Source organism: Tachysurus vachellii, chromosome 5, assembly GCF_030014155.1.
Source record: "Tachysurus vachellii isolate PV-2020 chromosome 5, HZAU_Pvac_v1, whole genome shotgun sequence".
In the NCBI taxonomy this organism is placed as follows: Eukaryota; Metazoa; Chordata; class Actinopteri; order Siluriformes; family Bagridae; genus Tachysurus; species Tachysurus vachellii.
In genome coordinates this window covers 22,132,832-22,277,010 of record NC_083464.1, presented here as the reverse complement: position 1 = coordinate 22,277,010, position 144,179 = coordinate 22,132,832, and the positions used below count along the sequence as shown (strand labels likewise).

At 37.8% G+C, this 144,179-nt stretch overlaps 8 protein-coding genes and 1 long non-coding RNA gene across 14 annotated transcripts in view; 2 read left to right on the top strand and 7 right to left on the bottom strand.

Annotated features, from left to right (window-relative positions):
- Positions 1-1,415, bottom strand: part of colq (collagen-like tail subunit (single strand of homotrimer) of asymmetric acetylcholinesterase) — a 14,236-nt gene extending 12,821 nt beyond the window's left edge. Inside the window, exon 1 of the mRNA XM_060870488.1 lies at positions 910-1,415. Within this exon, the coding sequence (XP_060726471.1) occupies positions 910-1,003 (94 nt within the window). The 5' untranslated portion in view covers positions 1,004-1,415. The remainder of the gene's footprint in view (positions 1-909) is intronic.
- A 382-nt stretch (positions 1,416-1,797) lies between these two features.
- hacl1 (2-hydroxyacyl-CoA lyase 1) lies at positions 1,798-14,286 on the bottom strand. Of its 2 annotated transcripts, XM_060870485.1 has the most exons (17): positions 14,161-14,286; positions 11,557-11,661; positions 10,920-10,960; positions 10,742-10,822; positions 10,565-10,637; positions 10,180-10,257; positions 10,000-10,094; positions 9,543-9,655; positions 9,287-9,422; positions 9,050-9,155; positions 8,742-8,825; positions 8,473-8,574; positions 8,195-8,349; positions 7,193-7,351; positions 5,941-6,048; positions 3,128-3,314; positions 1,798-2,775 (listed from the first exon to the last, which is right to left on the bottom strand). In XM_060870485.1, exons 1-17 carry the CDS (start codon positions 14,209-14,211, stop codon positions 2,743-2,745), a joined length of 1,707 nt encoding a protein of 568 aa, XP_060726468.1. In that variant the 5' UTR covers positions 14,212-14,286; the 3' UTR covers positions 1,798-2,742. The 2 variants fall into 2 exon arrangements, with proteins under 2 accessions (XP_060726468.1, XP_060726469.1); XM_060870486.1 differs by lacking the exons at positions 10,920-10,960; positions 14,161-14,286.
- A 356-nt stretch (positions 14,287-14,642) lies between these two features.
- On the bottom strand, positions 14,643-15,468 carry LOC132845341 (uncharacterized). The gene is made up of 3 exons (XM_060869298.1): positions 15,443-15,468; positions 15,193-15,298; positions 14,643-14,887 (listed from the first exon to the last, which is right to left on the bottom strand). Coding segments are annotated over exons 1-3 (264 nt in total). The 5' UTR covers positions 15,445-15,468; the 3' UTR covers positions 14,643-14,731.
- Positions 15,469-18,613: 3,145 nt separating this feature from the next.
- Positions 18,614-41,037, bottom strand: ankrd28b (ankyrin repeat domain 28b). The gene is made up of 28 exons (XM_060870482.1): positions 40,839-41,037; positions 31,235-31,318; positions 30,752-30,830; positions 30,531-30,601; positions 30,244-30,444; positions 30,055-30,142; positions 29,804-29,946; positions 29,496-29,708; positions 29,262-29,340; positions 28,668-28,782; positions 28,039-28,121; positions 27,348-27,411; positions 27,190-27,258; positions 26,796-26,936; positions 26,578-26,689; positions 26,458-26,484; positions 26,263-26,337; positions 25,081-25,282; positions 24,090-24,177; positions 23,497-23,614; positions 22,817-23,036; positions 22,616-22,703; positions 22,440-22,523; positions 22,070-22,215; positions 21,253-21,335; positions 20,532-20,614; positions 20,345-20,436; positions 18,614-20,227 (listed from the first exon to the last, which is right to left on the bottom strand). The coding sequence occupies exons 1-28, from the start codon at positions 40,863-40,865 to the stop codon at positions 19,947-19,949; spliced, it is 3,156 nt and encodes a 1,051-aa protein (XP_060726465.1). The 5' UTR covers positions 40,866-41,037; the 3' UTR covers positions 18,614-19,946.
- A 3,576-nt stretch (positions 41,038-44,613) lies between these two features.
- Positions 44,614-62,272, top strand: ahr1a (aryl hydrocarbon receptor 1a). 2 transcript variants are annotated; one of them, XM_060870484.1, is made up of 12 exons: positions 44,615-44,756; positions 45,108-45,199; positions 46,735-46,922; positions 53,403-53,494; positions 53,864-53,953; positions 54,047-54,170; positions 55,151-55,281; positions 58,180-58,382; positions 58,811-58,920; positions 59,172-59,313; positions 59,423-60,806; positions 61,228-62,272. In XM_060870484.1, the coding sequence occupies exons 2-12, from the start codon at positions 45,135-45,137 to the stop codon at positions 61,351-61,353; spliced, it is 2,655 nt and encodes an 884-aa protein (XP_060726467.1). In that variant the 5' UTR covers positions 44,615-44,756; positions 45,108-45,134; the 3' UTR covers positions 61,354-62,272. The 2 variants fall into 2 exon arrangements, with proteins under 2 accessions (XP_060726466.1, XP_060726467.1); XM_060870483.1 differs by having other exon boundaries at positions 44,614-45,199.
- On the bottom strand, positions 47,395-49,697 carry LOC132846000 (uncharacterized). Its single transcript, XR_009648456.1, has 3 exons — positions 49,578-49,697; positions 48,331-48,399; positions 47,395-47,541 (listed from the first exon to the last, which is right to left on the bottom strand). It is a non-coding gene; the product is annotated as an uncharacterized LOC132846000 (long non-coding RNA).
- Positions 62,273-70,983: 8,711 nt separating the features above from the next.
- hdac9b (histone deacetylase 9b) lies at positions 70,984-107,385 on the top strand. Of its 4 annotated transcripts, none has more exons than XM_060870477.1 (12): positions 70,984-71,142; positions 71,952-72,074; positions 93,475-93,716; positions 93,851-93,995; positions 94,440-94,563; positions 95,230-95,351; positions 99,997-100,128; positions 100,589-100,704; positions 102,149-102,271; positions 103,267-103,438; positions 104,339-104,556; positions 105,846-107,385. In XM_060870477.1, the coding sequence occupies exons 1-12, from the start codon at positions 71,127-71,129 to the stop codon at positions 106,188-106,190; spliced, it is 1,878 nt and encodes a 625-aa protein (XP_060726460.1). In that variant the 5' UTR covers positions 70,984-71,126; the 3' UTR covers positions 106,191-107,385. The 4 variants fall into 4 exon arrangements, with proteins under 4 accessions (XP_060726460.1, XP_060726464.1, XP_060726459.1 ...); XM_060870476.1 differs by having other exon boundaries at positions 70,985-71,142; positions 93,845-93,995; XM_060870481.1 differs by lacking the exon at positions 104,339-104,556 and having other exon boundaries at positions 93,845-93,995; positions 105,846-106,172.
- A 21,709-nt stretch (positions 107,386-129,094) lies between these two features.
- On the bottom strand, positions 129,095-130,510 carry twist1b (twist family bHLH transcription factor 1b). The gene is made up of 2 exons (XM_060869297.1): positions 129,817-130,510; positions 129,095-129,523 (listed from the first exon to the last, which is right to left on the bottom strand). Exon 1 carries the CDS (start codon positions 130,387-130,389, stop codon positions 129,865-129,867), a length of 525 nt encoding a protein of 174 aa, XP_060725280.1. The 5' UTR covers positions 130,390-130,510; the 3' UTR covers positions 129,095-129,523; positions 129,817-129,864.
- An 8,480-nt stretch (positions 130,511-138,990) lies between these two features.
- Positions 138,991-139,824, bottom strand: LOC132845339 (hemoglobin embryonic subunit alpha-like). Its single transcript, XM_060869296.1, has 3 exons — positions 139,701-139,824; positions 139,407-139,614; positions 138,991-139,230 (listed from the first exon to the last, which is right to left on the bottom strand). The coding sequence occupies exons 1-3, from the start codon at positions 139,793-139,795 to the stop codon at positions 139,102-139,104; spliced, it is 432 nt and encodes a 143-aa protein (XP_060725279.1). The 5' UTR covers positions 139,796-139,824; the 3' UTR covers positions 138,991-139,101.
- Positions 139,825-144,179: the final 4,355 nt, after the last annotated feature.

Here is a 144,179-nt window from a genome sequence, read left to right as displayed (position 1 = left end):
GATAACTGCTCAGGCTATAGCGCTTCTGACAAATGGTGGCTTTACATTAATATTTTTCCAATAATGGTCTATTAGGTTGTCTCAATGCATTCAAAGAACAATACAATACAATACAATACAATACGTACTAAAAAGAATGCTCAAAATGATCAAAACTAATCCCCAATGCTGCATTACTAATTATTCTTCACAGTCAGTGAGGAATCTTTAGCTGCAAACATCATAAAATGCTGTCAGTGCTTCTTTTCCCTCCAGGATAGTTGCTGATGGACTAATTACAAATTCATTGACTCATGATATCCACATATATACTGTATTTGCAGGCTGTATTTATGCAGATACAACCTGTTCTGGGATATAACATGCAATGCATGTATACAGATATTTATAACCATTTGACATTTAATGTAGACCAAAAAATGAACAAATCTTTGGAAGAGAATAAGTGTTCCAATGTCCTCGTGTATAATCATGCCTCTCATATATAATCAGCTGAAAGAGTAATTATCATTATTAGCACACAGCAGCACAAACACAGTGGCATAAACAATATATATATATATATAGAGAGAGAGAGAGAAATGTTAAGTGGTTTTACTACATCCACTTGAAAAGAAAACATTTCTTATTATAGCTCCTTGCATTTAAATATACAGAAAGAATCCTAGTTTTGATTAAGCATGTGTATTTAGAGATTAGTATAAGTATATAAGTAGAAGACAGATAACAGTCAGAATCATACGATACACAATCATAAACAGTCAGTACTGATAGATGTAGATTTAGATGTGCCAAAGCAAATAGAATAATAACTGCAAGGCTTTTCATGTAAGCTCATGTCAGGGCTCAAAGCAAATGTGCAAAAGCTGAACCAATATTAAAACGATGCTCTCACAATCTTTAGTGTACCTGCTGGAAAGGAGAAAATGTTGTCCATGAAGGAGTGTGACGAAGCATAATGAAGAAGGAGAGGTAAATACAGTCCGAGTGTGAAAAGAAACATGCTGCTTGACTGCAGAGAGATCTGTACCTCTAACGGCTCTGGCTACTGAACTGAGGCTTCACACCACTACACTCCCCCTCTATGCTTCCCCTCTCCCCCTCCCCTCTTTTTATTTCTCACACACACATACACACATGTCCCTGCCTTATTCACTATCCACAAGCCTTTGAGAAAAGGGAATGCCAGCCCATGCCACAGTTAAAATTGTTCCTTTGCATTGCCCCTGTGCTAAATATATTGTGGTCAGCTGCCCTTTGTAGCCAATATTAGCTTCTTACTACTGGCACTGCCTTTGTTTTCCCATGGTGTACATAGAAAATAAAATAAAGTGACATGCTGCGTTGACATTGAAGTGACAACGTGTCATGTGTACGGGTTCTTTACTGCTGGCATCCCGATATATAATAAGCACACACACCTTAGCAGAAATGTCAAGTCTGGAGTAAATCAGGACGTTACATTACATATGATAGAACAGTTGTCTGTAGTTCTGTACATACACAATATTTAAAAAACAGCATTATAGAAAATATGACGATGAAGATTTATGCTCATTTTACAAACAGCAGAATCCAGAAAACAGTATCCAGGTTATCAGAACATCCTGCCTCTTATTCATCCTGCACACAAACTCAACCAGTGCAGTAGACACGTACTACTTTCCTTTCCCTCAGAATTAATGACATGGCAGTTAAGCAAAGGGCCACTTAAGCCCTGCAGTGGGGATAAAACATGCTTAATGCAATACACTATAGGTGCCTAATCAACAACATAAGAAACATAGAGACAGTGCATTTCAATAATTACATTTAATTTACAACACTGGCGTTTGAACCACCTGTATGTACATCTATATTATTCAAAATGTCATTTGAATGGCAGAAACTGCAACCTAAAATACAGATGTTAAATTCAAAAGTACAAATCCTCAGACATCCATAATTACAACTGTTGAAACAGTTCAGGAAATTACTCCATAAAAATCTTGGTCATTTATGTGATGTGATTCTTGGCCTCCTGAGAGCTGTTTGCAGGATTGAGAGTCTCGTCTAGCTTTACTGCTGAGCTAAAGCAGTGAGGTAATGGTCTTGGACATACAGGAGAAGCAAAGGACAGGAAGGCTTTCATTAACTGGAATCTGAACTGAGCTAAAGCAGAACCCGTTCCAGCCCTTTTACCTCCAACATCAAACCATGCCAGACACTTTTACATACACTTACAGTACATATATTCTGTCCAAATCCTGTCCAAATCCTGTGGTTCTTACATCCTGTAGCATGTTCTTATTACTCTCTTTATAGAATATTTCCGAATGCTTAAGAAACACAATGTCGATCTGATCCTTTAAAACATGGGCGTCGGAATAAAGTCCTGGCCAAACACAATGCAAAGTTTAGCATGTCGTTCATTCAACTCTTCCTCCATGGGATGGATTAATTGTGTGAAATATATTAAACCATATATTAATTGCTGTGTCTCCCATGTGTTTCCAATTTCGGTTGTTCTATATTACATAAAGAGATAACTGATCAATAATTCAATAATCACAGGTTAACCAAAAGGTCAGGCTTGTGGCTGAAAAAAGAGCTTAATCATAAAAATGTCAGTAATTAGAAACCATCTGGTAATTAATGTCAATACATAAAGTGCAGGATGGGGGTAGTTCTGTTGCCTGCTCTGGGGCTAGTCGTTAGTAAAGGGGGACTACTGTCCATCACAGCAAAAAAAAACTCCTCTTCTTACAGATTGGAGCGGGTCAGCCAGGGGAACTCCTAAAAAGAGAGAGAGAGAGAATGAGTTAAGAACAAAATAAGACTGGCACAGGTTGTCCTGTGCAATGTGCTACCATACACTCAGATTTAAGTGTTCGGCTCACTGAGTATCTAATACATTTGAGATATTATTTGTCTTTCTGTCTTTCCACTGTTAAGAAACAGAAAACATAACAAAATTTAATATTTTGTCAAATATCTCATACTGTGCTGTGCAGCCTATATATGTCCACGGTCCTCATGAGACACACAACCATAACAGACACATGGAATAATGTAGGGTCACATTAGGTTGTGCTTTTAAACTTTATTAAATGTAGGTTTTAATAGAAATTCGAAGTGTAGATGATACCTGTTGCTTTCGGTCCGAGGCTGGGTCTATTAGTACGTTAATTAGGCTTGGGGTGGCTGTCTGACTCAAGCTCTTTTGAAGGGCTGTACGCAGTTCCTCTACTGTCCTGACCAGATAGCCGCATCCCCCAAACGCACACATTACCTGCTCATAACGTGCCTCGGGCAGGAGTGTCACTGGAGGAGCTCTGAAAGAGACACAAATGCATGACAGTATTCTCATTAACACATATTGGGAAGATCAAGAGCAAGTGTGGTGGTCTGTCATATGGAACACACAGAAATGCAGTGCTAAATCAGAACTAAAACTGCAAATCATGCTTATTTGTATTGGTGAGAAATGTATGAGTGTAAATGTTAGACCATTAAAAAATATATAAAAACTGTTGTATTTGCCTTAAAACCTGGTTCAAAACTGCTGCACCCTGAAAGTGTGTTCAAACTTACAGTGGGGAAAATAATTATTTGATCCCCTGCTGATTTACTTAGTTTCGCCCCTTACAAAGAAATTAACTGTCTACAATTGTTATGCTAGGTTTGTTTTAACAGAGAGAGATAGAATATCAACAACAAATTTTTTTTTTTTTTGATGAATACAAACTAATTTGTATTTGATTGAGTAAAATAAGTATTTGATCCCCTACCAACCAGCAAGAATTCTGACCCCCACAGACTGTTTGTGCACACAAATTAGACCGGTGCCTTTAGGAAAGTACTCCTAATCTCAACTTGTTATGTGTGTAAAAGACACCTGTCACAGAATCAATCTCTTTGATTGATGTCAGAAACAAGATTGTAGACCTGTACAAGGCTGGAAGGGGTTTCAAGACCATCAGCAAGAAGCTTGGTGAGAAAGAGGCGTGCATTAATTTGAAAATGAAAGAAATACAAGATAACAGTCAATTACCCTCGCTCTGGAGCTCACCTCATGCAGGATCTCACCTCGTGGGGTAAGGATGATTCTGAGAAAGGTGAGGGATCAGCCCAGAATTACATGAGAGAAGCTTTTTAAAGATTTCAAGGGATCTGGGAACACCGTCACTGAGAAAACCATTGGTAACACACTTCACCGTACTGGATCAAGATACTGGATCAAAGATCCAAGATGCTTACGAAGGCACCTTTACAGGCCTGTCTGAAGCATGCCAATGAACACCTGAATGATTCAGAGAAGGCTTGGGAAATGTGATGTGGTCAGATTACACCAAATTTGAGCTCTTTGGCATGAATTCGGTTCACCAGGTTATAGCGGCAGATAAATGCTGAATATGACCTCGAGAACACCATCCCCACTGTCAAATGGAGGTGGACACATTCTGATTTTGGGCTGTGTTTCTGCTAAGGGTACTGGAAGACTTCAACTCCTTCAGGGATCTAAGAACGGGGCCATGTACCATAGAATCTTGGATGTGAACCTCCTGGCCTCAGCCAGAACACTGAAGATGGGTCTTAAAGCATGACAATGACCCAGAACAACAAAGGGTTGGCTCAAGAAGAAGCACATCCTGGAGATCCTTGCCAGTCTCCAGACCTTAAGTCCATAGAAAATCTGTGGATGGAGCTGAAACTTTGAATTGCCAAGTGAAAGACTCAAAACCTTCAGGAGAAGTATCTGTAATGAGGATTGGACCAAAATCTCTCCTGAGATATTTGCATACCTGTTGACCAGCTACAAGAAATGTCTGACCACTGTGCTTGCCAACAAGGAGTCACAAGACCAGACAATACTCTTAGTATTCTGTTTTCATCTTCCTAGACCCATCTCCTGTCCTTGACACTGTGATGCTCAGTTCAACTCCTGCTGACATGGGGATTGCAATCATTATCATTTAATTACTAGTGGACCGCCTTAATGGTCAGTTCCTGGTTTAAATTAAGATCTATCTCATTAGGCTGTTGCTTTTATCCAAAGAGACTTACATATGATGCATGATGCAACAGAGGAGGACAAACAGTTGCAGCTTGGTAGTGCTGGGAAGTGAACTCACAATCATCTGAAAAAGCCTATAACATTAACAACTGAGCAAATACGGAGCCAACACTATCAGTAGGCTCAGTGATAAAGTCTTATGGCTTTTTTGTCCTATTTTCATCTGAAACCTATTTTTTCGTTTGACAAAACTAAATTGATATACATCACCTCTGCTGGACATAAACCACCATTAACACCCTCAAAAAGCAAACAGTTAAGGATCACGTTGTGATTTTAGCTTCAACATCATGGCATCAACCACCAAATATTTCTCATTCTCTCACTCACTCATTTTCTACCGCTTATCCGAACTACCTTGGGTCACGGGGAGCCTGTGCCTATCTCAGGCGTCATCGGGCATCAAGGCAGGATACACCCTGGACGGAGTGCCAACCCATTGCAGGGCACACACACTCCAAATATTTCTTATTATTATTATTTGATAAATCTTTCAAGCAAGTAATAAGTCTAAGGAAATATCTTGGATAACACCTTCCATAACCTAAAACATATTGTATTATTACTTTAGCACTTGCCTTCTCATTACTGTTTGGCTTTTGTACTTTGTACACACTTGTGCATGAAACTCTTTTTTACCACTCGAGCATTCATCATTTTGTCAATTGCCTGCAAGGTAATGATTCCTTGGACATGTGCTAGGAGCTTTATGTGCCTAGAAATAGTGCAGAATCCTGAATATTAAATATTTAAGATATTGAATATTGAAAAAAAGAAACATCTTCTGTTTGGAACCCACTGTATTAACCCCATGCCTACTCAGTAGTGTAATCATTAGTGCTTCTACTAGCCAGTTAGTGTCAGTGAAGAGATGTAGGGCTCACATAGTGGTCATGTCTCCCATCTTCTCCATTTCCCTCCATGTCTCTTTATTTACACCACTATATATGCCATTGTTGTTGATGACAATGATGATCACTGGCAGCTTATACCTGTTCAAAAGACATATAATTTTACACTTAGTAATAGAAGTAAAATTGCACAATTTATTGGAACAGAAACAGGCAAAAATATACTACTACTACTAATAATAATAATAATAGTAATAATAATAATGCCAGCCAAATGATTTCTGCAACTGCCTGAACAAATTAGGTTTTGATTAACACTAATGGGTAGCCCAATTACAGTTAGAGTAAAAAAAACACCTCATGAAGCTTAAGATCATGACAACAATCACAAGGGTGAAAGTTTAAAATGCTAAAAATATGTCTACCAAAATATCAGAAAGTCTATAAAGGTTTTTCATGTTCGACATAAAAACCTATCAGACCAAAACATTTTGACAGACATTTACAGTATGTACAGAGATGTCACTTGACAGTAGATGTCACTTTAATCATGTCTGAGTTGCACAGGCCAGTATGTAAACAATGTATATTTGTAAATATATATATTTATATATATGTAAACAGGCCAAATCAACTGAGGTGCACAGGCCAGTATGTAAACAATGTATATAAGGTACACAGGTCATTATATAAACAATGTACCTAAGCTACTTAGGCCAGTATATAAACAATGTACATAAGGTACACAGGCCAGTATGTGAACTACAGTATGTTCCTAAGGTGCACAGGCCAACATGTGAACAATGTACATAAGGTACACAGGCCAGTATGTGAACTACAGTATGTTCCTAAGGTGCACAGGCCAACATGTGAACAATGTACATAAGGTGCACAGGCCAATATGTAAACAATGTACATAAGGTGCACAGGCCAATATGTAAACAATGTACATAAGGTGCACAGGCCAATATGTAAACAATGTACATAAGGTGCACAGGCCAATATGTAAACAATGTACATAAGGTGCACAGGCCAATATGTAAACAATGTACATAAGGTGCACAGGCCAATATGTAAACAATGTACATAAGGTGCACAGGCCAATATGTAAACAATGTACATAAGGTGCACAGGCCAATATGTAAACAATGTACATAAGGTGCACAGGCCAATATGTAAACAATGTTGCTTGCATTCCATTCCTGCTCTGGCACGAAAGATGCATGAATAAACAGACTTCAGCTATAACCCTGAATGGCTGAGAGGTTAAAAGCATTAGGTTTACCTGCACATGGTCTCAACTTCCATGCCTGAAAAGCCAAATGCACTGTCTCCCTCTACACACACCACTCTTCTGCTGGTGTGCTGGGCCTGTTCCAATACTGCTGCTGCAATGGCAAAGCCAGGTCCGACTCCCATGGTGCCGAATGTCCCTGCATCCAGCCTGCAGAAAAGCTTGTAATATCACCGTATAGGAAAATGCATGCTGACATAGATTTGGCTTTATCTTTACTGTCTGTATTGTTTTCATTAAACATTTTAAGTCAATTATTGTCAACTCTGTCAGTTCACAAATCATCAAGGACTCAAGTTCTCTGTTGTGAGTCGAATAAGTAGAAATAGGTGCCTGCAGTGTTGCTGATTTTAAAACCTGCCAGACTTTTTCTCGCTTGTCAATCACGACAACACTGGCCAATTGGCACGTGTGAACTAATGTACGCAAATAAGTGGAAGAGGGCAGTTAGTGTTTTCTCCTGTGTGTTACACTGACGTGTGAAGCAAGTGTTTGCCCCACCCTCCCCATTTTTTAGCCTTCAAATTTTTGTGGTAGAGTTATCTAGTCGGGGGCACGGTGGCTTAGTGGTTAGCACGTTTGCCTCACACCTCCAGGGTTGGGGGTTCAATTCCCGCCTCCGCCTTGTGTGTGTGGAGTTTGCATGTTCTCCCCATGCCTCGGGGGTTTCCTCTGGGTACTCCGGTTTCCTCCCCCGGTCCAAAGACATGCATGGTAGGTTGATTGGCATCTCTGGAAAATTGTCCATAGTGTGTGATTGCGTGAGTGAATGAGAGTGTGTGTGTGTGTGTGTGTGCCCTGCGATGGGTTGGCACTCCGTCCAGGGTGTATCCTGCCTTGATGCCTGATGACGCCTGAGATAGGCACAGGCTCCCCGTGACCCGAGGTAGTTCGGATAAGCGGTAGAAGATGAGTGAGTGAGTGAGTTAGCTAGTCTATGGTGATTGACCAGACCACATTGGGGAAAAATAAGAATAGACTGATGTAAAAGACCTGTGTCTGGGTAAGTAGTTGTGCAGCATGGTGCGACCAATATCCATGGTGTTGGCTCCTTCGCTGACAATGACACAGTCTTTGGGTAGGAGTTGAGCAATGTGATGGAATGCAGTGTAGTAGTTCATGGGCAGAGTATTTTGGAGAGAAAGAGCCTGCATATGAAAAAAAAAAGTCCATTTACTTCAAGTGTAGATGTAAAACAGAAATTAAATTGGCACTGAGCAAAATTATATGCATCATTTTCACCAATTTCATTTGTTCAGTCAGGCCCTTACCTTTGATATCTGAGCATTGGAAGCCATTTTTTCTTTCAGCTTTGTCCACCACTCTGTGTTTGCTGGATACGCCCATGTGTCCGATCTCAATATTTCTACCAGCTAGATTTTAATTCAGAAAACATTGCTTATTAAAAGTAAGTTTGTGATAAAACCTGTAATTTGCAATGAAACACTGATGATTCTGAAAAAACACTGATGATTCTCCTCTCTACCCAAGTCATAAGTCATATACTAAAACAGGTAGTAACATGTTGTTCTGTGGATACCTGGCTGACTACAGCCCTGACATCTCCCAGTAGTGCTGCTGTAGCTCTAACATTATTACTAAGCTCCTCTGCACATATATCCACCTAGAGAGAGAGAGAGAGAGAGAGAGAGAGAGAGAGTGAGAGAGAGAGAGAGAGAGAAAGCATTCAACAAATACGGAAGTTACAATCTCTTTATACTAGACTAAATACATCACTGAATATATCCTTGAGTGCTCCAATGTTGCCATGACTGACAAGAGGGGATCTGAATTGCTGCATGTTTATGTTTGTCCTAAAAGGTCTATTTGTATTCGCTTGTATTATACCTGAATAAGTTTGACATCAGGGCTAAATCTGGGAGGGAAGCCAAAGTGCAAGATCCAGTTTAGTCTGGCACCCAGCAGCACAACCACATCTGCCTGCAGCAGAGCTCTGGAACACAGACACAGATTTTTACAGCGATTATTAAGAAATGCTATTCGAACGCAGATCAAAATACTTTGCATTTGAGTCAAAAAATGTATTCAGTTTAAAGTGGAAGGGGACCAAGTGTACACACACACCTGGAGCGTGCAGAAGCCACACAGTTGGGATGGTCATCAGGAAGTACTCCTTTTCCCATGGGAGTTGGCAGGAAGGGCAACCCACTTAGTTCCACAAGCTCTTTAATTTCGTTCTCTGCCCGACCGTATGCCGCACCTACAGTAAGGCAACACACACTATTCACATGTGTGTATAAACTGCTCATAAACCTAAAGCTACACCAGGTAGGTACAGGCAGTAATGCTCTGTAGTATTAAGTCAGTGTTTCAGTGTCACCTTTGCCAATGATGAGAAGTGGTCTCTCAGCTTGTTTGAGCACTGTGACAGCTTTGGAGAGTTCATGATTGCTGGCTAGGCTCACTGGAGAAGGAGGACAACAGGATGGGAATCTGTAATTACACAGCCACAGGAGCTGAAGTCAGACAAATCGTGTTTAAATGACCTCGGTTTAAAGTAGCTGCTTCGTCAAGGTCACTGTGAACCTTGGAAAGTTTTTGGAGATATAAGGAAACCGGAGAGCCTGAAGGAAACCCAAATGTGTGTGAAACTGCACACAGACAGACACCTGAGCTCGGGAGACACACGAGACACTTTAAAGGAGGCACAGTAATACTACTCACTATATCACTGTACCAACTTTCTTTTTAAATCATTCAGGCACAGACTTGACCCAACACCTTAGATATCAGAAAGATCCAACATTAAGTCACACAAAAGACATAACTGGAGTCACCTGACGGATTTCCGGTCCACTCTTGCATTTACCATGTTACCAGGGATGTCTATGTAGCATGCTCCTGGACGACCATAAATACTGCTCCTTACAGCCTGGTGAAACATCAGAGCAAGCACTTGTATAAAGACACAGAATCAGAAACTACAGGCACAAAATGAAAGCGATCAAAACTTTTACCTTTTCAACTACAGCTGGTATCGTAATCAGGCTGCCTGGTCGAGCTGAAAACTTGCTGTAAAGGCGACAGGCTTCTACCTGATTAAGAAAAGAGGATAAAAATTCAGTTTGATGTATAGATTTGAAAATCCATCTTGTTACTAATTTATACACCAGAAATATACTTAAGAATACACTTGAAACAGGAAGCTATTGGAGCTATTTCAGGCATTTGTCCTTGCTGTAACCTTGACCTTGATCTAATCAGTTCATTTGCTGGTTACACTAATAATTCTGTATAAATTCAACAACCATTCTTGAGAAATCATGCTGATGAGACTCTCGTAAAGAGACATGGAGATATAGAAGGACAGGTAGACAACCCAAGAACATTATGCGTAACCACCTGTGGAAATTCTTGAAATGCTCCAGTTGTCTCCTGATTCTGATCTGAGGAGCCCCCAATGACTAACACAGGCCTGACAGAGACAGAGACAGAGACAGAGAGAGAGGGGGGGGGGGGGGGGGTCATTTGTGTATAGTACAAGTAATGCCACTTGCAATAGGTATTCAAACTCATTACCAGCAGTTCATGTTAGCATTGGCCATTCCACCAAGTGCATGGATCAGCCCAGGTCCAGACACCACCAGACACACTGCAGGACTGTGACAGAGTAGCAGACAGCAATAAGAGTGAACACTTTGGCACAGCAAAAAGTGCACTGATAGTAGGCAGGAAATCAATTAAGGGAAACACATACTGTCCAGTTAAATATCCAACTGCAGAAGCAGCATAACAGGCCTGTTGAAAACAGAGACGTGTGACATATACAGTAGTGTGCAAAAGGCATGTGTATGTGAAAAATGTTTTAAAACTGGAAATTTGTTTGCTAAAAAATGTAGAAGATAAAATTTATTTACACAGTAAAGAAATCAAAGCAGATCTGTCAAGGACATTTCATCTGCGCATTGTGTTTTTGTTCATTTTTATTTACATTCACTGACGACTTTTATTAAGAACACGATAGTATACAATACTAACACTAACACTTTACTAATACTGGGTAGGGCTTCTCTTTGCCCTCAAAAACAGCCTCGATTCTTCATGGCATGGATTCCACACAATGTTGGAAACATTCTTTTGATTGTGATTACAGATAAGACTCTTATCTAGAATGGCTTACAAAAAGAAGGAGAAACAGCAGAAGCAGAACAATAAAAAACTGATTAGCTAAGTAAGTGCAAAAGCAATGAACTAATGAGCAAATTGCAAATAAGTTGTGTGTGATCAATTGTAGTCATTAAAAGGCATTAACTGTTATCTATGTCAGATCTGAATACCTCAGTGTATGTCTTTGACGCGTTTCATTAGCTGTTAGTGAAGGGGTGTGCTCTTACCGCTTGTTCATTGCGCATGCCCACATACTTGATGCCAGCAGCCTGGGCTGCCATGGCAACCTCAATAATGGGAACTCCAACGATGCCAAACATGTACTCCACATTCTGCAGTGTTACGATTGACATTATAACATATTAGAATATGTAGAAGATTAAAAAATAAATACACACATCGAGGTGCATTAGTTTCATAATTTTTTAAAAAAAAGTTCAAACAGTTTGCAATAAAATGTCCATCTACATTATGCTATTATATCCGTCTTATTATATCCGTCTTAATTTGCTGAAACTTAATAAAGGGTCATAAATTACTTGTGGCACAGGTTAATAATTTGATGCAGAATAGCAGAATAAAATGATAGTTCAAAAATCTTTAATATGGTCAATGTTTGACGATTTCTTATTTTCATATTGCAATAAGACAAACACAAGATTATTATATTTCTTTTCATACTTTACTATTTTTTTCGACGGATTACTTTGGTTCTTTCCCGAAATTAGTGCTTAAAATTATCTAAATAATCTACCAATAGATGATCTCATAAAACAATAAACTATAACTAGAAATAGGCTTATTAATTATTCATAAATAGGCTTAATAGTTTTTTATAGATTTTTTGCTTGTTTCTTTCTTTCATTAGTTTACATCCAAATCTGAATAGGATCATCTAAAAGACACAGTAAGTCTGTCTTGGCATGGCTGTATACAGAAGAAAACTATTAACCGGTGTTTGTGCTTATTCCCAAGATGATACATATTTGAATTACAGGGGTGACCAATCCCATTTTTCATTATAGATACAATGCACTAATTTGATGCTCATACTCTTGGTAACTCTCTGCAAGCTGAAAGGAGGTCATACAGAACACCACAGATATGCGCATGTGCGTAATCTATGTTGTGGTAGTCAACATACTGTGTCAGAGGATCAGATCAGACAGAATGTAATCCATCTGAATTCATATGGCCTTGATAGTATAAGCCATGATAGCAATTAAAAATATTCTAAATTTCTAACAATAGAAATTTGAATAAACCAGCAAACATCATGTTTAAATGTTATGCAGAAGCATGAGTGAATGTGCAAAATCTTTAAACACAACTGGGATGGTGATGGATTTACTGCTAAACTAACTTTATCACAGAATTTACATTATACTTTTACTACCTAATTATTTTTATATTTAGAGTTTAATGTTTAGAGATAATCTGGTGATCGTGACAGTGACAATGAATGCACAAGATGTCAAAAAGAAAAAGATATCGAGCAGACTCGAGCAGACTGATCGAGCAGACTGATTTTTGGAATTCTACAACAGATAATGTTAACTGTGGAAAGCACAGGACTGATCCAAGGCCTCATAAAAAAAAGTGCTGTTAGGTGGATTACTGAATAAATTGCCCCTAGTTGTGAATGAGTATGTGAAGGTGCTCTGTGATGGACAGGAGTCCCATCCAGGGTGAATTCCTGCCTCGTGCACCTATCCAGGATAACCTCCAGATCCTACAGTGTTTCCCTGACCGGCTAAAGTTCTTACTGAAGATGAATAAATGAATAATGTTCGCTTATACACACAATCACCTTATACACACTGTTGGTTACAGGATATCAGGCTTTTATTTTGAAATAAAAATTTACTTTCGCACAACTGTGGGTTTTAAATGTGCAATCTGGGGTTTTTATGTGCAATTTCGTGTTTATGAAACACAAAGTTTAATATACACTCTTGTTGATGGAACACAAAGTTTTTTTAAATTGCTGTATTTCTTAAACTTCTATTAATAGCTGTACTTACTAGGACAACCATGACAAGGCTGACCTTATAGCATTTGTTCCCTGATGTAACAGTCTAAAAACATTAATTATGCTCACTGAATTAACAGCGTATGTTTAAATGTGCATTAGATAATATCTGTGAAAATAGTTCTCCAACAGTTAAACAGGAGTTAAACAAGGTTTGATTTTTTTATTATTATTTAGTCCATCCCCACTTTCACCAAATCTCCGCCTCCAAAACTTCCTAGAGTTAGCTAGTGTTAGCCCGTTAGCTAGTGTTAGCCCGTTAGCTAGTGTTAGCCCGTTAGCTAGAGTTAGCCCGTTAGCTAGATATAGCCCATTAGCTAGATATAGCCCGTTAGCTAGATATAGCCCGTTAGCTAGTGTTAGCCCGTTAGCTAGTGTTAGCCAGTTAGCTAGAGTTAGCCCGTTAGCTAGATATAGCCCATTAGCTAGATATAGCCCATTGGCTAGAGTTAGCCCATTAGCTAGAGTTAGCCCATTAGCTAGAGTTAGCCCATTAGCTAGAGTTAGCCCATTAGCTAGAGTTAGCCCATTAGCTAGAGTTAGCACATTAGCTAGAGTTAGCCCATTAGCTAGAGTTAGCTAGAGTTAGCCCATTAGCTAGAGTTAGCACATTAGCTAGAGTTAGCCCATTAGCTAGAGTTAGCCCATTAGCTAGAGTTAGCCCGTTAGCAAGGACTGTAATGGCACCACTTTAGCTGCTATGTTACTGACAAGCAAACACACATTGCACATTGCACATTGAAGGTTCGGGAGCTTTACTTGTTTGAGTATAAATAAATTTCTGGATTATTAAACTAACCTGAGCTTTCAGTGCTTCAGCAATAAGCTGCGCTCCGGTAAGTTCCTCCATAACTTTAACTTTTAACAGGTGCAGAATAGCAGCAGCGCGACCAAAGTGCAGGACGCTGTTAGCAGCACGGATGCATTCAAGTTGATCATTAACTATCACAATCTGCGCAGGTTTATTCAAACATCCAGATATTGGCTCTTTATATCTGAAAAAATTACATTTTAATAATAAAATGCATAACTATAACTACAATAAATGTATTTATTTCATTTAATGCGTCTATTAAAAAAGTACCTCTGTGAATTGTAATTTGTTAATGTAATTCTTAAATATTATATTTATAATTATATACTAAGCTGGTTGAAAAGAGACATCCTATCAAATCAATTGTAATATAATATAAATTAAATATAATATATAATATAAAAGTCAGATTATAATATGACATTTTATCTCATGTGGAAACACTGAAAATAATTCTGACACTGGTATTTGAATGTTTATATGCTTTATGGGGTGTCTACTACTAACAGGAAAATGTTTAATATATCTGGTTTAATACATATATAATAAAATGTCGTCATTCAACATCATAATTGCTGTTATAGAGAAAGTTGCTGTATTTGTCCAGTGCAGTATTTGCCAGGCTGCTGTCCACATCTTCCACCATATGTATTTTTCTGCCTTCAGTTTGACCTTCTCGTCCATCAAGATACGATTGTAGGATCTGGAAAAACTTGGAACAAAGCATAATAAATGTGTAATGAAAAGTATAGAAGCTTTTCTGCAAAATGCATACGTGACACTCAAACAGCAGAAGTAGAAATGGCTTTGATATTTGCTTTACATTTTTGATTTAGCAGAAAAGTTTATCCAAAGAAACCAACAAATAAGGAAGAACATTTCCATAATTTATTATTTATAATAAATAAGGAAGAGCCAATGACATACAAGTAAATCATGTAATAATCAAAGCTAAACAAATTATTAAGAACATAGATGTAGACATAGATATTAGAGATCAGAAAGTTTTCAGCTCACCAGCATTCTGCTTTTTGGATTGCTCAGAGATTTCCACTCTTCTGTGCTTGAGGTGTCTGATTCAACTGAGACCATGATCACTGCTGCTAAAACCAGTACAGTCAGCCTGTCACACACACACACACACACACACACACACACACACACACACACACACACACACACACACACACACAAATCATCAGCTACGTACACGCTTTTGTTATAAGAATACTGCAAAAACAGCCCACCATTATCACACATCACTTACATCTTTATCTTAGTTTTCAGAGCTGAATCACAGGTGAAGTTCCTGTCTTTCCATCCCTCCTTTCTCTCCTTTTATATAGAGACATAACCCCCACTAAGAATTCATACTATCCAGATGAATTAGTATTTCCTCTTCAAATAATTAAAGATCACATGGTATGTGAGTCGTGACCGTCATTACCGTCTCATTCTCAGAATATCAGGGTTAATTGCGATATGCATGGTTTTGGCCTTTAAAAGCTATGCAGACTATGGGAGGGAAAAACATTAAAGTGAGTGTAGGTGCACAATTACCCAGGCAATGAGAGTAGTGTGCAGAGAATGAGGACGACTAATGATTAAAGCTTATAAAAGAGGAGCTTTCTTTTTTTGTCTGTATTTTTTTTGTCATTAAAGCTGTCACTCTACTTGAAGGTACAAACATTCTATTAAATGCTGGTTTTCTGGATACAGTTGTGATTTCCAGATGGACACGGTGCTGCTTATGAGTTGTTAAAAGTGTTATACAAATAAATTGAAATTGAACAGTGGAAGAGCTCAGGAATTTGTTAGGATGTCGCAGAACCTTGGTGATTTTCTTAGCTCTCGCCCTGATCCTCTGTTTGAGGATGTCCTCCACCTTGACAGTCAGTCTTATATGATACAGTTAACGCACCACTCTGCCAGGCCCAAATCCAAACCGAGTCGGAATCGAATCTAATATTAGACGCACGCTCATGAAACGATTAGCACAGGATTACTTTTTTAAGATGTAAACACAGAATTCGTGACATAAGCCATCCTGGGATCGAACTCACAGCCTTCCGATTGGTAGCCCAACACCTTAACCACTAGGCTACTATATACTGGATAGAGCGTTCCGCAGCGTATACAATCAGCGTATACAATGACTGACTGTAGTCAATGAACGTTTGCTAGAAATTTAATTAATAAACACGGACAAGTGGATTTATAAAAACAGTGACAGGTCTAGCTATCCAGCTGAATACCAGCACTGTTGTAACGCCACTTCTTCAGACAATTTAGAGGACCAGAACGAAGTATTGTATACACCTTTTTACTGCACACTTTAAAAGATAAAGTCCATTTGAGAAAATGATCAGTTCTACCAGAATAGCTAGCGAATTAACACTATGTTAACTGCTTGCTTCACACTGATGTTGGGTTGGTGTTACATTCTAAAATGTCTTTCACACGTGGACAAAATTGTTGGTACCCTTCGGTCAATGAAAGAAAAACTCACAATGGTCACAGAAAAAACTTTAATCTGACAAAAGTAATAATAAATAAAAATTCTATGAATGTTAACCAATGAAAGTCAGACATTGCTTTTCAACCATGCTTCAACGGAATTATTTAAAAAAATAAACTCATGGAACAGGCCTGGACAAAAATGATGGTACCCCTAGAAAAGACTGAAAATAATGTGACCAAAGGGACATGTTAATTCAAGGTGTGTCCATTAATTAGCATCACAGGTGTCTACAATCTTGTAATCAGTCAGTGGGCCTACGTGTGTGTGTGTGTGTGTGTGTGTGTGTGTGTGTGTGTGTGTGTGTGTGTGTATATATAGGGCTCCAGGTTGTCACGGTGTTGTGTGGTGACATGATGTGTACCACACTCAACATGGACCAGAGGAAGTGAAGGAAAGAGTTATCTCAGGAGCTTAGAAAGAAAATTATAGACAAGCATGATAAAGGTAAAGGCTATAAGACTATCTCCAACCAGACTAAAGTTGCACATATTATTCAGAAATTTAAGATCCATGGGACTGTAGCCAACCTCCCTGGACGTGGCCGCAGGAGGAAAATTGATGACGAATCAAAGAGACGGATAATCCGAATGGTAACAAAAGAGCCCAGAAAGACTTCTAAAGAGATCCGAGGTGAACTTCATGCTCAAGGAACATCACTGTCAGATCACACCATCTGTCTTTGTTTGAGCCAAAGTGGACTACACGGGAGACGACCAAGGAGGACACCATTGTTGAAAACAAATCATAAAAAAGCTAGACTAGAATATGCCAAACTACATGTTGACAAGCCACAAAGCTTCTGGGAGAATGTCCTATGGACAGATGAGACAAAAATTAAACTTTTTGCCAAGGCACATCAGCTCTATGTTCACAGACGGAAAAATGAAGCATATCAAGAAAAGCGCATGGTCCCTACTGTGAAACATGGAGGAGTGCAGTGATTGCCTCAAAAGGTTGTGCAACAAAATATTAAGTTAGGGGTACCATCATTTTTGTCTAGGTCTATTCCATGAGCTTTATTATTATTATTATTATTATTATTATTTTTTTTAATAATTCCGCTGAAGCATGGTTGAAAAGCAATGTCTGACTTTCATTGGTTAACATTCATAGAATTATTATTATTACTTGTCAGATTAAAGTTTTTTCTGTGACCATTGTGAGGGTTTTTCTTCAATGACCAAAGGGTACCAACAATTTTGTCCATGTTTGTACACACATGCATACAGTTGTCATGCGTAATTGAACAAACTACCAGATTTCCCACAGTTCTACTTCCTGTCACCTTTTTCTTTTTTGGCATCCAGACTTAAGGTTTCATAATTCTGACAGGTGCAAAAATTCAATATATGCATTGTTACAATATATAATTTTGTAGGCATTCTACATATGACATTTTTATGGACTTCTGAACTGTTGGCCTTCGGGGTGCTCTCTGAAAACCTAGAGCCCCAAGTCAGGCCTGCCTTTCCTGACTCTAGTTATGCATCCGTATGGAGTTTAAACTATGGAGACTTTGGGTGCAGGATTAAAACATGTCACCAAAACACACTTTGTTCCCAATCAAACTGAAAACCCCCAAATCCCAAGAGAAGAATCAGTTGCATTACATTTCACATTTTCCTAAAGTTGGCTGACCCTTTAATCCAACATGTCTAACTGAGCAGTTGAGTGTAATGGCCTTGCTTAACACCCCACCAGTGTGGTTAAGGTGATGTTGGGATTTTGAATTCCCACAATTACCCAGTGCTTTATCCAGAGATCTACCTACTTTTCTCTAATGGAGTCCTCACCTACTGTTATCAACTGCTGGGTGCCGATAATGTTAAATCCTTAATAAATTATAAGGCTAGTTAATATTAAGAACAAGTTTCCTTACTAAATTATGAAAACATTACTCAAAGCAAAGAACAACCGTAAAATCACATTTCTTTATTTAGCCAACCATAAAATATACATGAACATCTTGTGCTGAATGGTAGAGAGCAGTTGCTTTGGTAGCGAATTTCTTGCCAATTCTACACAAAAGCATAGAAAAAACTAAAAAAAAACACAACGCTGCTCCACTTTCATTCAGCCAACAAACTTAAACTAAGATGAATATCCAGTTTTATATCATTCCAAAATCAATGTGAGAAAAGACAAATAACTTTAACATACCAAGGATCAAGTGGTCTCATTATCTAATCAAAGAAAGCCAAAAACTGATTAGAGCCAGGAAAATATAGAACATATTAATATTCACATTTCACCATACAAAGAGACCAGATGCTTTCCTAACATTGGATTACACAGTGTTCTTCTTCAAGAGCAAAGCATGCTGGGAGCTGTTTGCTTCAGTCCAGTTTCAGTGCTTTTTTTCCTTTTAAATACAAACATAGTGTTTTATTTGTGCATCATAGTTTTGTTCTCCAAACTGCCCCTACTTTCCTGCATCCACACGGCAATATGTGAAGGCACAAGATGATGAAACGTGGAAACTAAAAATAAATACAGGTAAAAAGAATAATTTATTTTGAAAGAAAAGACAGCAATGGTTAGCTTGAACTTTATGCCCATCTCCTTTAGCATTACAAAGCTTATATTTATTTTTCTCCACTTGCCCTCAATGATTTGAAAATAGAAGAAAATGCTATAATTTTTTTCCCACTCAGAGGGATAGAGGACATAGACATGTAGTAAAAACCTGTTTTTAAAAAATAAATCATCTCTTTCCCCCTATGCAAAGTAGCAACATTAAGTGTGCATGAGGGATCACTTTGAAAGCTTCACAATCAGCCATGTCATCTTCTTTAATCGGGACAATTAAAAACCTGCCCTTGTTTTCAAAAACCAGTTGAAAAAGAGCTTAATCCCGTAAGAGAAAAGAAATCTGTTTCAAACTACACCTACAAAACATTGGTCCCCAGGCTGATGATTTGTTACACTTTATTGCCACGTAGGGAGGCAGCTCGGCGATTCCAGGTGTCCAGAGCAAATCAGAAACAATCCATTGGAGGAGAGAAGCAGAAAGTACTCTGAGGTATCTGCTGAAAGGTGCTGGTTAAGATTGAGGCAGATGAAGAGAGGGGCTGGGTCAGTAGGGGGTGTCTTCTGGGCCTTTACATGTGTATGTACGTGTGTGTGTGTGTGTCTTTGGGGGAGGGGGTGTCTGGACTTAAGGCTCTGCACAGTGGCCAGCTGCTAGGACAAAGCTGCCTCCTGGTTATTAAGACAGTATGAAACATCTCTTCTTCTTTCTCCCTCTCTTTCAGTAGGTCTCAGAGTCAGAGTCATTGAGCTCTTCGTCTTTGTAGAAGCCGTGATGGCTGATGCTGTTGAAGCTGCAGTAGGTGCTGTGTCCACTGCGCAGCATGGGCAAGCTGTCGAATGTGGCACTCTTGGCTGGGCTAGTGTAGTGGTTGATGGTACTAAACGGAAGGCTGGGCACGGACCCACTGCTTGGAGACACAGGCATCATGGTGGCCAGGATGAGAGCCAGGCAGTCTGCCACATCTTTGTTGGGGGCACAGGCCAGGGCAGGTGTGTAACCTGGGATGGGGCAATTCATGACATTTGTATTTGTATTAATACACAGTACACATTTCAGGAAATCCAAAAGCTATGAAGATGAAAGTTTGTGAAAATTCTTTTTCAAGCACGAGTTACCATTTTCATCAACAGCTAGCACGCTTGCACTCTTGGCCAGCAGCTCCTGTACCACAACAATCAGTCCGTTTCTGGCAGCCACATGTAGCGGCCTACACAAAAAATGACTTGGTCAGCTGTTGCCCTATATAGTCAGCTCATTATGTAGCTACTGTACATGAGCTACCCCACCAGGAGTCATACATACGTTTGTAAAGCTGCATTAGTGGAGTTGATGAGATTTCTGTCTGTGATCTTCTCTAAAATCAACAAGGCACTGGTCTCATGTCCCTACAGAAGACAATCACAATAATTAAGGCTGACTGAATTTATGCCTTCATGTATAGTCAACAGTTTGGACAAAGATTGAATATATGTACTGAATAATCTTAAAGATATCATAAGATTATAATATATAAAGATATCTAGAAGTATTGTCCTTTAATAATTAGTTTAATGCCCCTATGGTTATACATTTTTAGTACATAGTTTCTAGTAACTTTAACAAAGATCTTCTAACCTTTCTAACAAAGTTTTCAAAAATCAAATTTTATTTACTTTAATGCAGTTCTGCTTTAGAAAATAATAGCAGCAGTTTGGTGCTTTCTATTATGAAGCTGGTTAATAACAATAATGTGCTAAGCTTCATCAGGAATACTGTTCATAATTTAACATTAAAATATATGAACACTCAATAATTGTGTGTGTTACTTCATGTTAATGCTACAATATTATTCTAAAATTGTAGAAAATAAAGCATATATACGATGTGTGTGCCCAAATGTAAACTGGCAATGTATATGCATATTCTTTTAAAAATCTAATTTTATATCCATCAAACATATTAAATACAATAAAAACAATTCTTGGGTACTGAGACTTGTAAACCCCACACTACATGTGTATGCAGCAGGGTGACTGTGACTGACCTTACTGCAGGCCAGGTGTAGTGCAGTGTTTTTATTGGCATCCTGCAAGGTCAGGTCTGCTTTTGCACTGCTTACCAACAACTCTGAGAGAGAGAGAGTGAGAGAGAGAGAGAGAGAGAGAATGAGAGAGAGAGAGAGAAAGAGAGAGAATGAGAGAGCGAGAGAGAGAGAGAGAATGAGAGAGAGAGAGAGAGAGAAAGAGAGAGAATGAGAGAGAGAGAGAGAGAGAGAGAGAGAATGAGAGAGAGAGAGAGAATGAGAGAGAGAGAGAGAATGAGAGAGAGAGAGACACAGTGTGTGCGTGAGAGGGAGACACAGAGCATGAGAGAGAGATAGATAGAGAGAGACACAGAGAGTGAGAGAGAGACACAGAGTGTGTTTGTGAGAGAAAGAGAGAGAGACAGAGTGAGAGAGAGAGACAGAATGAGAGAGAGATAGTGTGAGAGAGAGAGATAGTGAGACAGAGAGAGAGAAAGACAAAGGTAGTGATAGATGGAGAGAGAGAGAGAGAGAGAGAGAGAGAGAGAGAGAGAGAGAGAGTGTGAGAGACAGAGAGACTAATTAAGATATCAGAATCATAACCATGTTCTACATTAAGACAGCACTCTTCATTCTAATGTAGATTAAAACAAAAACAAAGTACAAGTAATCTTTGATCATTCAGATTCAATTGCAACACCTCCAGTGGGTTTGATTGCAGTGAGGACTGGCAGCATTTACTGGACTCATCCTGTCAAACAATTAATTCCAGCCAGTGGAATTCATGACTGAGGAAACACTGGCCACATGGACAGGCTTGGATTTGGAGAGGTCTTACCAACGGCATTTGTCTGTCCATTTTCAGCAGCCATCATAAGCGGGGTTTTGCCGGCAGAGTCGACACAATTAACCTGGGCGTTGTGGGCAAGAAGAAGTTGCAGACACTCCACGTGATCTGTGAATGCGGCGGCATGAAGCGGAGACCTGCAAGGAATCAAAACAAATCTATTCTCGCTGCATGCATTAGATACAAACCGTACATGTCCTAATTGCTGAGTTAATGCGGATTCTATTTATTGTTTAGGTTTAAAAAAAGGTTGAAAGCTATAAGTAAAACTTTGAGAACTCAAAAAATAGGATATTAACCCAATGCTGATGTCATACAACTCACAAATGAACAAATAAACAGGAACTATCTGATGTCTTACCTGTTTTTAGAGTCAGCAGTGTTGACGATGACTGGACCCAAAGTGTCAATCAACATTTCAGCTGCTCCCTCATTGTCGTTTATCCTACAAATCGAACAAACTTTAAGCTTGTATTTTAATAAGCACTTATTTCTTTATCTGTTTCCCTAATCCACAGCACAAACGGTCAGACTTACACAGCACAGTGAAGTGGGCTGAAGGAGTTGCCCTCAGCCTTGTGGAACAACTCTTGTTCTAGCAGCACTTCAACACACGTGTCATGACCTAGAAAGAGCAAAAGAACTGACATGTAGTCCAGATGACGGACCCGTTTGCACTGATAAAATATAGCCTTGTCATCTGTGTGTGTGTGAGTGGAGTGTATTTTTTGAAGTCACCATTGTAACACGCCCAATGCAGAGGTGTGTATCCCTGGTGGTCTGTGATGACAGGGATGGAATCCAAAGATTGAGCTGCATGTAGCAAACCCCCCAAAACCCCCACGTGACCACAGGCGGCGGCCAAATGTACAGGAGAGCGCCCTCTACAGTCCCGCATCATGAAACCTGCGTTGTGCTGCAGCAAGGCTTCCACACACTCCTCATGTCCCGTCACTGCCTGGAGGTCACATCAACACACTTGCATAAATGCAGGATTAAAAGCTATCCTAACTCTAAGAATACGACCTAGGATTACACGCTGAAAAATACGGATTGAACAAACAGGTCAGACACGTACTAGGAATGGAGAGTTTATGATATCTGATACAAAGAGATATGTAAACAAGTATTAAATGGTGCAAAATGGAACAGAAAAATAAACAACTAAATAATTCAATAAAAATCATGCAAATCTATAGTTGAGAGCAAGTATGAATTGAGTGATATATATTCCACAGTTCCTCAAACTTACTCACATCATGTGAACAGAGCTAATTTTTCTACTTCTGGGTTCAGATTGATATTTAACTGAAACCCTCACTAAACTGCAAAAGATTGAAATGAAACAACAAAACAAATAATAATAATGCTACTTTAAAAAAAAAGTAAACGTGTCTAGAAAGAAATAGACAATTTACCCCTCTGTGTAAAGCAGTGCGGCCCCACTTGTCTTTGGCTTCTACATTCGCTCCTTTATTGAGCAATGAATACACACACTCTGTATGACCGCTCAACACAGCCAGCATCAGAGGTGTCCTGGGAAACACAGTTTGGCAGAGGATTATTCACAGAAAAAAAAAAAATAAATAAGCTTCTCAGATCTGAGAGATTAGCTTAGATACTTTCCTGTTTATACAGAGATTGTAAAGTGCTTTCAACCAAATAATAACATAGCGTTCTATTGGTACATTCTCTACAGTCACTGTAGCAACACTGGTGAGGCTCTCGGATAGGCCTGTTTTGATAGGAGCACCAAATGCTAGGCTACCACTGTAGTCTTTTAATGCTATGCTTTTATGCTTATCTGCAAGGATCAAAAACATGTATTGTGCACTATATTATAATAAACCATGTCTAAAGTTATTCAAAGACGGCCTGCTCGTGCAGAGAAAAAATATGCGGTTTGAAAAGCAGCTCAAAACCTTTTGTACTCCTGTTCCTCTCTGAATAAAAGACTGGGAAAATACTAGTAGAGTGAATTTAGAAATAAATCTAAAACAGCACAACTTACTGCCCGATACCGTCCTGAATGTCAACTGCACTCTGTATATCAGCATTTCCAATCAATAAACGTAGACAGTCAGAGTGGCCGTTTGTGGCTGCAAAAAGAACACAAGGGTTAGATTCCAGGGTCCGGATCAGAAAGATTCAAAGAAAGATCTCAGAGAGTTCCTAACTTAGAGAAGGTGGGGTTGATCCTTTTACTAGGTATGACACGTTCTTTTGAAGACTGTGATTGGTTGTTCAACAAAAACAAATATAATTTGGTTTATTATAAGCCTTCACTTTGTCTCAATGTTTAGATATTCTGAGGTTACGTCGTGTAGGGATTACGTTCGTGACTGATCGTATCAGAGATGCGCTAACATCTGTATGTTACAAATGACTGACGTTGTGTTTAAACATGTCAGGCACAGCGTATGTTAACGTATCTCTACATGCCATAGAGGCACTACACACATACATACCGTTATGCCGTTATGACATGTAGAGATACGCTAAGATTTATGTATGGCTGTGCTGTGTCTGAGATGTTATCTCGAATATGATTGGTCACAAAAATAATCCTTACATGGTCTCATCTGTAGCATCTTATTAACTCACCATCATTATTAAATATCGTATGCAATACATTCCTTCTCCCTCTTCACCTTTCAGCCATTAAAGATTTTTGACCATAAAGAGCTCTTTTCAGGGTTAAGATGCTTTATGAATAACTTTTACCTTTACTAGGATCTTCTCTTCTCTAATTTTAAGGGGAAACACCCACATTTTCATACACAAGGATTTTCTTAGAATTAAATCACTAGGAGCAATTTGATGAACGTAAATATGTAACATTACAGTGTTGTACACACAATATTGGCCTTCAAACACACTCCAGTTCTAGTGCAGTGAATTAAAAAAAAAAAAATAAAATAATAATAATAATAATAATAACATTTTTTTTAAATAATAAAAAAATTTATAATAAAAAAAAGGGTGAATCTAATTGTTGATACCTGCTGCATGGATGGGGGTGCGTTTGTGTGTGTAGTCTTTGACAAGGATGGAAGCTCCTTGGTTAATAAGAACATCCACACACTCCACATGGCCTTTAAATGCAGCCAGGTCCAGCGGTGTGTGACCCTGATCTGTCCTCACATCCAGATCCAGCAGAGACTGTACAAGCACCTCGAGGGCCTGGTGATGCCCGTGATACGCCTGAAGAGAAACAGCACATGATCCTAATCTTCAAACGTCTGCATATATTCACATTTAATATATAACTGCAGAAACATTTTGTACGCATCCACCTACATGATTTGACCAATATCTAATCAGCAATTTTTTACATGTGCACCTATACAGCAAAAGTGGTATTACAAATGAGAGCTTAGAGAAGGAGCTGTGCAATTAGACACACGCTTGCTGTGTTGCATGTTCTTGCTTTATTTCCTGTATACTCTTTCCATAGACGTAGTGTTTATATTATGCTTAAGCAACTGCTTCAGACCTGCTAAAACCAAAAGACGGATAAATGAGAAGTCCTGGGAAAAGGATGGGTGAAGTGTAAAATTTACAATAATTTAATTTATTAAATATTTATTCATCAATGAAACCAAAAACAAAACACACAGACTTCAAATGAACATATAAGACACAGTAAGTCCTTGTTCACAGAAACTTGAACACACTTGCCTTTTTTCATCCATAAAGTGGAAGTTTCTGGCAATTTTGGGCACAAAATCACTGGTGGCTGCAATTGAAATGCCTCTAATAAATATTATTAACTGACTAATACTATAAATTGGTCTAACACTGGCCAGGCTGAACATACATTAATATATTAGAATTGAAATTAATGTAAATTCAAACTCCAAACATTCTGCAGTTGAAAGTGAGCTGTGAGCATCAGTGCACTTTTCAAAAAGGGAAAAACAAGCCAAGATTAATATACAAAGTGAGCAATATTATTAGAGAAAGTTATACTAACTTCATGTGTCAACATATGATCTCATGGCTTTTTTAATGATAACTTATTAAACAACAGAGTTCCTAAGCAAAATGTGTGAAGGCTGGCAAGTCTGCTGATTAAAGTAATTTAACAATTTAAAAGAAAAAAAAAAAAAAAAGGTTCTCTTTGCAACTGTTTGTTTCCGTCTTTATCTGTATGACGCGTCTACATTCTCACATGTACTTACAGAGAGATGAAGTGGGCTAACCGGAGCTCGAACATCAGAATCATTGAGGATGTCAGTCCCTGAGGTCTCCATTAGCTAGAACACAATGTGATACAGCAAAAGCTTAACATGAGTTAAGAACTGGAAATTATTATTATTATTATTATTTTTTTTTTAAACTGGCAATACATCTGAAAGGTGATAACTATTACTCACCACATCTAAAGGGGTTTCACTTGCAATCTGAGAAAATGGAAAGAAAATGAGAACAATTACTAGAGAACGCTGAATTTAGACAACTAAAGATCATTTAGAAAATCAAAGAGCTGTTGTTACCAGCTCAAGACACAAGCGGTGTCCATATGCAGAAGCGTAGTGCACTGCATTATAACCCTGATTGTCTCGTATCCCTGGATTAGCGTCGTTTCTCAGCAAATACTCCAGGCACCTGCAACAAACAAACTCGTAATATATACAAGCAGCGAATGAAGACAGTGAAAGTGAAGTGCTGTTCTCCATCTATAATAATAAATCCAGTTTATCCTGTGACTCACTTTCCATCAGAGTCCGAAGCAGCAGCGTAGTGCAGGGGAGTGCAGCCCCTTTTGTCCAGGTCATTGACGCTGGCTCCTGAACCCACCATAGCAAATAGGCACTGATAGTTACAGTTTGCAGCTGCATAGTGCAATGGCGTCCTAAGAAGAACAAGGCATGTTTAAAGACAATGATGCAATCTAGAACCACATAAGAAAGTGTTCAGAGTATGATTATTTTCTGAATATATCTGTGGTGCAGTACAGTTTCTCAGATGCAAGACAAAGAAGCTTTTAAAAGGGAGGACAGGCAGTGCGATCTAAATTACACCTCCTAACCACAATGCAACAGAATACAGCTTTGTAGATCCTCTTAGTAGATGGGATGCATCGGCAGAATAAGTACAAATCTTACCTCCCGAAACTGTCTTTCTTGTTAAAATCTGCCCCTGTATTGAGAAGAAGATTCAGACAGTCCAGATTCCTGTAGAGGCAAATTAAAGTTTGAATTAGAAAAATGGTTCATTTATTTCACAAGTTTCACAAAAAAATAGACAAAGAGAAAACCCTGACCCTCCAGCTGCTGCAGCATGTAAACAGGTCCTTCCGAAATCATCAGGAGTGTCTATGTCAAAGCCTGAGAGAGAGAGAGAGAGAGAGAGAGAGAGAGAGAGAGAGAGAGAGACAAAGGGAGAGCGAGACAAAGAGAGACAGAGAGAGAGAGAGACACAAAGAGAGACGGAGACACAAAGAGAGAGAGAGAGAGAGAGAGAGAGAGAGAGACAGAGAGAGAGAGACAGAGTGATTAAAGAGTGAAAAAGAGACTAATTGAGAGCTGAATCATAGACGACTTCTTTAATCATAACCATAACCAAGTAATCCTTGATAGAATTCATTGAGGGTCAGTGCACTGGAGAAGTCAACAGATTAAAGCACAGGTGCAACATACACTGGGGTGAAGCCTGGACACATGTTGATATACCCCGATGTCATGATCTCAACATAAGTAGCCTGTAAAAGGCTCCACTACATCACACTTCTTCACATAGTCATGTCATCTTCACATAGTCAAATAAATCAGCAACTAAAAAGTGGAACTTCTTCCAAATTTCTTGGTGCTCACTGAACCACAGTTAATGAAACTCTTTTTGTATCCACCTTTTTTTTAATAGCTCACGGAAGAAAAGGATCCAAATTCTTTCTTAACAAAACTAAAAAGTATGTGGACTAAAGTGTGGACTAAAGTGTTCAAGAGACAATTTACCAGATGAAAGCAGTTTACGACAGCAGTCTGAGAAGCCACTGAGTGCGGCTAAATGCAGAGGAAACATGCCATGGACGCCTCGCCTACAAAAGACAAGAAATAACAGTAAATAAAGAGATTTATAATATACTACCATGTTGCATTCACTGCTACACGTTGGAATACACGTTGTTGTAAGAGTAGGAGGACTGACTTAAAAAAAACCTGTTACAGTGCTAGAACCACTGGATTGAGCATTTCTGCTGATCTCCCAGGATTTTCACTCACAACGGTCTCCAGAGCATAGTCTAGTCCAGTGTCAGAAAGCCTTTGCACATGATTGCCTCAGATTTGTGTTATTGTAAACTCTAGAGACTGTTGTACATGAAAATCCTTCCAGTCAAAATCACATAGATCCCATTTTTCACGGTTTCCTGATTAGACAGTTGCATGAATGTACAGGTGTTCCTAATAAAGTGCTCAGTGTTCAAATTCACCTGACCTTTTTACATGTTTGTAATGTTCATGGGATTATACCAGTGAAAATTACAAGTACACTTATACATGCTCATGTCCCAGTTCAAACAGGGCCTAATATAATTGGCCCTGAAAGAGGGAGCTGTTCTAAAGAGTAGCGAGAGACCGCTCACTTTGAGGTGTCCGCTCCATTGGTAATGAGTGTGTTGATGAGAAGTTCATGTCCATATCTCGCTGCGATGTGTAGCGGTGTGTTGCCATTTTTATCTTCACAGTCTATCTCAGCACCTGCATATGGAACCCAGAGACGAGGTTTTGAATGGAGAATGTAATATCTCCTTCTTACTTAAAATACCATTTTGAAAGAGCAAAACCCATTGTCACACCCCATGTTTACACTGTACACATTAGGACAACTGTGTGTGTGTGTGTGTGTGTATTATTTATATTATATATATATATATATATATATATATATATATATATATATATATATATATATATATATATATGTGTGTGTGTGTATATATATATATATATATATATATATATATATATATATATATATATATATATATATATATATATATATATATATATATATATATATATAAATAAAAACATTAATTATTCCTTATTTATTATTATGACTATATTCATTATTCACTATATATAAAACAACACATGATTAGGCTGTTAAGGAGATTCAAAAAAGGACTGAGTCATTATATAAATGTTAAGATAAACAAGGATCACGCTTTACCCACCGTTTTGAATGATTGCTTGTGATTGGGAGAACCTCCCATGGATAGCAGTCATGTGCAAGGGAGTTTTCCCATCTTTGCTCTATTAGATGAAGCAATTTTTAATAAAAAAAGTGTTAGACAGAACTCAAATTTGCTCATACTGATTTCTTGAGATCAGACCTTGTAAAGAAAATTATAGAGTGCAGTAAGACAGGATTTGGCATGCAGGATATCAGAAAAATGCAAGCCTCTGACCTTGATGTTGACGTCTGCTCCGTTCCCTATGAGCAGCTTGAGACAAAATGCGCCGTGCCGTGAGGCAGCTGTAAAGTGCAGAGGCGCGAAACCCTTCTCGTTTACCTGGTTGACATTGGCTCCGCATTCGATCAGCTCGTTCACCACCACATCCTGCCCATTATAGCAGGCCACGTGCAGTGGTGTGTTTCCATATGCGTTCGGCTCATTGATCTACAGAGTGCACAGTCAGTTAGAACCTTTGAAGCAAGAATAATAGAATAACAGAAACATTTTTTCAATGTTATACACTTTATCATGAGACTTACATCCACTCCTAGGCCTAACAGGTATTTGACCACACTAATCATCCCACTAGAGGCTGCTGCATGCAGAGGTGTATAGGCCTTTTTATCTTTGCATGTCACCTCGGCGCCATGAGACACTAAAAGCTTCACCACTTCCAGATGGCCTGAGAAAGAAGGTTGGACAGGGAAAGAGTTGTAATGTCACATACACCAAGACAAGATAAATATGTACAATATCAGGGAAAGAGGTTGCAAAGAAGACACAATCTTACCCATGTATGCAGCCCAATGGATTGCGCGCCGGTCCTTTTTATCAAACGCATTAATGTTCGCTCCTCTGGACAGCAGTAATCTTACCATCTGAAAATAATGCCGCATGCTATTATCCACACTTTAATCATATTACTGAAGGCTTCAAGGGTTAAAAATGGAAAAAGTAATAGGGGTGAGTGTATGCTGACCTCAAGATGACCGCTGAAGGCAGCATGGTGCAGAGCGGTGCGGCCTGCTCGGTCTGACACATTCACATTGCTCAGCAAAGGCACCAGCGCCTCAGCACAGCACACTGCTTTGTTAGCCGCGGCTACATGCAGTGGTGTTTGCCAATTCTTATCCCGTGCGTTCACATCAGCAGAGTGTTTCAACAGCACTTGCACTGCTTCCTGCAGAGATGGAGAAACAAAATAGCTTGTCTTATGGGCACAAGGTACAGTGTGCACTAAATACGGTGAATTACAGAAAGCACTACCTCACTGCATGAGGCTACGGCTCGGTGCAAAGGAGTCAGCCACTTATTGTCTTTGGCATTTACTCTCGCTCCTATGGAAAGACAAGACCACTATTCAGAAAAACACTCTAAGCAATCTTGTAATAATTGATGCAATATTACCCAAAAAACAAATATGCAAGCATAATACAGAGATCCGTTCTGTGCTGTCCGTCATTAGAGCTAAAGTAGCTTGCATTTACCTGATAAAATCAGGAGCTCTATGATTTCAGCATCTCCAAGGTAGGCAGCAGCATGAAGGGGAGTCCTTTTCTCGTTATCCTAAACAAATACAGGACAACACTCTGTTTGTACTTTTCAAAGCGAGCAAAGAAGGGAAAGAAGGGATGGCCCGAATTTTCAGCCAAAAAAAAAAGAAAAAAAGAAAAAAAAGAAGAAGGAAAAAAGCACCTACTTAAAAGGGGGAAGAGATGTTTTTTTTTTTTTTTTAAATGTTATGCTGCTTTTAAATTTAAGAATAATTTTTAAAAAGACTTAAATAAAAAAATATGTATTTGAATAAATGTCCTGTTAAAAAAATTTCAAGTCTCTGTACTAAAGAGTTTTTTTATTAAGTAAAATTAACGTCATTACGTTTTACTTCATATTCTATATATAGCTTTATCTAGAGATTTTCATTTCAAGTGCATCATTTGGGCAAAAAAAAAAAAAAATTTAAACCTTACCTGCACATTTACGTCCTCTTTTTTGAATATAAGGGACCGCACTTCATCTGGGTCAATGTTGAAAATAGCTTTCAGCAGGGGAGGCTGAAAGGTGAGAGAAAAAGTTACTAGTTAATAAAATGTAAAACAAAATGTAAAGTGTGCAAACTGATGAAAAATCTAAATCATATGAATGTTTGCTGTGAATCAGTGTTGTATAAAGTACTAGAAAGCAATACTTGAGTAAAAGTACAAGTATCGTACTAGAAAAAGACTTTGGTAGAAGTGAAAGTTACCTTTTAGAATATTACTCAAGTAAAAGTCTTAAAGTATCTGATATATACTGTACTTAAGTATCAAAAGTCATTTTCTGATATTTAATGTACTTAAGTATTTGAAGTAAAAGTAAAAAGTAAAATTTCATGGTCGGTTCTAGGATTTTATCTTTAGGGGGTTTTAGCCCTCAGTGAGAATTTAAAACAAGAAGAGTTTTATATTATATATATTATATGACTACATATAAGCCAAAAGTTATGGGATTATTAAATGGCAAAAGTGGACACCAAAATTTTATGCATGATACCAGTCTTGAATCAAATCAGTTCATGTATGTGTGCATTCTCTACAAAGAGTGAGTCCAATGAATGCAGTCATTAATAAAAAAAAATATTCACAAGACAAAGACCAAATCAATAAATGTTATTTGTATTTAGTATTGAATGGATTATTTGCATTGATATTTTGTTGGTGCTATCAACTCTGGTAATAAGCATAGTGAAATTTCACTGCTTTTGGTTGCCGTCTTTGCGGCTTTCCGCCGATTATCGTTATAGATAAATGTCTCCAGCTCTGACTGTGCGTGCACACTGTAATGCAATCTAGGAGCAGTGATTCACCAAACCGCCCTTATTGTAGTCGCACACATTTCTTCTGATTTTAGTTTGTAGTAACGAGTAACGAAGACGCTTAGTGGAAATATAGCAGAGTAAAAGTATACATTTTATCTAGGAAATGTAGTGGAGTAAAAGTGAAAGTTGACATAAATTTAAATAGCGAAGTAAAGTACAGATACGTGAAATTTCTACTTAAGTACAGTAACGAAGTATTTACAACACTGGTGTGAATACACATTAGCTTTGAACCAGCATCAATTCTTACACTTGCAAACTTTGTACACATTTTGTAGAGTCACAATCAAGTGTATGATTAACCAATAATCTACCAAGGAGGTCCTAATGAGCATCAATTTCATATGTAGGTTGAAATACAGTCATTAACTGAAACAGAAACCATTGTATGAGACGCTTAAACCTGGGCAAGGAACACGATGTTCATGTCACAGGTCATACACCATGGCAAGACTGACACTGACCATGGCAAGACTGACAAACTGATACTGATCAACCAGACACAAGGTAGATTTACTACATTAGCAAGGTCTCTACCAGGCAAAGAGTTCAAAGCAGACTGAGGTTTCATGATGTGCTGTTCAAGCTCTTTTGAACAAGCACAAATACACAGGCAATGTTGGACAGTAGACACTGTGGTCAGCCAAGGAAGACACATCATGCTCACTTCCCTTCGACATAAGATGATGTCGAGCAGTGCCATCAGCAAAGAGCTAGCGGAAACCAGTGGGACCCAGGTATGTAGAGAAGTAAATACAGAAGCACTGCAGCCAAAAAGCCAAACCTCTGACGAAGAAACAAGACCAAGTGACTCAACTATGTATGGAAACATAGTAACTGGGGTGCAGAAAAATGGCAGCAGCTGCTCTGGACTGATGAGACAAAATATTAAATATTTGGCTGTAGCAGGAGGCAGGTTGGTTGCCAAAGGGCTGGAGCACAGCGCAATAATGAGTGTTTGTGGGTAACAAGGAGAACTGGTGGAGGTTCCTTGTAAGTTTGGGGCTGCATTGCTACAAATGGAGTTCAAGATATGGTCAGGGTTATCCTAAAGATAGCGTCCTAGATGGTATCCTAAAGATGAGAAACTCAGGCAGAAACTTTGCCATCATGCGATATCATCAGAAAGGCATCTGATTGGCCCCAAATTTATTCTGCAGCAGCAAAATGACCCCAAACATACAGTCAATGTCATTAAGAACTATCTACAGTGTAGAGAACAACAACAAATAATCCTGGAAGTGATGGTTTGGTTCTGCAAAGAGAGGATTTGAGGCATCCTGCATCCACAGAACAACCGACCTGCCGAGTTCCTTCAAAAACAAGTGTAAGTGCAAGTGTAGCTAGAAGAATTTAAGCTCTTTTGCAGGCAAAGGTTAGTTACAGAAAATACTGGTGTTTTCTTCTGTTCAATTACTTTCCAGTTTGTTAGTTGAGAAAAGTAAACTATTATTAACACTTCTGAATTTTGAAAGTATTCTTACTTTGCACAGTACCATACATCCATACAGCATTTGTGGAATGAGCATCATTTATGGGTCAAAGCCCTGACCAAAGACCCATGAAACTAAAGTCCCCTTAAAAACAACTAAAAAAAACAAAAAAAAAACAAACCAAGAATAAAATCATACTGCTCTTTAACACAACTCAGTGTTTTTAAACTTACAGTGATTAAGGGCAATACTACTACATGATTTCTCCACACTATTTGTATGGAGTGAAATAAAAAAATAAAAATAAAAAAGATGTTTACAGCTGCTGGGGAAGTAATTGGATTTTGATGCATGATTATGGGAAAAGAAGTATTTTGTCCTTAACTGGTACACTCCCTTGCTTTTCCTGTCAAAAATTAATACTAATGAATCGCAATATGACTAGAGATATGAACTCAGGAGGTCAACTTGTGAACTCAAAAAGATTAGATTAGATTTCTCTGTTCTATTTCACTTGGTTTCTCATGAGCCATGTTGTGCTCTTGGAAGAAATATTGCCGAGAAGTACAAATGTATCATTAATTAACCTGGACCTCAAGTATAGGGCCAAGGGAAAGGAACTTATCTGCACTGTTCTAATATCAAGCTGCTTCAGGGCTCATTCATCCTAATCACAGTATGATATAAAGATCCAAAATGATTCATTTACTCCAGATGAGAACACAGTGTCTCCACACACTGGTGATGTTTGGGCAGAGTATCCAGATAAACAACAAAAAAAAACCGAGAAGAATTGAATGGAGCGGTGCTTCATTAGCAGATTGCTGCACATCTACACTATGATGTTCACCTCTTATATAATGTGGCATTATAGATATCACATCTGAAAAACAAAGAGGACAGTCTGAAGGAATAAAGTGGCTTAAAATACTCGTACTTGAATGTACGGAACTAAGTTACTAAATTGACCACTCGCAGCCTTCCAGACCACTTAGCTCCAGCAGCTAGTTCCCCGAGTTGATCCTGAGGTTAATCCTGAGGTTAATATGTATGTAGTTTAGATTTTTAGATTGTCTGTGTGGGATTCCCACCTCCCAAACGGATGCACAAGATATATTTGATGGCCTGGCATTTCATCTGGGGCATGTTCCTGCCTCATGCTCAGTGTTCCCTGAGTGGGCTCTAGATCCACCATGACCCTGATCAGGATTAGAACAGTTACCAAATGCGAGTGTGTAGCTCCAATAGTGTAAATACATCTAAGCATGTGAGGATAACAGAAAGCGAGCAGAGTATAATAGCCAACAGACCCTAATGCATTACAACTGCAGTCGTATTTATTTGTTCGAGCTATGTTCACACCAGTTTATTACTGCAAGCTGCCAGTTGCTGTACTATGAAGTCACCAGTAGGAGTCACTGCTACTGATTGCCATAGTAATAACTTTTAGCAGTGATGGCTGCAACTAGCATTCTGCTTGAAAACAAATCAGTTTTGCTTTGGTGCTAATATGAATCCTCGAATGAAAATAAAGGGATAATGTTAGTATAAAAAAAAAATCACCAGTGTATGATACCATTGGAGATGAAGCAGAAGCAGAGTGTGCTATTTTGCCACGAATCTACAGCCTTCATTCCTATTGGTAGTTGCTGCACCAAGTCACACCATATTTACATAAAGTTACACTTTTCTTAGACTTTGCCATGACAACCACATCTTGTCTCAAAACCTGCTTTCAATCATGACGTCAGAATTTGCCAGCTCTCTTGGAAAATGACAGGTCTCTGCTTTTTCTCTGCTTGTCCCTGCACGTGCGCTTGTAGTGTCATAGCGGTTATATTTCTTAGTAGGGCTGGGCGATATGGCTGAAAACTGTATCACGTGTTTCATATCGGTCGAGATCAATAATTATTGATATTTTTTATGACCCATTTAAAGTAAGGACCAGGAGAAAAATATTTTACATTTAAACATTTTTATTTTAAACTTATAATATCCAAAAAACTGCCATACTGGCGAGCTGACTTTTCCTCTTTTATTTACAATTTCCTCGCTCGCTGCGGCGCTCATTTTCTGCTTATCAGTCGCCGGTTACTGAAGAGGAATCCAGCAGACCAGCACGAGACAACGATATGGCGCAACCGAATTGATACGGTTACATGATTGGCTGTTAGCGTGTCACTCCCTACGTTGCTAGGTTACCAGAGAGTGAGTGCCTTTGTTAATGCAACCAAACTTGTTTTCTTCCGACGAAGAATAAAAATTATTGAACGTTTTATCAAACACATTTTTTATTGATATCGATCACGTGTCTATCGCGATACATATCGTTATATCACCCAGCCTTATTTCTTAGTCATATTTATCCCCGACCAGTATATTTCAAATCTGTGAGAAACTCTACTACAGCATTAATGTTGAGTTACAGCAAGCCTCTGATACGGACCAAAATCACAATACGGTAATTATGAGGTGCTAGGCTAAGTGGTCCTGGCAGAAAGGACAATGTCGGTTCCTGCCAACAGCCTCTTGCTTATCACGGAGGCATACTGTACAGTTAGCCAACTTCTGCAAACACAGCTCTGACGCAGCACACTAATCACTCAAGCGCATGGATGAGCACACTGGCATACAGGTCTAAATGGTAATGTCAGCAAAAGGCCCTATTTATCTGAGCAGGGTGCAGAATATGGCTGTGTGATCTGCTTAACACAAGAAACAGAAAAGTTAAGAAAAATAAGAAATCTCATCCAGAATAAAGGGAAACATCTTGATTGCTTGGGTAGTGCCTTGCTGTACCGTCTTAACTTACTGCAACTACCATTCTGTCTGATAATATTAAGTCATTTTCCATAATAGTGTTGATTTTTCATAATAGTGTTTTATAGTGTTTTACGTAAGCCTCTGAGTGTGGCTTTGCTTTGAGCTAATATTTAACTCCAAGGGAGACATCTGAAAAGAGAAAGCAGAATCAAAATCAACAAACTGATGCTAATATTTAACAATAACAAGCCTGTCTGTTCCATTGCAAACACAACAGCTCTGATGCAAGAGCCCCTTTTCTTCCTTTAGGCTCTCTGTACAATGGTACCAGTGAAGTGACACTACCAAGCATGTGCAACAACAGAACACGTGAATGGATAGTTCTGTTCTTAAGCTCCAGTTTTTAACAATTGGGACTCTCAGTGATAGAGAGCTCCTTTTATTTTGGTTCAGCCACTAAGCTCTGATATGATCGCCTGAATGCATAGGGCTAGGTCAGCCAAACTTAAATAGCAAAAATTGTGGTGATTGTTCAGTACCATTTTATTGAGGATGTTCTGACAAAAGCAAATAAACAAGGCTGAGAAGAACACAGCAGCTGAAGCATCAGCACACTGACACCCTGTGAAGTGGAAATACCAAGCTTTCTTTCACCCCGAGGAGAATACAAACAAGTACTTCCTCTTCTCATAACGCACTTTCTACAACTGGCCTATTTAAAGAGGTTTGCTGGACAGGATTTCCGCACACAGGCTCTTGGCTACTAATTAAAACAAAAAAAAACAACAACACCACTTTACTGCAAACTCCCTTTAACGACAAAAGATCCTGATCAAGCTAATCTCTAAAGGCAGACAACATACACAGCCCCATAAGGTTAAACCTACTGGTTCCTTGCTCTGAGTGGCCTTTACTACCTTTTAGTATTTCCATTATTTCCATAATTCTGCTATTGACTAAGTGTGCACAGCTGTAAATAACGATGTGTCACTACAGTACAGCAGATCTCTGGAGGTTACAGGAAATGTGAGTAGTAGGAGTAAGAGGAAGAGGAGGATTTGACACATTCATATTGCTAGTCCAGTCTTTATCACACACTGCACATACTGACAGACTATTTGAGAGGCCTTATTATGTATATATGGATTTTAACTTCCCTGTTTATGCCCATGGAAATGTCACATAATAAGGCCTTTCAAATAGCATTTTATATATAAATTATTTATAATTGCTTCTAAAATAGTATAAAGGAGTTCAATGCGTCATGTTTGACTGCCAGAGTTCATATGGTACAGTATATAACATGCCAAAGAGATATAAAGTACATACTACCCAACTTATGCTCTGAGCAGTATAGACATTTATAACCAATTTTTGTGGACACTTGACCATCACACTCATATGTGCATTTTGAACACAACCTTCCAGATTTAGATCTCCTTTCCTGTTGTAATAGCGCCACTCTTCTGGGAAGACTTTGCACTACATTATGAAGCATAGCTGCAGGGATTTGTATTCAGAGCTCAGGTATTGCAGTCAGTCACTGATGTTGGGTGAGGAGGTCTGGAGCACAGTCGATGTTTCAGCTAAATCCAGATGTAGTCAATGGGGTTGAGGTCAAAGCTCTGTGCAGTTCACTTAAATTCTTCCACTTCAAACTCGACAAACCATGATTTCATGATACATAGAGGCACATGCAGAAACATCCTTTCCAGTTGTGTTTGTGTCTACAGAAGACATGGGTGTGATGATCAGCTGTCCACAAATTTTATATCATTTGTTTATATTAACAATATAAACGTATGGGTTTGAAAATGACATGATCATGCTTAGGTCAAGTTAACATTCATTCATTCATTCATTCATTCATCTTCTACCGCTTATCCGAACTACCTCGGGTCACGGGGAGCCTGTGCCTATCTCAGGCGTCATCGGGCATCAAGGCAGGATACACCCTGGACGGAGTGCCAACCCATTGCAGGGCACACACACACACACTCTCATTCACTCACGCAATCACACACTACGGACAATTTTCCAGAGATGCCAATCAACCTACCATGCATGTCTTTGGACCGGGGGAGGAAACCGGAGTACCCGGAGGAAACCCCCGAGGCACGGGGAGAACATGCAAACTCCCCAAGTTAACATGAATATGGATTATAAGTGAATGGAAAAACAATACTGAAATGCTACACTTAATGCCACACCGGGGCCTTTTATGAATGGTGCATTAAATCTCCTTTCAGTGCCAGTTCTGGTTAGGATTGATCTGAAAATGAAGCCAAACCTCTAGCTGAAGTCAGCATGTATTTGAAAAGTCTCCGTTAGTGCAGGCTGACAGAATTAAGCTGAAACAAAACAATGTTTTGTCACATACAGCCCTAACCCTCCCACAAGCAGAAGAGATATTCACTGCCTTTTCAAATGCTCTGATCACATTTCTGTCTCCTTGGAAGAGCTCCACTATGACTATCACCATGGTGAAGGCACTTCGGTGGCTCTTCAGGCTGTTATTGTACTCTGTAAACACACATGCATGTAAACATGCACACAAACATAGCACCAAGCTTTGATGCTTTGAAAACCCTAGACATCTAGTTAGACCACTTCTCTCCAGCGTCTATATTAATATAAAAAGCAAAGAAAGAACCACCAAGTTCTGAGCAGAAAAAAGGGTTGGCTAAAGATGAATAATGATGAATACATATACACTCACCATCCACTGTATATTATGTGGCAGCAGTGCAATGTACAAAATTATTCAAATACAGGTTAAGAGCTTTAGCTAATGATTACATCAAACATCAGATTGGGGAACAAATGTGATCTCAGAGATTGTGGCATGGTTGTTTTTTCCAGTGGACACAAGATTGTTCGTTCCTGTTCAAGAACCTGATGTACACTTCTGCTGCTATATTCCATCCACCCCAAGGTTTGCCATGTTTTGTATTCTGAGATGATCTTTTGCTTTTCATAGTTATAACCACTGGTTATATAACTTACTGTTGCCTTCCAGTCAACTAAAACAACTTGTCCACTCAAATTTTTAACTTTTCCCATCACCAAACATTTCTCCTTGTTCCATATAAACTCTAAACTGTTGAACTTTAAAATCCCAGGAGTCCCTGAAATCGTCAAACTAGACCTTTGGCACCAAATTATTCCCAGTCAATGACATGAACATTAGCTGAAGCTTTTGAACTGTATCTGCATGAGTTTATGTAATGTGCTGCGATATGACACTGACCTAATCAAGTGGAAGGTAGGTATATAAACCTACGTAAATATTTACCAGTAAAAGATGATAATTTTTGTGAATATATTCGTTTAATCCAGTGTTGGACTTTAAGATGTAAAATTGTTCTCTCTACAAGAGCTTAATGCAAGTTATAAGGTTGCCCATATGTACATACACCAAGTTGTCAGATTAACCAGTACCTATTCTCATTGGCCAATTTATCAGGTACAGCTTCAATATAAGAATACCAATATCACTTTATAGAAACACAATTACTGACTATAGCCACTCTGCTGGCATGAAAAAACACTCTGATCCTGTTGTAAGGATCCAGATCAGGTTCCTTACAACAGCTGGTCTCATTTATTTGGTATCCAACAGAGACTTCCAAAAATAATAATAATAATAATAATAATAATAATAATAATAATAATAATTGTGACCCCCCACCCCACCCCCACTCTCTCTCTCTCACACACACACACACACACACACAGAGTAACATCAGTAAAAGCAAGCTATGACAAAGCTATGTGTCAGCTATTACACCTAAACCAGATAGGCTACATTCAGTAACTGCTTACCTACGAATGTACTTAGATGTTACCCAAGTGCACTATAAACGTTTATTATTAAGCTTTAAGCAATCAGATAGCAACAAATCAGATGTGTGTGGAAAAATAAGGAAAAAGTTTTTAAAATAATGATCAAAAAAATAAGCTAACCCAGGATTAAAGAGCAAACTGCTGCTTGACCACATGATAGATCATTTCACTGACTGAGCTTTAGGGCGACATGTTAATAGCAGCTAAACAGCACAGTTATGCGAATGATACTTTGACAACTCTTGAGTCATACTGAACAAACCTTGAGCTAAACTGATAAAATAACGTCCTACACACAACTGCCTAGAACACATTACTAAATGAATCGCTTGATATTACTTTTAACCCTTTAGGTTACCATCGTGGCCTGTAAACAAATAGCCAGGTTAGCTAGATAACTAGCACAGCTATCTGCTGGCGACCCAAGTAACCATGGAGCACGCTAGCCTAGCCACATTAGCTCATGAGATAGCTTATAGCTCAAACACATCACACACTAATACCACGCCGTAAACTTTTATACAATACGCAGAACCGATAACCAACTGACAAGACAAACCTACAGAAACGGTTAGTTTTAGTTTAGCTGACTAATTACGATTCTTTGTTTGAGCTCGCGCTGCTTAGTAGATAGCTAGCTAGCTAAGCTGGCTAACTATTTCAGTCATTACTCACCTGGTCTCGAATTTTGAGAACCACCATTTTCTACCAGTCTCTAAGGCGCTCAGGCAAATAATAGCGTCTTCCTCAGACTCCTCAACGTTGACAATCGTTAACCGTGTAACTTTAAAACTTCCAACTGGTCAGACATTTCCTTCATTTAGCTTCTACAGCACAGGGTTAAGAAAACTCCATAACATTACCGCCACTATGGCGCTGCAAAAACAGGAGAGTTGATTGGCTAGACCGGCACTATAGACGTAGTAAGAGAGGATTTGATTGGTTAGAAAGAGCAGCCGCTCTTCTTGGAAGCTAGGTAGTCAGTAATGTGAAGGCATTTACAATTTGTGAATTACAGAGTTGCTTGAAATATTTACAAAGCACATGCGTATAGTTGAAATCGATGCTATGTGTTACAAAGTGCTCATAATATTATATGAATACATACTCATTTATTTCAAGGAATGAAAGTGGAGGTTACATGTGGAATCTTTAGAGGAAAATACACATATTGACCACCAGGTGGCGCTTAAAGATTGACATAATCTGGTGAATCAATGATTTAGGATCAAGTCAGAATGAAACAGTGGTGTGGAATAATCTATATTCATAATGAATCTTTTCTAAAGTGCTGTATTAATGGAGTAAAACAGACTACTATAATCTCTAATACTATACAAACCTAGGTAAGTAGTAGGCCTAATGTTCTGTAAACCTCACCCCTTTTATTTTTGGTTTTTTTAGTCACTGGTTGTTTCTTAAGTCCATTGTAAATCTTTCCAAACCATGTTTAAAACATTAAAAATGATCAAATGCTAAATATATAGACATGAAATAAATTTGACGAACACATATGTTTGCTTTGGACCTATCCGGCCAGAAAATAAATGCTGTTAAACTCCTCCAATTTACCTGATGTTACCTTAGTTCATTGTACAATTTATTCAATAAAAATGTACACATCTGACAATAAGGGCCGTATAACTAAAATCCATTCAGCATCCTAGTTTCGGTTTGTGTGTTTTTGGCAGTGCTAATGTTGACTTAGACATGTGACTAGCACATTGTATTATTCACATTCTGTCGCTGTATGACATTACCAGAATTCCCCAAATGCTGATTAGTTTCATCAGTGATGCTGCTTAGTGGGGAAAAAATTTGTTGCTTGGGGAAACTACTTCAATAAAATCATGAATGATGAATTTTCATTTTTATTTAATCCAAAAGGTTTTTTTCATTCAAATATAACCAAACTGCAAATGTAAACAAAACCTAATATTTATTCTGCAATTGTAAATAAAAGCTTATATTCAGAATGGCTGTGTGATTATGAGATGTTATAGAGTTGTCTAATGCTGGCTAGACCAATTTAATGCTGTATATTTAATCAGTAACAGTTTGGTTGCCAGGATGTGCTGCATAATCAGGGTAAAGAAAAGTGTTTCCTCCAGGAGCAATTTTATTTTGTTTAGAAACAACTAGATAAGATATCCATATCGAAAAAGGAAATGAATTACAGTAGAGATTACCAGGCTGATTTCTGTCTCTCTCTCTCTCTCTCTCTCTCTCTCTCTCTCTCTCTCTCTCTCTCTCTCTCTCTCACACACACACACACACACACACATTTAATTGGCTTAATTACTAATGTACCTAAATCTAACGCTAACCAAAAACTCAGTAACCAAATGGAAAAAAAAAAAATTTTTTTTTTTTAAATGAAATGAATAGTTTTCCTCCTGCATAAAGCCACCTAGTGTGTGCACTGGCACTGGGATCCCCCAGGACAATTGTACAAAAGCTTCTCTGAAAAATAATACAGGCATTATTAAAAAATGTCCCCATTTTGCTTCGTAGCAGAACTGTGTCCAGATTTATGGCAGATTCTGGCAGCTGTAAATGAAAAATGATTCCATTATCCAACAGCACAATGTTTTCCTTTAATTCCGGAGAATAGTGTTAAGCCACATACAAACAAACAACAAAAAAACAAAAAACAAATGATCAGGTAAAAACCTTCAAGTATACACCATCTAGTTTCCATTTAAATGTCAGTATTAGTTTGTGACAGAAAAAGCTCCAGAGCCCTTTAAACAATTGAATGCAATCTGTATCTATTATCCTGTAACTACTTACATATAACACAGTGCATAAATATCTATTGCTGTGCTTATAAGAATCTACACATACACACTGAAAATGACTAAAATGTCCCACTGAGAATAAATACCTTTAATTATGTTATGTGATTAGCATTTTCTCAACTGGGATACTCAGTAAATTTGAGCAGTAATATTATAATATATTATGTTTTGTTGAAATGTTGAATATTCTTACAAAAGTTGCAAAAATAATAATTAATAATAAATGTCACATTTTCTTTCTTTCTTTCTTTCCTTCTTTCTTTCTTTCTTTCTTTCTTTCTTTCTTTCTTTCTTTCTTTTTAGATATGCAAAACTGGTAGGATGGTTACTTCAGCTGTAGGATTCTACATTTAACCTTAAAGTGTTTTCTTACATGTTGCCTTAAAGAGTAATGCATAAATTATATAATTATACAATTTTTGTTTAGGTAAGGTAAATACACATACTGAGATTTATATGTATATTTAATCTTTAACACAAAATATGTGTATTTGTTAATGTATTTAAAGGCATTGTTCATTGCTCATTATAATTATTGTGAGAAAACCTACAGGAATGTGGAGAACATGTGAAATTCTACACAGACAGTAACCAGAGCTCATATCTAATCAGTTTAGGACCTGGAGCTATGATGGAGGAGCAAAACCATCTGCTGTGTCACACTGTGGATCCTTACTATAGCATGTCATTTGACAGAAAAAAATCAGAGCATATGTTATTAGACTATACAATCCAACAAAAAAAGAAAAATCTACTGAAATCTGCAGGTTAGGCAACACAATTATAGAAACAAGCTAGAAATTTGTTCTAAAGACATTTTTCATGGTGGCACTTTATGTTGAAAAACCTATAGAAATGTTGTGACGTTATTTCCACTTCCAACTTCCAAGGTTCTAAACCACTATTTATCTCCTGATATTGATCAATTCAGGTATATTGAGTTAGTTAGCTGCTAGATCTAAACACACAAGTCACCAAGGGTGCTGTACTGCAGATTATTGACACTGTACACACAAACTTGCTTGGGTAACTGTACATGGGTAACTGTTCATAGAATTGTTTACTTCTTGTGCTCGTCTTTGATATGTCCACACAAAAGTATGCTTTTTTTCACAAATAAATATTTTATCAGATGACTCTGATGCCAAGAATATGTAATGACAAGAATGTTTATGTTTACTATGAGATTTAGCAGGTCAGTCAAGCCTGAGTGAAAGACGTGGGTGGGAACAAGGAACAATGCTGGGAACTGTTACATTGCACAAGATTTCACTCTATGATATCTAGAGTTATCGTATCATATGATATATAGGAGATGAGTTTAGGTTTAATTTTGATTTCGTAAACTATTAATGTCATTGTAAACACAGCCCTCCACACACACATTCTACTCACTGAGTCAGAGCACTCGGCTCAGCCCACCAAAAAGAACAGACTCTTTCGACTCCTTATCGGCTCTGTCCCATTTTCTTTTAAAGTAGTTTCTTCCAAAAGTTGTTGCCGATCGATGGCACGTAATGTGCAACAAAATCTTATTATACCTCGCGTTTATTGTAAAAATATTTCGAAATATGCACAATGGTTCAGTTAGGCGATTCAGCTCTACAAGCTCACCTTAAAGATTCGAATCAAAGAGTCTATTCATTCGTGAACGACACATAAGTGGCATGAAACGCCTGATGTCGCAGTCTCAAGACAGTCAAAGGAATCATCTGAAGCTGAACCGACTTCGTTACTAAGCTTGTTGGCAACCAGCTAATATTTGCATTCATATCTAAACAGACTAGATTGGGTAATGTATAGATAGTGCTTTGTGAAGCAAAATGCTACGGGGGCAGTTATTTAGCTAACTAAACGTCAGTTAAAACATTTAGCAGCTAACTGTTGCTAGAGTTGCGTAGTGTTAGCCAGCTAGTTAAGGCGTCTTTAGACTATATAGACGGCTGTTTTAAGAGATTTATATATATAGGGCAAAATTAATCTAAATGCATCGAATGGCATCGTAATACAAGAGTTTAGAAAGCAACTCTTTAATATGAGTTCTTTAGAGGAATTGTTAGCCACTTGTATATGTAGCTAGCTAAGAGTAGCGACACTCCAGCTAACCAAAGCTGCTCCGAGGTTTGTTTTGAAATTACTAAAGGGACAAATCTACCAAGGACTAAAAACAATGGAAACCACGAGCACAAAAAATATTTATGCAAGTCGCAAAAGGAGGAAACCCGCCCTGAAAAGGTAACAATACTTAACTCTTCAGAAAAGCTAATGTAAAAGGCTTCTCATGATTAGTTTGGGTCTCTGTCATACAGACTCTGACTCTGAGGTTAGCTTTCAAGCTTCACTGTCTGACGAAACGTATTAGTAATAGTTAGTTATAACGAATATTACTTCTGAATTCTGTAAATAGTTTGTTACTACGTCGTAATAAGCATATCATATGTCATATCATATGTCATATCATCTGTCATATCATATGTCAGTAGCGCTCTCATCCTTATTGCTTCTTTATATGCTAGCTCTGGTTAGCTAACTAATAACCAATATGTAATATTTCTTAAAAGTTTATTTCCAAGCATTAAGGTGTGCTGTCTATTAGGATAAACCAGTTTAGTAACATTTACTAAAAAACGTTTATTTAAGACAGTTAAAAGTTTTGTTAACATCTGTTTGACCCTCTATTTGACCCCCTTTTAGCCACCAACATACACATACTGAGACCTTCAACAAAGTTATTAAGTGACTGTTACACAGTATTTGATATAAATCTCATTATCGTTATAATTTTTTGACTTTGGGGCTATATGTGTAAGGGTAGCTTGTGACTTTGGACTAAGCTTTTTCTAAAAGTTTTTTTAGACTCTTATCTCCTTTCAGCTGCAGTGTATTTCATACCTTTTGGAGCTATTTGTGGCTACTTGCTTAAGTTGGGTTTCCTCATTAACTTGCTAACTTTGTTCTCTCTCACTCCTGCACTTTCTGTGAGTTAACTATTATCTGTTCTCTTGCTCAGTATCGCACACACACACCTCTCAGGCCCGTTCTTCTCTACTCAGCTTGCAATATAAGATGGACTCTGCTAACATGCATACACAGGGGCTGCATTTTCCTGTATATCATTTGACTTAGCACTGGTCTTCAGCCCAGCTCCACAATCTCCTGTCTTGTGGGCCTGTGGTTAGCGGCTGAGTGGTTTAGTGGTCTCCTTTAGTACACCACTGCTGATGGTTGTTAAGCCTAATATGTTCTGGACAACTTTGCCACTGTCTTATCTTCTACACACTTTGCTGTTTAGCAATCCAGTGGTTACAAGGCATTAGTGCTGCATTCGACTTGATGCTATAACTTATAAGTCTTAACTTCCAAACAGGAAAAGACAAAGAACACGCTCCTGCACACAGAGTCAGAGTAAATAAAATAGTTCCTCTTCCCTTTAAATGAGTTAAACAGTATGTACATGCACTACATTTTACGTGTGCTTTAGCGCAATGAACGTACAGACACATTCACATGTTAAATCTATATCATTATAATGTTTGCTCTTTTGTGGAGTTAATATAAATCACATGTCAACAATTCACAGTGCGCAAACTGGCATTGAGAAATCATGACTTTACTTCTGTTTCACATAAATGCATCACAGCTGAGAACTTAAAAAAATACACGACTGTCCAGTGTGCACAGTGTGTGAGGTCGCTCTGGACATGAGTTTTATCATACATAGTTACTAAGTATTTAAACCTCATTTTGATTTTTCCCCTCCCTTTTGTCAGTGTGAAAGAGTCTGTAGTTGAACCTGCAAAGTCAAATCCCTCTAAGAGGCACCGCGATCGACTGAATGGAGAACTGGACCGGCTGGCCAGCCTGCTGCCTTTTCATAAGGATGTCATCGCTAAACTGGACAAACTGACAGTTCTCAGGCTGAGTGTTGGATGTCTGCGTGCCAAGAGTCACTTCAAAAGTAAGTGCACAAACCAGACAGGATTCATTCAGCTGCATCAGATTTATTTTGCTCCTGTGAGAAGTCAGATTCACATTTTCTCATTTTCACTTCCACACAAAAATTTTAATGCAGTAGAATTGAATGAATGGTATAATTCTTTGGCAATATGCGCTAAAAACAATAGAAAGACAATAGAAGCTGATTTAGTGTTATGTTTCCTGTCATGAGGAAATATTGCAGTTTCCGTGTTGTCAATTGTTTTATGGTAGGGCAGGAGTTATTATTTGCTTTATTAATCATACACAAAATACTCCTTTACGTTTTTTCCATGATTTTGTTGTAGGGTTCAGTAATGTAGCAGGTGTTAAGTCTTTGTCTTCTTGGAGGCATGAATCAGTAACAAATTCTGCAACAAGTCCTAATGGATGAACTTTATTTATGTAGCATTTGACTCACAAATGAAACAGTTTCGCAATTTCAAAAACTACTATTATGGATTTGTGGAGTCAGTCGCATGTGATTCTCATTAGTGCCACTTAATGAATGAAGCTGTTGTATATATTTTTAAGTATTTTGTGGAGTTTCATTGGTCTACATCTTCAATATACTTGATTTGGTTGCCCGGAAGTCCAGATATCTAGGATAAAAAAATTAAATGAAAGCAATTTAACTCAAAAACACAATGAGTGAATTATATGTATTACAGTATATGGAAAAAATGTGTGCTTTAATCTTTATATCTTCTTTTATGTACTCAATGTCTTTTATTGTTTCCTTAACATGCCTCTGCTGATGAAACAGATAATGTTTTTCTTCACCATGGCAGAAAGCGTACAAGCTAATATTTTGTCTATGCACTATGGTGTTCTCTTATTTCACATAAAGAAGAGTGTAACTCAATATTGCTTGATGAAGTGCTGAAAATTGAGGTAACTGCATCTTCCACTACTTGTTCCACATTATGATTTTGGAAATAGTGTTCAAGTTAATAACTTTGCCTTTTAAAAATAGTGCCTACCCACAACCAGCTCGCATTCTCGCTTTGCAGTCTGCTGGATTTGGCAAAAAAAAGAGTTTGTGCTATTCAGAAATCAGGGAGCATGTTGCTCTTAAACAAACATATCAAATGAAAAGATTTATCCATGGGAGTAGAGTTTGGATGTTGGATAAGTGAAGTAAATAAAATCCCCCCGACAGATATATCAACAGGTGTATCCACTATATCAATGTGGGATATTTCAACCAAAGCTCTTTTATTGATTTTCTTTGAAAAGTTTGCATATTATTTGGTTGTAATGGCTGTAAACCTTCCTTTGGTCTTGGAGTACACAGGACAAATTACGTAGTGTTTATTTGTGTCTTTTTTTCTTGGTGAATGCAGCAATAGCAAGTGACTGACCAGATCCATTGAACATGCTGGTTTTACCTCGTAGGTTAGTGTCCTGGCAAAATCTCTCAGACATGGCTGGGGATGTAGCATCCTTCTGATCCTCCTCTGTGGATAAGTAGATATTAAGCCAAAAAGAAGGCTGAAAGCTGAATGACACGAGTCTCCACAATGCATCGTCTCAGCTCCTCATTTGTTGATTTGTCTACTGCCAAGTGCTTAAATCACTTAGAAAGGAGTCCAGACTGTTTTCTTATTATGTTTATCAGAGCACACTGGATGTGGGCTACAACATGACTAGCTAGATGGTTGGTCTGTGTGTTTGGATTCAAATTACACTTTAAACTAGGGTCTAAATCTGTCATGTACACTGTGTGCTAATGGGCACTGTAGTCCTGCCAGTGCTCCGGTTGTTTAAGTCAAATTCTACATTCAGTATGTGGCCATTGTCAAGGCAGCAAGCACATTTAGGGTAACTACAGAGTATATAGTGGACACAAAGACAGAATAGGGGAATAGGGGAGCTTCATATTAGTAAAAACCCAGCAGCATTAGTAGACGTCTGTGATACACAAGCCATCTGTTATCAGTTAAAGGACAACCGCTCAACCACACTAGAGGCACTTGTTAAGTGTCAGCTAACCTAGCAGATTAAGCAATAAACAGCATATTATATCACATAGAAAAAACTCTTAAACCACGTTAGGGGCGGTGGCTCAAGCGGTTAAGGCTCTGGGTTGTTGATCGGAGGATAAGGATTCAAGCCCCAGCACTGCCAAGCTGTTGCTGTTGGGTCTCTGAGCAAGGCCCATAACCCTCTCTGCTCCTGTACCATGGCTGACCCTGTGCTCTGATGTGAAGAAAGAACTTTGCTGTGCTTTAATGTATATGTGAAGGCTAAAGTAAAGTCTATATTGTATTCTACTGTATATAGCCATAGGAGAAACCCAAAGAAAATGTATTACAATAAATAAGTAAACAAACGTCAGTTGCTAAGAAAAAGAAGTGCTGCAAATTCTCAGAGTCTGAGCAGGTCACTATTGAGTCAGGCAGAAACCAGAGGTGGCTGGCAAATGGCATGAGAAAATGGCCCAGCAGGATTGCTCATTCATGCCTGAGTTTCCTTCATGGGCCCCGAGAGCCACTGATTATTGTTGTGTGTTGTATATGCACCATTATGCCTGATCTCATGAGAGTTGTCCTACAGAGTTGCGTGAGTAATCTTGAACAGACTCTGTGAACTTTTGGCATTGCAGAGGAGAATTATGAAAGAGTTTGGTACTCACCGTCTCTAGCGCCATACTTTGACCTGTTTCACTGAACATCAGGGATCCTGCCAAGTCTTGATGTGAGCCAGTGGTGCCCTGCTCAAACCCATTGCATGCAAACGCTGCAGAGAATCCTGCTGAGATATGATCTTAATGTTTTACTAGCACACATTTCCTCTTTTATACAAGCCTGTTTACTAAAGAGTCTAAAAGCATTTATCATATCAAACAGCAAACTGGGGTCTTGTTACATATAGCTTTGTCTCCTCTGTAAATGAATGCTTTTTTGCAGAATGTGCTGTAGAGCGTATAAAACTTGAGATTGTGTCATTACACCACAGTGGATCTGTTCTATTGTCTCTAAGGCTGTGACAAAACTTTTTTTAAATTGACATGTAAAATCTGTTAATTACTTTTTTGCATAATAACGATTTTATGTTCCAATTATAGCGACTAAATTAAAATAATAAAATTTTTTTTGTCTCTCTATTTAAAAAAGCACGAAATTATAAATAGAATACATTCAACAGACCTAATTAATCTAATAAGCTGTTTTACTCTCAAGTAGTTTATATATTTACTAAACCTACACAAATTTCTCAATCTGTTTTCATTATGTAATCATAACGTTTATTGGTATAGTCAATTTTAGATTTGAGATTTTAGGTGTTTTCTTTTTAAATGACTGCCCATCATTTATTTGCTGTTATAGAAGGCAGCTCGGCTCGTACACTTGAGTTAAAAACGTCCCAATTTATAACATTTCTGGTGTTGTTATAGATACTGCTGCTGTACTGAACATCAGCACAGCCGTGATTACCTCGATCTATTCTGCCCTCTGATATTTAGTATAACAGCACTCATGTTTTATTTATTTATCCCAGAAAGAAGAGAGCATGGCTTAACCTTTTGTTTTCTACCGGTCGTACTTTCAAGGGATGAAATAAAGTTGAGCTGTAACTCTTTTGTTCTGTATTTGTTTTGACCTCCGGAGGTTTAATACTTTTGTTGTAAGTGAAAACAGTTGGTCGGTTTCTTTAGTTTACTAAAATGAATAAAGCTATACCTTACCAGTATTTAACGACCTATTTCTTTATATCCGTGGTAACTGGATAGAACGGTCCTATATAGTGTATATGAGGAGTGCTGTGTGCTGCAAAGAAACAACACAAGAGGTGTTTCTCTTGCCCCAACAGCTTTAGTATTCAGCAGTGACACATGGCCTTGCTGCCTCAAAGCTGCACACTGTCACCGCTTTATTCTTTGGCTTGGCTTACTGCCTGAGAAGGGCTTTGGTTGTGAAAGAATGTGTGAGTTTCCTCAGATGTCTCTGATAGTGGATCGGTGAGTAAATGCCCCCGTGTGTGTGCATGTTTCCTTACATGTACACTCTGTCAAGTTTGAGACTAAAAACTGTGACAGGCATTTGAAGCCATACCCAAATTAGAAACTCAGGAAGATCAGGTAAGTCCTTCTGTATCATTAATCCATTTGAAGTTTGGAATTTTTTTGTAGAGATCGGAATTGTTAATTAGACTAATTAGTCATGCTTTTGCTTTCTTGCTTTCTTTCGTTTATCTGTATAAAGTTGTTTATGTTTCGGCCTATCCTACAGCTTGTCATACAGCGATATCAAAATAAACGGTTCACATTATCTGCTGCATCCAAACTTTGCACATTGCACTGTGGCCTTGGTTTTCAAGATCTGTTGTGCATTTTTTTTGTAGACAGCAGCTGAGAATATTATTACGGGTTCAAACACTGTTATTCGTGTTATGTGCCTTCTCATCATCATCATCAGCAGCAGCAGCAGCAGCAGCATATTTTTCTTTACTAATAAAAAGCATGTGTTGGCAGGGACTGAATAGCTAGACTTGAAACTTTGTGACACTGTTACTGGTTGCAAAGTGCATTATTGTGACCTGTCGAAAAAGTACATACGCCTCCTTCTTCTAATTGGTTAGATATTGGTGGTCAGCCAGTGACCATCATGTTTGTGACTTTGATAATAAGTTACCAAATTGGACAAAACTTTGGCTATGACTTGTGTTGCTATGTCATTGCATAATAGGTAAAAACGTCTGACTAGTTTTTATTTTCTCTTGATATGTTTATCCGCCACTTCAAATCATCAAATTATATGAGAGGTTTGTGAGTGTTTCTTGCACAGTTTTGTGCTCCTGGTTCTAAAAAGATTGTCTCTCGTTTGTGAAACCTAACCAAGCTGACTAGGAAAATAGATCCTATTGACAGCAAAACAGTCCCATGTGAGGGTGAATGAAGTGCATTGCCTTTAAAGATACTGTAAATTAATCTTTTTTAATTCACAGTGGGGAAAAGCGTTTTCTTCCACTGTTATTTTATAAGACAGGAAGAAAAAAATGCTGGTGCTGCTATGTCAGAAATATATCATTTTTCCCTAAATGTTTTCCAAAACTTCAATCATTACACCATAAAACTTTACTTAAGGTGTTAACCAATATATTAAGAAACAATAATTGTTTCTTGGACATATTTAGGACTGTTTTTATTTGAAAGCATCATCATATAAAATGATAATAATTTTATATGAATCATATAATCGTTTGTTTGCCATCTAATGGAATTGAATTGAAGTCAACATCAGGTAGCCTACCCAAGAAATTATAGTCACAACCTGTCCCTGCAGAGACATATACTGCATTTGAGTTTTCTGGTAACCGCAGTCCATAAATGGGGTAGGAAGTGGTAGTTGAGATGATTACCCCAAGCTGACAAGTTGAAATCTCAAATCGATGGGGTGAATTTTGTTTGAACTGGGTGTAGATGGGGAGTTCCAAGCAACTTTGCATTGAACACAGCAGTAGGGAAGACACCCACGTAGCGATAGCTTACATCACAGTTTGTATTAATCCGGTGAAAACTTGGAATTAGTTGGTCTTTATAGTGTTGTGCCATGCTGTGATTTGGTGCCAGTTGGGTTATTCGGTTTGTCACGGTTTTGATTATATTTGTGACAACCAGCATCATGTTCCTTCAAGTAAATGAACTCATCCATCTTGCAGATCTTGCCTGAACGGATTCTCCTCATTCGACCATATTGCAGGTTAAAAAATAGGTTTATTTTCCTGTTCTAGGCTTTGTAATGTGTGTGCTAGAGCTTCTGTAGACATTGAACTTTCTGCTTTCAACACCGCACCATAGGCAAATAAAGCATCAACCAATTTGCTATTTAAGATTTACTAAGTGGTATTGCCACATTAAAAACAAAAAGGGGCTGTATTATTATTATTATTATTATTATTATTATTATTATTATTATTGTTATTATTATTATTATGTTTTGTTCTGGGAATAAATAAACTGATTAGACTAACACAATGTAGTGAACATCAGCTCCAGAATTATTGGCAATTTATGAGCAAATATTAACATATAACATGAAGAACACATGCAGTAGAGTGATGTTTTGAGCTTAAACATTTGAGGACATTACAATCTTTAATTTTAACCTTTGAAAGGCACAATTAATAATTGACAAGAGAAGAACAGCACTGAGCCTCATTCTAGCATTTCTAAGAACAGTTAGACAGGAAGTTACAGGGATCTTGCACCATGCCTCCAGGCAGAACGGACAAGGATTCGTAGTTAATTACATCAGTGATTTAGTCAAAAAGATAAAATCATTTTGTATAAATCTGTAAAGTTTGTATGCTCCCGAATTTTCAAATAATAATGGAATAGATTGGACCACATTTTCAGCCATTTATGTCCTTTCTCATACGTCAGTTTGTGTTTTCTCTTCAGGAAGAGCCATTATCTTAGGTACAGAGGTACTCATCTTATCACTTGTGTTGTTTTTAGCTGTCCTGAAAACCAGCAGCTCTAATCAACCAGCAAACATTGACGCAAAAGCACATGTTCAGGAGTTGCCAGAAGGTGAACTACTGTTACAGGTAATCTGTAGCTCTGCTTTAACTAATATCATTTTATGGCACTTACTGCTAAAAATAAAAAGAATGAAGACTGATTAAAAACCTCAGGCCCGAGAGTCATCCTCTACTGGTCCCTTAAACAAGGTTATTACACTTTAGTTCTATGCTTTTATTATATCATTTCAAATGGTAAAGCTTTCTTTTGATAAATGTGCCTCTTAGATAAAGGAAATCTGTAATAAATAATAAATCCAAAATAAATCTTATATTATTGAGTGAACATACCCTCATCTGTTCATTACTATCCTCATGTTCAGTATCTGTCACTGTATCTGTTATAGTCTATCTTAAATCTCCTATCCATGCTCAGCCTCATTTCTTCTTGTTTAGGTCATAAATGGATTTGTATTGGTGGTCACCGCTAACGGCACAGTTTTTTATATCTCTTCAACTGTGCAGGATTATCTCGGGTTCCAACAGGTTAGTCTCAGTTATGCTATAAAGCTCAAACCTGTGCTTGTATTTTTGCTATCATGTCACTTAACGTCTGGATATTATTTATTCTTTTTACAGACAGATATCATCCATCAGAGTGTTTATGAGCTTGTGCACACAGACGACAGGGCGGAGTTTAACCGGCAACTAGACTGGGCTCTTAACCCCAGTAACTCTGCAGACACTGGGCAACAAGTCCAAGGTAAAAGTAAAAATGATAGGGCCTTTTACTTAATACGTAGCAACCAAGTTAAAGCCAAGCTGAGAACCCTTTTTATACTGCGGAAAAAAAAAACACAAGGAGAAAAGGGAAACAGATCCAAAGCGTTCTCAGTGGTTCTTCTTCAGGGATTTTCTTCCAAGGGTTATTTTTTGCAGTGGCAGAGTTTTTTTAACCATCAAGTACAATATATATATATTATTTACTTAATTACTGTTAAAATAGTTTCATTATTTAAATATATTTAATATAATATTGGTTTATTATTATTTTATTATTTTATAATTATTAACTATTATTCCTGAACTATTAACTCGTAACACTTTTTTTTATCAACAATAGAATCCATTTTATGTGTAGTCTTGTTTATATATTTATTTATTTATTTAAATATTAAACCCAGGGCTTTGATTCAGTCACACGGGCTATTTATTCAAAAATAAATATGAGACCTTTGGAAATTTTGCATTGAATTTCACTGCTGTAACAGATAAAATAAATGACTTTGCAGATTCCGCAGGATCCCCAAACCCCACTGTGATCTCAGTGCTTTACTACATAAGGGTGCGCTACATAATGTAGGCTGTGTATGGAGCTGATAGGTGTTTGTAGCTGTTATGAATTGTTCACATGCTTTTTTTTTTTTTAACGATTGATTCATTTCATCCTTCCAGATTACTGCTTGAAATAGAGTGCCAGCCCACTTATTTTAGAGAAATGGAACGTTGTAAAACTTTCTATCAGAGCCTGCTGACATAAAGGCTGTCTGCCAATTTAGAGTTATAGATTTAGATCTAGATCATTTATTTAGATTATAGATAATAGCTATATGCAGATTCTGAACAGCAAATACGTTTTAGATAGCTTCATACTGTCATATTGCATTGATTACCATGTGGCTTCAATAAATAATATCAATCACTGTGGATATTTTGAAAGCAGGATTTTTTTTTTCCCTGCAGATACAGAAGGTTCACAGTTACACCATACATATTACAACCCTGAGCAGTTACCTCCAGAGAACTCTGCCTTCCTGGAACGAAATTTCATGTGCAGGTTAAGATGTCTACTGAACAACTCATCTGGCTTTCTGGTAAGTTGAAGAAGAATAGAAATAAAAAAAGGAACGTAAGATACTGGAAAATATACTTATGCAGAGCAGTTTAAAAGGTGGAAAATATGCCTTCTGACTCATTCTGTGTCATAAATAAGTAAGAAGAGAAACAGGCATCCTTGTAACGAATTGAATCTTGTTCAAAACTATGGTTACCCTTCATGAATTAACACACCAGCTAATTCTTTCTTCGTCGGAAATAAAACTGCACCCTCTGAGCCTGAGGCATACATGCAGACACACTAAAGTAATATAATTTAACCCTCCGAGGGACTAGGGGAGACCTAACCATGTCAGCAAAAACTTCTGACAGCAAAATAGAGCCAATGTATTTTGCTTTATTTTGTTACACGGAATGGCAGTGTTAGTAAATCAACGGATTGCTTGGTGCCTTTGAAACAGTGCTTCATATCTGTAACATGTGCAACACAAATGTGCTCTAACCAAAGCCAAAACTTTTATTAAGCACACTCTAAACTTGTTCAGGATTCCTCTTGATGATTATTCTCAGAGTGTTCTGACACATCACAGACATTAACAATATATTTTTGCGAAATATTTTAGCCCAGTCCTAATTTTAACCATATTAAATAGAAATTGTAAACCATTACACATGTTGCTGCATGTAATAATAACACTCACTGTCATTCACACGGCGGTTCTGAGGCTTTAAACTTCTAAGTTCTGGACATGCGGTAACTGCTAGGAAACACAACGTTTTCCCTGCTCACTTATTTCAAGGGGTTATTCCAAATTCTGTTAGGAGGAATTATTTTTTAAAACTTGCGTAACAAACAGGGAAACTAAGAGCTAGTTTAGGTGTTTCAGGAAGAGCTAAGGTTGTTTCACCTGTCGATTGAAGACAACCAGTGACTTAACTCTTCAGACATCTAGGGGAGTTTCAAGTAGTATTGTAAGACCTGATGACTTGTAGAATCCCTTCTCCTGCTAAGTTTGAGAGATGTGACAGTAGGGGAATCCTGGCTGTGTAATGCAGGTGTAGTCAGGACAGAAGTGAAGGTCTAGTAGATTTTCTGAATCTTCTCATTATAAAAGGTTGGCAAATACCTCAGCAGTGAGGGAGGATGAAGCTGGTCGGAGCCGTGGGTTTGAGTAGTGAAGAGGTGTTGATGTTGTGGAGCTTTCGAGGACCTTGTGCAGAAGCTTAAAGCTTTTCCATGTAGAAGGCAGTCTTTGCAGAAGTCTTATCTGAACAGAATTTTTGGACAGAAGTTTACGGTCTGCATGGAGTTGTGATTTCTGCCACTTCCTCTATGCTGAACTTATTTTTCTCTGATCGCTGCACAGCACATCTCACAATCAAGGAGCAGGACAGGACGTTTAGTTTCCTTTGTTTAGTGGACGGAAGGCAGAGGAGGTCCAATGTTAAGGAAAGAGAGGAGAGTAAAGGGCAGGGAGGAAAAGGAGTCAGGGAAAGGAAGAGATGAAATAGTGTAGGAAGCTACAGAGGAAGCAGAGATAGAGTGGAGGTTTTAACAGGTAGGAGAGAGATGCTGGAATTACTTTTTTACTTTTATACTACAGCAAACTGTTCTGCAAAAATGGATAGATAGCTTATGTTTGATAAACTTAATGAAAGTACTTGACTTGATAAAAGTAATTGTGGCTTGTGCAAAGGTTACCCTTACCCTTCTAAGTCAGTACTTAATAACATGCCCTTTGGCATATATCATACATTGCAGGCACAGTTTGTAGTAGGATAGCAGTCTTTCTCCTTTTTGTGTACTGAATTTTCAACCACTATTGCAGGATTCCGAGATATTATAAGGCCACCTACATATTTTCAGTGATGTTCAAGTCAGGGCTTGTGAAGGCCATTCCAGAAATCTTCAGGTTGCTTTTTTTTTCAAGTAGTTCATGGGGGATTTTAGGTATGTATTGGATCATTGTCCTGTTGCAAAAGCAGCCTCTTTTCCTGTGCTACTGGCTGCCACACATCCCTAAAGCATAACAGATCCATGCTGCTGCTAGCAATGAAAAGCTTTTTTCTCCACACATACCTTTGATGATTGTGGCTAAATAGATGCATTTTAACAGCAACCCACAGCACCTGATTTCAAATTGTCTCTCGCTTATCTAGATGTTGTTTGCATACACAATCAAGCATTCACCTTTGTAATGGATATGCAGTAAAGGATGAGTTAAATGAGATCTTTGACAATTTTAGAGGTCCTTCTAGATAAGACTTGACAGCAAGAAGGGGTCCAAACTGTTAAACATGCCACAATTCCTGTTACTATTACTATTGCTTATTATTATTACTAATTGCTGTTTTATTTTTTATATGTTATTCAAGTACCTGTTCATTATCATTGATTATGAACTTTTTTGTACCATGCAAGCCTTTTTGCTTCTTAGGTTTTAGCCTATTATTTATGATTCTTTCCGTCATTTGTATGTGGGCAAAGGTTTAAGAGTGGTCGTTCATTCGCAATGTCTCCAAGCTGCAGTAACCAAACCGTACTTTTAATGTAGTGCCACAGTGGAAGATAATCACTATTACCACCTTTTGCAGATTTCAAATGTTTCAGTGTAACTGTGATATTAGTGTTTCGCTGTAAGGGCTGCATATGACAGCTTTTCAGATGACAGGTAATGCTTCTGCAATGCAAGAATCTTTGCCACTATTTATATAATTAAATGTGAATTTCAGCTCTTAACATTTATATCCAGTATATTACCACATAAAAGATTTTAGATTGGAAAGCCTATCAGTTTTCCATGATAGTTTACTGTAATGTGTAGTTACTGATTTTAAATTAGCAGCACTGTTGTACTTTCCCTCTAATCACAACTGTATGTTCTTTTGGTGGCTAACGTGGCTGACACGCTGTCTGTTGGCCTTGATATCCGCAGGCCATGAACTTAACCGGCCGTTTAAAGTTCTTGCACGGGCAGAATGAAAAGACTCCAGAGGGCAAACCCATTCCACCTCAGCTGGCCTTATTTGCCCTGGCCTGTCCAGTTCAGCCTCCCTCCATTCTGGAGATCCGTGCCAAAAACTTCATCTTCAGGACCAAACACAAACTGGACTTTACACCACTTGCATGCGATGCCAAGTGAGTGACACACTTCATTTAGCACTTGTGACCATTTTAGTGGATAAGTTTTATTCCTTTTTGTTTTATCGTTGTTTATGTATTTACTTATTACTTTTTTTTTTTAAATCTTTTTTATTTTAAATGCATAAGCGCTTTTACCTTTTCCTAGCAAAAGCATTAGAATTTTTATTTGCACATTTAATCTAGGATTCTCTGACTTTAAACTTGAGAGCCGCTGCACGATAAAAATGTCATTTATCACTTCTGTCCTATCAGGTGCTCATTGCTGTTAGTAGCATTCTACTATCTACAACAGTACAGCAGTCATGCTGTCTACACCACCCTGACTTATCCAGATAATAACTCTTTTGCCCTTGGATTATTTTTTGCCTTTTTTATGTGTCTTCTATTAGGCCATTAGTTTGTTTCTGTTTGTCTTTGCACAGAGGGAAGATTGTGCTGGGCTACACAGAGGCAGAGCTGTGCTATCGTGGCTCAGGCTACCAGTTTATTCATGCAGCAGACATGCTACACTGTGCTGAGAACCACATACGCAGTAGGTTTCTGGGCTGCTGTTGCAGACATTCAGTCATGCACCTCATATGATATCAGTCAAGGACATGATGGTCTCTTGTCCTGTGCTGTGTTTTAAATTATATTACGTGGAGTAGCATAAAGAGTAGCATTATTTTGTACCCTATGTCAAAACCTGGGACTCTTTTGGTTGTCCTGATATATTCAAATAAAATAAGCATTAATACTTAAACCTTATAATAAGTATACTCTATTATTTTTTCTCCTCTACAGTGATAAAGACAGGTGAGAGTGGTTTGACTGTATTTAGGCTGCTTACCAAACAGAGTGGCTGGGTTTGGGTGCAGGCTAATGCCAGACTTATCTACAAAAATGGCCGACCCGACTTCATAATCGCTTCTCAAAGAGTACTCATGTAGGTCCCATTCATTTTTTTTTGTTTTTTGAGTGTAAAGATATATACAACAGACAACATATTCAAATCCATTTTAATACACAAATAGTCACATATTGTTTTCTTGCAGGGATGAAGAAGGAGAAGAGACCCTGAAGAAGCGTAGCCTTATGCTTCCCTTCAGCTTCACCACAGGAGAGGCTGTACTGTATGACATGTCCTTTAGTGGCACTCCCTCTGGCCCAGAACCTATTGCATCTGTTGCTCCAGGAGACAGTAACCAACTGAAACTCCCTAGTGGGCTAGATCCCAACTCTCTTCTTGGCTCCATGCTAAAACAAGATGAGTCTCTGTATGTCTGCCCTTTAGGTTCAGATGTGCCGAGCGCTAGGGACCACGAGGAAGAAGAGGACGAGCTTGGTGGGATCTTTTCTAGTAACTGGCAGAAGAGCATTCTTTCTCTCCCTGAGACCCCTCTCTTTAAACCAGATCCTGTCATTAGCTCTGGAGGGGAAGAGAATAACTGTGAACTCATGAACCTCATGGGCAGTCTGGGGATCACCCCAGAAGACTTAGAGCTCCTACAGCAAGAAGAGCTGTTCCTTAACATAGAGCTGGATGGTCGATATGGCTTTGAAGACTTTACTGATGAAGTTCTCTCCTATGTCCAAGACTCTCTTAGGAAGAAGGTGGACCTTGTACTTCCCAGCAGCTTTCAGGCCAATCTGGAGGAGAAGTGTCTCCCTAGTATTGCACCTCAACCCCAGCCTCCATCACAACCCCCACTGATCCCATGGTCACAGGGTCAGCAGCAATTTTTACAAAGTCCTTTATTATCACAGTCCCAGCAACAAAACTTGTCATTTCTTGACAAGCCTCCAGAGCCAAAGATGCAGCAGTTTATACCAAAGCAATCCTATTTACAATCTCAGCAATATACTTCTATGCAAGATAGGCAGCAAAATCATCAGGAGACCCTTGAAGCACTGAATCGTCTGCCCAAACAGCAAAGCTTAACACAACCTGGACTTCAGATCAAGCCACAACAGCAGCCATGTCATCCAGTGAACCACAACCATGCATACCAACCAGAGCTTTCTTGCTTCTTTTGCCCTGAGAAGGAAGTGTATCATACATTGAAGCACACTGAGATGAATAGAAGTGATGGTGTTAGTGTTACAGAGAGCTCCATAGCTGAGCAGCTGCCAGCTGTCTTACAGTCTGGATTGCAGCATCCTGGAAGCTTTTATCTGGAAACCAACCAGTTGCCTCAGGGTCTTCCATATAAGAACCAATTAAACACTGTGTCCGTGAACTGCAACCAGGAATTTGATCCCTCCTACATTCATGCAGGTAACTCACATGTGGGTGAGTATTTGGAGGAACTGCTAACCTGCTTGGATACTGTGGGTCAGGAGAAGCACGGGCAGTTTGGAGAGCTCCATGGAGGTCATACTCTCTGTGCACAGTCTAGCCTTGATCATAGCCTGCTCCAGCAGCCATACATAGGCCAGGTAAGACGGTCATGCATTTTACTAATATGCATCTTTGAACATTTTTTGCAAATACCACATGCATAAATGTAGGAATATTTTGTAATTCGTCAGAGAAAATCATAAATCTGAAAAATGTTTATGTTGGGCTCCTGAGTGGTGCAACAGAAAAGCACTCGCCCTAGTGTCAGGAGCCAAAGGGAGCAGGATTGGCCATGTGCTCTCTTTTGTGACATTAGCCAAGGTAGATAAGGGAGAGCTTTCTGGTCAGTGCAAATTTGTTGTGGTTGTCCGATGTGTGGATTAATGACCTCAAGGGAGAAAGCCAGCAGCTCGAATGCCCTTGTCAAATGACTTGCAAGGCTGTTGTTTTTTTTAAAAAGCATGTTCTTATACTTGCTATTATAGAGTTAAAAAACAAGTCTCCTGTCGTTTATTTTAGAATCTTGCACATGGGAATCTGCAGGGGAGCTTTGGAGAGGACGGTATTGAAGGCCTCGCAGCACAGCCTCCTCAGTGTTCTAGTGACAACAGACCCTACCCAGACCTGTCCCTGGGATACATGTGAACATACAGCTACATACATGTGAGTAGTGTAGAGCAGAGCATAAGGAGCTCACAGCCTAGCAGTGCTAATGCTGGGAAATGTGAGGGTGAGATGCTCAGTCAGGACACGGAGCAATAATAGAAAAAAGTACAGAATAGGAAAGAACAGAGACAGAGGGAATAGGAGTGGGAAACAGGAAGTGTGTAAGAGGTTCTGAGCAACAGCAGACAAGAACAGAACTTGAAAGGTGCTGGATGTATTGAAAAGGAAAGGCAGTGCAAGAAAATACCTGAGAGAATATGTGAAATATTATCCTGTGTGTCAGATTAACTGATCTGCGAAGTAAGCCCAGCCAGATCCAACTAATGAATAGAAAGTATCCCCCATGTGTGTGTGACAGGTGTGTGGGGGTGTATCATAGAATGTGGAATAGTCCTAACCCTTCATCTGCAGTCACTTGATCATTTGTTCAACCTTCGTGAAGTTGATTTCTATCATCCGCCTATATACAGTGGTCCAAAATGTTCCTCTGGGACAAAAATACAAAATGCAAAAAATAGTGCAAAATGTCAGATAAGAGGAAAAAATCCATATAGCACAATCAGTTACAGAACAGTGCAGGTCAGGGCAGGTCTGTTTTATTTTTTATGTGTGTAAAACTGCACTTATGGAATAAAAAGCTAAAGCAAATCCTTTGAGTAGCTGTAATGACAAGTAAGCCATTATATTATGAAAAGTTTTACGCATTAAGTTTTTTAATATGCAAAATGATATAATGTCTTTAATTTACTTCTGATGTGGACTGCTATTTTTCCAGGTTTTTTGGAGATAGGTGAGGCCAAATATTTTACTTGGGATTATAAAATTGTGAAATGTTCTTTTTTGTAAAGTGTGATTTTCTTTTTTTTTTTTTTTTTTTTTTTTTTTAACAAAGCAAGTGACAATCACACTTGTGCAGTATTTTGCATTGTAACCGTTTTAAGCAGAAAGAGGTTTTGAGCATTGTACTGTTAGTGGCAGAATTGCACTGCTTCTTCTAAATCATTGACACAAACAGTGGAAGTTAATTTCCAGTCATTCACCAGGGTATATTTGTTATTTCCTCAGGACTGTCTATATGAATATGCATTGGCAGTTGGATAGAGGATAATATCACGATAATCTGAGAATCCTATATATTTGACAATCATCTTAGCAGTTTTTTTTATTACAGTAATTTAACACTTTGCAATCTTTTGCACTTTGAATAAACCTGTTGTTAAAACATGCTAACACATGTAGCACTTCTGTAGAGGCATCTGCAAGCCCAGTCGGTGACTTGTGTGAGCAGTAGCATTCGTAACGTTCGTAACACAAATATTCGTCATCACTAATCGCTTTATCCTGGTCTGGAGCCTGAAAACTTTCAGGATCGGACACCACTTCTACAAAGGGACATTTTAGAGTAGATACTCCACTGGCATGTTTTTGGTGGCACGGAAAACAGCATGAAAAGGCATGAAACAGCTCACAAACATTAACCTAAGCTCAGGATCGTACCCAGGACCCTGGAGCTGTGAATCTGCGATGTTACCTGCTGCACCACTGGGCTGCCCCTCTATACAACCAGAAACATAATCACCAAACTGAATCTTCAAAAGAACAGACTATATTTGGACTGCAAATATTAATTTAATATTAATATTGTATTAATTTATTTGATTAATTAAATAATAATAATAATTCATTGACCTTATTTGTTAACAACTTATGTCTGTACAACTTACATATCTACATGATCAATAAATAAAATTGATTAACGTTTATTTAAATTGTTTATTTTAAGATCTTGGTAAATATGTTCATTTTTTGTTTTTATTTTGTTCAATTTGATTATTTTTTTTCATCAGCTATAATGTTCTCAGAATGTGCGTCCCTACGAAACACGGGAATGTTCTTCCCAACCTAAAGGTTTTAGATGATGTAGGTCCAAACAGACCTGAGGGAAAGATGAGTTCATTAAAAAATGCCTGAGTGCAAATATGGGTATGAGTGTGCTATTCACACTCTGTATTACAAGTAAATATTTATATATAAATGTTTGTGCTTGAGTCTCAGTCCTAGCCCTGTTTGTCACAATGAATCTATTACTTTCCACATTTTACACTTTCCCACAACTCCCAACAATCTGTCATCATTCAGCAGATTTAAAGTTGTCTTTTGAACCATCAGCCTCAACGGCATATAACAATTGTTTTGTTGTATATGTGTATTCTGTCAGTCACACACGCTATCGATAGCTTTACACGTACCTCGGTACTTTCCATACGACTGAGATTAAAACGGACTGAAAAGATGTCGAGTCTTTGGTTTCTTCAATAGTATAGCTGCATTCAATAAATAAATCAACAAAAATTTAGACGATACGGTGTATGGCATGATTTTAAATTGATCCTATTTAATTATTGAAAAACAAATGGATTTAATCTTTGTGCTACGGTTGTTGGAGTGTTGCTCATGGTTCAACTTAATAATACACCTTTTGTACAGTTGCAGTAAAGTTTTATCAATTTGGTCATGGAGATATTCTCTAAAAATCTTTACAAAACCTTTTTCACCAGCTGACGAGATCATATAACAGAAGATTGAGCTCTTATTGTGTGCAGCCGTGCTCTTATTCATGTATTTGGCACGGTTTGGATTTCACATGATCCTGAAAGCTATTGCTCTTCCTGTTATCACTAAAACACCTGTTTGTGAGAACAAGCCTAAGCCTTACGCCTAAGCCACTAAACTTATGCACGTAAACACTTTATGGCCGTACAATAGATATATTCAGCTGCAGGCAAATTATGCAGTGGACTGTTGTTGATATAGTAACCTACACTTCTACGTTTATAGATATTAAAGAGTTGTTTGCTGTGAGCTGGTCTTAAGGGGGAAACTAAAATGAAGTACTTGCTAGAATGAGCTCTCTGTGTGCCTCACAGTAAACATTGGGGTTTTTGTTCAGACTGACACATGGTTCATCCTCACAATGCCTTTTAGACAGTCTAGCCTTTCTCCAAGATGACTTATGAACCGGTTTCCTGTGCCAACAGGAAGAACAGCACTTTCTGAGCCGCAGAGACTTCCAACTGTAATTTGATTAGGCTTTTCATGTGATTTCATATGAGTGTCATATGTTTACTGCAAAAAGATGAGTGAAGGATGTGGTTATTGTAGTCAAAAGACTGTCTGGCCCTGTGGGTACACTGTCTCACTATTTATGATAGTAAAGCTGACATTTTCTCAAAATAACCACAGTTTAAAGTGCAGTGGCTCCCTCTAATGGCTTCAGGGATGCTCACTATAAAATAGCTGGATAGAGCAGTATTTCCACTTAGACGCAATATACTATTAGACTATTTGCTTTCTTTATGCTATGTGAAAAGATGTTACCTTTGTGCTCTGTGTAAGTAGCTAGACTTACTAAAGGACCACATAATGACAAGCTTGATGCAGATAAGTGCTTTCATTTTCCTGTTTTTTTAAATTAATTAATTAATTAATTAATTTTTAAGATCTCTTTCCCTGGGGTAATGATTAGGAAATTCAGTCTAAGGAAGCCACACATCCTTATCCACGAGAAGAGAAACAGAAAGAAAGAAAGACATGTGAAAGGAAACAGGAAGAAAGAAGGATTTGTTCATGTGGTTTGCTCACAGAAGCATACTAAACATTACGCGACATTCATTTTCAGAACAGTGTTTTTGCACCCTGTGAGTCTCACTATGGAGCCTGTGTACCTAAGCACAGTCATTGTATTATTACATAAAACATATAAACATTCTGCCATATGTGTACTGCTTCTAAGTTGCAAATTTAAGGCAACGTTTTGGTTGCACATAAGCACATAATCATCTTGCACATAGGATGGATGCATGTGACGGGGAATTTGAACATGGTGATTATTGGGAATACCCGAGTGATTAAACAAGACTGACACAACTAGACTAAGAGGAACCACAGGGAACACAAACCACACTAAAACAGGCCGTTCTTGACCGGAGTCAGCAATAACACTGGATATCTAGTGTTGCGTAAGTTTAACTCATGTCAGTCCGAAACCATGACTAACTGCTGGCTGGTAGTGTGTTACTCTTAATACGTGGATTCTCAAAAAACCAGGACATTTAGTTCTTAAGCCTTTAATGGTCTTCATTATGGTTTTACTGAAGGAGAATCACAAAATGTTTGGACATTTTCAGACACTGACCTTCAGATTTATATCCAACACTCTCAGTACTATTCTACATACATTTACTGTTTGTTCACTGTAGATACTAAACAAATACAAGTGGTTAATGAAAGGTTTTATGATGCATGGTGCTTAGTGTTTGGGGTTTGAATCCTGTCTCCCCATGTCCGCATGGAGTTTGCATGTTCACCATGTGTTTTGAGGGTTTCCTCCTGTTTCCTCCCAAAGTAAAAGCTCCCTGCCTGTTAGAAATATATGTATTTTGTAGATCTGTATTTGTCTTTTTGTTTTTTAAGCTTTCCAGTCTGACAAATGGACTGAATAACTAATCTTGGATACTGGTTGGAAAGTCATCAGAATACTTTTCCATTATTCTGCTAAACTGTGAAACGTTCCATGATGCAGTAGGTATGAATCACACACAGGGTTTAAATGCTGGGAAATGTTTATGTATATATATATATAGACACTCAGCAGTATAATGAAAAGAGGTCGAGTGGTACAATGTATGTCAGATTATGACCTAAATCCAGGCAATAATACTAGGCTGTCATTGTGTACAACTTCAAGAAACAACTTTGTACAACTTTGTTGTGTCTGTATTAGTTTTCTCTCCCAGTGGTGATTCATTTTCACCCATAAAAGGCAAAAATCGGGTACCTGCCCTACACTTGACACCTGTTTACTGTCTGAAGTGTTGTGTACAGAATGTAGAGGAAAAACACCTACGAGCTACAATCTCACAATCTTTACTTCAACTTGGGAGATTCCCAGGCTGTCATTATGAGAAATAGCAAACAGCTGGAAAGAAGACATCATAGACTCTCTCTCTCTCTCTCTCTCTCTCTCGCTCTCTCTCTCTCCCTCTCTCCCTCTCTCTCTCTCTCTCTCTCTCTCTCTCTCTCTCTCTCTCTCTCTCTCTCTCTCTCTCTCTCTCTCTCGGACTGACCACAGACCACTATGTCTTTCTCAGCTACTCCAATAGAATAGACACGAATCAAACCAGAACACTAATGACTCACTCCACCAGTGTATCAGAAGACACCTTTGACTACCACGTTGCACATGTGAGGCAAAACACAGGGCCTCCATTGTTCAGAAGAAGGGGATGAGCAGGCTGTTCCTGATGCGGTGTGAAGACATTTATATACAGTTCAAGCAGATCTGCAGAGGAGCACGAGACCAAAAAGAATGCCTTTGAAGTGACACATGAAATTGTGAATATCTCCAACAGCTGGGGATTTATGACAATGACAAATCTGCATAAAATTGGAGCTAATAGTGTGTCCATCCACCTTCTGGAGAGATAAAAGTGTCCCTGTTCTCCTGCTAACCCAGTAGCTATCAGTAGTTAGATGGCTGGTGTTCCCCTGGCTGACATGTCATTTATATTATTAAACTGAACTGTGTGTTAGAATTCTGTGAAATGTTCTTTTATGGTTGATAAATAAAATTGAGCTGTTTTTGAAGTTCACTAGCATGTAAGTAAACCTGTGTTCTGTTCATGCTTCAGACAGAAGGGGGCAGTATTCCACTTCCTGATGTCCAACTTAAAGTGTGAGCAACTGGTGTGTGTGTGTGTGTGTGTGTGTGTGTGTGTGTGTGTGTTCTCACCATTTCAACTCTTTGTTCACTGTTTCTTTAAAAAACATAAAATTGACTGGTTTCATAATTCTATAAAGTGTTAGATGATTGATTTAAAAATAAAGAAAAAATAAATTAATTTTGTAGCATATTCATGTTGTAGCATGTCTTAGCATGTTTGCCTCACACCTCCAGGGTTAGGGGTTCAATTCACACCTCCTCCCTGTGTGTGTATTTGTGAGGATGTATTTTCTACCTGGGATTCAGGGGTTCCCTCCAGGTACTGTAGTTTCCTCCCTTAGACTAAAGACATGTACCCACAGCAGGGTTTGCTTCTCTAAATTTTCTGTAGTGTGTGAGATTGTGCCCTCTGTTGTTTGGCCCCCTGTCCAGGGTGTCCCCCATCTTGTGCCTCAAGTAAAAGAATAAACTCATTTACATTTCGCAGACACCCTTATCCAGAGTGACTTACATTTTTATCTCATTTTATACAACTGAGCGTTAAGAGCCTTGCTCAGGGGCCCAGCAGTGGTAGCTCAGTGGACCTGGGATTGAACTCACAACCTTCCAATTGATAGTCCAGCACCTTAACCAGTAGGCTAGCACATCCCCACGACTCTCTGTGACTCTGTATAGGATAAAAAATAGGGGTGGATGGATTTTTAGTAGGATTTTCTTTTGCCTTTAGCACTTCTAGTAGTTGAGCTCAACAATTTCTTGGCACTAACGTAGAACCAGAACCAGCACTGACCAGCCAGTACTATGATAACGAGTTGCAACTCCTACAGTGCACAAAAAGGCCGTGGGGAAATGTTTAGCCTCAGCCGGAAAGTCTGCTCCAGACACAATGCGGAGCCAGAATAAACACTACTGTGGCATTCCTCCACCTGCACAAACCAGCAAACCCTCCCTCCCACTCCTCCAACATGTCCTCAGCGCAATAAACTACGCCATTCATTACACCACTCGCGCTCTTTTTACAACGAGACAAAAATGCTGCATGATTGAGGATGGAATGGAATGTGTGCTGATCAGATTTATTTCATTTATGCTTCTTGTGGACCCACTGAGACATCAAACTAAACGAGGGAGTAGGAGTAAGCTTCGGGACTGAGGGACAGGAATGCAGAATTTTCATGAGAGAAATGCAGCTAGCAGTGACATAGACACAAAAAGCTCTTGATTAGAGATAAAGACATGAAGAACAGACTTCTGAGTCAACACGCGCCAGACATTAATGGGACTCATGCACAGAGCCGAGAGATCAGTCCTGAACCTTAGCCAATAATCACAAAAGCACACAAAGCACATCAGTAATGGAAGTTAAAGATTAGTTATTTGCTTATTTTTGCTTAAAATATCGTGCAGAAATTTCAACACAGCGTTGCTATTTAGTTTTCAGCACCTAATTACAATTTCATGTCTTTAATGTTTCAGGTTAAAGTTGATGTTATCTATGCAGCTGTGTTCTTTAGCCTGATATGTGAGTTTGTGAGATACTGAGTGTTTTTTTTTTTTTTTTTGGGGGGGGGAATCAGAGGATCAATTTCCATGATCATATTCTGAATGCATCATTTTTCAGCAGCCAAGCCTGTCAAAAAACTTTATTTCCAGACTATATTTCAAGAATATTTAATATGAATCAACATCATTATTATTTGTGGTGTGTAGACATGCAGTTTTGTTTCAGATGAACATTTTGTAGAATGTTTTATCATGGTTCTATAGTAAATCCTAGCTAATCTGTAGCTTGTTAGCTACTTGCTCAGGAAAAAGAGAACAGTTGTTGTAGTCTCTAATTCTGTGTTCACATCGTTTCATTTTCATTTCGTTTCACGTGATCCATGGCAAAGAACACATAGTTCTCCTTTATCTCATATCAAATGTTGCAGATGATCCCAGATTAACGTTATTACTATGGCAACCAGTAGTAAGAACACCTATGCATGACTACGCAATACAGAAATTGGCAACCTGCTGCAATAAAATCATTGTATGTGATTGTATCTTAAGAATGTACCTAAAGTATTTTAAAGTAAGAATCTCTTGACATTAAAATAACCTGATCTGAGCTAGGGGAAGGCTGTAACTACAACAAATCATAAATGCAGTCTTGCATTTTTATTTTAGTGTTAATAATTTACAAGCTTACCAAATTTACCAACCACCAAGATCAGTTTCTGACAAATAAACACTATTATGTACAGGTCTGGCTATTCTTGTAATTTGTACACTAATTGTCACATGCTATTCCTTTGGTACACCAAAAATCCTGCTTATGCTAGCCGGGAAGAGAACATGCAGGTCAGAGAAATACAAAATGCTGATAGGTGAAAATATTTCACATACTCAGATGACATAGAGCTGATTAACCTTAGAGAGAAATACAATCCAGGGAATTTTTGGCATTGCACATCATGGAAAAAACATCAGGTTGATCTAGAGTGAAAATATCCTGCATGCTGTGATGTTATGCTTTGTTCCACAACAGAGCAATAAGCTACTGATATACTTTTAATGATACATTTATCCCCCTGATCCTTTAGCAAAAGTAAGTAGGCATCAAGATTTGTCTCTGTTGTGGTAACTAGGTGAAAGAGCCACCTAATATCTATTTGTCTTCAAACAACATCTAAAGTCCTACGGATCTTAAACTAGACAATACAAACTGGTGTTGTCTGTGTGCTTTTCTCGCTATGTTTCCTCCCCAAAAGAGCTTTTAGACTGATGGTGTTTTTAGTCCATGACCTAGTGACCCAGTATCATGATGTATTTATTGATAGAGACTTCAAAGTAAGTCAAAGTAAGTTCTGTAAGTCACCCGGGATATGGTCATCTGCCAAATGACATAAAACTAAATTCAAATGCTATTACAAAGGACATGATTGTCAAAACAAACCCCAATAAACCATAAAATGTCAACGCAAACTGGAATAGATCGCCTGTGTGCTGATAGTAAATCAGTAAGACTAAACTGTAGTTAGCTTAGTAGGTAATTCTCTGGCTTAATAAAATGCTTTAAAAAAAAATCTAACTTTATCGTAATGATGTATATGCTAATTATGAACAAAAAGAATAAAATAAAGCTCAAACTGGCCAAAACTTTGTGGACACCTGATCATCACACCCATACAGTATGTGGTTCTTCCAAAAATGTTGGTACAAAGTTGGAAGCACACAGTTGTATAGGATGTAGAGGTACAATTTCTCTTCACTAGAATTAAGAGTTTCAAACCTGTTCCAGCATGACAATGCCCCTGTGCAAAACAATGGGCTCCATGAAGACATGGTGTGTTAAGATTGGAGTGGAAGAACTCAAGTATCCAGCAGGGAGATCCGATCAACTGGATCACTGACTACACTTCAGCATCAATCCTCACCCAACATTACTGCCTGACCTCCAAAATCTAGTTGAAAGCCTTTCCAGAAGATTAGAGGTTATTATAATGACAAAGGAGGAATGAGTTTGGAAAAAGGATGTTCAAAAACGACACACGGGTTTGATGAACGGGTGTCCATACACTTTCGGCCATGTAGTGAGTTTCTGGGATGAAAACCGATGAAAAGAAATGAACTAGTATTTCTAGGGATTCTTGATCAAATATCTCTGAATATCCTCGCATTAGCATGGTGGGCTGTGACACTCTTAAGTGTGAGTTAGTGAACGTGTAGTGAGTGAGAGGCAGATTATGACTCACTCTCCACATGGCTAGTGTTTCAGATCTGTCAACTCACCATAAGGCTGTGGAAAAAGGGAATTACTAAACTTTCGCATATAAACCTTTTTAACAAAAAAAAAAAAAAAAAAAACCTGATCCACCATATGCTCACAGGATAGTCACTTCCTCTGGAATCTACTGCGTGACTTGCTGCATGGCTGAGTTGTGACAGAGCATGTGTGGTTTGAAAGCATGACCTTTTGAGTTCATAATGCTGAAATGAGAAGTGAAGCATTTCACTCCAAGGGACACTGACTTGGTATACGGCTGCCATGAGGAAGAAGGATGGTAAGTCGTCCACGGGATTTTGACTTTTTTTGTCTTTTACATCATTTACGTATATATAATAATTATATAATATATATATATAAATACATTTCTTCCTATTGATAATGTGAACTGAGTATACTGAGTTAACTGAGTAGATAACAGACAGTCAGATAAACATATAAGTAGTAGATAGAGAGAAGTGAAACCGAGTACAAAATTTAATCCACAGCAATATGTTCATATAAAATGTATTATGCAAACAGCAAGCTATTAAGTGGAGCTGATGCAAACATCAGATCCTAAAAAAAACATAAAATTAAAATTTCACCCCAAAAAATTAATGAATTATGGGCAACATACGTCTGTTTTGTCCAGGGAACCACAGGGGTCTGTCCATGTTTATTATTTATTTTTACTTTTTTATATTATTCTATTTATAATACATATTTAGAGTGGTTTATTGTGGAATTTTGATAGTCATACTGATAGTTTATTATCTGGACCCATGAAAGGTTTTAAACCAAACCTAAATAACGCTAAAACAAGTCTATAAATTATGTCCTAATTTAATGTGTTCTATCAGTAGAAATTTCAGAAATGTAAAAATCGTAAGAAAATGTAAAAAATGTAAAAATGACTTATAATATAGCCATATATATACAATATTTAAAAAAGAATGAAATCCATGTAATGTATCTGTATTAACCGAATCTGTAGAAGGTCTTGAATTTTTTTTACTTCGAGCTATTTACATAAAGTTGAAACCTACTAAACCAGCTTGTATACATGATCTTGAAACTTGTTCTGTGTCTCATTTGTGTGTTTAGATAAAGGAGAACAGAAATATGTGGAGCACAGGCCTCTGCGAAGGACACAATCTGATGTAGCAGTAATAAGGTGGAGACACGTCTACCCTCACTCTCTGCCAGCTGGATCACACTGGAGAAATGGTACTGGTTGTGGTCCAAACACTGCACATGTGACGTAGTCCTATTATAGCACTAAGACTGAGATATGCTTCAGATTGTGTATTTTACTCACGGATAGATCCATAACGAACGAATAAAATGGATTTTGAGGTGAGATTGCTAATATTACATGATACACAGTATCACAGAGATGCTATCAGCGGGTTTTGGTGGCTAAGGTTCGTAAGTTCATTCTTTCATTCATTCATTCATTCATTCACTTGTTCATTTTATTGTCATTTATTTATTCTTTATTGAGTTCCATTTCTGTCACTTATCTATGCACTTTTAGGCCCCAACTAGTGTGACAATGTGATTTTAAATCATTCTGTGCAGAAGACTATATTACCAATGTCTACTTCCTTTTTCTTATTTGTTTGAAAGAGCTTTAAAGTTATTTGTGTTCCTTTTTAGAGGGAAACTTGGACAGGGAAGTGTGATAGTCTAAAAGAGGAAATGCTGACATTTCTGAGCAAGCCTTTCCAAATGGTATTTTTATGAGGTGGCTTTAGGGAGCTTCCTGTTTTTGACTCTAAAAAGAGGATTGCTTTTGTAGTGTGCCTAAAACCTGCGCTGATTTCTCAGAAATGAGGTGAGAGTGATGTGATGAGTCACTGTTGTGCAGACTGACGCATGATTGAGCATTATATGAAATTCAACTGTGGATGTTTGGGAAGTCAGCTGTTTCACCATTACTGAGTATTTGCTACTCTTGCTTTTTTTCCCCTATCCTCCATTTAAACACATTTTTCTGTTTACGAATAATACCATTATTATAAGACCATTTTCAAATCAATGACTTCTTTCTTTTGCTGTTCTACAGAAAGGAGGCTAATACACTTCATATGAGCTCAGGGAAAACTCATGACCCTGTTGACTAATTTTAGCTCCAACTCCAATCTGATTGGAGATCAGGCAGCCTGCGATGGAGAGAGCATTATTGTGTTCCTTAGTGAGGGCCATCCTAGATGTGACGCAGCACTGTTGTCTCTAAGCAACCACTTCAGATGCTTTAAAGCCACCTGAATTTCAATAGCAGTATGTTGATACAGCGGCTATATCCAATCCCTGAAAGGAATCGCTCATAAAGTTTTTTTTTGCATTGACTATTTCACAGTCTTGAAGAAGAGATATACATATACATCCTACAGTTTTTTTTTGTAATGTCTTCAATTCGACAAAATGCAAAAATATATTTTATTATTATACAGGTGTAGAATATAAAACATAGTCTCAAAGGACTTACTTTGAAGGCATACTTAATGCTGTCAAAGACTTAATGCTGCAGGAGATACTCTTTGCTTTAAGTACTCATTAAAGTGACGTGCACTGTAAGTAAAATTTAAGTGATACTTGAATAATTTATTTTAGGATGAATAATGGTTTTAAAAATGTTCACCTTAAAGTTCCTTGACAACTCAGATTAGCCGATCCTAACCCACAGCAGAGATGGTAATGATGTGTGAATAGGAAAAATAGCATGTTTTTCCAACATAAACCGAATCTTTCAGTTCAACAATGAAAAAGCAGAAAGCTGAAACTTGATCTTTAGAGGATAGAGGATAACCACACAGGCTCCTTTAGTGGAATAAATGTGTCAATTTTTCGTTTCAATGTCTCTGTTATTTTCTTACACATGTTGGTTTGTTCTTTGGAATTTGTCAGCCCAGTTAAGGCTTTTTGTTTTTTAGTATGTTGTACAGACAAATTCCTCTAAGCTATGAAAATGCAAAGTGATCTGTGCACAGCCCTCTTCACGTAATTTCCCAGGTTTTTGATATGAATTAGAATCTGGCCAATTCTAAAACATTGATCTTTTGAAGCCATTCCTTTGTTGACTTGTGTTTGTGATTTGGGTCCTTGTCATGTTGGATGGTGAAATCTTTCTTTATCTTCAGCTGTCCGACAGAGGCCTGCAGGTATTGTACCAAAAATAGATTGGAATTTGGAGCCATCTGTAATTCCCTCCCTGTCGACTGGAGCCCCAGTTCAAGCTGAACAAAAGCTTTATTACATGATGCTGCCACCACCATGCTTCACCATAAGTTTGCTATTATGGCCAAAATGTTCTACCTTGGTTTCATCAAACCATGACACATTTTGCCCTATGATTTAGGGTGATTTAGATTTTTACGTAATCCATTTGACTGAAATGATTGCTTTTTGAAGTTTTGGTTTTTATTGCCTTAACACTCTAGCAGAATTATATCATGCAATAATAAAATGAAGCATGAACAAAAATGCTGGCCAAATGGATATGTTTTGCTCTAGGCCACATTTACAATGACTCTTTTGTGCCATCATTTCTGAGCCAGGAGGTACAGCTATTAAGCATCTGATTGGAGAAACAGGCACTGAAGGTGTGACCGCCTGAGTGCCATCGTCTTTAGGGCCAAGGTCATCTCGCTCAATGACTGGACAAACGTTTGTTCTAGGCTTTCATCTCCAGTGCACCTGCCCTGGTCTTCTTTTAAGCTGTTAAGTGAGTTATGGTAAAGGCTGAGGACAGAGAGGCATGAAATGAGCAGAACAAACATGCAGAGCAATTACACCCACATTAGATATACTCTGTGGAATCCAGTGAGACCAAGTTAGGTTACACAGGATACACAGCCAATTAGCAAGAATTCTTCTACTCTGTTTCTGTCTGTTAGCAATATGTCCTTTTTTATTTTATTTTATTTATTTTAAATATGAACGAAAGCAAACCTTCTTCACATCTACATGTACATATAAATATATATACATATACACATATATATATATATATATAGATACATACATATATATATATACATACATACTACATATATATATATATATATATATATATATATATATATATATATATATATATATATATATATATATATATATATATAAAGTATCTATAAGATACCACATCACATGTTACTCCACTACATTTTAATATTTTGCATTAAAAACATTTTTAGCTTACTGGTAATAATCTAACACCCAACTCTCACCCTCATATATATATATATATATATATATAAAACGTGATAACGCGATAGACGTGAAAATTTTTGTGGCTTTTTGAAAGAACTGTGTTAAAGAACATGATGTTAATATAGATTCATAAGTCTATACTGTATGATTTTACTTAAGTAATAAAGAAGGACTTAGGTGAGAATTGTATTGACTACTGAAGTTTCTAATTTTTTTTTTGTCACACAAATCTGACAACCTTGTGATGTTCAGTATGGTATATATTTGAAAGTGAATACAAAGCTCTCTCTCGCTCTCTCACACAACATCCGCAGACTGATTACAGGCCTGATTCAAGCTGCTGCCATGTCCTTCTCTCTCTCTCTCTCTCTCTCTCTCTCGCTCTCTCTCTCTCTCTCTCTCTCTCTTTGATCACTGAGCACTATTTAAGTCTTGGACATGGCAACACTACTTTGGCCACATATACATATAGTACACGCTTTACAGTTTGAGTCTCTTACACTGTTTATTAGGAAATGGCAGGATAGTCAGTGTCAGACTCTTTGCTTTGGTTGTTTATCTTTTCTTTTGCAGTCTGGAGCCAGAAAGAGGTTTATGGTGTAATGTGATTGACATTACTGTAGATAAGTTGTAAAGCTCAACTGGATCTGGGATGAAAGTAGAGGTCTGCATTTTGAAGATGTACCTAAACACAAGGTAAATAAAGCCAAGTGAAATGTTCTTCAGGTCATCTCGATAGTTCCTATTTTAGTTGCTTTAAACACTTTATGTATATCAAGGCTTGCATAACAAGCTAAAGAATGTGACAACAACCCGCTTCTTTGTAACAGATCTGATGGCTTTTTTCAACACTTCACTGCCAGGATTTTAGCTGAGACATTTGTCTGCAGGCTGTTACTCTGGCAGGCCAAATGGTATAAAGGCCGAAGGGAGGGGTGGATAGCTGATAAACAAGTGTGCACTGGTGACTTGTGGTACGACTTCACCACAGGAGAACGAAGCACAGAATGTTTTTTCAACATCTGTGTGACTTGACCTATGATCTATGGTATGCTCTTCAGAGAGATCTGGATTGGCGATTAAAACAAATGACCTGGAACTCCCACAAGAGGGCCACTTGCTCAGCGTGGTGGAGGATATATAACCAAAGGTTATGTATGTGTGTGTGCTGTGTGTGATACAGTGTTTGAGTATGTGTGGTGCACATGGATATGTGCTTGTGTGTACTATTTGTCAGGACCATGAATCCTTCTTGGATGAGGTGGAAACGAAGAGACAGAATAGATTACAGCATCCTCTGAGGACTTTGTCTTGACATTGTTGAAGATATGAGTAAAGCCTCAGTTAGAGAGATTGATTGATTAGAGAGAGATCTGACTAATTAAAAAGTAGTAAATAAATACAGGTTTTATGCTGGTACTGCAGAGTACCTGGTGATCTCTACACACAACTAGAGCGCAAACCAGCCCTGGGCAGGAACACATTGTGTTTTTCACAGGCACTCCTGACACTGTGTGGCAAAGAATACATAAATATTGTATTAGGACATTCTTTACTTTTACTTTCGGTGCAGTAAAGGAAGCCATAATAAGCCAAATGATAAATCTGGTGTAAGAATTTTTTTCCCCATTACATTTGGGAAATCCTTTTTAATATTCTACTGTTGTTATAGAAAGATTTTATTAATTGAGAATTTAATTAAATATTATATTACATCAGGAGATTCGATAACCGTCAAATGAGCTATTATTAAATCAAATATTTTGTTAGATTAAGATTTATTAATGACAACAGGTACTATTACAGACAAAATCACATTCCAAGACAGTAACTTATCAAATTATAATGAGGTCCAGCATAAAGACATTATGACAGACTTTTCATACAGGACAGCATTACAAGGAATTTAACCTGAACCATATCAGATATCATTATGAGGCCTCTGTGTGTGTGTGTGTGTGTGTGTGTGTGTGTGTGTGTGTGTGTGTGTGTGTGTGTGTGTGTGTGTGTGTGTGTGTGTGAGCTTGTTTTTCTTGGTTTGTAATGTTACATTTGGCTGGCCCTGACACTGAAACAAAGCTGCTAGTTATATAAAAATGACCATGTCAACAGAATTTCTAACATGTGAGACAATATATATATATATGTATATATATATATATATATATATATATATATATATATATATATATATATATATATATATATATATATACTTACTACTTAGTTCTTATTAATTATTACTGAATAACTCATATTAGTTCCTAAACAATGCTTCAACTGAATAATACTGGATTTGAATGAGCTGATATTAGTGGTAGATAAAGGCATACTTTTTATTACTTTAAATTAAATGGAGGTATGTAAGATAAAAGATATAAAAAGTAATGTGTGTGTGTATGTGTTTGTATGTGTGTGTGCATCTGTGTGTGTGTGTATGTGTGTGTGTGTGTATCTGTGTGTGTGTGTGTGCTTGCGTGCATGTGTGTGCGTGTATGTGTGTGTGTGCGTGTATGTGTGTGTGTGTCTGTGCGTGTGTGTGTGTTTGTGTGTGTGCATGTGTGTATGTGTGTGTGTGTATGGTTGACAATCAATAGATATAGAGATTATCATGTGATAAGACTACAGATTAAGTTGGAGAGCTAACTTGGCAGCGAGCTATAGAAATGAGATCTTATTAAATCAGCACTGCAGGTTGTCTTTGGCCACATGGACAAGGTCTCAGCTGAATGAGGTGAATTTAATTATATTAATATGCTGTTCTCTACTTTTATTCTCAGGTCATATTTATAGCCTCCTGTATTAAGCTGTGAAAATGAACTGGAATCAAAAAACCCTTTAGCAACCTGAAAGACTCTACATGGTAACAGACCTGATATACTGATTATATCTATATTTAAAAAATGTTCTAGATTTCCCAGTGTTTCTCTGACTCGTCATTCCAATGACTTGTCATTCCATAGCTGACCTGTTTGGCTGCATGCCATCATGTACTAGTATCAGCACAGTGACGGTGAGCTCAGTGTGTTTAAGAAACAGCACCAAGCCCTCTAGAATCATGGAAATATGCTCTTTCATTTTTTTTTTCAAATGTCACAGAAGAGATCTGAGAGATCAATGTGCTCCAGTGGTGGGACAGATTGATCGCTAAAAAATTTTGAACTGGCCGCATCCCCACAGTGACACCACAGTCACTCTGGTGCTATATATAGAGCCTGATCAATACACTCACACACATATACAATGGCATTCTCACTGCTTTCTGATCAGCAGTCCAGGCCCTTTAATCACTGGTCCACTACTGCCACCACTTTTGCCTCTAAATTCCTACAAGTATCAGTGACTAAAGATAAAATGGATAGAAAAACAATGCATAGGATTAGCTTGTCTCAAACCAAACTTAGCAATGCTGTCAGAACTCAACCTCTGATCACACATCATTAACAGACATTAGTGTTCTATAATGGTTTGGCTAACAAGCTGAGAAGTGACAAAATCTAATCAGTGCTCATCACTGACTTTGATTCAGATACAAAGCTGAAGGATCTACTCGGCTAAGGTAGACCAGGCAGCCTAGGTGCATCAAAAAGTTTCCTTTGTGTTACATAATTGTCCTAGATTTCCATAACATCTTTGCAAATATTCCGACATATCATTAGTGCAGCATCTGAAAAAAGTGCTTTCTGTGCATTATTTGATCCGACCTGTAAAGTGCTTTCCAACTCACCCCAAACATCTTGCAGGAAATACCAACAGGGGCCAGACAGTATAACCTAATAAAGCTCCACTGCTAGATCATTAGAACGGAAAGCCACTCCCATAATGTAGCCAGATGGAGGCACTAATTGGGTTTGGACGTGCGGTTTGCAGCACTGGTGCCTTTGTGCTTTTACGAGGCTGGCTGAGTGGCCGAAGGAGAACGATGCTGGGCTGAAATGGCAGAATTACACTATGGGCTACGACCTAGGTTGCTCTCTGTCTGTGTGGGCCAATTGGAAGGAGGGGTGGCTGAAATGGGGAGTGAGTAATGCGAGATGAAACTGATTTGGGAATGGGGATTATTTCACACATGCAGGGAAACGGTGAGGGAGAACTGATGCAAGTGTGTTTAGGGGCAGGAGGAATTGCTAGCCTGTGTATCTCCAGGTATCAGGGGAAAACATTTTAATGATGCCACAGCATGAAATGCTGCATCATAAGCCATGCTAATGTTCAAAAAGAAAACTGGGATGCACCTGTAACCAGGTATTCAGACCTGGGTTGCCTTGCTATCACCATCTGTGCTGAAAGCTGCACATCTGCCATCGCCACCCCAAAGACACATGATGAAATTCTACAGAAACAATACACTCATTTACGTATGCACATGTAACTAGAAAATTAGAGGTATTCACACCCACACAAGCACACATGTACATTACACAATCACTCATGAAAAGGTTCTTATTCCAATTATTTCTGTCTACAAAGCCTTCAGGGTAAAATTAGAGCCGAAGCGATGGCTAGAGCGACTCTGTAATGTGAAGAAAAACAAGTGAGCAGACCTTGATGCTGACACATTCTCTCCCACACAGATTGGTCATCTTCAATGGAGAGAAATTCTCGCTCTCTAGTTTGATCTAATTAGCCAAAGAGCAATATTTTAGCACCCTGAGGATGTCTAATGCAACATGGCCTTTCGATGGGTTGATATTAGGACATTTTATGAAAACAAAATGTGCTGAGCTTTTATGGAGGGAATAATCTTGGCATTTGGTTTCCTAAGAAAAATACCTCTAATGTTCTGAAAGTGTGTGTGGGTGTTACTGTGTAATTGTGCACCAAAGTGCATCAGACCTACAGCACTCACCCCATAACATGGCCTGAGCGCTGAAAGTGTGAGAATAACATCCTCTTTTATAGTGAAGACATTTTCTGATCAAGTATGAGATTAAAAATCGAGTCAAGATTTCTTTTTTACTTTCACATAATGAGACCCAAGATGAATTACAGTGTCCTTTCCATGATGCATATCTCTCATGTCCTCTTTATCACCCTACAATTGTCTTGTATTTAAATTTGGAAAGGATAAGGAGGGGCTCTTGGGGGCTGTGATGAGTTAACCTGAGGGATCGAGAGCGGCACCAGCTGGCACACTGACGCTCACACTTAAATTGTTTAATAGGACTACAGTGAACAAAGGCCACCTCTGACGCAGGAAAGCTATAACAGGCTCTTCAACCTCTTTACAGCCCATCAAGACTGCTTGCTATCCCAAAACACACACACACACACACACTCACACACAATATTCTAATTTTAGTAAAGTAACCAAGATTTGAAAGGGAAATATAAATATACAAGTTAATAAAGAGCAAGAACTGTGAGTTGTGTAGCCAAATCAGTTTCTAAGCTGAAAATGGTACACAGAGGATTGTAAATCCTGAAATAAACAGTACACCTTTCGTTACATCTGATTAGCAGATAAGCATTTGCTATTTTTGCTGCTTTTTAACCCCTTATAGTCCCTGGTTGTTCCGTTTTGCTACTGAAATAACCCTGTGATTGTAAATTTATTATGACTTACTCCAGAAGTATAGGGACACTAATAGGAATTGTGAATTGTGTAGTAGAATACAAATCTTGATTTGCTGACTGGGCCTGAGGATTAATGGCTTAATTGGCTAGTCATTTTCTATTTTGCACAAACCCTTTATCTTCATTGCAAGCAAGCTAATATACACCACACACATTTGAATGAGTTCTTTTAATATGCAGTTCGGTACATGCATAGGGATATTACCCTTAAGTGAAATGCTAAGCACTTCTTGAATATTCATATTTATGACATTAACACAAAGGTTATGTCTCCTCTAGTTCTGTTCCAGTGCATCTGGTCTAGACAGCTGCTATAAAAGCATGGTCAAGAATATTTCAGTCTCAAACATGTATTTGTGCTGTTATTCAACTCATCTTTACTATATTGCGTGTTTTCTTACATGGAATTTTTGTCTACATATAGATCAGCATGTATTAGCATGTACAAAAAAAAAACCCACACACACACAAAGTACTTTCCTTCTCTAACTTAATGGAGCCTGATGAAGTTATTGCTGTGTAGAAAGCACAGTGTGAGCACCACACTTTGTGAGCTAGTGTTCTAGTGTTTGGACAGATGGAGGGCTTGGGCACTCAACTAGTGAGAATTGCTAGAATCGTGATCCTGAATACGCCTGCACTGACGCTACTGATGCTCCAACATGCTAACAGGTGCTGGAGACATTAGCGCTGAATAATCATTAACCACGATCAAGCTGGCCTTAGTCACATGAGGGATTTGTCTGTGTTTGGTTTCACGAATGATGATTATACTACAGAATACAATTTATTTAAGTATGGATATTGGATACTAGATATTACTATTACAACATACTGAATCTCGATTCGAACCAGAGCCCCGTTTTGTATTGTCCATGTTCAGCAAAAAAATTTCTGTCATGTCACACACTACAGCGATGCTTAATGGCTCATCTAAATGTAGAAACTCAGAGCTTGTAGAAATTGTAGTACTTTTATTTCTACCTAGTCCACTAGTGTCAGTATTTTCTTAGAATTTTTCATTGTTAACCATCTTGAATTCAACCACCTGATTTGATTTGTTTTTAGCCATTATATCATATATTATATATGCAGGGAAATGTGTCATTTACAGACAACGACAATCATATTGTGGGACATACAGTAAAGAGTAAATCTTTATACTAGCTTAAGCTGCCACTATAATAACCATATAAATCAGCATGTAACAAAGAATAAATGAATAACTTGGCACACAAATTTAAAACACTTCGTCGTCACCTGATTGGTTGGATTCTACAAGATTTCTGCCTGAAACAAACCCATCCTAATGCTCTACTTCCCTCATGGAAAAAGAAAGACATTGTGCTTACATCTACAGTATGTAGGTGACAATGAGTACTTATGAGGATCAGCTAAACACTAGAATTTCCAAATTATGTGTAGTTTACAGAATAGACTCATTTACATAACATTCTTAAAATCTATAGTTGCACACTAGTTGTCTGTTATTGGAGGGACATCGACTTTACAACTTTGTGCCCCTAAACTCAACAAAATGATCTGTGATTGGTGCTTTATATGTCAGTCAGACACCTTCTTGGGCAGTCCTTGGCTAATAAATGCTGAAATGGACTTTTTGCACTCAGTCTAAAGGTCTGACTACTTGAGACTATCTTAATCCGGGTGTATTGATCATCACTTTTCGTTCCAGAAGACCAGATTGGTTTCTATTTCCAAAACAGGTGCCGTTTTTCTGTTTGCTTGCTTCCTTGTTGAGTACAAGTACAAAGCGACCTCACATGTGCAGCCTTTAAAAGGTCCCTGATATGTCACACCCTTCTTTCCATTCTTTATAAAGAGTTGAATTAGACTTATCATGTATAACATTCTATCCTTTGATTCCTTCTAATTTTCCTATTGTTATGTTTGCACTGTCAACATAACAATATGTTCGGTGGCAAACACCTTGCGTGACAGTAATCGTAGTAAACTCTACTATTCTCACCATGGCTCACTGTGTCCTTAGAACGGGTCGTTGAAGCGTATTGTTAGCATTGAGCATTTCTTTATCTAATAATCATTCATAATTCTAATAATCAGAATTTGTAACATATAACAACTCGACAACTCAGTGAGAAGATAGTATAGCTGCCTCACATATTGACCCTGATCTTCTCTTAGTGGCTGCTTCTCATTCTCTAAATGATAACTCTAGCTGAGAGAGCAGATAGCCTCTCATTGTGAATTTGTGGATCAGAGTAGTATCAGCCAGTTGAAGCTGCATCCTACTGCCTTTGAATGCAGATGAAGATGCACTATGCTTCAGGCTATAAGGCTGAAGGTGTATGTGGTAGCATTTTCTACAGTATGTTTTCTATTTTCTCTCTCTCTATCTCTCTCTCTCTCTCTCTCTCTCTCTCTATATATCTATATATATATATATATATATATATATATATATATATATATATACATATATATATTTGCCTGTGTGTAAGACTAGGGAAATCATGTGCATTATTGCATAAATTACATGATAATGGTGTTTAAAATGGGACATCCTGCTGTTTGTGCGCTTTTAGGAGCGCAATATTGGGGTAAGCCTAATGGTTATGTGATAGCAGTTCAGTAGGCATTGTATTCCATTAAATGGCATTCTGTGCACATTATAGCTGGGCAGCTCAAACAGAAGCATCATTTAAATGATCATTTTTGGTGATTTCTCTGAGTGACTACCCCTTCAACAGAGAGCTGTATCAAATTGTTGAGTGACACTTTTCCGTAACAGTTATCAGTATCAGAACACTGATTTATTCTCATCCTTGAGCAGGTCTCGCTCTCAGTGGAGAAATACAATATTTGAGCAATTTTATCTCACTGTTATTCAGAACAGTATTAGCTTGTTAGTATTGGCATAGGTATTAAACCTTTGAGCTTTTGATCCCTTATCAAGGCCCTAAAACCTCTCAGCCCCAGAGACAACATATCATGGCAGATCCTTTGTTCTAAGAGTTTCCAATCTTATCTACAAAGCTGTAGTTCCTAATTGATTAGAACAAAAACATCCCACACTGACCCTTTGAGGATAAGACTGGACTCTTCTGCTTTGTTAAAACCAGAGTGAGGCTAAGCAATGATTATAATGTATTTGTATAAGTGACAGCACAATTATGTTTTCTTTCATTCTAAATATAAAGGCAGTATCAAGTGTTTTTTGACGATCGTGTAATATTAGCACTACATTCTATATGAATGTTGTGTGTCACTCTCTGCTGAAGTGCAAAACATGTTAGAATCCCTTGTGATGACTCTGATATACGGCCTTCAGTCTTTCTACAGGAAACCACACTGGTAGTTCAGAACAAAAAGAAATAGAATGGAAGGATATGTACTGTATGCAAGCATGGTTCTATTGTGGATAATTGTGACAGGCTACAGATCGCGGGGTCACGGTCACAACTTTGCCATTTGTACACAGCAAGGAAATGAGCAAATAGAAATTCTCCACTAGTTCCAAAGGAAACGTATTATTATATTTGACAAATAATCTTAAGTGCACTTTTGTGTTCTTTGGTGTAGCAAAATGATGAGAGCATAAACTGTCTGTCCAGCTGAAAAACCACAAATAACATAGCATCAATCCCCTCTAACCCCAATCTGTTGGAATGTGACAGCACTGTTTTTACTAAAATAGGACTGAAAAATGATCAATTTACATTGTAAATACTAACATCCTGCTTTCTGTATTCTTTTTAGGGCTGCTTTGAGATGCTTATCTCTCATCTATTCTACTCTAATTATTTGAGCTCTAAATTGCTCAACAAAATAAACACATTTCTGAGCCTTATGCCTTGTATTCAGACAAATGATAACTTCGTCATGAAGCTTCGCTTACATTTGGCTGTACATAATGCTTAATGAATGTGTTATGACTATCACAGTTGTACAATAATATAGTAAATTGTACAAGAACACTTTGTCTATTTGTTCATGAGAAAGCTTTAAAAATGATTGAGGTTTAGACAAAAGCCCAGTTTACCCCATGATCTTAGATGTATTAGGTTGGACATTTAAGCAAAGTTTGACTTCATTTCCAACTTGTCAAATGTTTACCAATTTTGCTTTCAGCTTATTTTTATTGGGTTATTCATTTTATTGAAATAGACAGTGACTACACAGTAAAACAAACTGGACGGTGTTTAGTTTTGGAAGTAAGAGATCTGGCTTTGATTGATGTAGTTTTATGGGTTAACAAACAAGGCCAGGTTTAAGCAATTATCAAAAAAAAAAAATCATCCTGCTGTAGGTTTTTTAATCAATAGATACAGAGAAGTAACAGAGATAATATAGAAAATAATTTAAAGTTTGTTCATGATTTGCAAATAGCAACAGCAAAAAGGCTTGTTTTCTGCTATGCTAAATATGCCCTCAATACGGTCTAAGTTTCTGCACATAATCCATGTGAACGTCACAGCACAGCTGCATAAAGGAGCCAAATGTCAAGCAAAATGCAGACAAATTATATTTATCTCTCAAGAAAGCGGGTTGTGTGTCTTTTTAAGGAGGCCAGAGGGAACTGTAGAGAGGGAAGAAAATAGAAAAAAAAAAAGGAGAGTGATAGAATAAGAGAGTGAAAGAGAGAGAGACATGCCTTCTGGCAGAAATACGAGGGGCCACAGCTGTGTTTGGTGTGGTATTTTTAAATGCATCAATGCCGCTCCAATCCCTGAGCCTCGCCTGATCTATTTATAGCCAGGGCTGGCCATTGTTCTATTTCTGTCACCTGTGGGCCATGCCACTGTTGATTCACATGCAAATGAACCTCCTCCTTTCTACAGTAAGCTGCTCTGAACCAGACAGAGCTATAGAGAGAGAGGAGACGAGAAAAGAAAGAGAAATGAAAATCAGAACACAGCTGACTGTTTGACATGCAACTCCACAGATGCAGTGAATGGTCTTTGGTTCAGCCATTTTGCAGGGAAAAGCAGAGGAGAGGACAGGAGAAGACTTAAACCACTAAAAAGTAAACGGATAAACCCTTTTCTGAAGTGCTCCAGCAGGAGATGGTGAAGCCCTCCTGCTGATTCCTTGACGCGTGGAGGAGAGGTGAAAGGGAGCAAAGAAGATAGCAGGGGAGGAACTGTTTGTGTTACCAAGGGAGGAGTTGTCTTTCTCACGTAGTGTCACCAGTGAGGAGGAGGCAGAAGCGAGTGCTTGTGGTCTCCTCAGAGAGAGAGTGAGAGAGAGAGCGCGAGAGAGAGAGAGAGAGAGAGAGAGAGAGGACAAGGAAGGGCTGCTAGTGTGACAGAAAGAGTAGGGCAGGCAATGTGCCGCTGACTGGAGTATGCTACAGACCATTTACGAGGGTGACTCCTACTTCTCCAGCGACAGCTTTGGCAAACTCCGGCTGCCTCAGGAACCTCACAACAGTGACATGCACAACGTTAACAACTCAGGTGATTTTCAATTCTCTCTCTCGCTCTCTTTTTCTCTGAAAAGCATGCACTCTCTACTTCTACACTTCCTGTAAGTGGAGCTCTTAAAAACTTGTATCAACAACAGCAGTATGACTAGTTGCTGGATTAACAGGTACTGCCCCTGTCATGTGCTTAATGGCATGTGCACTGCGTGTCTGTCTTGCTTGTGGAGCTGTCCTGCATCTGACTCGTATCCAGGAATAGGATCTCTGTTTAAGATATAACACCGATTTGTTATAAATAGAATAAACGAGGCATGCAATGTTGTCTAGTAATAGTGCTGAACTGTAATGACATGCAGTGTGGTAAACAGTAAAGTGTATTAAGAGCTATAGCTTGTGCAGGGGCACTGAAGCAGAGACAGGAAACAGACTGACAGAAATACAGTCGACATGAAAAGCATGTTACTTCTGATATTTGTCAAAGACAATGTGCAGGTCTATTATGGAGCTGGGTCTTTTGCTGACATCATGGCATGAAGTTTTTCATCACTTTTTAGATAACATCACTTATTTCTCTATTTTTGTTCACATTTACAGATGTTTAGAAGGCTGCTAAAGAGTTCTGGGAAATTTACAATATAACACTGCAATATGTTTGTTTATTTCTATTTTTTTTATTTATTCAGGAGGTCAAGTGCAACTTCACAGAAGCCTGAGTTATTACAGATCTTAGCTTAAAACGTGAAAAAAAAAGCTTGTACCTTAGCTTAAAACGTGCTGCTCATTTTAGAAACATCACAATGTTTATTGCACAACACAATAGACATTTAGGTTAATGCAATACATGTAAACTGCTCAAATATACCATGCCTATAGTTCCAAAAAAATCCTGCCAGAGAAACAAGTTGTCATCCTCGATGAGGCTCAAAAAAACCTGTTGTACGGCTGAACTAAACGATTTGGGTCAGTAAGGCTGAACTCTAAAATGAGACATGGGTCTAAAAAAAGCCTGAGGATATTAACCTTAAATCCTTCAGGTAGCCTAATTCAGTATTAGCTTAGGATAAGTAAAAGCTTTGAGAAAGCATATATAGCGTGATACGTGCATACTTATGCGTATGTATGTGGTTTAATAGGCTCTTGCACGCAGCAGGCTGTTGCTTAGACTGTGGGTCAGCTATTTTTAGCCATGTTATTTTCAACTTCTGGCATTAGGGTGCTAAGATTAGGCACCACTTCATCTGTTATCATTCCATCTCAAAACGCTCCTAATATAACTATACACTGGAACATATATTAATAGTATTTCTTTTTTTATAGTATTCTTTTTTATTTGGTCTCAAGTGGTATGCAAATGATGTGTTGTTATCGAGAAATGAACTATCTTGTGCTTCCGCTTGAGAACGACTTGAATTTTGAGTTTCCCTCTCTGTAATTTTATTCATTCTCTTACAACATGCACCAAGATGGTCATTTTTATCTTTCTAGCATTCCATCCACTCAGTATTGTTAGTAGTAATTATGCTGTCATAGTGAAAGCAACAGCCTAACAGCCTGGTCTCTGCTTGAGGTAAAATGACAAAGAAACAGTCATCACACAAAAAAAAAAAAAAAAAAAAAGCGTTTTAAAAACCTTCTAGTGCTTTAAATTACAAGAAAGCATAATCAGTTGGATGCAGTACTGTGTTGGATTGCAAAAATCAGTCACTCTTTATTTTATCCCCATCTCTCCCACTCAGCTTCTGTGACTCTGATGCGGTTGAATGAGGAGCAAATCCACGCTAATTAATATTCTAATGAAAACACTCTCTATAAGTTGAAGACACTCAGCTGCATCAAAGAGTAGAAAATAAAAACACGACTCTGACAGCCCTCCATTACAGTCGGAGGAAAATTACTATTGAAGCATATTAAACTTATGACTTCCTGTAATTTGATGCTGGGCAAGAGTGGGTTTTATTTCTAAAAAAAAAAAAAAAAAAGAGAGAGAGAAAGAGAGAGAGAGAGAAAACAGGAAGAAGGGCCACTTAATTTTTCACAACAGTGTCCTTTCTAGTCATTTGACATGTTTTTTTTAATTTTTTTAGTTAAGTTAGATTCTGTTCTTTCCAGACCACTGATAATGACATATCTCTTTCATCTTGAAGTACCTGTGATGATATTTAAGATGACAAGATCGGTCTGTTTCACTCCCTTCTCCGTGCTTCACTTTAGATGCTCAATGTTCTTTGACACATGCCTTTCACACATCACTGTTGATAGATTTGTGATACCCGTGTTTGTGGTGTCAGTGACAGTTTAACTGGTGTGACTTGTTTTCTAAGCTTCATTATTACCCTATGACTATAATGGAGAGATGGTTAAAGACAATAAAGACAAAAATCTTTATTCATTCTAAATCAGACATCCTATAAATACCTGGGTATTAATAATTGAGCTTTGTTCCATTGACGGATTAATTATTTCACATTAGTGCTTATAACCTAGTAAAAAAAAAAAACAAAGATTATAAAGCTTAAAGTCTTAAATTTGTGCCAGGAGCCAGATCAAGATCAAGCATGTGTATGTAAATAGAATACACAAATTCCTGCTTTCCCCCTTTTATCCTATATATTGTGACAACAGTACAGCTCCTTGGAGGTATATATTTTATAGTCAAGAATATAATACATATATCCTATAGTACGTGAGCTTTAGCTGAAAGTTTAGTGGTGCTGCTGTTTTAAACCTGCTTGCAGCACAGCATATTGTCATCTTTAATAAGTGTTCCAGCATCCATCTCAGACAGGCAGGAAAATATCTTTCAGTGCTGCATCTTATATGAGAGCAGTATGGCACTTAAATGAGGCTCGGGTATCTAGATTTAGACCGAATTTTGATTTGTTTCTAAAGATGTATAGACTGTTGGAGAATGTTTTTTTTTCTGTTTTGGAGGGTTTAATTATATTGGATGATTGGGGAAAAAAATAAGATGTAACTGACCTAGTGGAAACTGCTGAGTGATTCGTTACTGGGCAAGTTTTTCCACATAATGTACATTATTAGAAGGTCGAATCTACAAATATCGATTATTTTGTTGTCTCTTTACGTGAATTCATAAATATTCTACACCAAAGGGTTTTAGAGAGAATTCTAAGTTAAATCCTTCGAGAATGGAATAAATCCTCAACTATTCAAAGAGCTGCTTGAAAAAGCCTTTATTTTTAAGAGTGTACAGAGAGTTGTTACCCGAAGAGGACAGGATGAAATAGCAATTTGTGAGATGTTGTCAAAGTGTTTCTCTCATTTATATAACGAATCTTTCATGCATTTTAACTTTAATAAATGAAATTGCATTGGTATGAAAGCTGCAGACAAAATCCAATGCAAATAAAGGCTGAAATATGTTTGGCCCAACATAAGAATTCAATATAGAATTTGATTATCGTATTTGCAGTTAATGTCTGATATTCTAGTAATGACATTTAATTTACACACAGAAAGGCTTAGGAGTAATTTAGGATCACAGGCAAATCAAAAACAATTCCTTGAACTGCATAAATATATTTAACCTGATGCAATAATGGTGTAAAAAGATAAATATCACTTACCTGACATGCTTTTTCACCCTCTAATACAGCATTTAAAATGACATTACTATTAGAAAGATTCATTCGAATCTGTGACGAAATGGATTTGAAAATGCAACACATTTCACAGCCTTCATCCTGCCAGTTCTGTCCATCGGGGCATTGTCTAAAACATGGTGGCTGAGAGTACATGAACAATTCTGCACACAATATGATCAATCTCAATTACAGATACATTAGATACATTTGGTTCTGGTCAGCTTTAGGCTTGCATTAACCCAACAGACCAAAATGAGGTGATTGTTATGTTTATAAAGAATTGAAAATACTTGGAAGTGCATATGCTAATCCCTCAAAACAAATTAGCATGCTTTCATTTAGCAGTGTGTGGGAGGCTTACTAATGTGTGTCTGGATTTACCAGAGCCCCAAGCCTTTTATCAGTGTACTCAACAGTAATTTGAGACAGATCAGCATGCAATTAATGCCCTGACCAGTGACTCATAGTTACAGCAGTCACCCTACACTTCGTAGCAGCCTCTAGGGAGAAGCAGGGTTTGGCATGCTGTGCATTGTAGATCTTTTGGTGCCAAAGACAAATTGTAAGCAAATTGTCTTTCATAAATCTAGTGTTTATCAGCTGACGGCACTTCCTCGCTGTGTCCCTTTTATACAACCATCTGAAACAGAGAGTAGTAAAGATCACTCAATACAAACTAATAGCAACTCAGTAGGTTATATTACTCTCACACACTGGGTTGTATGTAAGAAGCTGGCTTTTAGCGCATTACATAAATTCAGCGGGGACTCTAATTTTTGCCTGAGTTAAAATAGCTAGGTGGCCTCGCAAGTGTGATAGTCTTTCACACATTATCTATATTAAGGGTTTGCTCAGAAAAGTAGTTATATTTAACCTACTTGCTGCTAATTCGGTTTATTTTTGAATTATTTTCACAACAGCAATTTGCAATACATCAGCTGATCTTTTATATGTGATAACTGTTGCATATGGAATTATCACCTTAATGGTTTAAGGCCAAAAAAATAAAGTAAGTGTGTGTGCGTGTGTGTGTGTGCACTGCTGAGAAAAATACATATGTCACCTTCTGGGGTGTCAAAACCAGGCGATATAAAAAGCACTGCTGTAATAGAGGACATGCTGTCATAGGTTTGTGTTTATCTCTATATTATAAAAGACAGTCTTTTTCAAGGTCTCAGATAAAGAAAGTGTATTGGGAATACAACAGAAGATCAGGCCTCTATGGAGTTAAGAGCCTTTCTCAAGGGCACAAAAACAGCTAAATTTAACCCAGTGTTCCCAATGCTCTGGCTGGAATTTGTACATAGAACCATAATCCACTGAGCTTTAGCTGATCCCTGTGACTGACCATGGATATGCCTTGTGCAGATCATTGTGCTTATAATGTATTCCAGTCATTACTGTATTCTACATACTTGAAACTCTCAGAATAGCACACCTAAATTCTTGTTTTTGTCTTCCTTTAAATGCAGACCTGACAATGACATCAGTGGCTTGTTCTATTTTAAAAGTATGACCTCATCAGCATGAGATTTGAATTGGTTTCCAGGCATAATATAGATTCCAGACTTCTACATCATCCTCATCTTTTCAGTAATGCCACAGTCTGGGTAGGGTAAGAGGCTGAAAGCTTGTGGTAACAACAAAAAACAAAAAAACAAACAATAAACCTTTCAAACTAATGACACTAGTTGAGCATGAAGCCATACAGGTATGACTAAATCAAGGTGCATCTTTTTAATGACAGCACCAAGCCAGCAGTGTCGGGGAGGCGCAAGGAGACAGGAGATAAATGAGATATTACAGCTGCACGCAACAGGAAACTGCAGGTAACTGTGGCTATTTTTAGCTCCGCAGGGGCAGTGAGCCAGATGCCTGTGACTCAGAGCTGCTGCTCATTGGCTAGATACAGGAAGGATAAAAAGACACAGCAGGGCCATGCTACTAAAGAGCCTGTTTATAAGTGCTGTCACAGACCAGCCTCGAGCATTCCCCTATTATAGGCCCAGAGCTCTGTATCCTTCTGAACTAACCAGGACTCTTGACTCTTAAAGTAGGGCATGTTTCATAATGGAAAAATTGAATTAAGCGTTTAACACCAAGAAAAAAGCCTTTCAAAGTCTTGGCACCCAGAGCAAGCACCTAGCGTGCATTTGTAGCAGTGAGTATCTAGTGTGTGGGAAAGAAGCTTTAACGATTGCATGTGCGACACAAAACACCACTCAATATCCTCAGAAAGATTAGTCGTAGTTATGTTGTCCATGTTGCCATAGCAGCCTGGTTTAGGGTGGTGAATAGGGTGTGTGGGTTTGTCATAGCCCTAGATTGCACCACTTGCTTTTATGTTGCTATTTATACCTGACTCGTCAGTGCCGCATGCAGACATTTTTGACTGCGGCATTCTGAACAACAAAACAGGGTGCTGAAATAGTTTGCCAATAATGAGTGAGCTGCGGCTTTCGTCACTGCGAGCGCCTCACCTTAACAACTTGCATGGAAAAACTGGGATGTCGCAAATAATCTGGCTGATACACAGGCTACTGTAAAATTGACATTTTTTCAGTGACAGCAGCAGATGACTGTGTTTGGGTCTGTCTTGTGTGTCTGTCTTTTAATATTCACACTGTATATTGAACAACCTTTCAAAAACTCTGTAGGTGTGTCGGTCTGTTACGAATGCATATAAAAGGTGGATTTGAGATGACACTGGAATGTTTTTCAGAGCTCAGCATTTTATACACATTACATCTTTGCACTGTGTGGTCTTGCATATTGATTTTTTGCACTACCAGCCAATTACTCTAGCTATTTCTCCAAATGTTACATGTTTTCAGTTGTGAAATTTTCTCAAAATGTTATCCGTGAGTCACTCTTTTAGATTTCAGCTTTGCCAGATTTGACATTTCAAAATGTATGCAGAAAGATGAGACATTTACTGGCATCCAGACCAAATCTGTATATTTGCATATGAGCGTGTTTGGATGACAATGTAACTATCATAGGTGAATATTGGGTTTGTTGGTTTGAGGTGTGTAAAATGACCAGCTGTACTGTCTAATAGAGCTACACATAATAAAATTCTACTCTATTGGTTGATGCGCTATAGTTAACTATGAAAAACAGCCAGGAAAGTGTGACATTATTTGTATTCTTCTGTCTTGCGCACACCCTAGTTCAGGTTTGCTATGCAGCCAGGGTTTTGTTTGCTCTAGGGCTCTTTTTGTAAGACCCATATCTCAGTAATTGCTTATTCCCCCGCAGAGGAGACACGCAGCCGCAGTTGGATATGATGCTTGTTTGCCTCATCCTTTCTGAGTGTGTCATCCAGGCTTGCTATTGATTTCCACTGCTTTGCCGGCTATTTATAGAGCTTCAGGGACCTGAGGGATGCCCTCTTGCTTTGTATCCAGCTTATTATTTGTAATGAGCCACAGGTTGAAGAATATAGAAGCAATCTTTCCGTAATGGTGAACGCTTGGAGGAGGGAATGTGGCAGGGGAATAAGGGCAAGAAACACACACAAACAGACCATCCAAATAACAAACGAGGTTATAGCACAGCGCTTTGTGCCAGAGCCAAAAGGGGTCAGCAGCATGGCTGATGCTTGAAGACAGCCTGAGCTGTACATCTTACAGTTCGTAGTAGGGAACTGCACAGGCATTAGAGCTTTATGTGGAGCAGCTCTCTTTTCACTTCTTGTTGCATTTAAATCAAATTTATGCGTATCCATTCCACCCTTCCTTCTTTACAAATACTGGATGCATGTTGTGGTAACTTCAATATTTCAGCTAACAGACTTTTAATCTGTCCTCTATCATATTCTCAGTGGATGTTAAGCCTGAAGTACCGTTGACACTGGAACCTGCGTCTCCACTAGACCTGCGGACAGATGTGAGGATGCCGGCCGGGGGCTCGGATCCCAACGTGTGGGAGCGACAGCTGCAGCAGGAGCTGCTCCTCATTCAGAAGCAGCAGCAGATCCAGAAACAGCTTCTCATAAACGAGTTCCAGAAGCAGCATGAGAACCTGATACGCCAACATCAGGTCCAGCTGCAGGAGCACCTCAAGGTGAGGACATGACCATGAGAATGCTGAAAAATCTGCCCCACAAATAACCTGTGGCTTATAACATATCTCTTTCTGGTCATAAGTACTTCTAGTTATGCAGAATACGTTATAACTGATGTATTTTTCAGCTGCAGCAGGAACTGCAAGTGATGAAGCAGCGACAAGAGCAGCTGGAGAAGGAAAGGAAGTTGGAGCAGCAAAACCAGGAAAGGGAACTGGAGAGACATCGACGCCAGCAGCAGGTGCTAATCCTCAGGAGCAAAGAACGGGCACGAGAGAGTAAGTGTTCAACTCCAATTCATTACACAACATTAATATGTCAGTTAGGAATGACCATGTTAGTGCTCTTTTTTCAAACTCAGAAAACACAGAAACCTAATCCACTCTCTAAGGGTGCTCTATCTTCATTGTCCAGTAGGGGGAGATGTTTATTCGTTTGTTTAATGAGAGTTCTGCAACAGCATGACAAATTTGAGGTCTGCTTGTAAGGACATGCCATTGTATGTGTACGTCATTGTACATGCATGTGCATTTATATGTATAGCTTAATAGTCTAAATCATTTCAGTAATTATCAGTAAATGGCATTAATGATTTTTATCTTAAATTAATGACATTTATTTTTTCCCCTGCCAGAAAATGGCTTTACTAATTCAGTGCATGTGCAGACAGTAATAAAAAAGTGTATGAGCCACAGGATGAGTGCTGTCCTTTGGTTTGACAGGTGCAGTGGCCAGCACAGAAGTTAAGCAGAAACTACAGGAGTTTTTGCTGAGTAAATCCACAAAGGACACAGCCTCCAATGGATCTTGTCATACATTCACACAGAACTCCAAACTGTGGTTCACGTAAGTAAAGAAAACCTGACATCTGATATCTGGGGGAACAACATGAGCTTGTTGTAGATTATTATAGAAAGTTGGAAATGATGAAGATAGCTTTGTGACTGTAATTATCATGAACAGTTTTGCACTCATGTCTCCATCAGTGAACAGTCGATATCTTCAAGACGATATACTTCATTTTCAAACTAGACTGAAATTCCTGGTTATGCAATTGTACAGAGAGAGAAGGGAAATTCTTTATAACGTCCGGTGTCAGATTTGAATGGGTTCCCTTTTGAGTCTGGTTCCTCTCAAGGTTTATTCCTCATATCTTCACAGCAAGTCATTGCACCCGTTGCCTTTGGCTTGGTCAATAGGGAGAAATTTAGAAATGAATCATTAATCACATCATATCCTGAGTTTATATTTTTCTGTAAAGCTGCTTTGCAACAACGTCCACTCTTAAAATAGATTTTATGCACATAGATTTTTAAATTGAATTATAAATCTGTCATGCGGATGATAAAAACTAATTACATTTACAGAAATGAGTACAGAGGTGTGGGATCATGATAATATTAAGCGCTATATAGTCTGACACCAATGTGAAATTAGGCACAGTGGGACATTAGAGTGATTTATAGCTGGAAGGTTAGTTAACAGTTCAGTTTGTGTCTCCTTTCTGTTCAGGGCCTCCCATCACACCTCTCTGGAGCAGAGTTCACCTCCTCTGGGAGGAGTGTCACCGTCGTGTAAATTCCCTTTGCCCTCTCTACCAGACTGCAGAGACGATTTCCCTCTGAGGAAGACTGGTAGGACTAAACTATGTTTGAAATGTGCATGATGTATGATTTACAATCATAATAAGACCAGGCTTAGCTGATAGAGAATTACACATAGTGTATTTTAATATTCAAATGTATTCCTTTGGGCAGCACTTGCCCAAGTTGCCACAGCTTATGAATGCTAGCATGTATATTTACATTTATGACATTTGGCAGACCTCCTTATCCAGAGCGGTGTACAAAAGTGCTTTGAAGCCTCTATCGCTGAATACATTTACACTGATTCACTATGTTACAGACTTAACATACCATCAACCTAAATATCCTTAAATAACCTTTTTTTTTTTTTTTTTTTTTTTTTTTTTTTTTGCTGATTACTTAATTCATCAGCAAGTACATATTTCCTTTGGAAGAGTAGATGCCAAAGTAATCATTCTGAAACAAATTCTAGTGAAGTACCATGGATTTATTTTCATCCCACAAAAATGTAAAATCAGCTCTAATGTGACCTCTCTTAATCTGTTCCTCTGAAATGGCAGTCTAGTTCATTTCTAAACTCTATGTCAAGTCAAGTCAAGAGGCTTTTATTGTCATTTCAGCCATATATACTGTAGCTGATGAAGTACACAGTGAAATGAGACAACGTTTCTCCAGGATTATATAGCGACAAAACCCAAAGACAGAGCTAAGGACTTAAGTAAGTCCTAGCCACAAAAAAGACAAACAAGACAGTGGAGGACAAAATACAAGACATTACACAAAAACAGTATAGAACTGATATCAATTCTCAGCCATCAATCAATGTAGAAATGATTTTTTTTGCTAGATACTTTACTCTGGAATGCCGGTGTAGTGACATTCTGGTTCAGTGTTCGTATAACTTTAGTAATTAAATTCTTCCGAGTTCAGTTTTCCTGCTTACCGCCCATAAGCAGTAACACCACATCATGCTTCTCAGAAAGAATGAAGTTAATTCATTTCTCCTGAAATATGAAAGCCTTCGGTTATTAAAAAAACTCCCTGACTTTTCACAGAAATCAGCTCAGGTTTGTTGACCCAGCCTCAGAGTAAGCCTCATGGGAAGTCAGCATTAACATGACTTATGGCTCCCTCTTGGTTTTGGTCAGTCGTAAGCTCGCGCCAAGACGAACAGTTCATAGCAGTGCCATGAGGTCAGCGAAATGACATTACATTCCTTTCCCCTTGTGTCCATTTGAATTATGATGGTAAACAATTATACCGGTTAAATTACTTTCCCACATGGACAAGCATGTTGTACACAATTTAGAGATCAGGCAACAGAGGTAGAATCCTGAGGCACTCAGGTTAACAAAACTAATCTGAGACATTTAAATCATATACACACACACAAAAAAGAAGGGTGTTTATTGTCTTCAATTTGTTTATCCCTTGAAAATATTTTTATGTTGGCATACAAAACGTTTATCCCACTGTCAATTTGTCAGGATTATAGAAAAACCTGGCACAAAAATAAAAGTGTGGAGCCAATACTATACCACAAGAATTTAGCAGTTCTTGGGTTTGAATTCATAATGCAGGGGAATTCGGTTTAGATAGATTTTAACCACAATTTATATCCTTCTGGGGTAAACTGAACAGACTAAATTGAATGTCAGACTCTGTTTCAGACAAATGTGACTGCTGTTAAGTGTAACTGTACCAGTGCACCAGATCCTTCCCTTTAGCTCTACCACTGATCTTGTGCTGAATATTAATGTCAGACATCACAACTAGTTAAAGGTGAAGTCATTAATAATATTTATTATTCTTTCTTTCATATCAGTTTACTTTCAGAAAAGTTTGTAAAGTTGTTTGCTAAAAGCCAAATATTACCACTATTAATATCAGCACATATACTGTAGTATACTTACTAGTGTCTTAAAAGAACACTAGGAAGAAAGAAAAAGGATAGTTTTGATTTCAATTTTTTTTTTTTGGAGTGAAGGTTTTTTTTTTTTTTTTTTTTTTTTAGCAAAGGATTCTGGTACTTTCCTGTGATTTTTTTTTAGACCTAGTAGTACACAGGTCTATATAATTATTCTAGATTTCCTCCTGTTAGGCAATAAATATATAAATAAATTCGCATCATGCTAATGTTGGAAGACAATGATAAACAGATACTGTAAGTCCCTGATGTTCTTTCAACCGACAAAAGGACAAGAAGTTTGCCAGCATGCTTACAACTTTTCACCTACTGTGTCTAGACTAGAATAATGCGATTTTGGCCCACTGATGCTGCCTTGCACAGGAATAGCCTGGCTTAATGAAAGGTGAAGAACTACCCTCTCTAGTCTTGCCCCAGTTATCAAGCATGTGGAGCAGGTGCAGTTGAGATGAGGAGGATTTAACTTGGTTTACGTGAAACAGCGGATATTTTCAGAGCTTTGCACTAGACTATTCCCCATAGTGTTGCTATAGTATTCCTCTGTGGGTGCAGAATGACATAATGTGTGTTATGCTAACTGGAAAAACCTTGAGTAACAGAGTAGCAGTGGTGGAGTAATATGGCTCATAAAAGTACAGCTGTTGCATCAGAAGGTTTATATCCCCCGGGTGAGGACAGGTTTGTTTGTAATGAAAATTACGCAGAAGATGAAGCAATATCCTTAAACACAGACAATATAATAATATCTTAATAATAATACTAATAATAATATCAAAAATAACAATAATAGAACATGGTTTTGCTCTTAAATTCCTGTTGTAAATATTTGTCCACCTGCCAGCATGTACTGAATCTGTAACAGCACACCAAAAGACACTTTGAAAAGGGAACTTGCATGTTGAGTGGAGAAAATATAATAAATTTGGCACAGAGTGTGTGCAGCATAACCTCAGGCAGTGCTTTCAAATGAAATAATGTGATTGATTTATGGGCCTGTTAAACTCCTGCCTCATACATAGATTCCTGTTTGACTTGGCCTTTGGCTCCAGGCGATGTGTCAGCTCTGGCTAAAGTCACACAGGTGTTGTGATTGCCATTGGGACTGAGCAAAGCATTTTCCTCTTGCATCACAGTCCTGGCCTCCTACTGTGACCTCAGCAACTAAGCCTCCATCTCTGCAGTGATGGGATGCTGTTCCCGTGGTGACGGCTTGTGATGTTAGGTAAAAATAGACAGCAATAAGAGCAGCATGGGGTGGTAGGAGGATAGGCAAAGGCTCCCTGCGGATCACTTCAGGCTCAGGATTTACATCCCATTACTGCCCTATTGGATGGCACATCCTGCTGATGCGGCTGCTACAGCTTATGATGAGAGCTGTCGAGCTTTGCAATTTGAGCAGAAACCATATCTGCATGTGCATCTTAAAAAATGCAGACTAGGAGTTTTTTTTTTTTTTTTTTACCAATAGATAATGCCTTCAACATTTAAGGTTAATATACATAAAATTTACATGCCGCCGAATACATATTTACACCAATATAGTGGCCCTATATCATGAAATTGCAGAATTCTTTAACTATAGATAATATTAATAGTGCTGCCTAAAGGTTGGGGCACTTTTTAAATGAATCTGGTTAGTGTTTAATGTATGCAGTTATATTATTACAATTAATAATAATAATCCATTATCCAATACCATCATCATCATCATCATCATCATCCAAAGTCTTTAAAATAAATACAAAATAAAAGTCCTTGATATAAAAAGATCATTGATATGTATATAAAACAAACATTAAAAAAATAATAATACATAGAAAAAATATTAATACTGGAACATATCTAATAAAAATCTTCATTAAATTCAAGGGAGAAGGAGGACTTGATACCCAGACCATCTTTTATTACAAATGAATAAAAAAATCTTTATTGTGCATATTAAATACATTAAGTATAGCAACAGGTGCCCACACTAGTCTGGACTAATTTGATCTTCATCCTGTCTTTTAAGATGCTAAAAGGGTCTAATAGAAGGAATTGCCTAAAGCACCAAGCGCACATTTGGCTAGGTGTTGTTGCTGCTTACTGTACTGGGAGAGTTCATTGCACTGTAACACTGCAGTACATGTGGGTGAGAATGACTTTCCTCTGACTCAGCCCGTACTGCTCCCCATCTTTATGACACAGTTCTCTGGAGGAGCTTACTTACTATACCGCACCATATTACTCATGCTGTATTACACACAGGATCTCCCGCACAGGACAGTTACAGAAAACAGACTATTTTTTTTCCATAAATTGTTACATAAACCTCATGTTAGGTGAACGTGGTGTGAATACATACAGTATGTAGGTACTTCTTGAGACATGAGGATTTACAAACTGTAACCCTAAATACTGCCTTTGTTTTGCTTTTATATTAACTTCTACTACTGTATTGGGCTTTGATCAAGTCAGGGAGCAGACCTTTCCACTTCATGTAGCTCTATCAAATTTACTCCAGATGATTTGAAGCAAGTTCCAAACCTGTCTTGTTTAACCACCCTGAGTAGCCTGTGAGAAGTACAGCTGTGTGCTATGTACAGCTGTGTGCTAGATTTCTAGCACCTTTACTACAACTTCCTAATGTCTTGGTTACAATAAGACACATGAGAACTTGGCTCTCTTCTTGAAATAACACTGGAAAGCATTATTGGTATGTGACAAAACATCCTAACGTACAACTATGAATGTGTAAGTAAAACACTGTGTTTTGTGTTTTCACAGCCTCAGAGCCGAATCTGAAGGTACGCTCTAGGTTGAAGCAGAAAGTTGCAGAGAGGAGGAGCAGCCCACTTCTTCGGAGAAAAGAAGGAATTGTTATGACACCCTTCAAAAAACGAGCCTTGGAACTAATGGGTAGGAGATACATCTCACTATTTAGCTGCCAATTAGCTTGATTGCTAGGACTTCCTGTATAGTTTCTCTTCAGTCCACTAATCACAGCAGCATGCCAAGACTACCATTGAGCGAGCTCATTATGTAACAGCTGCTTGGGCTACTGAGAGTTAAGACACCACAGGTTCTGTTGGTTTTTATTTGCTGCATGTTTGTCATTGTACTAATAACAAACTGTCACGAGTTCTTATTACTTATACTGATATTTTTTCAAACTTATCTGCATGCAATATTATTAGCTATCCAAGTATATGAGAACAATACAAAGTATGACATGATATTCAGGTTGAAGTTATGAAATCTAATGAAAACTAAAAGAAATTAAATCCATAAACATTTGATTTACAATAAAATAGCATAAGCCTATAAGTATATACTCTCAACATTTTTGTTTTTGCATCTACTTTCTCATCATCCATAGATTCGACAGCCAGCAGCAGCTCCAATGGTTCAGGCTCCAGCTCTCCAAATAGAGCCTTAAGTTTTTCTGGACCTGAAAATGGACCATCACCTCTACCATCCTCATCTCACTCTGAGGTACAGCTCCTTAAAATGACATCATACATCTTCCAATAAAAAGGACAAAGATAGGTCAAATATGTTTCCCTTAGTAAATGTCCTAAAACGTCTTTGGTGTAAAATACAAGCTTGCTTTAAGCATTCTGAAAATAAATGGCCTTACATGCATTTTGCAGAACTTATACTACCCTTGTGCAGCTATCAAAATAGAGTAGTCATTTCAGACTTCTGTTGCAGTTCAGTGAAAATGTCTCCCTACACAGGCAATAAAAAATCAGTTGACTTTCTCTACAAGCCTATGCTCTAAAGCATTGACCCTTTTACTGGCTCTGACACAAACTTCCATTTGTGTGCTGCTTACTGTCCAGTAAACGAGCCACAATATCAGCTTATGGACTGACTTCTAGTCCTAGGCCCTCTAAACAGAGTGATATAAACATTTCCAACAGCCCACCCCACTGGAAGTGAAGGTATACATAGTATATATATGGAAAATACAGTATATTACAGTCTCATTCTCTTACTTTAACCTCTGCTGTGTGTTTGGACTGCATTTGCCCGTAAGTATAAGCACGGAAGTGTTTTTGTTTGTTGAAGTTCATCAGTTCTGGAAGGTCCTCTGAGTCATTTCCTGATGGCTTCATGGCTCAGTGCATTTGGGTCCCACTGGGCCTTCCTCACAAAGCAGTGTATTCTGGGGCATGTGGCAGAAACGACAAGTCTTTGTGTAGCATCAGCTTAGCAGCTGTGTTATTCTTCAACAGTACTGTTTACACTCCCATGGACCTCCAGTACATCGACTGCCTAGGAATGCCTATTACACCATGATCCAGGGCGTAGGAGGCGGGAGGTTGAGCTTAATTGTTCTGCCAGCTGCTGGTAGCCAATGACATGCTAACAACACAAACACGTTGTGCAGCTATTGTATTGACATAGGCAGAGAGTTTCACTGATCAGTCCAGTGGGTTGGGGGACTACCCGCAGACAGCAGGCTAGGTGCAAAAGCGAGCAGTGTTTGTGATCTGTTACATTGGGTATCCCCTTTCAGAAGAAACTGCTCCCCTGGGTCATATAAAGGCCGGATATCCATATACAGGTCAGTGAATATGGAGGGGGACTGGAAGTACAAACAGGGCTGCTCCATGACCACATGCTGCTGGACTAGCCTGCTGTGTACAGGAAGAATGACCCAAAACATTTCTCTAACATCAGAAATGGTTTAACCATACATGAAAACTATCAATACATCATTCTGTCTTTAGAGTTGGATATTATGGGTACTGTCAGAGGTTTGTTGCTTTCATTTGGACTAATCTGGCTCCACTGAGGCAGGAACAAATCTGTCATTCGTCTTAGTGCATTAACGTTTATTTTGCTCCTGTTATTGCTCTTTCCAGTGGTCCGTTGTGGGATTCCAAAATAGCTTGGTGTTTCCTTCAGTTTCTGTCTTTCTTTCTTTCAGCGTTGGCCCTCACAGCCGAAGTTGCTTGGCTTTGAAGGTTCAGTATCCGTGTTGAGTCTCTACACATCACCATCTCTGCCTAACATCACGCTAGGCCTCTCTGCTGCCTCCTCCCCCATCAGTGTAAGTTAAATCAGCACTTTATTTCAGGGAAATTAAACGAACATGCTTTTACAAATGGGTCAATGGGCACATTTCCTTTCTGTCTATCCAATGACTATCCGACAGCCCATGTGTTTTAATAGTATTTTAAAATGTGTCAGTGCATCTAATCTTTAAACATTATTATTATTATTATTATTATTATTATTATTATTATTATTATTATTATTATTATTCCTATTATACATTTAGTAGCCAAATGTGTCAGATATCTATTATATTTCCAGTGTAAAACACCACAATTATGTTTTGATTCCTGCTATAAAAAGTTGCATCATGTCTATCATCTTACTACATGAACTTTTGCTTTTGTTTTCTTTTGTAACGTTCCTCCCCTGAGACACAGTTGAACAGTTCAATTCGACCCACAAATGATTAACATTTTTGCTACTTTATGTCTGTTGGAGAATTCTGAATGTAAGGTGAATGTTTAGGCTGATAAATGAAAGGAAATGTCATTTAGAGCCCCTGCTCAACTGTGTATTGTGGTGCCTGTTGAAAGACTAGCCATCAGTGGCTGTCTTGATGATATGTGCAGCCTTAGGGTACTGACCTTTGACCTTGCGGGATTTTATAGGCCTTAGATAAATATTGTGCTTAAGTGTCTGGTGTCAGTTGCACTCCACTCTTCCTCAGTCACCTCATCCATTACTCCTGTTTAAAAAGACCAAGCCAGAATAATCAAGTGCAGCTCTAGATAATGTTCAGTCTTTAACCTCACTTTGCATGCCTGTGTGATCATTCCTGGGAAAAGTGTGAGGTTAAGTCCATCTAACCAAACAAATGAGAGTAGAGGGTTTTCTGCAGTGCACAGAAAAAACAAACAGTTTATTCATTGCAAAAAAAAAAAAAGTAAGTAAGCTCAGTATTCTGCTGTGGTTATGATGTTCAATTTGTTTTAACCACAAATGGCAGAGGGGCTGTTTCATATAATCTGTGTGTTTCCCCCTTCTCAGGCTGGCGAGGGCAGTGGAGTGCTGCCTGTCAGGCAGGGTTTGCCCGCTCAGCTCCTGGGCCCGGTGCCTGTACCAGTCAGCATGGACAGTAAAGTGAGCAGCAGCCAGCAAGCTCTGCTACAGCACCTCCTGCAAAAGGAGCAGCTACGCCAGCAGAAGATCTTCTCCACTGGTGAGAACCTCAACCTAACTTGCATGTTATTGTCAAGAACATTAACCCCTTAATCTTCCAGGACTGGATGACGTTTCTACATTTACCTTCCCTACTATCATTTCAGTCATTTTCCTTAAGTTTCATTGCAGTTACTGGATATTTCATAGTAGTTCAAGGCAAAGTGTATATATATGGCATCCTGGGAAAAGCTTTCACACGGTGAAATTTCTACAATATATTTCATCTCCTGTCCCGAAACATGCTTGACTTTTCCATTCTTCTCTATTACAAGCAAAGTTAGAGCAATATAGTGAGATTTTATTCCAATTCCAACAAAAGACACTGAAAAACATTTATAAATCGACAAATAATAAATGTAACCATGAAAACTATTTTTATCATTTTATCCAGTCTTATTTACAGTTTAAACCATTAATATGTAGTTATGCTTGTTAAACTGGCTCCTTATCAAAAAGCATAGTAAAATGAACAAATGATAAGAAATTGGACATTTTAAAGGAACATTAACCTCTACTATACATCCTCCCTCTATGTTTTTAGATGTTGCCATGGATCTTCATGTGTGTTTATTGCTCTTGTTGGGTTTTGCTTGCTCAAAATTTTGATATGAATTTGATCACCAAAAATGAAAAAGAAAGTAGGTTATATGTAGAAGATTCCGGTTCAAAATCCATTTTGAACATTGCTACATCTGACAGGTTTTCCCAGACTGCCATATATAATCAGTTACACAAATACATCATTTGTCATATACACAAACGAGCTGAAAGATGTGAAACAGTATATATATATATATATATATATATATATATATATATATATATATATATATATACATATATATATATATATATATGTATATGTATATATATATATATATATCAAATCATCCTACAGGCCAAAGTGCAGGATCTGTTCATCTGCCTTCTCCTCTGGCCATGACGGAGCGTTCCTCAGGCAGCGTGAGGCCCAAATTGCCTCGTCACCGGCCCTTGAACCGTACCCAGTCTGCACCACTTCCTCAGAGCATTCTAGCCCAGCTTGTTATCCAGCAGCAGCACCAACACTTCCTCGAGAAGCAAAAACAGTATCAGCAACAGGTCCACATCAATAAGGTACATCCATGTCCTTAAATTGAACCAAATCATTTTCATCAGTGCTATGCCCTCTTAGAAATATATATATATCTTTCATCTTGAAAAAAAAATGCCTACTATGTTATCGTACCTTTAGGGACACTGATATATCTTTAAAGCTTTAATCTAAAAGCTATTTTTAAAAAGCAAACCACATGTAGCTTCCCAGATATAAGATAGCATTGAAACATACAGTTTGTTACTTTTATTTTAAGTGTGGGAAGGTGGAAATTTTGCTCAAACAGTCCAACAAAAATCACTAATGCAAGTCTGTATGTGATGTTAAAATAGCTTAGGGCATCTGTGGTGCTGACATGCAAACATTATCCATAGCATGCATTAATTCAAGTAGATAGAATACATGCTTTTGTTCCCTTGAGGAAATATTTGTAGTTCTGTGCACATCCGTTTCAGGGCAGTTATTCTGCTGAGTATGCGAGGCTAACATACTGAAAGGCCCCATTGTGTGTGGTGCCCATAGATTGATCTGCACTATTACTGGTGAAAGTGCAAGGGGATATTCAAAGCTGGTGCAATTCAAGTGCAATTCTCAGAAACAAAGATCACAGAGCTCTTGTTTTGCTCTCTGATATTTTATTGCTATGACCTTAGTTGAAAGGATGAAATAAAAATACAAAAAAAAAAAAAAAATCAGCTTTAATTTATCATATGGTACTCTAAGGCATGGACATTATACTGATTTATGATTTATTCTGCATACTGCAGTGAGAAAACAAAGGTTTATTCAAAACCTTTGTTACTAGAACTCACATTCAATATCAAACCCCTCCTGTAAATGAGCTCTATTTAAATACGAATATAAACTTTTTAAGGTTTAGCTCACACTAATTCACCATCTACATGAAGATGGGAGACACTTCACAGTAAAACCAGGACATTTTGGGAATGTTAACTCAAATGAATTACTGGAAATGTGTATTAGAACGGGCCTTGATGGAATTTTTACATGAGCTTATGAGCTTTAGAAAGAGGTATAAAATGCATTTTACTAACGCCTGAACCCGTGTGTTATTTTTTACCTGAGTTTGTATTAAGATAAGATGTAAGCACAGTTTACCCTTTTTCTAGACACATTCTTGAGTCTGCTTCTGATCATCTTCACTGCATTAGTAACAGTAAATATAACTTCTATTGACAGTGAGCCAGTAATTTTATAAACCTATCAAGAAACATGACCAATAAAATTCAAATGCTAGTCAACGTCCCTATCTGGCTGACAGAAATCATTTGTTATTTCTTAACTGCAGCTGTTTTCCAAGACCATGGAACAGCTGAGGCAGCCGAACGGGCACCTGCACGAGTCAGAAGAGGAAGAGGGAGAGGATGTGCACATTCACATCATGCAAGAGGACATCTCGCCCTCTTCTGGAGTCATCCGCAAGTGCAGCCCCAGCCATCGGAGCAACAACAGCAGCATTCACAGTCCTGATTTGCTCAGTGAAGAGGTGGATGATCATGCTAGGGTTATTAAAATCAAACAGGAGCCTGCTGACAGTGATGATGAAACACATGCCAAAGAGAGTTTAGGAGAGAAAAAGAGTGCTTACCTTCACCAGGTCGAAGGAAGGCTGGTCATTCAGGCTATGAACTGATCTTAGGCATGAGTGCACACACACACACACACACACACACACACACACACACACACATACACACATTCTCATAACTCATGCCAGGTTATGCCACCGTAAGCCCTTCTGGACTGTAGACATTTGTGACCTTGTGATGTGATCTCTGTATTGTATGCTGTAATGATCTGTATATAATTTGGATAATAAGAAAAAAATATCTAGACTGGTATATCTTTTAAAAAGCTAAAGATGCATCTCTGTTTGTAAGAAGACTTTTGAAATGTAATTACTCACCCTTTCTACTTTCGATCCACCCACTGAAAAAAAGCTGTGCTAGGACTCATGTAAAATAATCACAGACTTTTTTCCTGATACTTTATGAACGTTGCATAGTTTTCATTTCGGATTATTTTGTTCCTTTGTTGTTTTCACTGTAAAGTGCAACAGGAGCACAGCTATAGCATCAGCATCCTTTCTGTGACTGTGTAATCAAGCTTTAGAACAGTGCACTGTGTCCTGGGTTCTCCCAGGGGTCTGTTTCAAAGTTGCACTGTGGGCCCAGAGCAGTGCTCGGCTCGGCGGCTCACTCACAGTGAGAGAGGGCTGAGCAGGAAATGCCTGGTGGAAGCCAGGAACTACAGTGATTCATGAGCACAGAAATGTTGGGAGAGGACGAGCTCAGCGTTCAGCAAGTCCAAGAGACCAGTCATGAGCTCTGATTTACTATCGGGGCAAATTACAAAACAAGTAGGGAAAGAGTGGAGCGAGTCCTTATTTAAAACCAATCATTTCCTCTTTAGACCGGGATAATGTGTTCACCCCACATTACAGTTTTGATGTCCTTTCCATCTTTGTCTCTATTCAAGGTGTGATTCCCAATTGCTGATTATTTCTCCTCTCAAAGCGTGGCCAGATAAACATAACATTCATATTTCCATAGCTACAATATTCCTAGTAACTATCATTTGTCATGTTTAGCCCTGTCACTGTAAACGCATTAGTGGGAGAAATATGTGTGAGATCCTGTGCCACAATGATGCCACATAAAGGAAAACTTTAAAAGTAAAGCATTCTGGACACATCTGCCTGTGTCCTGTTCTCCTGTTCCTCTGTCCAATAGCAGTAAGCTCTTCTTCACTTCATAGATGTGATGGATGGATCACCATATTGCTTTATATGTCTTTTTAAAAATAATAAAAATGTTTCCATTCTGTGATCAATGCTAAGTATTTCTTTTTTTTTTTTTTTACTAGGCACTATAGGCACTGCATAAATCTTATTATCCTGTGACTAAAATTTCGATGAAATTGCAATGTTTTTTTTCCATCTCCTTTTAAAAAAGACAACTGAATTTGTTCGGTTTGTTCTTATGTTTTCTAAACCTGTGTCAATCGATCCATTTTTTTTCTTATCACTTTAGAGTTAATACTGAAATTTCTGCACACATTGTAGTATACTCATTTCCTTTAAATACAGTAGGAGCGAGTTGATTCACATAGTGAATAAAGCTTTGGACATTACTTGAAGCATGCATCATATTTCCTGGATTTTCAGTGAGTTATCATTTTTAGAATCAGAACACATTTTTAGAATCAGAACACAGAAAAATTTGACTGGTTTTTATTCCCCACTTCCCCAAAAGCATGCAGGAAGGAAGAGTTTCTTCATTGGGTCTTAAATTTATCCTCAACTGAGGAGCTACTGATGAAGGAGCTACTGATAGCTACAATTACTACAGATCATAGAAAAGATGAATAAATTAAATTAGAAAACAAAACTGAAGTAGTTCTGCTGGTGATAAATGAGAAACTAAAACTAAAACTACAAAACATCAGAGAATTTAGTGTTGGCTAAAGAAGAAAGCATTTCACTTAATACAGTTTTTGGTGATGTTGAATTTGAATGAAAATTCTGTTCTAGTTAGAAATATAATCTGGGTAGTTTTAAGAATGAATTACTTTATTTTGACAAAATGTTAACTGTCAATGCCAGGTTCTGCCACAAGTTATTTCTCTCCTCCATCTCATTGTTCACTTTTTACGCTTACAAATCATCGATCAACATCAAATACACACAGCAGCTGACTGAACATGAACGCTCTCTAGCAGGGTACATTTTAGACTTATGACTATCTTTTACATTGTCCTGAAACCAATTTGATAAACAACACTGATACTTGAGCTGATTATGTGAATCAAATGCGTTATAGCAGAAATAAATGAAATAAATAAAATAAATAAAGGAAAGAGTAAAAGAAAGATTTACTGAAGTTACTGGAGTTACTGAAGTTCCTTCTCCAGAATCATTTACAGTATAAGGTATGAAGGTATTAAAACTGTTGTTTCTGACGTTGTTTCCCACACTCGTTCAGTTTGTGCGGAGATATGCAGGACTTTAAAGCTTGGCTTTGCAGGCTTTCTGAGCGGAGCTTTGAAGTGAACTTGAGAGGCACCCAGGCTCTAAAAGAGAACTTAAGATAAAGTGAGCTTCAAGGAATTGATATACAACCTGGGCTAAAGAGACCAGGAAAACTTTAAGCAATTATCCAGGGTAGGCTTAGTCAGGACCTGGTCAATCCCAGCCAACCTACAGCTTACAGTGTGGTGAAACTGCATACACAAGTAAAATGTTGCACTTTGTAAAAATATAAAAATTATAAACTGCATTTGAATATAATGTGTATTTTCATGGCATTCATATTCTCTGTCGTTGTACAATTGTCACCATATAGTGCACTTTTATAGACACAACTGTAGTCAGTCGAAACAAATTAAATTTGAACCGTCTGCCATTGTACTTGCTTTCAGATTTTGTTACATTAAAAATAGTTGTAACTGGATAAAGGGTGTGTTTGGAGTATGCTTTCAAGCTGAGTACATGGGACACCTGTACTTAGGGTAGATACGTTTGACATATGACTACAACCAACACACTGTAAATTTTTCTGAAAAAACAAACAAACAAAAATCAGAAGTCAAAGAGCCTAGCTAGTTTATAACTATTACTATAAAACACCTGTTCAAAGAAAAAAATTCCCAAATTGGCCAGCTATCTCCAAAATGCGACAGCTACCAGCCAGAGTGAGAGATGGTGAAGACATTCTCTAATGTGTGGCGATCCATATGAACAGTTGCTGAACAGTTGAAGAAATCTCTATCTGCCTTTATCTGCATACATGACCTCAGAGATGTGAATGGATAGTGTTGCTGTGATGGACAGGGGCGAGAGGGTATGATGTGTCACCCATCCTAAAACCATGGCCAGTTTCTGCTCTTAACACATACATTTGTTTGAAATAGCCTAATAAACACTCCAAATTTTTTGAAAGCAAAAAACACATAAATACGCAAAACAAAATACGTATAATTTTAAGTTGCACTGTATAGTGTCTTTAGCATTCCGTCAAAATGTTATCAGCTCTTCAGAACATACGCTGACATGCCGTTGGAACAGCAAACCATGTTGTGCTCCTTCTCTTTTCTTTCCATTTGCTATGACTAATCTCCACGTGGAGGACATGACTGTAAAGACGCTGCTGGCAGCAACTATAGGAAACACTGTGTTTTTTTATTTTGAAGTGACTATTATTAAAAAAGACCACCCCAAAGCCAGAATAAAGAGAAAATCATGTGTACTGTGACAGTTCCTCTCTGGATCAGCCTCATTTATTCTGGAGCCTTTCTCCTGTCCAGCGTTTGCTGTCGAAATTATTTCTGCAGACTGTCACACCAAAGGTACAAACCATGCTGTCCAGTTGTTCAGCCTGTTCCTTGCTGGCTGAGTTTGATTGACTGGCTATAAACCATGCTTTACTTAACTGACGACTCACAGGCATTACATCAATGGAGCAAACACTGTCATCAGATTTCTTGCAAGTTCTATAATATATCTTAACTGCAGTATAAAGCAGTGGTAACTGCTTGATGAGGACGTGTAGGCTTTCACTGGGTTATCACTACCCATTATGTAAGGCTGTTTGTGGTTTCTGGAAGTTTCATGCTGTGTACTCAAGAAGCCTGTCAGTAGATGTGAGTGTGTTATGAGAAACCAGCCTGGAACTATGAAACACCAGAAGTCCAGTTTTTCTCATAAGCAGCAAGGAAGAGAAAAACAAGGCCCTTAAGCCTCATCTAGTCACACACAGACTCTGCGTGTAGAGCTGGTCAACTCCATCAAACCTGTAATCTCGGCCTTAGTAAGATTTATCTCTCTTTTCAAGTTTAATGAGAAAGGGGAGTGATGATGAGAGCTGCCCTGCCACTTTCAAAGGCTGAGAAGACCTGCTCTGTCTCACAATCAGATGGCTTTCCCTGATAGGTGATACTGAGGAAGAGCAGCAGACTAGAGATGAAGACTCCTATGGGAGGAACTGATCACGCTACAGTACTTAACGTGTAGAACGTGTGAGTGTTTGAAAAAAGGACTTTAAAAACAGACTGACAGAAATAAGGAGGATGGAGGAAGAGGAGGAGCAAGAGAGAGGGCAAGAGACAAAAGACAAAGACAAACAGCCTGAGACAAATCATGCGAGTGAAAGAGTGAGAAAGAAAGTAAAGTGACAGAAAGGCAGGCATCTTCAGGATTAAAGACCTTTGATTTCTGAGGCCAGGCATCTTTTATGTGCCTGACTCCTCAGCCTGAGTCTGTGTGTGCTCCAGCTCTCATAAAGCATCTCCGTGGCTATGAAACGCTCAAACAGTTGGATGAGGCTTGTTTTTAAAGTGTTGCCTGAACGCACTGCCAGGCTAAAACTGCACCCTGAGGGCTCGTAAGCCTGTGATTTCTGCTCCACGCTGGAGCCATGGGCTTTATCCTACTTCCAACTCAATCCTCTCTATGTCACTGGCAATGTGTTTGATACGTGGAGCAGTGTGAGGCTGTACTCAGATGAGACAGAAAAATCAGTCCACGCTGGCTTCGTCCATAATTGTGTTTGAGTGAACCACATTCTGGTGTTGTTACTGTTAAAATGATAAAATGACATTAATACTAAAGGCTTTCCAATACACTATATTTCATGCTGAGTGATAGGAAAACAGCCAGGCTGATGTCATAGCTATTACTCCTCCAGAAATGGACAGAATTTGAAAACATCTAACAGGAAAGAAATGTAAACCTTTAAAATGTTTGTTACAGTCTCAAACAAAACCCTAACATGGTTTTGGCTATAAACCTCTTGTGCTTGGAGAGTGATGAATGAGCAAAAAGTCATGTTTTGTTGCATTTAAACTACAGTATCTGGCCACAACCTTGGCTTTTTTCACTGTCATCACATGATCCTAAGGGGTTTCCTCAGGCTTGTACACCACAAAGAATAGAGAATCTTTCTCTCTGGTATACGTCATTAAGCAGCCTCAGTAGAGAACATCTGGGAAAGCAAAATAGAGGTGTGTGGCTGATTACACACACACAACTAGTAGGAAATCAAGGACTTCAAAATTCCATTACTGTTGCTTGTTGCCATGCATTGGTGCTCTGCTTAAATGACGTCACTCTTGAGCAATAGATATAACTGCAGGGTGCCCTTGGTTTTTAAATACCACTTTTGCAAGGTCATTTCAGTGTATATAACAGAGGGACAGTAAAAACAGCCATGGAAGTTGCTTCCCAAACTCACTGCGAAGCTTATATTAAATGCACAAGATTAATCACACTTCGAAGTTGCACAGAACTACTAAAAAGGTTCATGCTTCACTTGATAAACATAAAACTAAAGCACAAATATTCTGTTATAATCCTTGAATTATTTTCCCTCAGCAGCACTTCACGCAAGCTTAAATACTTAAGAGACACTTATGATGCATATAACTGTATCCTGTAGGTCTTATCAAATATTTACTTTACAGCATAACCTCAGGAATATACATTCATTGAGCATTTTATTAGGAACACTGTACTAATACTGGGCAGGGGCTCATCAGTTCTTTATTGTATGAATTCATGTCCATGTTGGGAACAGATTTTTGGTCTATGTTGACATAAGGGCAGCACATAATTCTTGCAGATGTTTCAGGTGCAAATCTGGGAAAGTGAACTCACTGTCATGCTCATGAAATTAGTTCGAGATGATGTTTGCTTTGTGACATGGTGCATTATCATGCGGGAAGTAGCCGTTAAAAGATGACAAATTGTGTCAGGAATGCACATGATTAGGAATGAAGTGATTGGTATTAAAAGCTCGAAGTGTGCTAAGAAAACATTCCTCACACCATTAAACCACCTCTACCAGCCTGTACTGCTGACACAAGGCAGGTTGTGCCCAGGGATTAATGCTGATTCAAGCCAAATTCTGAGCCTACCATCTCTGTGTCTCAGCAGAAATCAAGATTCATCAGACCAGACTACATTTTTTCTAGAGCTCAGTCCAGATTTGGTGAGCCTGTGCACACTGCAGCCTCAGCTTTCTGTTCTTAGCTGACAGCAGTGGAACCTGATGAGATGGTGGTTATCTGAGTTACTCTATCATTTCTGTCCATAGAACTGCTGCTCATTGGAAGTTTGGAAACATTGGAAATTCCAGAGAGTGTTGTGTGTGAAAATCCCAGTAGAGCAACAGTTCAGAGAAATACTTAAACCAGCCTCTCATTAGTTATGTCATGTTTTATCCACATTCTGTTCATTTCCTGAAGCTGCTGGCCCCTTTGCTGCCACCTGATTGGCTGATTAGATAATTAGATGAATAAATAGGTGTACAGGTGTTCCTAATAAAGTGCTCAGTTAGTGTAGATGTCTATGGGGAGAATGTTTACAAAAAAACAGCAAAACAAAACAGCAAGCATCTCTCACCCCCCTCCCTTTCTCTCTCTCTCTCTCTCTCTCCCCTCCCCCTCCCCCTCTCTTCCTCCCCCTCTCCCTTTCTCTCTCTCTCTCTCTCTCTCTCTCTCTCTCTCTCTCTCTCTCTCTCTCTCTCTCTCACTCTCTCTCTCCCCCCTCTCTCCCTCTCTCCCCTCTCCCTTTCTCTCTCTCTCTCTCTCTCTCTCTCTCTCTCTCTCTCTCTCTCTCTCTCTCCTCTCCCCTCTCTCTCTCATTCTCTCTCTCCCTCTCTCCACCTCTCCCTCTCTCTCTCTCTCTCTCTCTCTCTCTCTCTCTCTCTCTCTCTCTCTCTCCCTCTCTCCACCTCTCCCTTTCTGTCTCTCTCTCTCTCTCTCTCTCTCTCTCTCTAGGAAATGAAATTCCAGGAACTAATCTATCCCCATAATCACTAATACTCTGTACTTTGTGAAAAGCTTTACTCTATATGATGTCTTTTTGGTCTCTGTGTTGCCAACTTCATTCAGTGTTTATCTGGAGTCTGTGCAATGGGAGTGTAAGTAAAACAAACACCAAGTGGGCCAGTTCACCTCTCTGTGTCAAAGGCTAAAGGATGAAGGATGATTCAACTAAATTACACTTTTAGGCAAATGTTTTAAGCTCCTTTGACTCTCATCTGTTGAAGACCTATATCTTTGTCCAAAATGCTGCAGGGACCATGGCTAATATTTATTCTTACATGTCTGGTTCATGCAGGCTTAACATAAGAGCTTTCTGTTGCGGCGTTCCTCAACTTTTTTGAATTCTGTGACTGAAAAGCTGAAAATGGGTATCCTCAAAACTTCAGTAAAAGGATTATAAATACTACTACTACTAATTATTATTATTATTATTATTATTATTATTATTATTATTATTGTTGTTGTTATAGTAGTAGTAGTAGTAGTTTTTGCTAATGCTACATAGACAAATTGTTTAAGTGATATTTGTAATAAAAAAAAATACAATGACATAATAATAAGGAAATGACAGAATATTAGACAGTGATAAGTCAAATAATAATGAAGGATGGTAAAACAGCAAATAACTTCAAATTACAACCCGCTAACAAAGAAGTCTATCAGCAGCTTTCAGCTGGGAAAATTTAGGATATTATAAAAATAAATGTACACCATAAGAATATACTAACTACTTGACATTTTTGTAAGAGTAGAATATAGTAGATTATATATATATATATATATATATATATATATATATATATATATATATATATATATATATATATATATATATAATAAGATATAGAAGAATTTGAAAGAATGGTAGAAAATATTCAGAAAATTCCCAAGTGTATTCCTAAACACAGAGAAAATAAACTAGTTTTATTGCTCAAATGTTGCTGAAAGTTTTTTTTGGCTTTTGTTCATATTCTTTTCTTGACCCACCCAGTTTGACCTTAAATTTTTGTCTGGATGATCCTCTCCGTTGATCTATCGGACCATCCCTTTCTCATACATACACTAACATCTGACTGAAATGCAGCACTGACTTTTCTAATGAGGGAGTTGACAGTGTTTCTCTCATGATTTTTGAACAAACCTGTTCCCAGTTTCTCTTCCTGGGATCAAGTCAATTGACAGTACAGAATGGAACGGTTTGTAATCTTCCAGCGTCAACAGTAGCTTTATTAATGTTTTGAGTCTCAGTTGGCCTGTAGCTAATCTGCCATGAATAATGCTAGTGGACTTGGGAAGATAACAGGTGGTTAGATATATAGTTGCTGTCAGTGTGCTGGGGAAGGTTTGAGCAACAAGCTGGCTGTGGATCTCAGGAACTGAGCTGCTCACATATTTCTGATTGAAATGCCCTTTTTGTCACTCTGGCAGCAGCCACATACCATATAAATACCGACAATTTCACGCATTTTTCATTTCTGGCTCTTTTAGTTGTAAAGTGTATATAAACAAATTAAATGGTATGGTGACTTGAGTCACAATACAGCCTTCAAAAAAACACTTACTGTGTCTAATTTATTTGTTTATTTATTTGTTAATTCATCAGTAAATGCTTTTTGTCCTAGTCACGTTTAAAGGTAGATCCAAAGCTTATACTGAGAACAGTGAGGAAAAGGCAGGAGAATTCACTTCTGATAGGACAAAACTGATATCGCTGATATAAAAAACCCCACAAAAATCCAACTACTTTACACAGACATTTTAAGAGTTTTATAAATTACAAAAGGGAGTTGTGATAAAATATTCCAATGCACTCTAATACTAGTAGTCTGTTATTGATAAATAAAAAACCCCAAAAAAAAAACCTCTAAAGCATGGACTTCTGTTAAAAAAAAAAGTCCAAGTTAAAAATAGACATTATATAGATCCACCTTTCGCCTGTAGAACAAAAGAGAGGCCTGAAAATACTGAAATCATTTTCCAGCTGGGTCTGTTGAAAAAACCCCTTGAAACCTGGAAGGACCAAAGCTTATATTTCGTAGAATGCTGTCATCATCTTCAAACAGCTCCAGGCAAGTTTTGTTATCGTTTACATCTTGGAAGGAACCGTGTGCTTTTTCCTCAAATTGATAACAGATTGCTAGGGCTTTTCTGGGATGCCTGAGCTTTTGAAGGAAGGGGCAGAGCAGGATGGGGGTGAGGGGTGGGAGGATTGTAGAGTTAGTAAGTGCTTGAAATGCCATGATGTGTGATGTGAGTATAAGGCTTGAGGGAAAATGACAGAAAAAGGAAGGTTTTGGGATATAAGAAAAAACAAAAAACAAACAAAAACACACAATATGACATGTATCAAACATGTTTGCATTTCATTTTGACTAAAATGTGTAATTCGAGCTTTGCTATTTGAGATCACATCCACAATCCATCATTTCCTTTCCCCTGGTACAGGTGACAGACTCCATTCAAGTTCTGGCACAAGATGATGAAGAATGTTTTCAATAAATGGAATCCCTGAAGATGTATGTATGAGAGCATATATCCTTTGTAATGCCTACCATCAATGGGCTTTTTTATAGCATCACAGCAAAACATTTAACTAAAACCCTTTAAATTTAAGAGGTACTGAAAAAAAAAATAAACAAACACTAAGAAAGAGATCGGCTTTACACTTTACTCTAGGCTTTCTGTAAGGGGGACAAATGAAAATCAGAAAAAAATAGAATCTGCTTCCACTGTGGCATATAAGACTTGTAACAGCCACATTGTACAGCCATAAATACTCTTAATAATTACATTTGCAGTGCATTTGACTTACATCACATCAGAATATAGTAGAACATCCTACAGATAGTACTCTGGCACGCTTAATAATCCTCTTTAAGAAGCTCAGTGCTCTTTGTCTTTCAGCTTATCCACTCAAGCCAAGAAGAAACCACAGTTCCTTGGATCCCTCTGAATCTGCCACTGCGCTTGCCAATCTGGCTGCTGTCTGTGTCAGTCAGTCCCAAGACATGCATGTAACGCTGTTTGTAGGGAGAAATCCAAACTTGGGACACCACTGAGGCATTGCACGACTGTGTTTCTATTGGAGGGAACTGCAAAAGAAAATACAAAAGAGGAAAAAAAGAAATAACAAGACATATGATTCTTATGCAGGGCCACATCCAGAAGGAAGGCTCAGCTGGCCCAGGATGGAAGACTAATGTTATTATACACTGGAGGTATGATTCCAACACTCCTGTCACCAGTTTCTCTCTCTCTCTCTCTCTCTCTCTCTCTCTCTCTCTCTCTCTCTCTCTCTCTCTCTCTCTCTCTCTCTCTCTCACTATCTCTCTCTTTTTCCCATCCTTATTACTCAAGCTGTGCTTGCTTAGGTGGAGCAGGATATAGTTTGGTGTGAAACACGCTCCTGCACCTTCATGGGAATGAAAACTTCATGCATAAAAGAGCAGGAAGGTGTAACACAAAAAAATTCCAGAAAGAAGAAGATTGAAGGAAAATGATGCAGATAGAGAGAGAAAAAATGAACAATTTAAGTCAGAGATCAAAGTAAAAGATGTGGAAAATACAGCTTTAAATGAAATGGAAGGAGTGCTGAATTGAGACGCAAGGATGCAAATGGAAAAAAGACTGAAATAGAATGAACATGTGGGAGAGATGTTTGACCACCCGTTTTGAAAATGAGCACTGAGGCTTGGTTATGGATTTCAAAGTATGTGATCCGTGGAACTAGTCATGATACAGTGCAGCTATGGGACTACTACATCAAGCCCCACTGTCTCAGAACTAATGTCAGGAATTCTCATTTTGATTAAACTAATCACTGCCTAAACATTGCCTTTCAGCCAAATGCATGTCCACTGTGGGACAGAGATATTTTCTGCAAAATCTATATATATTTTGAAAGTTTAACTTTTATTAATATTTTTAAAAAATATATAAAATTCATGTTCTTTCCATGAATCAATGCATAAAATCACAAGTCTTTTAACATGATACATAATTCAGAGATCTATTGACATTATACCATGTAATTCTTAATACAAACTGCAATGTATGCCCTACGATTTGTTTTAGTAAACCAACAATAAGACACTACACATTTGTAGATGTAAAAAAAAAGGCCTAATTAAAATTCAGCAGTTCATTCAGTTTCTGCACAATAACACCTCAATTCCCTGGAATATAAAAGTGTAGAATTTAGAATCTGTTATAAAAGTATTTGTTTTTAATTCTACACAGGCAGTGCTCAAGCCCTGAAGAGTATAAATAACCTAAATCCCATGTGCATCACCAGCATTCAACTAGTAGACCTGAAAGCATTGGTATGGTTGTGTAGATTATCATAATACACACATTCTCATCTATAACTTAGGGGAACCTCTCCTACCACTCACCCCCTTACGTAAACACATATTACAACCCAAAACATGCGTCCCCTAAATTCAACTCTATAGTTTTTTCCCATAATGGGGCTTTTTCCATAATGGGATATGTTTTTATAATAATAATTAAAAAAATGGTTTCATCACATGTTTAGACAATCTATACTGAGCGCATATGCAAACACAGGAAGTTAGCCTTAATTTACAAGAAAGGGTGTGTGTGTGTGTGTGTGTGTGTGTGTGTGTGTGTGTGTGTGTGTGTGTGTGTGTGTGTGTGTGTGTGTGTTAGTGGCAGTTTCTTCTAAGGTGTAGTGCGTCGTCTGAGACAGCAGAGGCAGGAAATGAAGGTTGCTATCAGCTAAAATGGGCCACATCTGGATGCAATTATTTACCCTCATTATTTTTGGCAAGTGATAAAAGATTTTGGCGTACAATGCTGACATAATTTCTAGGGGGCCAAACAATGTGCTTATAAGCTGTGCAGTAATTCAAAATACTTTGGCAGTATATCAGCGTACGGAGAAAACAACACTGATACGTCCTAATGTTGAGTGTTAAGATTTGGGAGGAGGTTGCATTTGGATTGTTTCACTAAATGGTCTGAGGTCAGTCTTTTTAGAATGGTGCTTTGAGACTGTGCTGCTATTCCATGGCAATCACATTTCTAGATCTAACACAGTGTATAGAGCAGGCAGGGGAGATGCTAATAGATAACACATTAGTTTATGAATGTTGTTGAACTGGAGTAATTACATACACTGGGCTGTTTAAACAAGTAAAGATGCTTATCTTTTCTCAGCATGATCTATTTGAAGGGTCTCATTGTAATAGATATATATAGTTTACGAACTGCTGGCAGTTAATAAGTCATTAATGGCAAAGGCTGAGTTGCATTCTGGAGTGTCTCTTATGCAATGGCACAAAGTGAGGAATTGGATCTCTCAGTGATTGCTTCTATGAGATTGTCTCAGAGATCCCAGTGCTACAGTGGATCTTACCCTTCACCATTACCTGGTATTTAGTTTTCCCCATTTTAAGTATTTGTAAAATGAGGCCTGGGTTCACTCAGACCTTGCTTATATAAGGTTATCTGACTAAAGATAGCAAGCTCTTCCAAGATAAGTTTTTTGTTTTGTGACTAAAAGAAATGGGTGGATGAAATGATGTGAAGAGGAGGAATGTTAAAGGAAAGGCCTTGGTGATTACACCTCATATTATTGTTCATGTCATCTGCTTTCATTGGCCCTTGGGATGTTTGCCATGGCAACAACACACAGCAGGCCAATTGGTGGTGACCTTGCCGTCCTGTGCATTTCCTGGTGGACCTATGATGAAGGCAACCTCGTCTGAGAGGGAAAGGAGCCTCTTGATGAGGTGGCTTCTCTATTTCAGCCCCAAGTCCTCTAGCCTTTCCTGCTCCCTCCATCTCAGATCAGTGAGCTCCTGCCTGATTAGCTCTGCCTTCTCTAGGTAGTGTGACGGGCTGCTGCATTGTTTGATTACCTGAAATTGACCTGTGGGACCATGCAAGCCCCGGGTGTCGATATGAAGAAATACTGGGTGCCTTGTCAGTGCTCATGAAGAGGCCCCTGCTTAACATTCTGTTTGATGATCTTCCATAGAGAGCACGCTGTGTAATTTCTAGGTTGGTGTTTCTCTGAGCCACAGTGTGGGAGCAGGCACACAGCACCCATACTGCTTGGACAGCTGGTCTGCTACTTTACAGTGAACAGCTCAGCTTGCAGAGTGAGAGTACATTACAGTACACCGACTTGTATTGCAAATACCCTGCATTTCCATAGCCAACCAGAACAATGTCTTCCAAGCTGTAATAGTTAATTGCATAATTTCCTGGAATATATCATTATAGACCAGTTAAACAATGCAGATTCTGCTACTGTTACAACGACTAAATATGTATTTGTTTATAGACTCATCTATGTAATTATTTTAAAAGCAGTTGTTCAAAATGTTTATCCATTGACTATACAAAGAAAGGTTCCCGGTGGCCCACGCACAGAAATGTGTATCCTTGTACTGAAGTAAGAATAATGTGTGTGGAAAATCACAGTCTAAATGAGCAAGCGGTTATGTAATTACTGGGTGGATGCTTTGAACTGCCATCTAATACAGTATATCAATTTGCCAAAGAATTCCCTGTGTCACAGCGAAGTTACAGATGAAGCCCTAGACAGATTCTAGGAACGGAACATCTAAATGCTTGCCAGATTTTTACCTTGCGTGCAATAGCTTTAAAATACGAGACATTATGCTCAATGTGTAAGTCGTGTTAAAATAAAAGTAGATTGCCTATGTGTTTTAGGCGAACAAAGGTGGATAGGAAGTAGATAAGAGGTGAAGCGATTGTATCTTACTTAGTCAAAATAAATCTTGGAAAGATTGCAGTGTTTAAAAATAGACACACATGCAGCTGAAATGTCAGATGGAATTCGTTAAGTGGGCAAAAATGTATTAGTTTTCAAAAAAAAAAAAAAAAAAAGGAAAAAGAAAAGGCACGTAAACCAAAACCTTGTTTGCTTGGGGGAGGTTAAAAAAATGAAAAATTATTTACAATAGCACACAAATATTTGAGCACCTTAGGCAGGGAGTCTGAGTGTTGTAATGACCGAGTTGGCGGGACGCAGACTCCCAGTGAACACAATCTCAACATATCAGTGAACTCGCCCGACTGCTGCCCGCCCCTCGGGTCAGCCTTTGAAACAAAACAGATAAGATAATTGAGTCTAATGAAATCCAGCAAAGTTCAGCTTGGGCCCTTTCTCACTTTGTCTCTTTCTTCCCCTTTTTTTTCCCCGTCTCCCTCTGGAGTACACATTTGCCAGGCGAGTGTGGAAGTCGCTTAATTCAAACCAGGTTCTGTTCAGCCTATGCAGGAGTCTGTCGTTCTGGAGCTGTTTGATGTCGTAGCCGTGTTCTCAGCCCTGCCGCCGCTGTTTGACGCAGTAACCATGGTAGCTCTAATTAGCAAGCTTTACTGCTGACTTTACTACAGAGGAATGCAGCTATTTTATGTGCTGTGGGCCTTTTCATATTTCGGGCCCTCGATCAAAGGTCACTGCAGGAAAAGCAGTTGTTTCACCTTGAGACTCTTGGTAATGATGAACTTTGCTTTTAAATGTACCTCAAAAGGAAACATATTGAACACAATACAATTACTACACAGTATTTTTACCTCACTGTCCCAAACTTAGTTCAATACTCTTTTATGATGAAACCCTTACTATATGTTATAATGATAGATTATAAAATATGGGACTAAGGATTAAGTGTCTAACTAATAGTCACTCCCATTGCTTCTTCCTTAATGTGTCTTAGTTTTATCAGCTTTATCGGCAATGTTGTTGTAAATGTTTTAAAGAAATTAGGATGATTAGGATTTAATTTGTAATTTAATTAGTAAGTAACATGTATGTTGCATGTTTCTACTTTTAATGAATTATGATTGAAAAGATAACATCATTATTTTTGCGAAAGGTTAAAGACAACCTTTTAAATACTTAACAATATTGACACACCATACTGTAGTTATCCGGCCCTCAAACACTACTTTATCTTCTACATTTGTTTATGCTTAAAGAAAGCTACAGATCCTGCTCTTTTACTCTACTGGTTTCTTTCTGGTCATCATTTTAAATGGGACTTTGAGAGAGATGGTAGTGGAAATGAATTTCATTCAAGGATGGTAGTTAGCACTGAGCTATAGCCCATCAAGAATTAATGTGGTGTAGCATGGGGCAAGAGGTAGTAATTACTCTCCCATACCACCATAGCATCAGGGGCTCTAAATACTGTGGCATAGACTGCCCATTGCGTGAGTGCCGCTGTTTATCAGACTTTCTTATCAACATGATCAGAGAGCCAGGCAATTGAACTTTAAAACAGTGTTATGTTCTGCCTTGCCTCCATTCTTTAATCCGCACTGCTCCATACCTCTGTCTTATCAGTCATGTGCTATGTGTGTTTGGAATATCAAAGCAGCCTGGCTTGAAACACAAGACTTTTTTTTTTTTTTAAATAACTTAATGGACCATTTTAAATCTTTGTTTTAATTTATAAGTTTTTCCAAAGAATATACCAAGTTAAGCAAATGAGACAGTTGTAAAAAAAAAATACAAGAAAGAAAACTGCACCGTGACCAGATTAATGTTATTGAGTTAGAAGCAGAAATGCAGTATGTCCTGCCCTGAGGTCATGTCGCCCAAACCGAGCTCAAGCTGTGAGGAATCAAGAGAGGAGCCCAGGGGTGGACCAAACTCCAGGCAGGCTGTCCACTTCCCAAAATCATACATGAAACATAATACCTGCAAGCACACAAAGTTCTGCTTTGAACTTGATTTAGTACCTAGGTCAGTAGCAGCCAGGTTCACCACACCATGGGCCGAAACCAGCACTCTGGGGACTCAGTGTTTCTGGATAGAGATAAGTGAGAAGTTGGTGTCATCCTGTGCATTTGCACAGAAAATGATAGGGGATTGTTTAACAGAGTCTCCCACAGGGATCAATTGGACAAAGAGCATTACAGCCTTCAGAGTGCTATCATGGCCTTAAAGCTGCAATCAGGAATTGCTGAAACAGCACCATGGCCGCCCCAGGATATAGCGCTGTGTTAAGCAACAGAGAGCTAACAATGGAATAGGTTAGGGTAGATTAAAATGAATAGGTTAATACTCTTGAAAGTAATCGATATGCTGCCTAAAATTATTGTTTACGCTAGAGGAAGAGACACAATATGTAAAGAAATTAGTAAAAAAGAAAGCGAGTATTTGCAACTAGTAACCCTATACAGTAAGTGTAATACGGCTACAGGTACACACTTAGAACAAAATGGTTAAATCTAGAGAGTACACTTTAGTATCTCTGGGAGAATTTCCTGCAATTCTCTTCAATGAGTAAAAAATCATTTTTAAAAAAAACCTATAATTTAAACATATGATAAGTCTTCGATTAGTGAAAAGTTTCCACGGTGTCCATCAAATATCGCGTCTTCCAATACTAAGGCTTCTCGTGCATCTTTATAATTTTTGGAGACTAAAGTACATTTCATAGCAGTTACATTTTGATTGATCTGTGAAATCCTTAAAGTGTAACCTGTAGAACAGATGTGCTTTGCTATGCTTTAATGTCTGTAGACAGTTTGAATGCTCTTTCCCACTCTTTTTCATGATGCCAGTGTTGAATACAACATGACTGTTGGGGAAGTCAACAATGATTGATTTCTTCCTTAGTCCTAGTGTGCAAAGGAGCACACAAAAAAGATTTTCATCACATCCAGTGGTGTCTAATCAAAATGTGCAACATTAGTCCACATATACAGGCTTGGCTTAAATTAAGTGTATGATTGTGATGGAGATTATTAATAAATGTAAATGGATTTTGAAAACTTTAGATAAGACTATTGAAGTAGATTTTCAGTGGGCTTGTCTGACGGGAAATGCCTGAGAAACTTACAGCTCTGTATCAATGATTATAGTAAGACAAACATAACTCTGTATCTATGTTCTTTAAAAGTGCAAATAAATGTAAGAGGTAACTTAAAAGAAAAGAATATAAAAAGAATAGACAGGAGAATATTAATACTATATTATATTTTGTATATTGAATAGGAACAGTGGTAAATGTTAAGCCAAAACAGTTTTTACACAGGGAACCTGAATAAAGGCACTGAAAGGTGACAGACTGATGACTGTGGCCTGGGGCCATGCCTAAAACCAGGATACAGACAATCCACTTAACATCCATTTAACATACTTAGTGACCCAATCTGACACAAGTAATTGATCCTCTATTCACTCACCGTGTGACCTACCTGAAAATGTCAATCCAGTACATGCATATTAACAATGTTATGATGAATGGGCAGAAATGAAGATGTCAATGTCAGCTATTCCATCACAAGCCATCTTTAACGTTTTAAAAAGTTTGCAATGAAGTAAAGAACATTTCATCAAATTGCATAGCATAATAATTATTTCCTGCTCTAAACTGTGGATCTTAATAATAAAAAAGTTTCTGTTTGATCAAAATCTGACAGAAATATTGAAAAACTCTAGTCATGACATATGACATATAAAACAACCAATATTATTATACTAGTCTACAAAGAAGGCAAGAATAATATAGTTTAAGATGAAACTATGGCCTAATATACTTACATACTTAATGTATAATAGTGTCCACTGTTAATTATACAAATGGCCAGGATGCTTATGTGTGCTATAAGTTGCTATAAGATATTCCACGTTAAACACATTTTACTTAGAAGAATATCACTCTGTTTTGTCACAAGGCTTCTTTTTTGGCTGTTAATGCAGATTAAGCTTCCTGACAGAGGAAGAAAAAGGAGAATCATTGTAATGCTCAAGAACAACACGTCACTTATCTTGGCCTCATGGCAGTAAGAGGTGGTCTGTCTTAGGGGCTCCGGTGGGCTTCAGGTTAATGAGTGCATGGAGATTAGTGGCCGATGTGGGGCCGACCCCACTGGGAAGGAGCTGGAAGCCTCTTTAGGCTAATTACCCTCAGGCCACTGAAGATGGCACAGGCCATCCAACTGGTAAGCTCATTAGCTGTATATTGTCTGATTCTTAAACAATAAAGTGATTTAATTGGCTAAACTGGTAATACTTAGAACAGCTTTAAATTCACTTAAAGTGCTAAATATGGTAATTGTCAGGTTTGTGTTATAGGTACAGAAATCAAAACAGGCTGGTCGGACTGCATATGAAATATCAAATGTAGTGTAGCTTGTGTAAAATAAAAGGATATTAAAATAGAATTTAAACAAATGGATTTTTGTACATGTTTTAATAACTCGTGCACTAGAGACTGCAAGTTCCACTAAAATGAACAGAAATAAACTATTAAAACGTTCTTTTTATTAAATCTTTAATATGTAACCGAAAAAAAAAAACCAACAGACGAAATGTTTAAAAATTCGCCAGCCCTTACACATTTGCTCTGTTAGGTAGATGACTATATAGAGATTATATGTTGTCCTTATACAAGAATTATGAGTGGCAAAGTAATACAAGGACCAGGTCTCATTTATAGTTATTCAGTCTCAGAGAAATACTGAACGCTACAGCAAGTGATGATGCCTGTTTTTGTCATCACCTGTATGTTTATACAAAATTTTGTCTATTTTGTCATCACCTGTATGTTTATACATGTAAAATAAAGGGACAAATAAAATAGTGTAAAAGACTGTAGTGATGTAAAGCCTTAAAAAATACAGCCATCTCCTACTCAACAATCTGAAATGGAATCTATATGAGAGCACATTTGTTTATTCAGTTGTTTTGAAAAATACTTTGTGCTTAATTATATTGCTTACATTTGAACAACAACAAAATAATAATAATAGAAACAGCCTGCATTATGCTTTATATAAAATACTGAATTTACATTTTAAACAAGGGTATGTTTGGGCATACCCAGTCATAATGGAAAGCTTCACCATTGTACTTCTTGTAATCCTTTCCCAACCCATTTTCTCTCATTTATTCTCAGTTAAGTATCCAGTCATATGACTAAACATTAACAGGAAGGTTTGAGGTCGCAGCTCGGAATATAAACTGTTTTAATCTCAGTTTTATGTTTAGACAGTCCATCTTGAGAAAGACAAGGTTATTTACAGACAACCAGCCTGCACAAATAAATAGTCCTCTTGATGTAAAAACCCTACTTTTATGATCCATGAAACTCCATGACAGCTTTGTGTACTTCTTGTGCGGCATTCTGATTGCCTGTTTATTTTTACAGCGTGGTAGGGAGCCAATGGATGCTCAGCCAAACCTGAGAGGTGCCAAGTCTCTCCATCCATTTCCTGTGTGTGACATCATTGTGTATGCCCCAGAGGCAGAGGGATGCTTGTGCTGTCTGCAGCCTGGGTGGTGAGCTTGGAGCACTGTGCAAACACAACCTTCAAACCTCCTTACACTTGTTCTTTTGGATGGGTCTGAAAGAGGACCTCTGACACTCTGTTAGCCTCAATCCTCAGCAGTGCTATTCCAGCAGGCCAAATTGTAACATGAGTGATGACTGTGCCATAGCTACTCATCAAGGCATATTAAAGTACCAACACACATTCTGAATCAGACCAGCTCTCTGACTAAGCAATCACTCACTGCTTTTTTGGATAAAAATGTTCCATCTTAATGACTGTGCACTTATAATTGTTTTGTTCCGTTGGACTAAACTGAGAAAACAGGCCATTGGGTTTACAGATACCCACTGGAATAAATTATTGAAAAGTACACACGCATGTATTTTCCAGATCCTTGTTGGATTATGGTATCTCCTATTACTTACACCATTTATCATTTAATTATCACTGACAGTTTTATGCAACATAACTCACTGTCTGTTTATATCTTTTTTAATCTGTGCTAACCTGTGGTTTTTATGCTATTTTCAGCCATTTGTATTGCATTGCTATGTCTTCATAAACTCTGCATTTATTACACAAAATCAGATTTTCTTTCATTAATAAAAATCTGTGGATTATAATTATTTTATTAGTTATCTAAACATCACAAAATGGCTCACAGCTGTTCATTCAGACCGGAAAAGAGTTCCGGTCTTTTTTTATTTCATGGTATGACATGTATCTAAGAGAAAGCGATATAAATGGCTTACAAAAAATAACTAATTAAAAATGGACAATGAATAAAATAACAATTAAAAATAAATAAATTAATAAATAAATAAAACAAAAAATATTATTTCATATTAATTCAAGTACTAATATAAACTAATATATGATCATTACAGAATACATCAGAGACACTGCAAAACACTTCTTAACACTTGCAAGCAAAGCCAGTTAAAGTGAAGACAATAAGACAATAAACTGTTACTAAAAATCTATCCATGACACTGAAGCAGAATTAGAGCGTACATGTTTTTGCCATACAGCTTTTGTGAAAATCAAAGATGTTCAAAAAATCTAGAATCTTTACATAGCGATGTATCTTAACTGAAAAACAACATTTTTTAATGGTTACCAATATATTTAAAACCTAACTTTATTATTAATAAATATTAATTCCTGTATACTGAATGTTTTGACAAATTATACGTTACGCATGAATCAGGCCACTGATCAGGCTCACCAACTCTTACAACTTGTTTTTTCCCCACATATAATTCTCTTATAATTTTAGTCATCTTATTTGTCTTGACAATATTTCTAATCATCAAAAGTCACCATGGCGATATTACATTTAATACAGTAATACAGAAAAGACATTGATATGCATTGGTTGCCTAAATAATAATAATAATAATAATAATAATAATAATAATAATAATAATAATAATAATAATAAAGAAGATGCATAAATTATCTATTTTGTAGATTATTACAGAGCACATTTTACTGATATTAATTCACATTTGCAGACTTAAAATACAGTTGATTTTAAACTGATAGTTATATATACATAACATGTATACATAAAATGTGTATGTAATATAATTTTAATAGGCTATTGCACAACGATGAGCAGAATTGAGTTTGTTTGCATCAGTACCTGTAATGAAGAGGTTTTTTATTCTACTAGCAGCTCATCCCACACTCTTTTTGTCTCCAGTTCCATCTCCACACCGTAATCTTCAGTCTTTTTCAACACAAAACTCTTTCATCTCTTCTGAACTGGAATCCCTGAAGGCGGCCAGTCACTCGGAGCAGTCTTTCTCATAGTGAGTGAAAGCAAAAGCTTTGTTTTAAAGCTCATTTTTCGTGTGGAGTGAATTCAAAGGCGGTCCTCGGCCTCTGAACATCTGTTCCATTCACGTGACACGAAAATGCTAACATCTGTTCAAAATAAGCCTCATTCGTGTGCCTCTAACGTGCATCTGCCAAATTCTTTACAACTGAAAATGAACTCCAGTTTCATCTTTTTCTTATATAAATATGTTTGCATATTTACATATCCTATTATTACAACAAACAGTATAAGGGGAAATCACAAAATGACAAACAAAGCTCTAAATAGGCTGTAAGACGCGACGTTAAGATATTAGGACAAGGAATTGGGGTAATGGGACTATATTAAACACATTTGCAGCTCTTTTAGTGATTTTCCCCTAAGAGAAATGTAATATTACTTTATGCTAATATTGAGCCTTGGCTTTTTGTCGTAAAAGCAATCTGTGTGTACATGAGAGTTTAACCTATAGTCCACCTTCCAGTGGCGGCTGAAGGCAGCTTCGGTTTCATACACATCTGGAAATTCCGTAGGTGCCTCAAAGGCCAATTACACACCTTCAAACGCGCACGCGCTTTTCGGCCAAAGGCTCCAGCACGCGTGCACTCAGCTAAAGCACTTTCCCAGACTGAAGGCCGTCAGCGGGACTTCAAGCCCAGTGCGGAGTGTAAACACGCGCGCGCGCGCGCACACGCGCTCACTCACCTACACACACACACACACACAAATACCTAAATTTCTCTGAAAGATTCGTCAAAAGGAAAATGTGTTGCTTGTTAAAGGAAACCAAAAGAAAGCATTTAAAAGAAAGAATTAAAAAGAATTATAAGAAAGCAAGCTTTTGATTTAATGATATATATATATATATATATATATATATATATATATATATATATATATATATATATATATATAAAAATTAGATATTCACTAAATGTTTTTGCCTTTTATATTAAACTGTAATTATACGAAAACAGGGGACGTAATTAAGACACTGAGATACTGAACTAGAAACTTGAAAAACTGGGAAAAAAACACAGGTGATACAACACCACGAATAAACTATAAATGCCTTCAAGAAACGAGAATTGAAAATGTATTGCTACCATCGACATGTCGTTTGCATCTATAAAATGTGGTCTGCATCTATAAAAGGCCCTAGAACTGATACAGGGCCCCAATATCAATGTAGCTAATGCAGCATGTATATACATTCATGTATAATACTTAGGAATTAGCTGCAATATTGTGATCCCCAGGCTCCCTACTGCAAATAATAAATTAACCATTTTTCAAATTATCCGAATTACAGTTAAAACTGTAGTTTGTTAATAATTATGTATATTGTGGAAAAGCAAATTCTGAGAAATTTCATTGCATGCCGAAGTAAAATGTACTTTTCTAAGCCTATAAAATTATTATTATTATTATTATTATTATTATTATTATTAGTAGTAGTAGTAGTAGTAGTAGTAGTAGTAATGTTTTAGAAAACAATATATTCTTTCTCTCTATATAGTATATATCTGAAGACACTGTAAATCTGAACTTGTCAAAATAAAAGATTATGTTCTTTTAAAATTCGTCTTTATTGCAAAAATGCACATTTATTTACAAAAGTAATAAAAATAGGGATTCATTTTGAAAACACAAACACATTTGGCACATTTTGACAGCACTTGTCAACAATAAATAAATAAAGTTCGAACTACACGTTCTAATTTAATTCAGTACCAAAGAAGTCCAAAGAAGTCTTCTGAAAAAGCTCCTGAATGCAGTTTGCGGTTTCTGCTGTTCTCGATGTAAAGGTGCGTATCGTGCACACATTAAAGACATTCAGCGTCAAAACTAGAACTTTGTACCAAGCGGATCAGAAGGCATCGTCTGCGGCCTCCTCTCCATGAAGTTCTGCTTTACGCTGCTGAAGCGTCCACGAAAGTCTTTTTCTTACTATTTAAATAGATGGAAGTATCCAGCATTGTTCTTAAACTTCGCTCCACGTTTGCCTTGTCAGCAAAGACCACAGTCACCTGTAAATCAGAACATGGATTAGACTCGTGCCGACATTTAGTGTATCACAATTTTAGTACTTGGGAAAAATGAAAATAACTCGAATATGCCAACGATGAGGTAAAGCAGTCCATATTATCTTATGGCCAGCAAAGCAACAGAGTATCAGTAACTGCGAGACTTATGCGCACACAAACCCAAATTGTGCTCGGGCCGGTGCGTGATTTACTCTAGATGAGAAAACACAAGAAAGCATCCTGTTTGGGGTCCTTGTTAATATTTTATTTATAGAAAATAAAAAAGGGTACCGTACCGTTCAGCGCCTCGAGTCGTCCGATGCGTCTTGAGTTCGTGGCGCGCGCTAGTGAGACGCCGACATGGACCAGGCTCCCTCCATGCGCCACACGGAGAACGCGTAGCTGAGGCGCTCATGGGCCACGTAGCTGCAGCTTGCCATCTTTGAGTCGAGCTCGTCGCTTTGCAGGACCTGGCACAGGAAATCAATGTAACGTGCGGCGAGCTTAAGTGTCTGGATCTTGCTGAGCTTGTCAGATGGGAGCGTGGGGATGATCTTACGCAGTGCTGCGAAGGCCTCGTTTAGGGACTGCGTCCTCTGCCGTTCGCGCACGTTAGCCATGACACGCTGCGTGTGAAGCTCCTCGATAGACGGCGGGCTGCCGCTGCTTCCCCCGCTTCCGCTGCACGGTTTCTTCCCTCTTTTTCCCGGCACAGAGCTATCCGAGTCCTCGGTGTCCTTGCGGCTCGAGCGTCTTTTCCGCACGCTCTTCTTGGTGTGTCGCTCGAGTTCGCCTTCGCTGCTGCTTGGGACGCTGTCCGTCGGAGACACGGGGCAGCTCGATCCGTCTTGCACAGCTTCGTCGGGCATCTCTTTATTTCCGAGGCGAGACAAGACGGCGCGTTTATTCCCTCATTGGGTTGCGCTGGAATAACGTAATTTGGTATGAAACTTTTATATAACAAAAACTATGAAAATGTATCCAGGTTTCCATGCGACAGAAAAAAAAGTTTACTTGGGAGAAAAAGTTGGGTCGCTCTTATAGCTGGAGGAGAGAAAGTTGATTGGCCAATGAAGCGTAGGCCGCTACGTGAGAAGGAGGGGTGACGGAACGTGCGGACAAAACTACATACTCTTCATACTGTCCAAGTCAATAGTACGCATGTGTCCAAATTGTGCGTCATAATTCTACGTACTACTTAGGAGAGTAGTGTTCTGTTTTAACACGATTTAGTCTGAACTGTACTTACTATTAATATCAGCTAATGGCACAGAGTGTATAGGTCAGTAGTTTTGCATGTAATACAAATATTTCCTAACATCTCGCCTTTATAACTGCAAACCCCAGACTTTTTTGTATGCTCTGTAAGATTAACCTGCATTCTTCCTGAAATCTCACTCAAACTCTGTCACACTGTTTGGCCAGTTTATTTCTATTCTTCTACACATAACTTCTTCTACACATAAATCTTCCAGGCATAACATGCTGCTTTTCTCAACATCATGTCTTGACACAAAGTGGGTCACGACAAAGAATCTTCGCTATTCAGTTTACCTTATGTTTTGAATTATCTTGTGGCAAGAAACAGCCTCTTTTTCATTGTGATTTTTAAATAAACTATGCAGCTATGCACTCAACTGCAACCCTATCTTGATTTGGGTCTTTGTTGCCGTGCTTGTGTACAATCAAATAATCATATTTAGTCATCAGTCGATATAATATTTTCTGATGAAGAAATAAGTTTTCAGATGATTTGTGAATGCAAACAGCATCAGATTAGTACATTAAGTCCCAAGAATTGCTTGTGCACAAAATATAAACATATAAACAGACATTGTCTTTTGCAATGTTATCAAACATCTTTGTAAAATTATATATATTTTAATTTTCATTAAATATTGTAGTAAAATATATAATGAATGATTCAATGATAGTATTTAAGGAAAGCAAAGAAAAATAATCATCTCAAAAAGATTTTTTTTAAATATGAGTTTATAGTTTTATGCATAAAGGATCAGTGCTATGGCTATAATTAGGAAAAAAGAAGGTAGATTAATCACTCAAAATAAAGGCATGATGATGTAGATGTAGATGCATTAAGCCCAAGGTAAATATAAAGTTTAGAATTCATTCTGTATTATAGGTAAACAAAACAAAGCAGAAAACCATTTCTGGCTGTGCATCTGACTGCAGTCCATATCATGGATATTTATCCAGTTCCAGTGAAATCAATATTATTGTAGATAATGTGCATTGCCTGCCTTTCTACATACAGCAACACTACAGTTTGATTCTGCACGCAGAGGTTGTGTAGATTGATGAGTTGTTGTTAAAAGACCTTGGCGCTCTTCATTTTTAAGGATAATACTCGCAAATTTTTACAAGCCACAAAGTATGTGGGATATATTCTGTATGCTAAACTCCACATCATACAAGATCAGCTTCTCTGTTTATGACTTGTGAGCGAACAAGAGGGTTTTTTTTTTTTTTGACTCCGACTAAGTTATTGATGATGATTCATGTACTGACTCAAAAGCCAGGAGGAGTTCAGGAGCCAAATATTTCACAGCCTCTCCCTAAGCAGTGCGTGCACAGCCAGATCTACTGGAGCCAGAGCCTATCAATGAAAGCCTTGCTATTTGCTTTATTATGTATCAGCTGAGTTGTGGAAAGAATTGCTTCTCAGTTGACCAATTCACTTTACAACAGGGAAAAATAACAGGATATTAAAGTATGCTTTAATGATAATTAATATACATATTACTCTCCTACTTAAACTCCACCCTGAAAGAAACTGAATTAGTGAGTTCTGATTTGTAGGACTAATCTGCTGTTAAATGAAGTGAAAGGCAGAAAGCTCTAGGTGGCAGACTAACAGGGTCAAGTTCCAGTTTAGGATGACATTCCAAAACTGTAAGAACACATCCTCCATGTGAAGCCTCTCCCACAAACACTTACAGTATCTTATACAACACAGGAAAGGTGACAGCTATACAGATGTGGCTGGCACCATTTTGCTTGAGTTTGTGGATAAAGCTGTACTCAGACAGACTGCACACAGACGCCATATCCAGTACGATTGAGGCTGTCTGCCAAAAAAAAAAAAAAAAAAAAAAGGGGAAACTGCTAAAGATTAGACAAGTTTGAATAAATAAACTGTGAACCTGTCTGAATAAAGGCAACAATCTTTGAACTACTTGCTTCAGAGGTCTTTTGAACTGGTTCTTAAAGAAATTAATTTGTCATCACTCATTATTATACTGTTTATTTTCAGATTTGAAAAGAAATAACTGAGTCCATGTACCATAACCTTGTCCAATAGCAAAAACCATAATATTTTTAGTCACACATGGCTTTGCTGATATGAATCCTAATATCTCAAATTTGCATAAATAGCAGAAAACATCTTAAAACACATTGTTCTTTTTAAATCTGGTAAATAAGTAAGTCATGGAAAATTGTGTTCTGAATAAATAGGGATAGTCTTGATCAACTTTATCTGTGACTAAATACTAATGATATCCCTCAGGCCTTCTTCTGCCGAACATTTGGTTGTGTTTTAGCAGAGTCAGATGCAGTCATACCTTTTACGGATGTTATATTACATGATAAACAAGTGAGTCAGTCCCCATTTCTGTGCTTGTGCAAGAAATAGATTTTCCAGCTACAACAGCAGGCTAGGTCTTCAGGAGGATTGAGAAGTTTAAATTTATGCAGAAATATACACTTCCTCTGAGTTCTTTATGCACAGTTCTCTGGATGAGAATTACACAACAGTGTACTAGATTTCCTATGGATATTTCTGTATGGGTAAGTGTGTGTCTGAGGGTGTGTGTGTGTGTGTGTGTGTGTGTGCATCAGTCAGGGTCACTAGAAGAGCAGCAGCTGTGTGTGTAGAATACAGAGGTGGCAGGCTGAGGTGTGTGTGTGTGTGTGTGTGTGTGTGTGTGTGTGTGTGTGTAGGGAAGCACATAATGTGCAGGGGAGGAACTTCTAAGCCTAGGCCAAAAACAACAGAGGAGAAGGACGGATGCTCCTGCTGTCTCCTCAGTCTGCAAGTTGAGCTGCAACGTCCAGCCAACTAACACTTACCAACACTTTCCTGCAGCTGGGAGAAAGAAATGCAGAATAGTAATCCTCTGAATACTCCAAAATTGTTAGCTTTAAGTAGTAAAAAAAAAAGCTCGAATTCTTTGAAGGTTTTCATGAGCAGATGATCTTGAAACTATGTGGGAGTGACAATAATATATCTCCCCTTGTCTGCAGCTGTGTGATTTTTCCACCACTCATACTGCTAAATTCACATTCAGAGTGCGACCCTCCTGAGGAGCAACTCCTGTCTGTCAGCGTACGATCACCAGCTCCCCCGCTGTGTTGCTCTTGGAACTAAACACAGTCAGGCACAGTTCCTAAACTTATGCATTAACAGAACTGTGAAGTGAAGAAAAACAATGTGCATTTAAGATTTCGGGTTAAATATCATATTGCACTAAGAGCTATGGGCTGATTGTTTATCAAAATATAACAAGTGACTACAGGCAAGACTGTGTGTGTGTGTGTGTGTGTGTGTGTATGTGTGTGTGTGGGTGTGTGGGTGGGTGTGTGTGGGTGTGTGTGTGTATGTGTGAGAGAGAGAGTGAGTGTGTGTGTGTGTGTGTGTGTGTGAGAGAGAGAGAGAGAGAGAGAGAGAGAGAGAGAGAGAGAAAGAGAAAGAGGGAGAGAAAGAGGGAGAGAAAGACAGAACACGGAATGTGAGATACACACACAAAGTCTAGGGCAGCATGAGGCTGGCTGAGAGAGTGCTATTTGCTGAGTAAGGATCTACAAAGAGAGAACCAAGAGCTCCACCATCCTCCAGCCATTCCCTGCAGGACGCTGAAAGCTAAACCAAGACTGGACTAATCTCACAGCAACCGTTTTCCACAGTTCCTGGAAACAGGACTTTGAACTTATGTAGGCCGACAGTGTCTCTCATGTTGAAAGCGGATATTTAGGGGCCATCAGTGCTGAGACTTGAGAATGTTATAGGCTGCTACTGTAAAGCGACAGTGCTAGTGCTGTACAATAGAAAATGTGAATTTGAAGTTATATGTTATATGTCTCAATGTTATATTTGTAAATGATTTCGGCCCGACATGCTCACACCGGAAATCGCATATCTCTGTTTAGTTTCATGATTTCCATTCAAAGCTTCCTTCAAAAGCATGTTAAAGCATCTTAATTCAAAAAGCACCTGTGTGTGTGTGTGTGTGTGTGTGTGTGTGTGTGTGTGTGTTTCTTGGTTCATTCAAGTAGCTACACAACTAATTGCAAAAACTGCACACAACTGGAATGTAACATTCAATTTATCTTTATAATAAGTCCATGATTCTGAGCATCTCTGCTACTCCATCAACCTAACGCATTAGTCTGTCATAAGCCATTAAAACACCTTTAATGGCAACAAAATAAATGTTCCATTTACTAAATCATTTTGGGGAAACAGTCAATTTTTGTATGTCATTGCTTTTCCAGACAGAAAGCTCTGTTTAGTGTAAGTGTGTGTGCACCTGCAGGCCGTGCTTATCAGCACTCATCTGCCAGGCATTAAATGAGGTGACACCAGGTCAGGGTGTTTACTGAACATCCACAAAGTGGTTGGTGTTCTAAAGACAGGGCATGAAAATTTAGTTTATGCCTCAAAAGTGCAGCGCTTAAAAGTTTATTAATGATCATGTAGACATAATGATACGTAAAACACCATAATGATACGTAAAACACACAAGTACACATTACATACAAAACACAATTTACTTGTTCTGTGGTATAATATTCTGTTCTTTCTTGGTTTCACTCAAAAAAAAACCAAAAAAAAAAACCATCATCACCAAAAAGCTTCCTGGCACAGACAGGTTTTCGGAATTGACTGTGAGAAACATCTACCTACTTTGCTACACTGTGAGTCATTAAAAAAATCCCTCACCACACCACAAAGTGCTTCTCACCATTCTGCCCATGTGTTTTGTCCATTATAGTATGAATTGACGGGGCGGGGGAGCTGCAGGGTTAGCAAAGACATGCCGGCATGGCTCTTTCTACAGTCAGTTTCCAGAACCCACACAGCAACACAAACTGATCACCTGCTTTGGCTGGAAATCAAAAATCCTCCTACTAGCTAACTTGATCAAGTTAACCTTAACATGCTAAAGCCTTTTTATAAAATAGATAGTTTTGGTTCTAAAATTTGATTAGAAAAGTCCAAAGCTTCATAAAAGCTTTGAAAACACACTCATTGTAACAATTGTAAACATCGTAACATAAACTAAGGCTAATAGTCGACTGATTAAAAAAGTTGTATTTGCATATTGACATCAATTTTCATCATGGCAGATGAATAACAAGAGTCGCACTCAACTATTATATGCCAAATAAAATAAAAAAAAGACAAATAATACGTCTTACGTATTAAGTCATACAGGTTTAAAAAAGTAAACAATTAAAAACTAGCCCTTAATTACCCAGAGGTTACATTTTCAAAGACAGGACAAAATAACTGAGCCACTGAAGTAAGCCGCTATGCAGGCTCTAGCTATGGGTTTGTGCATTTGATGCTTGTGTGTGCAGGAGAAAAGTTTTCCCTTTCATACAGGTTTCCAAAGCTTTCCATGTATCTGGGAAGAAAAATTGCAAGATGATTTACACACATTATCCCACAGACACTGCCAAGAGTGAGTCACAAAGGTTTCTTTTAGATGATTCAGTAGAACAGGGATTCTGCAACAACACAGAAAGGCACATGAGAAAAAAAGGCTGGAAGAAGCAATTCTTCACACAAACATTTTAAAATAAAGTGCAAACTCTAGTTTTACTGATAGAACACATCAACACTGAGAAGTGTTTAGTATCAGTGGCACATTATAATTTACTAAGAAATACATTTACGTTTCTAAAGTAAAAGCAGAAACCTCAGAATCACACTTCATTAACTTACTAAAATAAGGTTTGCTGAAAAGGGTCAAATTCTATAAAATGATTCTTAGTCAGGGTCAAGGGTAAAATAAAGGAAACCGTGCTTATTGCCTCATGAGACAACTAAACCACAAGACAGATGAAATCTAGCTGAGAAAACGGCAATTCTCTGTTTGTTTTGATTTCCCTAATTGTTGTACTTTCTCTCTGGTCACATCATTAGTCACATTTATTAGAGTGCATTGGTAAAACAGGTGAGAGGTGCAAACACCAAAGAGCTTTTAAATAACAGCTAATAAATTTGCAAGATAAATGACTCCTTGCCCTTTGCACTCTATATTCAGGAGAATGCAGTAATGCTTCTGTTCGTAATGTTGATGTCTGCATGGCTCACTGGCTGTCAGAGGAGCACAAACATGATGTAAAATTCTCGAATTTATGACAAATGAAACTTTTCAGTAAAATGGAACATTATCTAGAAAAAAAATCTACTCCAGGAACATAAAACTAACTAAAACATAGACTGTGAGTTAAGGATGTGATAGAGAAGGGTGAATTTACCAGAATATCACAAGTGAAGCGGTTCCTACTGTGACTAAATATGAATACATTAGAAATTTTTACGGACCTAATGAGTGGGAAACGTTTTCAAATTCTATACCCAAAGACCAAGAAGAGTTAACATTTTTAAGTACGCGTAGGTTGTAAACAGTTCAGCAGTTCATGGTGACTGTTTAGTTGCTCTTTACGTGTCTGTCGAATAATGGAAAGAATCCGAACCACATATCAAATAGAAATGATTAGTTATTGTGTAGAGAAACTAAGAGAGCTAGAACAGGGTCACATTTAGTTTGTCATCTACTCTGAGCACTCTAGCGACACCGTGTGGTGGTTTATACAGATAGCAATCGTGTTTTATTTTCCACACAAAGCTGTAAATCAATTTCCTAAATACGAAACTTGAAACGCTAAAATAAATGCAGACAAATGAACAATCAACAGTAAATGTGGTAGCCTAGTGGTTAAAGCGTTGGACTACTGATCAGAAGGTCATGTGTTCGAATCCCAGGTTCACCAAGCTGCAATTGCTGGGCCCCTGAGCAAAGCCCTTAAGTTGTATCAATTCAAATAAAATTAAATAAGTCACTCTGGATAAGAGTGTCTGCTAAATGCCTGAAAAGTTAATTCCTCAAACACTTGATATTTTTTCTTTTCAGTAATGTCACTCTTTTAATTCAAAGGCCTGTGCTCTGACACACTAGAGCCAGTATAGTGAATCTACACTGAAACATGATGTTCCTCTTCTTAATTAGTGCTAGTTTAGAAAATGAACGGTCTAATCTTGATTGATGCACTGTTCAATAAAATCAACTACAAAGCAAAGACGGATTAGACGGATATAATACACGTCCTCTTGGATCTCAGCCCATCAAAGATCTACAAAATCGTAAAACTATTCTCTTTCTATTCACGCACTACATTTACGGCATTTTTTATACAACTGAGCAACTGAGGGTTAAGGGCCTTGCTCAGGGGCCCAGCAGTAGCAGCTTGGTGGAGCTGGGATTCGAACTCATGACCTCCTGTTTCCACTTTTGCTGCATGTAGTAAGTAATTAGCCACAATAACTTCAGTCACACCTGTACACATCTGCTTAGAAGCTTAATGACAATTTTCGTGCTTTCTTACATTTCTTATGCGTCATACATCACTAACAGTGACGGATCCATGCGACAAGGCACAGAGGCAGCCGCCGCTTAAGCAACGCGCTCAGTTAGACACGTCCTGCGCACACACGCAGCTTTCACACACGCACTTCACTTCCTTATAGCTCACGCGTGACATTTATACATACATGCCACTCATTGAAAATTAATTCTTTAGCGGCACCTTGTGGTACACCTCCCTTTTCCGTCCTTTCTCACGTCTCTACAGCTGTCTGTCTGGGGATGACATTTTAATAGTAATAAAATAAATAAATATGATGATTCCCTTCTGTTTATTTGCGAAAGGTATCATGTGATGAACTCACTGACTGAAAGCAGGAATTGTGTAGTGCAAGTGTAATGTTACTGAATAGAAGCAAACATCTATTCATCTATTTTCCACATTTTTTAAAATTGCAACTATTGAGTTATTTTAAATTGTTTATTGTAACTTTTTTGTTATTTATAATTGTATTTTTTGTAAAATTATTTGTATTCGTAATTGCATTTTAATTTTTTTATTATTGTAATTATATTTAATTCTTTATTGCTGTGTTTTTTTTTTTGTTGTTGTTTATTTATTTATTTATTTATTTATTTATTATTAGGAATATTGTGTCTTTTTTGACAGCGGTACTCCAGTATCATTCTGCTGTGTAATCTATTTCATTTATTAAGACAAATTTTATGGTTTTCACCTTATTTACTAATCAACCTTTCTTTGGGTTTAATGTTAGGACACTACAACTTCATTTAGTCCTACGGCTAATAAGAAGACATTATATGCAAAATAGAGAGGACCAGAGAATGCAGGTATTGTTTCCAATGCCAAAATTATTTTTGGCTTTTATTTAGATCAATCAAAGACATTGACTAGATCTAGAGGACTGATGCATGTGGATGTCCATCTGTTGCCTGCAGAGCTTCTTATCGGTACTTCTCAGAGAGACCCAGGGCAACGGCAGCGAGGAACTTATCCATACACACGTGGACCTCAGGGGTAAATTCAGCGGGGAACATGGTGGCCAATACAACGAGCACGTTGTGGGCTAGGATCTACACGGAAAGGGGAAAATATCATTATTTATTATTACTCATGTTATGAGACTGGAACTGTAATAATAATAATAATAATAATAATAATAATAATAATAATAATAATAATAATAATAATAATAATAAAAAGATAAAATTATGGCAGAGCAAATAAAGATGGTATAGTGCAAGATTACCTTGAAGTTGGCCGGGTCAATACGCAGCTGGAAAGCGTGCAGCTCGCTTAGGCTAATCAACCCATTGGTCAGATCATCGATTTTGTTGACAGCTTCTTCCACGCCAGTCATAACAGTCTTTCCGTGGTTCTTCACCTGAGGAGACCCTTTGCTCAAGTCACTCCAGTGGGAAAAATAGGTCTTAGTCTGCGGGTAAACAGTCAGCATCCTGCGTAATGAAAAGGGAAAATAATTAGTCCTCAGATCTGAAAGAAGAATAGATGTGGATAGTGAAAGTATCACTCAAGCACCTACCTGAAGAGAGCATCAGCACCGACCTCTGCAGCCTTAGGGGCGACCTTGGCCCAGAAAGCTTTGACGGTGTTCTTGTCCTTGTCAGAGAGACTCATGTTTTCGGAGTAGTCTGGAAGAAGACTTCTGTAAACTGCTTCAAATAAGAAACATCCTTTTATACAAGGAGCTGAAGCAGGCACGCCCAGGACCCACCTCAAATACGTGACAACTTGGATTCACTTCAAATCCGACTGATTAGTCAGAACTTCTCCTGCACGTAAGAGATAAGCTTCATCCCTGATAGGAAAGAACCTGCCCATTTCAAGTGTGACATCTCCTGCAAAATATGTAAAAAATAAAAAATAAAAAATCAGCTAACAAATTACACGAGATAAATAACTAATGAATGTTTATATAGCCTTCTTTTTTGTTATTATTATTTATATTATTTTAAAATTTCAGTTAGTTGTATATAAATATGAATATTATGATCTGAATTAAAACATAAAACAAATTGTGTAAACACATATATATATATATATATATGATATATATATGATATATATATATAAACATATACACATATATATAGGCATCAAAGTTAAGTGCAACACAAATTAATTAATTTATTTGTTTGTTTGTTTGTTTGTTTGTTGTTTACATTTTGTTGCACTCCAATCCCTGCACTGAAATTTGGATTTGGAAAACAATGATTTACTTTTATCAGTTTATAGCAATATTTTTTTGCCAATTAAAGGGGTGGGCTCTTGTAGACTGCCAAGAACATATCTGGATTTCAGTGTAAATTTCGTTATCAGCAGAATGTTTTCATGGGTGTGACCTCTTCAAATGTACAACCAGATCTTCTTATTCTTTTACTGAAGCTTATAGTGCCAGTATACAGTAAAATATATAAAACAAATTTAGCTCATATAATACAAATTGAAAAAGTCCGTAAAGTTGTTCTAAAATGATAAATAAATATATATTATTAGTGCTGTTTAGGTACACAGTAAATGATAATGATTATTCAAGTTAAGACTAATTATTAATTTTTTGTTCATTCAAAACAAATAAATGACTAAGGTTTATAAATGTGCATTTGACATAGAAGTAAATTTTAATGTATTCATTACCATTATTTTGTAGCTGATATTTTTAATAGCTTTTTATTTGATTTGTGCATTCACAGCATTAAAAAATAAAACTTGTTTGAGGCATGGCAAGGCATGACAGTCTAAAACCATGTGGGTGATTGAATGGTGTAGCAGATATATTTCTGTACAAATTTTGGTATAGTTATTATAATTCAATTGTGTGCTTAAGACATGTGTGTCTTACAAATCTCTTAGGATTTTATAAATACTATATGTAAATCCCCTGCAAAGTAAAAAATGTCATCTTCCATTTTGTAATGTTTGCACATTCTAAACCATTCATGTACACGTACTACACATAACATGTAACATATTGCACATCACATTCTTTTACATTCTCTTTATATTTCTATTCATTCTTTTTTAACGTACTTCTTAAATTTAGTTTCTTTATATGCTCAGTCTTAGAGGAGGAAGTGGATTGTCATTTCATTGCAAGTTGTATACTGTATATAACTGTGTGTGTCAAATAAAAATCTTGAATCTAAAAATGTACAGTGACACTAGATAATAATTTGTTTATTATAATTTAATATGCAGTGTAGTAGATTGCCATGCAAAATAAGTAGACATGAAGAAGTCACATTTACATTACAGTGAGCACTTTGGAGTAAGCGTGCTTGGTTAACTATGATGCAAAAAACTACTGCCTGAATCTCTTTGTTCTTTCTGCTGTAGAAAATGTTGACAAAAATTGCCTGAAAACACTGATGTATCGATGACATATAAGTAAATGAGTTGCATTGATATTAATAAAATAATACCTTAGAAATGAATTAACAGTAATATAAACAAGCTGTAATGATTTTCTGTTATGTAGTGTAGGCTTCAACGACAGTCCATAAGTTGATCTCTTAGGTCTGAGACTGAAAAGTGATTTTGTGTGAAGAGACCTGGTGAGCAGTCATCATTAGAATTCATATAAATAAAAAAGTCAATTTGAGATGGGGTCAGGACCTTGCAAACCATGTCTTTGTGGAGCATTTTCATGCCGTTTGTCATAAAGCATTGTCATGTCATGTTTGGGCCTCGTTAGTTCCAGTGAACAGAAATTATTCTAGCATCATTCTAGTAAGACAATCTAAACATTCATGTGCCTATAACAGGTATAGCAGAAAATTTGTTGAAGGCTCATACATGGGGATTATTGTCAGACATGCACATACTTCTGCACTGGAAAAAAAATGAGTGGTTCAGTAAATATATAAAAAAAAAGAAAACAACAACAAATGAGCAAATTATTATTATTTGTACATTTTTATTTAATTAGCACTTATTTAATTATTGAAATGCTTTAGCTGAACAAAATTAATGTGTATTCATTACTGAATATTTGAATATGAATTAAATATCAGGGAATTCAGAGAAATTCAGGGAAAATATTCGATCTAGATACAAATTAGGCCTAGAAGAATTAACGTTGTTTATTTGTAATTAGTTCTAATCAAACATTTGTGTTCCCAGTAAGCTAAAAGTCGTTAACAAACGGTGATCTGGCGTTTCTGGTGTATACGTGACATGACAAGTGATATATATCACTGATATTTATGTCAGTCAGGGACACTTTTGTGCCGCACCCCGAAACGATGCCGCCCTGAGCTGCTGCTGCTCATATCTCCTGTTCCAGCATCCGCTACTGCCATTAAATAGCGGGTTGTAGCTTTCTTTCTTTCATTTTTAATTGCACAATAAACTGCTAAGCTCTTTCTAAGTTATGTACTTGTAATAGAGAAAAAGTGTGTAAATACGCATCATATACATCGATTTAAGTTTCATTTGTGCGTAATTACAAGCGGAAGGAATTTGAGTTAATAAGAGGCCCGTGGCCAAATTGACTCATCATACGCCCCTGAACACATTTCACTTAACCATATGGTAGATGCTCTTTTAACTACTATTCTGAGAGATTGAATATAACTCTATCTTTACAATGGTAACACTTATCCAGAAATACATAAAACATTATCTTCAGAAATATGAATCAGAAAATTCATATTCAATTATTACACAAAACGTAACTAAACATAATTATATTTAAATGACTTAAAAAAACATCCCAAAACAGCAGGCAAACCTTGTGTAGACCTACCTCATTAATTATTCAGACACAACAGCCAATGGCACTGTGTTCACTGTTATTTAATGATATATGCAATGAATAATAAAGAATATACCAATACAAATGTTAAGAGAAAATTAAACAGAGAAGTTGATCATATGGAAGAGTATTTGAATCATTGAATAGAACATGATTGTCTTGTGTTTTGGCGTTTTGTTTAAATATTGAACGTGGTCTATTTTAATTATAATAAATAAGGGTGAAATGTCTGTTTCTCAGATCATTAAAAAGTTTTTTGTGGCCTTTGTGTATTAATTAAGCTTTTTATTTTATTTTGATATAATGTCCATGTTGCTCTAATAAATTAAGGACATGTACATAATTTTATTTAATGACATAAATGTATGTGCAAATGAATGTAACATAAGCCTGTCATTTTGCCCTTATTTACTTTTCGTTAAACTAATGAATTAAGTCAGTAATTGGACAATAAATCGCTCTTTTTGAATCTATATAACAACTTTTCAGTAATGTTTGTTAGAATTTACCTGTCCAGATTAACCTGAAGGTTATATATACATTTTAATAAAACCCTGAACTACAAATGAACTATTATAATAGATTGCAATCTGCAGCAGTATGGTAAAGTAGTAAGTTAATGAATATTAGAATGTAGCAGCATGATATATTGACCAAAATTGTTTTGCATTTTGTTTGTCAGGTGAAATGTTAAAATTGTATCCAATAGAATACAATGTCATAAATAACACACAGACACCCTCTCTTCTCTCTGTTTTTCTCATCTATTTACGTTGTATTTATACTACAATTGGTGAATTGGGAGACAATAAGTAAACAATAAGTAAACATTTTACATATAAGAATTTGGCTGCATTAATCAGAAACAGAACACTACACAATTATGGATTTATATGAATTATAATTTAAATGAATTTTATATCTAATAAATTATCATCATCATCATCTTCTTCTTCTTCTTCTTTTCTGTTAATGTTTAATTTTAATATTGTGACTCAACCTTCAGTGGTTTTAATTTATTTATTTATTTATTTATTTATTTATTTTTTACTTATTTTAATTTTAATCTGTTCATCCTGTATTTTTTTCTCAGAAAAAAGACTGGTTTAAGAAATACACTGAGGATATTCTACACCAGTTAATGATGTTACTGATTCATTTTTCAGTTTGGTTTATTTATGCTCTGAATAAGTATACTACAAATGTTTTAACATTTAACAAAAGTTTAAACATGTTATTAAAGAT

Coding starts and splice junctions, on each gene's coding strand:
- hacl1 (XM_060870485.1), bottom strand. CDS start 14,211: ATGGAGGAACTTACCGGAGCGCAGCTTATTGCTGAAGCACTGAAAGCT. Junction 10,095..10,179: donor TACCAGCTGTAGTTGAAAAG/GTAAAAGTTTTG, acceptor ATGTTTCACCAG/GCTGTAAGGAGCAGTATTTA. Junction 8,826..9,049: donor CTGATGTCAAACTTATTCAG/GTATAATACAAG, acceptor CTCTCTCTCTAG/GTGGATATATGTGCAGAGGA.
- LOC132845341 (XM_060869298.1), bottom strand. Junction 14,888..15,192: donor ATCCAAAAAGCAGAATGCTG/GTGAGCTGAAAA, acceptor CTTTGTTCCAAG/TTTTTCCAGATCCTACAATC.
- ankrd28b (XM_060870482.1), bottom strand. CDS start 40,865: ATGGTGGTTCTCAAAATTCGAGACCAG. Junction 26,690..26,795: donor GCTTCGGACTCTGATGGAAA/GTGAGTCACAGG, acceptor TGTTTGTTGCAG/GTGCCTGGAGTATTTGCTGA. Junction 25,283..26,262: donor TTAGCCCACTTCATCTCTCT/GTAAGTACATGT, acceptor GTTTCTCTTCAG/GCGTATCACGGGCATCACCA.
- ahr1a (XM_060870483.1), top strand. CDS start 45,135: ATGGAAACCACGAGCACAAAAAATATTTATGCAAGTCGCAAAAGGAGG. Junction 46,923..53,402: donor TGCCAAGAGTCACTTCAAAA/GTAAGTGCACAA, acceptor TGTTGTTTTTAG/CTGTCCTGAAAACCAGCAGC. Junction 58,921..59,171: donor TGCTGAGAACCACATACGCA/GTAGGTTTCTGG, acceptor TCTCCTCTACAG/TGATAAAGACAGGTGAGAGT.
- hdac9b (XM_060870476.1), top strand. Junction 93,996..94,439: donor CAAAGAACGGGCACGAGAGA/GTAAGTGTTCAA, acceptor TTGGTTTGACAG/GTGCAGTGGCCAGCACAGAA. Junction 94,564..95,229: donor AACTCCAAACTGTGGTTCAC/GTAAGTAAAGAA, acceptor CTTTCTGTTCAG/GGCCTCCCATCACACCTCTC.
- twist1b (XM_060869297.1), bottom strand. CDS start 130,389: ATGCCCGACGAAGCTGTGCAAGACGGATCGAGCTGCCCCGTGTCTCCG.
- LOC132845339 (XM_060869296.1), bottom strand. CDS start 139,795: ATGAGTCTCTCTGACAAGGACAAGAACACCGTCAAAGCTTTCTGGGCC. Junction 139,615..139,700: donor GGTGCTGATGCTCTCTTCAG/GTAGGTGCTTGA, acceptor TTCATTACGCAG/GATGCTGACTGTTTACCCGC. Junction 139,231..139,406: donor TTGACCCGGCCAACTTCAAG/GTAATCTTGCAC, acceptor CTTTCCGTGTAG/ATCCTAGCCCACAACGTGCT.